At 32.0% G+C, this 144179-nt stretch overlaps 5 protein-coding genes across 12 annotated transcripts; 3 read left to right on the top strand and 2 right to left on the bottom strand.

Annotated features, from left to right (window-relative positions):
* The first annotated feature begins 3392 nt into the window (after positions 1-3392).
* Positions 3393-9747, top strand: LOC108909255 (tRNA:m(4)X modification enzyme TRM13 homolog). Of its 2 annotated transcripts, none has more exons than XM_018713528.1 (7): positions 3393-3918; positions 3975-4171; positions 4264-4455; positions 4603-4836; positions 4955-5079; positions 8596-8711; positions 9460-9747. In XM_018713528.1, the coding sequence occupies exons 1-7, from the start codon at positions 3707-3709 to the stop codon at positions 9635-9637; spliced, it is 1254 nt and encodes a 417-aa protein (XP_018569044.1). In that variant the 5' UTR covers positions 3393-3706; the 3' UTR covers positions 9638-9747. The 2 variants fall into 2 exon arrangements, with proteins under 2 accessions (XP_018569044.1, XP_018569043.1); XM_018713527.2 differs by having other exon boundaries at positions 8587-8711; positions 9460-9746.
* A 69-nt stretch (positions 9748-9816) lies between these two features.
* LOC108909249 (carbonic anhydrase 2-like) lies at positions 9817-13765 on the bottom strand. Its single transcript, XM_018713516.1, has 5 exons — positions 13744-13765; positions 13486-13692; positions 12984-13231; positions 12527-12751; positions 9817-10039 (listed from the first exon to the last, which is right to left on the bottom strand). The coding sequence occupies exons 1-5, from the start codon at positions 13763-13765 to the stop codon at positions 9854-9856; spliced, it is 888 nt and encodes a 295-aa protein (XP_018569032.1). The 3' UTR covers positions 9817-9853.
* A 17489-nt stretch (positions 13766-31254) lies between these two features.
* Positions 31255-81463, bottom strand: LOC108909253 (carbonic anhydrase 2). 3 transcript variants are annotated; one of them, XM_018713518.2, is made up of 9 exons: positions 81446-81463; positions 73667-73714; positions 70004-70475; positions 57206-57271; positions 52079-52249; positions 51537-51678; positions 35398-35597; positions 34995-35131; positions 31255-31705 (listed from the first exon to the last, which is right to left on the bottom strand). In XM_018713518.2, exons 3-9 carry the CDS (start codon positions 70422-70424, stop codon positions 31562-31564), a joined length of 1281 nt encoding a protein of 426 aa, XP_018569034.1. In that variant the 5' UTR covers positions 70425-70475; positions 73667-73714; positions 81446-81463; the 3' UTR covers positions 31255-31561. The 3 variants fall into 3 exon arrangements, with proteins under 3 accessions (XP_018569034.1, XP_018569036.1, XP_018569035.1); XM_018713520.2 differs by having other exon boundaries at positions 52079-52246; positions 81446-81461; XM_018713519.2 differs by lacking the exon at positions 81446-81463 and having other exon boundaries at positions 70004-70462; positions 73667-73694.
* LOC108909254 (carbonic anhydrase 7-like) lies at positions 73957-108979 on the top strand. 5 transcript variants are annotated; one of them, XM_018713522.1, is made up of 5 exons: positions 73957-74306; positions 100279-100389; positions 100456-100632; positions 105171-105427; positions 108603-108979. In XM_018713522.1, exons 1-5 carry the CDS (start codon positions 74060-74062, stop codon positions 108927-108929), a joined length of 1119 nt encoding a protein of 372 aa, XP_018569038.1. In that variant the 5' UTR covers positions 73957-74059; the 3' UTR covers positions 108930-108979. The 5 variants fall into 5 exon arrangements, with proteins under 5 accessions (XP_018569038.1, XP_018569039.1, XP_018569041.1 ...); XM_018713525.1 differs by lacking the exon at positions 73957-74306 and adding an exon at positions 74407-74453; XM_018713523.1 differs by lacking the exon at positions 100279-100389 and having other exon boundaries at positions 73959-74306.
* Positions 108980-109930: 951 nt separating this feature from the next.
* Positions 109931-110716, top strand: LOC108909251 (signal recognition particle 19 kDa protein). Its single transcript, XM_018713517.1, has 2 exons — positions 109931-110094; positions 110155-110716. The coding sequence occupies exons 1-2, from the start codon at positions 110027-110029 to the stop codon at positions 110543-110545; spliced, it is 459 nt and encodes a 152-aa protein (XP_018569033.1). The 5' UTR covers positions 109931-110026; the 3' UTR covers positions 110546-110716.
* The last annotated feature ends 33463 nt before the right edge of the window (positions 110717-144179 follow it).

Raw genomic sequence — 144179 nt, 5'->3', positions numbered from 1 at the left:
TCACCTGCTATCATGTTCCAAGCATTTGTTTTTTGTTGTACAGAAACATTATCGGTTTTTTATTATCCACTGTACTTTTATAATTTCTTATTACGTTCATTAGTATTATTTTTTCTTCACTATTAAAATTTACCGATCGTTTTTTTGAAGGAATTATTTCCATTGTTAAATCTTAATCTTATTAACACAGAAAAGTCAGTCACATCACACTTTTGAGTCTGAGAGTTTTGACACAGAAGATAAAACAACCAGAATTATATCTCGTTGTCGACACCTTTGATCACTGATGTCTGTTTTCAGGGACCTTGAATGACGTAAATCCCCCACTTTTGGTATAGAAAGTCAGGATTGTATTCAGTGAAATTTTATTGCGCTAAACAGGGATGTACTAACAAAAAAGCCAGGAATTTATGTGCAGCAGAAAATGAGGTTAATCATGCAAAAGACTTAGTTATTTACATGAAAAAAGTTTTCTAAAGGCGAATTTTAGATTTATTTTATTTTTAAGTTAAACCAGTCTATTAATGAAATTATTCANGCTGGGCCCCGCCGGCTAGGGCCCTTTCTTCTGGCGCTCTTCTTGCTTCGCCGGCTCGTCTGTGTAAACCCCGGGGGTAGTGTCATGTTTATGTGTGGTATGGTTGGGTAGGGTAGTGCGGCTATGCAGCCTGGGACGCGCTTTGCTAAGGTGGCCATTAGCCCAGCGAGGGAGGGGAGGGGAAAGGAGGGTATGGGGTGTGTGTATGTGTGTGTGTGTGTGTCGTTGTCTTCGTTTCTTGATCCTGGCTGTCTCTGAAACAGAAAAGGTTAGCAGGTGGGGGGGGATTGTTAACTATGTAGTAGTGTTACACGTAAATTGAGTTTTTTTTTTATTAATAGAAGTTTACACTTTTTGGTTAAATACAGGTTTAGTTATTTGAATTCCAAAATGTAAGTCTACTATAATTTTTATTTCATTATTAACTAACTATTTACTGGGTAAGTATAGTATTACTTATAAATAAATAATCACTAATAAAATACACAATAACAAGAAAACTAAACTAAACTCCTCAACATCATAAAATAAGGTCTTTAATACATAAAGCTGAGATATAAGAAGGTATAGGAGAGGTTAGTTACATATACAATAATAAAAACATACTCGATCCATGAATGAAAATATGAGAACGGAAATCGTAATAACTGTCAGTTGCTAACAAAATGGTGGAAATATGGAAGACGCGGGAAACGTAACTTTCCCTACTGATTGATTAGTATTCTCACAGTTACATCCTAGACTGGCTCGCGATAATTTTTAAGATGCAAGCGCACCAAGCGGCGAAAGCAGCAAGCTCCGAGACAAGGTAATTTTGACATTGCCGTTCGTGTTTACACATTCATTTGAACATTTGTCTTATTTGCCATTATTATTAGTAATTTTGTTATCAAACGGCGATTATTTGACTTTTGTGTTATTTTATAGGTTTCAAATATTTCATAAATAAATTTTAAGGCAAGTATTTATGTCTACTTTATTTGTCTCTAGCATTACAATTTAATGTACATTTTATTAGGTTATAACTATGAACTTATCCGTTGTGGAATACACATAGACTCTATGGGAATACATTTCCTATTTACATAGGTATATGCCAACGAAAACTCTTAACTCTTTTCTTTTATTCACGATTTTAGAATCATAACGCGTTACTATCCGAAATCTAGCAATCTGATTGGTTTCCATTGGATCGTAACGCGTTATGATTCCGAAATCATGAATAAAAGAAAAGGGCTCTTGTTGTATATCGGAAGGAGAGGCAGTTTTTAACGCTGGTCATGTGGTACTATATGGGAAAATTGGTCAGTCAATTTAAATTTAGAAATTTATATCGTGTCTGTAAACTGCAAATAGAGCCCTTACTAAATAACAACAAGAACCCACATAAAATTCAAGGAGTATTATCTATCGGCAATAATATTTTGAAAATTTCTTCAATGGTTTGATGAAAACTTAATTCTGGATTTTTCTTAGACCATGAAGAGCAACCTTGAACTGAACAATAATAGTTTGACAGTTTGTTCTTTCTATCCATAATTGCTGAAGTTTTCCTCACACTATATTCTTAATTTTAAAATAACAGTGTTCAAAAAACGAACACTAAACACAGTTTTAAATAAAATACAAAACGAAATGTCACACACAGAAGAAATGTTTACCTTGTTTCGCTAGTATCACGTGTCACCGCCAGAGGGCGAGCTCTTAGCTGCATTCGCGAGACGAGACGTCAGAAACTATCTATGTCAGAAATTATAGTCTGTGGTCAGTAGGAAGGGGATAGAATTTTAGGTTAGGTGTTCTTTATGATCCTAGATAAATGATACTATAGATAGGAAACTTGAACAGATTTCGTGGTCATTAACAGCGCTAACTGTTGACACTTTCTCCAACTTCTATTGCTTTCCTTTTCTAGGAATTGTCGGTAATACAGTGAGTTAAATTACCTGTAGCCGGTAAAAGATGCAAGCGCCATCTAGTTGTACGCTCTACAACTATATACCTACTTACTCAATATTTGTTTTAGGTATTGTGCCGCCGCTAAATTTAAAATTACATAACAAATCTCACCCTACACAGATCACTCAGAAATTGATTTTGTAAAATAATTTTCACGTAGATAATTTTTTTTGTCACCATGAGAAAATAAGTACATTTGATAAAAAGCATTAAAATCACTCAAGCATTAAAGTCACTTTTAAATGCTCTAATAGTCTTCCTACTTAAAATAAGAAATAATTTTGATACTGTAACTTTTTAAAATGTTTGTTGAAAAAATTTCAAATTTCAGTACATATTTTGAAAAAAAAAGAGTGAAAATGATTATAGAGTTTCAGTGCTTTCTATATTGTATTAGCTTTCACGGTGAATAAAAAAATATTACAAGTAAATAATTTTACTAAACCAATCTTTGATTAATTCTTGTAATAGAGATTTATTATGCAACTTTAAATTTTTCGTTGTGTTGATATCCATAAAAAAAACTACCTACCTCTGATCACATTTTTTATTAAAAAAAAAACAAAAAAACATTTTATTATTAATAAAAAAATGTGATTATATGATGATCAGACATTATGTTATATAAATAAATGTGAATGAAATATCTAATAAAACACACTAAAAACACAAATAAAACACACACCAACACTCGCCAAACCTAACCAACAATAAACAATAAACATGAACAAGAACAAAAATGACATGAAATGATTCATAATTGCAAAATTTATTCTACAAAGTCTTTGTGGCGACATCTATAGACTCTTTCCCCAACTTGTATATCCATCTCAAGTCACGTGGTTCCCAGAGTTTCCCCATATTTTCAAGTATAAGTTCTCGGGTCCTGCTTATGATTAGAGATTAGATCTATGTTATTTTGGGACTGATTGTGAATATTGACTATTTGAGATCAAGAAAACATATATAAAGAATATTTTCTTTTGGAGCACAATTTAGCCGGTTGTATATTATTTAAAACCATATATTTTTCTTAACCACGAGGTCGTGGTATCAAGTTTACCTAGATATTTGTTTACATGGAGTTCCTGCTCCTTCTGTAGTCTTCTTGCTTACGTGTTTAAATACGCTGATAAAACTGAAATTTCCAAGAAAGTTTAAGTAATTTTATTAAACTTCAGATATTACTAAATATATAAAGTTTTCAAAATGACTGATTTCACAAGAGTAAATCTGTTTCATAATTGTAAATATTTCGTAACTCGTAAGAAACGATACTGTAAAATGACTGTGAAAGTGGGTGAAGAATACTGTGGTGAACACCAAAGGCTTAATACGAGTTTGGATTCTACTTTAACCGATGATGTAGATAAAGACAAATCGTCAAAAATAAGAATTGTGTGCCCATTAGACAGAAAACAGTTAAGTCTTTTAACTTATTTATACCATTTGAATTTATTTGGTATACCATTTTCAGCACATGTTATGCTCATAATTTAAAAAAGCATTTAAAGATATGCAATGCAGGTCGTACATCTACGGAACCATATATTTCAAAAGGAATAAATTCTGGCAAAGAAGGTGAAGCCATTATTGATTCATATAAACTTTTATCTACATTTTCTGTTTCTGATATAAAGGGAGTTATTTCAAAAGTAAATGAAATATATGAAAGTAAGTTGACGTACGTATTAAGAATTGTTATTACTATGAATAAATTTAGTAAAAAAATTGATATTGATTGATTAATACATTTTATTTTTTAGAGTACATTAAAGATAAAGTATCTGAAAAATTTTTGAGTCAGGAACTGGTTGAAGAAGAAATGAGTAAACCTGAATATGGTGATAAAACAAAAAAGCACCTGAAGCAGGTGTCTGCTATAGTAGGACTTTTAGATGAATATAAAATGTTGGTCAAACCTCAAACATGTTATATTGAATTTGGCGCGGGAAGAGGTACTATTAGATTTAAGATTAATATCTCGTTTAATATTAAAGAAAAAGCAATAAGTAATTTGAAAAACTTTCAATTACTTACCAATTGTTATTTGTCTTTTATATAAAATTGAATTACTCTGCATATTAGCCAAAAATTTTTTTTAGGTCAATTAAGTTACTGGATAGCGAATGCAGTAAAATCAATAGAAGGGTCTACTGTACTTTTAGTAGAACGAGCTTCACCAAAACACAAACGTGACAATAAACTTAATAAAGATGCTTACAAGGTGCAGAGGGTTCGTGCTGATATATGCGACCTACTTTTGGATAAGCTGGATGTTATATCGGGATCACAAAATATTGTAGGAGTCACTAAACATTTATGTGGAGATGCAACAGGTAGATATAATTTTCATATAATGAACACCTATATTATGTTTAATACCACAGAGTACTTAGTTATATTTATGTTTTTTTTAATTAAAACTTAAAATTGATAGTATGTTGTTCGTTCTAGATTTAGCAGTGAGATGTCTAGCAAATATAATTGAAAACAAGCAAAAGCTGCAAGGAGTTGTATTAACTTTCTGTTGCCACCATAGATGTAGGTGGACACCCTATGTTGGGAGGGAATTTTTTAAAGTAAATATTTTTTTATATTAATTTAATTCACTATTCTGCCAAATAATATGATGATTTGTAAAAATATTAAAAATACTACTACCAATTGTTGCTCAGACTGTTTTCAAGGAATTCCTGATTAATTGTAAAGTTCGTTACAAATTTGTTATTATTTGACATAATCTAAGACATCATAGGTGTAATCAAGTGAAAAAGGAATAAAAATACATATGTGTAATTTTAAAAACAAAAGAGAAAAAGAATCGCTGATAATACTACAGTCTCAATATTCTGTGTACATGGAACAACCAGATACTTCGAATCAAGATAAGATGACACAGCTAAATAGCGATCAAGTCAAAGTTGAAGGAAACGATTGTACAACGTAACTAAAATGGACAGGGGCACCATTATGCTGAAAGTACATTTGCCTAATATCGTTCAATAGATCTGTCAAATTAGTTTCTATAAATTCAAATCTCGCTCTAGTAGATGATCATCTAGCACGAGGCCAAGTAATCAATTATTAATCATGCCACAACACACTTTAGTACTGAATCAATGCTGAAAGTTGCACCGTGGACTGTGGATTTTCCTATAACCAACTATGTTTATACAATTGAAAAAATATAACTGCAAAGCATTATCAGCATCTTGAAAATTCTGAACTCGCTGAATAAAAAAGTTTGTTAAATTGTTTTTGTGAATAACTTCCCATGCCTTAATTTGATTAATTTGGAGACGAGTTGCAATGAGCCTTGTATTTGGACCTAAGCTAAGCTACCATATTTAGAATTTCTTCCAGTGTTAGACCAGAAGGAGCTTGCCTCCTATATTTAAATCTTATAATGGAAAATATACCCGTTTCATGTGCATTGATTGGAATACATTTCTATCTGGCACTCTCCTTTAACTAATAATATAAGAAACAACTACTCTACAGGTCCGACTAGCAATCAATTACACTTATAATATCTAGTAAATAGCTAAGAGGCAAAAATAGCAACAAATGATTTAACTAATCCAATATCTAACTGCAGGCATGTTTTGAGCATGGGTGAGATTATTCACACATTCATAGCACATACAGGTCATTATGTAGGTCATCTATGTGTTAATAGGTACAAACCAATGCTCTCACTAACTCATAATTCAATAAAGAAAAAAATAATAGTGAAATAATTTCAGATTTTCCTCATACTGCAAATGTAACAGCAGGTTCTCATCGTATTCACCTAATTTAACCCTCAAAGGTCACATTTGAAGTGGGCCACCTTAAAGGTCACACTAGTGCGAATTTGGATTTTGCCATCTTTGAACCCTGTTTTCTTTATTTGTTAACGAAAACATAACATATTTATATCAAAACTGGTGAAAGGGGGAGGGTCAGTTAGGTCGGTTTTCGGCCCTCTTCATTTTTGGCCAAAAAAAAAAAATTTGTTATTTATATTCAGTAACTAATCGATTCCATCCCAAATGGGACTTCCCCCCTCTTCCTAGTCAAGATCAAGGTCAATTAGAGGTCAGACTGAGAAAAAGTGTATTAAATCAAAGGTTCTCGGAGTTTAAGTTTTTTGGGTTGCCGAGTCCAAATCAGAAGTTAGTTTGCTTGTATAAAGCCATTTTAAGGTTGCTTCAAGGTAATTTCAAAGTCAAATTGAGAAAAAAACTGAGAAATCAAGTCCGACCACATGTTATACAGGATGGGTGGATTCGAGGTAATATGGGTTGGTATGAGGAAGTATTAGTTTTTGTGAAGTTTGTATAGGTTAATATGGTCAGTTCAGTCTTTAGTTTCCAACAAGATTCGGTGAAATAAATATCGCCCCCTCACTATTCCTACCAGAATTTTTTTTTCTCAAATTAATCTTAGAATGACCTTAAATCTGATTTGACACATATAAACGGACCTATGATTTAAACTCAGAGACTTCAAAAACAGCAATAGATTTCTTGATGATTTCTTGGTTTGACATTTAAATGACCATAAAATAACCTTCAAATGACCTCATGCAAACAAACTGACCTCGGATTCGAACTCGGCTATACCAAAAACCTCTATAATAGGTGGTTAGACTGATTTGTGCAGTTTTTTCAATTTGACCTTTAAAAGACCTTGAGACGACCTTTAAATGAATCGATATAGACAAACTAACCTCGTATTCTAACCTAGCAACCCCAAAATCCTGTATAACAGGTGATTGGACTTGACTGCTCGGCTTTTTCTCCGTTTGACCTTGAAATGACCTTGAAACAACCTTAAAATGGCCTGATGCAGATAAACTAACCTCCGATTCGGACTCGGCGACCCAAAAAACATGAACTCCAAGATCCTGTTTTTTTTTCAATCTGACCTCTAATTCACCTTGTTTCTGACTAGCAAGGAGGGGGGAGGTTCCGTTTGGGGTGGAATCGATTAGTTATTGGATATAAATAATAAAAAAAATTGTTATTTCTTTTTTTTGGCCAAAAATGAAAGGGGCCGAAAACTAGTCTAATCGACTCTCCCCCTTTTCCGAGAAATCGAATGGTGTAATTAGTTTTGACGAAAAAATAAAAAATATGTTAATAAAAAATGCGATTAAAAAACATTTTCCAAAAAATGACTTTTAATTTCGTATTTTTCTTACAAATAATGACTAAAGAAAAAGTAAAAAAAGATTTTGTAGTTCAAACTATATTTTTAAGAAAAAAATACCCCATACTGATAAAATGATATTGATTTTTCCTGGTATCTTGAATCACATTTTTTGAAGTTGTGATTTTTAGCTCTGTAATTTTATGGACCTTTTACACTCTTTTGTATAAAAATATTCATTTAAACATTATCCATAAGTATTGACAATTACATGTTACAATTAAACTATTAATGAAAAAACTGCTTGAAAAATTATTAACCATAATTAAATAAACAATGTTCTAGTCCATTTGACACATAAAATGGAGGTTGAAAAAAATTTCCTTTCAATTCACTTTATTTTTAGATATGATATAAATTCAGGCACACTTTTGCCCACACTAAAGTCACACTAGTGCGAATTCTCACTGATTTTTCAGAGATTCAGATTTTTTTGTTTGGCCGGCAATAACAGACTGAAGCCAACTGTGGCGTAGCTGAACTATTTGGACTTTAGAAGGAATTATCCGCAGCTGCTACCTGAGAAATGCCATTTGTTAAAAAAAAACAGGGGTGCGAATTCGCACTAGTGTGACTTAAAGGTGAATAGTCAGAGAGATTCCAATTTGATGCTCACAATTTACAGAATGGAGAAATTGGAGATGAGCACACAATTATTTTTTTCTTAAATTTGTTTTTGCTTGCTACTAGAAATGATAATTTCCAATCATTTTTGTAAAAAAAGTAATTATCAATTGTATCAAATAAAGCCATAAAAATTACATATATTGGTACACCCTGTATAGTTGTTAAATAAATCCTATGGGCGACAGGTGCCATATTAAAATTTGTTTTACTTAGAAACTAAATAACTTTATGCAGTTTATTAGGTTACATTTTACACATTTTAGGAAAATAAGTTGTCTGAAAATGATTTTTATATGATGTGTGGTATGGCAAGTTGGGCCACATGTGGAACTGGTTTGAGTAGGGAAAGAAGAAAAAACCCCAATGAAGAACTTGCCCAGAATGAAAGGTAATGACAAAGCCATTACAGTTGTTTTTAGTTACCTACCATAAAAATCAGCAGTAGGGCTTAAACACTCAAATTAACATTTTTATTATTACTTATTTAATAACTAGTAAATGTCTAGTTTTTATAACGATTTATAACACACTCAGAATAATGAACATGAAATTATACTCCTTTATATAAAGTACTAAAAAGGGCATTTTCAATAACCTGCTGATCATAGAATAAACAGATCTGGAAAATAAGTTTACATTAAAATATACTTTAACCATACCTATATGTCTCTTGATACTATTTTTCTTCAACATTTTTTTTGAATTTTTATGCTACAATTCTATTAAACAAAAAATTACATGCTGGCAATTTGCATTTTTTTAGTGCTAGAGGTTTTTGTTCCAGTTTACTATATTTTTAAATACTGCACATTTTCATTTTAAAATGCATTACTTAGTACCTACTTGTGAATATGATTGATTTATACAATAAATACATTTAGCATTGAAAGAGATGTCCTAAAAAATATTTTTATAACATTCCAGAGTTTGGAGTAGCTTCGACAAATGCTGCCTCGATTTAATACAATATTCATATGTACATAGAAGTGAGAGATTAACTTTTACGTCTTCTAAGTTTAGTTTTTGCTGCCAAATGCATGTAATATTTTTAGTTGTAAATTGTCTCTTTTCTTACTGTTGATGCTTTTTGATATTAATTTTCTTACTCACTTGACCTATTCTTACTGTAATTTTAGAGACAGTGAAATAGGATTAACTCGCGAGGAAAAGGAAGTGGTAGGACAAAGATGTAAACACGTACTCAACTGGGGAAGATTGATTTATTTGGAAAAATTGGGTTTTAATTGTTCTTTACATTATTATGTAAACAAAAGTATATCTTTGGAAAATGTATGTATTGTAGCATTTAGATAACGAACTAGATTTTAATAATTATTATTTCCTAGAATTAATTAGTAGGTATTACGATATATACTTATTCATAAGTAATAATATTTAAAATATGTTTTAATGAATAACAGTTGTTGCTACCAAAATATATAATTTCAATAAAATATTTTGTTTTAATGTACTTTCCTATCTCCTGTCTTATTTGCAGTATCAATTTTATCTGTGAGAATTGTTGTTGCCTTAATGGTCACTAAAGTTTTCACCTTTGAAAGTTTTAGTTATGGTAAGTGCTGGAAGGAGGGTGCTATATTTTGAGGTCGATGGGCATATGTGAAGTACTGTTCTGTTATTTGCCGGTTGAACTCCTCTGAAGTTTTTCTTTAATTGCTCTCCATTCTCATCGAATATGAAACGTAAAGTGTCAATCTGAAACATAACAGCCAGCACAATATGAATGTATCGGGTGTCACGCAAGATCTGAATTTTGCGCTGTTCCAACAAATAACAAGACAGCGTGACAGCTGACAGTTCAGAGTTATTAAAAATGGAACGCTACATGAAAGAGCAACGCATTTAGATTGTTGAGCAGTATTAAAAAATACTGAAGGTTTGGCAGCTACAGTTCGTAATTTTCGTACCTATGGTCAGAAAAGTCATTTAACTTCATCGGAGTAATGATTTAACTTTATCAACTGTGAAGAGAAGAATTTCAACTATTTCTTTTAGCTCTTCGTGATTAGTAGATTTCAGTTCTTGAGTTAATTGAACTGTATCTGTAAGCAAATGTATGCAAATCTTTCATGAGAATACGCTGTAGTTACCTTCTCGAAATGTCCATTTCTTGAATACAGTGCAGAATTGATGTTCCTGGACTCTCAGCAACACTCTCACGAACTGCTTCGATGTTTTGAACGACTTGTTGAATAATTGCCAGAGTATTTACTAATTGATCCAGTCTCCCTGAATTTTTCAAATAATCTCTTCACAGTCGATGAAGTTAAATCACTATTCTGACCATATTTTGTACAAAAATTGCGAACCTTCATTATTTTAAATATATTCCTCAACAATGAAAACGCGTTGTTGGTAGTATTAGATGTCTTATGTCTTATACAGGGTGTTTCCGAAATAAGTGCATTCTTAGAAAAGTGTGATAGAGGGCATGAAAATGAGCAACTTTTATTAAGCACTGATGGTCTAAATGCTTCTGTTTTTGAGAAAATTAATTAAGAGAATTGACCATAAATGTAAGCCGACCCTGTGCATCTTGTGCACGTGCATGGCCAGAATGCTTCGGACTAGCTGCATGTGTGAAGCACTTCTCTAATTGGTTGACGTTCCACAATCAAGTAAATCTGATGGTAGGTCGGTAAATATTTTTCTATTCTTTAGTGTGTTGCAGTATTCTTATTCTGCGTATAAAATGTTCTAATCAAGAACTGGCAGATATCCCTGGTAGCACAATCGTGTGCAATTCTAATACAAGTTGTTTCAAGTTTACTTGAAATAGCCAAATTGTGTCAGATTATTTTGTGTCTATTGCTGAAATTTATATCGTTTCTTATGCAAAATACTTTTACAATACTTTCACCAGACTTAACCAAAAGTACTTGAGTCCAAAGGGGTGAATTAGTATAAGTCAAGTACAATATGTCTTACTTAATTCTAATGTAAGTCTGCAACATAGTCACTTGCTTTAATTTACCCCTTTGTGCTCAAGTGCCCTGAATCAAATCCATTGAAAGCTTTGATCAAGATTTGCATAATGAATACTGATGCTGATTTCAGCAATAGGTACACAGCAGTCTTGTGCAGCAAGATTTTGCTACCAGAGACGGTGTTAATGTACGGATAATGTCGCGCGCCATTATTCCATGGCTAGAAATTGGCCTTAATGATTTGGGATCGAGGGGGATTATCCCTCTTTATCCTGCCTCATCTCGTGTAGGCCTGGACAGCCTTCGTAGGTGGGCCCCATCCGTCGTCTACCCCGACCGCAAATGCGGCCAGTGTAGGCGCTTTGTGGGACCTCCTTTTGTCCTGGCTGGGCCCCGCCGGCTAGGGCCCTTTCTTCTGGCGCTCTTCTTGCTTCGCCGGCTCGTCTGTGTAAACCCCGGGGGTGGTGTCAGGTTTATGGTTGGGTAGGGTGGTGCGGCTATGCAGCCTGGGATGCGCTTTGCTAAGGTGTGATAATGTCGCGTCGCTACAATTTAAATGAGACTTGTCGTTTGTATGCGGTCCATTACCGGAAAACAGTAAATTCATTGCCTATCTAACCTATTTATAAAAAAAATGGACCCTAGTTTCATTTTTTATGTCGCTTTAAGTTACTGCGCAGAGACCACGCGCAAGTAGGGGAACCTCAAAAGCTGAAAGCTAAGCTGGGCTTGTTGGTGGACTAGGGGCTGGGTTTGCTATTGCGCATAGACCACGCGTCCCTTTATTGGACTTTTAGAGCAGTGGGGTTGTGGTCCACAAAAGACGGGGAGTTAATTTACTGTTTTCTATACTGTGGTACAGCTGACTGCCGCACCAGGTACGGCTTTAAATTTGTTTAAACCATCGTGTAGTTTTCTTTTCAATTTAAAATGAAATGCTTTAGACCATCAGTTGCTTAATAAAAATTGCTGATTTGCGTGCCCTCTATCACAATTTTCAAGGAACGCACTTATGTCAGAAACACCCTGTATAAATATATGAAATAATGTTTATATTATTTTTCCTATAACAGCACACAGGAAAAATCATATAAACATTTTAAACTTTTAATACCCTGTATCTCCGTAGGGAAGCGTCCTAACAAAAATTATTATGGGGCAAATGTTGATTATTTTCATCGGTAGAATGCGCCGTTAGAGTTTGGTAAAACTTATCATTAACACCCTGTATATCTATAAGTGGTTGTTTACTTACCTGTTCTCTAGAAACGCCAATAGGAACTCTACAAATTAACCACATTAGATAATGTGTGCATCCCGAAGTGCTCACTGTGCCCCAATAAAAGAAGTAATCCGATTCGAACTCTTGTAGAAGACAGTTAATTGGCTTCGGTTCTAATCTCATCGAGGTTCCCGCTTTTTGTATACTGGATAAGACGTTGATTATATCTTGAAAAGCTGGATTTGGCGCATCTTGCAACTAAAAAGCAACAAATAAATGATTCATAATTCATGTTCACTTCGTCCTAGAAGATATCAAATATAATTATGTTCATAATGAATTGATGTTTAACGTAGATGTGTGATTGCGTTAAAGGGAAATCATTGCAGAGACAGACTAATTTTATTAATTTTCAAATTTTTGTAGATAAATTTTCAAATAACTAATCGTATAACCACAATACATTCAAAACTAACGTTCTAATAGGTACCTTAAAAAGATACACCAGTGTTGCACATCCATCTTGTTCCTTTAAAGCAGCTTCTTGTGTCAAGTATGCACTTTTGAATGTTATTACATGCATTTCTGCAGGGTACTGACTACCATCGATGGTATGTTCACTTCCTTCCATATCATTAGCTCCCCAATGCAAATGCCAATTGGAAAAGACATATTTTCCAAAGAATGGTCCTTTAGTAATGTAAGGTCGTTCTTGTCCCCATTTGGCACTAAAAATAACTAAAAATAAACATTTTCATGAACAACGTAAAATTTTTTATGAATATTTCTTATTTTACAAAAAAATTCTTGTAAGTGTTCACTGTGATTTTTAATTTAAAAAAATACTAAGAATAATTAAGCCAGAGAGAGTAGTAGGAGAAAATATGTATCCTGTGTGTCAAAACAGCACACAGATTTTGTAAAAAATGTCTCTATACATTATGGAAATCTATTAATTCTTAATAATTCCTCGAAGATTTAATTAGACTTACTTGTATGTCCTGTATTTGTTACTTTCATCTTTTTTGGAGGAACTTCAAAATTAACCCATTCTAATAAGGATAGATCTATTTCTTTCATTTTCGCCACGTTTAAATCTATTGGAGATTCAAAAATGCCTTCAGAGTTTACTAATCTCCTTATCCACATTTGGGTTGCAATAGTTTTGTCTTCGAATTCTTCATCTTGTTCTGGTTGTTCTATGCAAAAATCTACTCAATGTTAAAATTAAATAATAATTTACAATTTACCTTCTGTCTCTTCTTCATACATACTTTAAAAATAATGATTAATGATGCAAAATGAACAAAAATTTCAGTAGCTTTGCAATGAATGACTCAAATGACAATGACATTTCTTCTAAAGTAATATGTCAAGCAACGCGTCAGTAGATGATGAAGGTGATCATGTGGAGTGTAAGCAATGTACTTGCTTACCTCCAAAACCGAAACATAAAAATGTAGCGGAGTGCCACGCAGGCCAAAGATATTTAAAAAATTGGGAAAGATGGGTTGCAAAAAGAAAACAGGTACACGAGCATTTATCAAAGTCTTTGAAACGACCTCCTGGAGATTTACTAATGAATTTGGATGAAGATTTTAGAAAGATCCAAGAAGAAAGGTTGCTTTTCGGGTACTGTAAAATAAATACATACTTTGACAAATATAGAGGGAACCCTGCGTTTTGGAAGCTTCCAGCGGGACTACCTGAGAAATCTCATAAATCTCGCAATCCCACTTACTTTAGTAACATGACTAAAATCGAGCAAAATGAAATTCCGCTTATAAAACATGTAACAGTTCCAAAATATATAAAAAAGGAGACAAATGTCTCGCCTTGCAGTAGGTAAAGCTGATTTTTCTTATTTAATCACATTGTATGATATTAAAGGTACACCCATATTTTAGACAACTTTTTCCAACACATGAAGCTGGTAAGAGTACAAATATAAAAATATTATCATCCAAAATTAATCAAATTGAGCCTTATTTACCTGAATGTGAAGAAATGATAATAATTGGTCAAAAATTAAAACCGCAAGAAGAGAAACTACACGACAATGACGATTCACTAGAATATAATGATCCTACATTACAAAAAGAGCAAGAACTATCAAAAAGTTCTTCGGAGGAAATAAATGCAACTCCTAGAATTTGTTTCGTAATTAACGAAACTGAGATATATGGATATAATGAACTGGAAAATGGCGTAATGAAAATTCGTTTACTATATGAATGCACTACGGATAGAACACCCGAAGTTCGATACTTGAGACTTAAAAATATTGGACGAACGGCACTTAGATTTTATTGGAATCCAATCGAAAAATTCTTATTATTTAGGGATTTAATAAAATTTGATCGAGAAGAGTCTCATTCATTTTACTTCAATAAAAACGAATTGTTGTTAGCTCCTGAAGAAGTAATGAATTTTCCCATATGGTTTAAGTCTAACGTGGCTGGAAATTACTTTGAGATGTGGGAAATTACAACGAAGCCTCGAATGTGGGATAGTAATTTTAAGTTAATTCTTAATCTGTTGAGTTTCGTTTACCCTCCTAATTTCGAAGAAAGATCTACATATGTGAAAAGTATGCTTGATGAAAGAATAGGAAATACCGTGATTCGATGTTGCCTAAATGATATCCTCCTACAACTCAAATTCAAAGAATCTGATGACGACAACTTTGACTTTACAGAAAAACAATTATTCGAAAGTGCAAATTTAGAAATTTGGGGCATTGAAAAGCGTCCGAAGTATGTCTACAATAGGGAAGCCGTGAAACAGTTAAAATTATTGTATGAAGAAGTAAAGATGCGCCGTGTCCCTAGACAATGGAATTATTGTATTAGAGACCTGAGAATGATGACAAGAAAGAAAGATATATGGGTGTATGTAGAAAATAAAACAAAGGAGATGCTAAGGGGCTCAATGAGACGAACAGAATTACGTATAAATGTGCCCGAAAATGTGGAAAATCTCACACCGACAACAGAAAAAGATATAGAATTAGAAGGTAATGTTAAATTGTATTTTTACTCGTATTTCATTATCTACCAATTTGCGTATCGTTCTCAAAACTAAAATATAAAAATATTAGGGTAGGTACTACGTTTTTTTTATAAATAAGTATCGTATATTGTTGTGCTTTTTAAAAATAATTAATAAGTCTATTTATTTTAGTTATATTTATCAAATTGACAACAAACATACAAATAAATAAATATATAGAAATTAAAAATTAGGAATACTCTTATATAATAAATTGTTTGAGAAATATCCAGACAGTTGTAGTAAAATTACATAAGACAGTTACTTATCAAGCAAGATACAAAGAGATGCAATTTATGCACAATGAAAGGCATGAAAATTAATATATCAGTGCAATGGAAAATATATATATATATATACTTAAGTAACTTCTATTTCAAAATTTATGTCTCGGAAGGTATTATATACCGGTCTGGTCAGGTAATTTTTTCGCATAGACTAAGTAAATTACACGTATCTTCCCTATCAACTTCGGGTGGAAGGGGTCGGACATGACATATATCATCGAGGCTGCGACTCGGACTCTCGTAATTGGTTGACTGTGGGAACGCATGTGCCCCGTTGCATTTTTTGTGAACCGACCGAATACCTAAAGCGCTTTGCTGTCTGTTTAGTTTTAATTTTATTATTCCCCTCAAATCTTTGGTAAGAAGTAGACGGAATATTACAAAATAAAAATGGTGTACAGTTTCGAACAGAAAATTAATATTATTAAATGGTATTGTCGTGCAGAAAGTGCAGAGGGAGTCGTTGGTCGATTTATATTTTCATACCCTGACGAACCAGTCCCCACTGCTAGAACGGTTTTGAATATTTTTCATAAGTTTGAGGACTGTGGATGTGTTAATCGGTGTACGAAATGTAGCAATCTGGAATCTCGTCAAATTCCTGAAGCAAGGAGAGGAAAAGAGGTTAATGTCTGTGCTTTTGTGGAAGTAAGTGGGCCGTGTTCTTCCTCCCAAATTTCCGAAACTTCTCAAGAAATTATTCCTGGTGATCAAATAAGGCGTATGGAGTTTTGTGCATCCATCAGGGAAAAAAAAAGATGAAAATAATGAATTTGCTAAGCAGATTTTATTTACAGACGAATCATCTTTTCCCTACTTGGCCGTCATAATCCTTCAGTGGTCCAATATTGGTTCCAGGAAAGCAAGCATTTAAGTATACCATTAAGAATGTAGTACCCTCAAAAAGTAAATGTTTGGGCTGGCATTTTAGGTGATAATATTGTGGGTCCCTTTTTTATTGGTGCTAACTTAAATGCTGAGAGATATTTGCATTTATTACAAAATAGTATTGTACCAGCTACGAAACTTGGATGTAAATTTTGAGGAAATTTGGTTTCAGCAAGATGGATGTTCTGCACACAACGCAAGGCCAGTTCAAGATTATTTGGAACAAACTTTTCCTAAAAGGCTTATTTCCACAAGAGGTATCATACCTTGGCCTCCTCGATCTCCAGGTCTGACACCCTGCGACTTCTTTTTATGGGGTCATTTAACGCAACTTCTCTACAAACATCGACACGAAAGAGTCGCAAATTTGGACGAATTACGGCTTAAAATTAGAAATATTTCAGGATCAGTTACTCCTGAAATTTTGTCAAACGTTCGTCAAGAATTTTACGACAGATTAGGGTATTGTGACGCTTAAGCAGGTGGTTTGTTTGAACACCTTATTAATTAATAATAAGCTTTATTTAATAAGCATTTGAAAACGATTCATTATTTTGCTTAAGAATTTTCCACTCATTTTATTTTAGAATAACGTTTTAGTTTTTACTAAAGATGATAAATAATTTGTAATAAAGTTGGAATACTTTAGTAATACTTTAGTATGGTCTCAAAACCTCTTATCATTCTTGTAAAAAAATATCGTACAAATAGGGTAATTATTGTACGTATGGCAACACTGCTGTCAATTCCAGGCCGTGGCTTAGACTCTTTATGCCATCGAAAGACAGAGACCAAGATAAACCAATAGTCAAGGAGAGTTTAGAACCGCAGGCTTTGCGTATTTCATATGGCGTTTTTTTATTCTCTTTTTATATCGATGGCATAAAGCTATACAAATGATATGCGGGCGAAGTCAGAATTATTAGAGGAGACTGGTGAAATATTTATATAATTTACTAACTTTGTAGGTAACGGAAATAAAAATATGACCATACCTATATAGGTATTTCAGAATTTGTTGAAATTATAAACAAAGTGTTTAAATGGTACCAACAAATATTACAATCAATTTCACTATTTCATTATTATGACTCCATTTACGATGTAGCATTTATAGATTCAAAATTTCAGAAGTACGCGTGAACCAAACAAATAAGTTTACGCCCGATATAGCGCCGCCCACAAATGCACACCGGACACAAGCCTCCAGGTAGCCGCTATCCCAAAGTCTTATTCCTTCTAGCTGAATGTGTAGCTTTGCTAACTTAGGGTGCGTTTACATGGAGTCTTACAATCTCAAGACTGTCATACTAAGCTAGAGCGAGTAGGTTTGAATCAACGTAATATGCGTTTTGTTGTATTTTTGGACCTTTTTATTAAATTTAAATAAAGAATTAACAATTTATAATCTTAAGAGTAGGTAGCAGATCTTTACACTATACATACATTCTGACGTAGGGCCAAGTATACATTTTTAGACGTGACAATTTCCGTTTTTCCTATGTTTGGATAGAATAGCTGTCGGAATGCTGATTTGACCTTCAGACGTGGGCGTAGCTAGGATTTTTGCTTGGGGTGGGCCTTAAGGGGCCCGCTGGTCAGCCGGCTAGCCCGACAAAAAAAACACATCATTAATTCAACTTTAATTTTTAGTAGATAGGAATTTAAAACAGGTACTCAAAAAAACATTAAATAACAACAAAGTAATAATTAAATAAGTTGTAATTTTCTTTTTTTCTCAGTAAATCGGTCCAACACTTTTTGAGCAGAAATTTTATTTTTTACAATTTCACTTTCTATATGCAGCAGTGACATATTAGAGAATCGTTCTTGAAGCATTGTGCTTCTAAGCCACGTTTTTCTTCTCCTCATGACAGAAAAACTTCTCTCACAACTGGCGGAGCTCACTGGAAGTGTCATTGCTGCTTGTAAAAGTTTATATAAGTTAGGGCAGTATTCCTTTTTAATGTGCATTTTTAAATTTCCTGTATTTACTTCATTATTCTTTAATTGAAGCATATTTTTCATCACCATCGCTTCAGCATGTAATCGCATCGCGTTTTAGATTACCGATTTACTCAGCACATTCACTATAGCAAGAACTGAGTGAAATATGTGTAAAGAGACGACAAACTCTGGTTTCGTTATAATCGTTAGCAATCCGAGGGCTTCTACTGAGTGCTTGTCTCGGTTCTCAGTAATCTCTTCTTCTAAAGCCAATTTAATAGCTTCATAATTTTTCAGTACTGCTTTGCAGTTTTCAAAACGACAACTCCATCTAGTAGTACTTACACTCCCCATTTCACGACTAGTACTTATTCCGAGAGTGTTTTGTAATTTTTGCAAACTGGCATGATGGCCAGGTTGTGAGAAGTGGATATACAAAGCTTCGATTCCATTAAAAAAGGTCTTAGCTGTTAAAACATTTGCGCATGAATCAACAACCACCAGATTAAGTTTGTGCGCCAAACAATGGATATAAATTGCATTAGGATGAGTTTCTTTTATAATCGCTTGCAGACCTCGATTTTTAACAGACATGACACTATCGCCATCATAAGACTGCGCAAGAATTGGAACATCACTCAAGTGTAATTTATTCAATGTGTCTAAGATTAGCGTAGCCAGTCCTTGAGCGTCTCTAAACGTGGAACAATTAATGAAACCTATAAACCTTTCGACAATGTCTAGGTCGATGACATATCTTATAGTTATTGATAATTGCTCTTTTTTAAAGCACCTGGCCTCGTCCACACTCAAAGAAAAAAGCCACATGCTTTAGCTTCTTTCGAAATTTCATCCAGAGTAAGAGTTGAGATCACTTCGATAATTTCGTTCTGTATGTCTGGGCTGCAGTAATTGTAGTGTTTTTCAAAGTGGAGTGAAAAATTCTTATCATATTTAGAAAAAAGTTGTGCAATTTCCAAGACATTACCCCTATTTTTAGAAGATGAGTCCTCTCGGTGTCCCCTTAAAGGTAAACCCTGACGAACGAGAGTCAGTATGATATCAATAAGTTTGGCTAAATATTCTCTATTTTGGGCAATTTCTTCTTCTTGGTGTTTCATAAGTTGTTGATGAACATCTCCAACTGTAAGAGATTGCTGGTAGGATACATACATTTGGCTGCATTGACCGTGAAGAGATGATTCCGCGTGTTTTTTTAAAATGATTCTGCTAGTTTTTTCCAGTTGTTAAAACCACTTTTTACGAATTTCTCATTTTGGTCTCGCATACTTCCCTTACTGAACTGTCTGCACACGAAACTGTCTTCTTCTTTGTTGTACTCCAACCAGCTATTATATATTTCATAATATTTGGAAGAAAATGATCTCATTTTTGTTCCAAATCTAGTTTTCGGAAAATCGAAAAGGGGTTGTGATGGTCCGATTTGAAGTGTGCATAAGTCGTCATGTTTATCAGCATTTTCAGAACAAGATTTTGAAGAATCAGTTACTACGGTACCCGGTTTTACAGGTGAATTCGACGTGGACGGTAGCCAGTTTTGTAGACCTTTTGTTCCGTCAAACTCCTTTTTCTCATTTCGAGACACTTTTATTGAGCTTGTTGATGATTCAGGACGGGCACCTAGTAGGTTTTGTTACATCTACTATCTTGTTATATTCACGTGTTCTTGGAGATTCGCTATTTTGAAAAAAATTATCTGATGTCTTTAAATTTCTTCATGTTCATATCTAGAAAAAAAGGGTTTGTGTTTGTCTGTTGTGTTCAAGGGTTGACTGGACACACATAAAAATAATTGTTTAATTCAATGTAGAAGAATTTAAACTAAACCAATAATATCTTCCCATATCCGCAATGTAAACATGTATTTGGAGAAAAAAAAAATATTTTTTAATATTTATTGCAATAATAATCGCTTCATACCTGCAATATATTTATGTATTGAAATAAGGTTAGGCTAAGGGAAAACATTTGTATTTTTATTTTAAAGATACTATTTTAATTTGAATTTATGATTTATTTGTTTGAAAAAGGTTATTTAAATTAAAATTACCAAAATGCTGATGCAACCTCAAAAAATATTTGTTTTAAAGAAATGATTTGTTTCACATTATAATTTACTAAGGTTGAAATTTAATACATAGTTTTTACTCAAATATGTTTCCTAAATATACACTAGAATTGTTCCAAATACAAGAGTAATATTAAAATAAAAACATATGATCAAATTAAATAAGTATTTCTTCATAGGCAATTTTGTTTTAAATAAATTTGTATTTTATTATTAAAGATATGGACAAAATTAATATTAAGTTAAATTAATTTAAAAAACGTAACACATTGACTTACTTTTATAAACGTGTTTCTGTGTATGTTCAAGAACAGTGCTATATGTGTGATGTAAATTAATTACAAATTATTTTCACCTTTACTAAAGCAAAAAACAACAGACAATAACTCGTCACTAGTACATTGTGACTTCCTTACTGATCACGTGATCGTTCGTCTCGTAGCCTCACTGATCACTGGTCAAAGAATCTCGCGTGTCCACGGCGCCGGCGTGCCTGTATGCCAGGGTATAAGAGAATGAGATACAGTTATATAGCATGGTTTCTTCTTTTTCTTGTCCATTTTATTGCGTCTGCTACCGCTGCTTATTTATTGTTATTTTTTTGTCCTTACTTGAGTGAACGATTACTTGTTTGAATATTTTTTATTTCATGATATTATTAGATCGTTTTTTTTCTGGGGTGGGCACCGACCACTCTAGGGGGGGGGGGCGTGCCCACCCTTGCCCTCCCCTGGCTACGCCCATGCCTTCAGAGGTCCCTAAGGATCAATCTGGCCAAAGATCATATACATCTTTGAAAGTAAAATTTCCTGCTCTTTCCATTTCTGGATAAAACAAATGGGGATTCTATTTGACCTCTGGGTCAAAACCAAGATCGCTATCGTACGGCTGCCTTAAAACCTTACAACTTTTGTTCTAGAAGTTTTTGAATTGGAGGTCATCATCCTGCAAAGTTATTCGGGGGTGATACGTTTTATGTATTTTTATACAGGGTACAACTAATATAAGTACAATTTCCTCTGCCATTTCAAAACATTCTCTCAGTACCTACCTATCTAAGTATAAATTTTTGAAATACAATTCAGTGCGGACTTGTTTAAGACTGTACTTGTTTTAGCTGGTGGCAAGTCGACGCAGGTGATTCTCATCAATATACAGGTTCGGAAAGTCCCCATGGTTAATCGGCCGTTACGTGAGAGCGATAAAGTAAGACATAGAAATCCGTGCGATAGAGAAAGATGGCTATAATAAAGGCGTCTCATAGTCACCGCCCGTTTCGCCCTGCCACAAATAAGATCCACTTCCACTTGTAATTCAGCGACCGGTGGTCATCTTTGTTTTCGTCGTTTGCCTTTTCTGTAATAGATGTCACATGTCATACAATTCCGACTTCGTATTCCAATATGTTAATACAATCCGGAAGCTAACCACTCTGAGCGCGGCCTGACTGTCGGAAAAGATAAAAATCATCTCTTCTACACAGTTCCTTACCTCATCCTTATTTACCACCACCAAAATAGCGAACACCTCTGCCTGAAAGACTGTGGTATACATACAGTGAAAAACTTTCCTGGATACCACTATCTTCCAGGTATATTCTTGCTCCTTGGTACTAACTCAGTTTGTAAAAATAACCGCATCACTCAACAAAAATTGGCCTGTTTCGGCATTTCTGCGAGGAATTAGCATATCAAAATAATTCTGATGAAAACTTTTTTTGTACGACGAAATACGCATAGTAAAATATAGGCAATACAGGGTGTTTTCACTTTAAATTTGGAAAATGCAGGAATGTATTCCCTATCCAAAATTAAGTGTAGTTTGCTCTATAATTTTTTTTTATGAAAGCCTTTGTTTTGGAGATACAGGGCGTTGAAGTTAAAAAAAAATAAATACTTTTTGACATATCTCGGCTATCCACGAGTAGATTTGATTCAAACTTGGTACACATTTTGCGTATTGGGGGTTCTCATAATTAACAGAATATTAGTCCTATCGGATTAGCCAGTGGCGTGCAAAGGTAGGGATGCGTGGCACCTTTTTCAAAAAAAAGTACGCCATTGAGTTTTTCGAAGAATGTAAAGTAAATTTAAATACTACCATACAAAAGTACTCTAAAAGGTCTCTTGGTATTTTTCGATAATACGCAGCGTTCATGAGATTCTTGGACTATTAAGAATTCAGTGCATAAAAAAAAATTTCGACATTTAGTTTTTCGAAGAATGTAAACTAAATTTAAATACTACCATACAAAAGCAATCTAAAAGGTCTCTTGGTATTTTTCGATAATACGCAGCGTTCATGAGATTCTTGGACTATCAAGATTCCAATGCATGATAACATGGCACGGTAGTGCTGAATGAGAAAAAGAGATATTTTTCTTTGAATTCAAATGCTGCATTAAAATTTATAGCAACTTTTTTGTTTCGCAGCAAGTCAAGAACCTGTAAATATTTTCATTACTTTCCTCTACTCAATGTCGTAATTATTTTTTTTTCATGCATTGAAATCTTAATAGTCCGAGAGTCTCATGAACGCTGCGTATTATCGAAAAATACCAAGAGGCCTTTTAGATTGCTTTTGTATGGTAGTATTTAAATTTACTTTACATTCTTCGAAAAACTCAATGGCGTACTTTTTTTTAAAAAAAAGGGGCCACGCATCCCCCTTTGCACGCCACTGGCTAATGGGATAAGACAAATATTCTGCCAATTATGAGAACCCCCAATACGCATAATGTGCACCAAGTTTAAATCAAATCTACACGTGGATAGCCGAGATATGTCAAAAAGTATTTATTTTTTTTTAACTTCAACGCCCTGTATCTCCAAAACAAAGGCTTTCATAAAAAAAATTTATAGAGCAAACTACACTTAATTTTTGATAGGGAATATATTCCTGCGTTTTCCAAATTTAAAGTGAAAACACCCTGTATAATATTTTTGTTACAGATGTTAGTGAAACGTACTGTCATCGTTTGGATAATATTTTGCAAGGACTTGAAAGACCATGCATGATAGCAAACACAGAAAGATCAAAATATTTTACAGTTTTTTGTATATTAAGAAATTTTTCGTTTAAAATGTCTTATGCTCTGTCAAAATACGAAAATCCAACGGATCATTTACCAGACGACTGCTACCCGTGTTACGAATTCAGAGGAATAAATACGATTGAACAGTTGCCGGACCGATTACTTTTTGAAAAATTTGATGATGTCTGGATTGACAGAGTTAAAATTAATCCACAGAAAAATGCACCTGATACGTCTGTCTCACCAAAACCAGAATATCTAAAAAATATTTCTCTTGGAGATTACAAATTAGTATATAAACTTTATTTCAATACGCCAGATATAAATGAAAAAGGTAGGAAGGATAAGATATTCAGTAAAGACGATGGAGAAAAAAGCACTAAAGAACCAGAAAAGACAACGAAAGGCAGGCGAGAAACTCCAAATGTAGATCAGGTAATAGTTTTGCAGGTATTGTTTTAATTAATGAAAATTTAGAGCTATTATACAATGTTTCTCTGCAATATTTCATAATATGTTGTTTGGAGTGAAATAATAATATAAGGAATTTGAGGTACCTAATAATGCCTAAAAAAAAGCGGGAAAAATTAAAATAGGAAAAAGTTCATAACTAACGTTACAAATGTTTGGCGCTTAATTTATTCATTTGTATAGTGAAAATTTGCGATCCATTTGTGAGTTGAATAACTGTTCACTAATAAATCTAAAATGAAAAGAGTTCGATTTTCCGGTTTAATTTAGGATGAAAGATAACACAGCGTCAGAAAAAGATGTTAGCTGGACAGTGCTTTGACCCGCTAAATCCGAATCAGAATTCCTGGATCAGTTTTTGTTTTAATCCTAATATCAAGATACTCCTCTAGAAAGCGGTATTCGAGATTTCAAATTGACTCAAGTAATCGGGGAATGAAAAAACATTCGCATTCATCGTTGCACCATAACCCTCTATCCACATAGCATCATAGCTTCATAAATGCATAATTCCGTAATCCTAGATCCTGGGATGTGCGAGGATGTACGAGGGTGGCCTGAAAAATGTCCGACCTCAACATGAAGATGGCAGCACTCGTAAATAAAAGCTAGTGAATTTCGTTGTTCATCTGTTGACAGTTACTCACCAAAGTTTCAGCCATTTTGGACGCGCAGTTGTTATGTAACAGTCGTTTGAGTGAGTTGATGTGAGTGTTTTTATGGAAATGGACAAAATCGAGTATCGAGCTGTCATTTATTTGTTTTTGAAAGGCAATACGCCTACGCAAATCAAAGATGAGTTGAATTCTGTGTACGGGGACTCTGCACCATCATTTACCACAGTGAAATTTTGGGCAGCTGAATTTAAACGTGGCCGTAAGAGCTTGGGAGACGATGAACGTTCGGGACGTCCAAAAACTGCAACTACCGACGAAAACATCGCCAAAGTTCACCAAATGGTGCTAGACGACCGCCGAATTAAAGTGAGAGAGATAGCAGAGGTTATGAACATGTCAAAAGAACGTGTTTGTCACATATTAAATCAACATTTAAACATGAGAAAGCTGTCCGCGCGTTGGGTGCCGCGTTAGACCAAAAACGTGTTCGAAAGCGCAATAAATTCGAGTTTTGACGCCGATTAATTACTGTAGATGAAACTTGGATACACCATTATACGCCCGAAACAAAAATACAGTCCGAACAGTGGACTGCAAAGGGGAAACTGTCTCCAAAAAAAGCAAAAATTGTTTTTTCGGCTGGGAAAGTAAAGGCGACTGTTTTTTGGGATAGTCACGGAGTTATTTTAATCGATTATCTTCAAAAAGGAAAAACCATTACAGGAGCATACTACGCATCATTACTTGACAAGCTGAAGACATAACCTGCGGAAAAACGGCCACATTTGCAGAAAAAGAAAATCCTGTTTCACCAAGACAACGCACCGTCTCACACCTCAGCGGTTGTTATGGCGAAAATCCACGAATTACGGTTTGAACTGCTTGACCATCCGCCTTACTCACCAAATCTAGCCCCAAGCGACTACTTTTTGTTCCCTCATCTAAAAATTACGCTAGAAGAACAGAGATTTTCGTCAAATGAAGAGGCAATCACCGTGAACAATTATTTTGCAGAGAAAAACGCCGAGTACTATTTGGACTGGTTACAGAGATGGGAGCATCGCTGGGAGAAGTGTGTGGAGTTACAAGGAGACTATGTTGAAAAATCTGAAAAAATGTATGTATCTTTGTTAGGTCGGAAACTTTTCAGACCACCCTCGGATAACCTCGAAACTCTGTGGAAAAACTACATGACTGTGAGGAACTGAGTCTGTAGCCCTGTTGTGACTCCCTAATTCCTTAACCCGGGGAATGTAAGAATGTAGATCCATGGGGTATACAGATTTGTGTTATAAGGTCTCCCGGAGTTTTTTCTCTTTGTATCTACGCTGAAAAAGTGTAATAGTACAATTAACAAGTAACAAGGTAACAAGTTATGAGCTTATGACGCTATGGGTACTTTATAGGGTTTTTATGGGATTATGGTGTAATAAGATCATGAATTCCAATGTTTTTCAAATCACTGACTACTAAGTCGATTTGAAATCTCAAAAACTGCTCTCTAGAGGAGCTTCTTGCTGTTAGGATCAAAACACGAACCAATTTGGTAATTTTGACTTTAGATTGAGAGGGTCAGAATACTATGGGTTACACTTGTTTGATCCACAGCGAAGCTCACTTTCTCTGTGGCTCTATGTTTTATCTAGATAAACTAAGGGATGATCATATTTTATCTACAGGGTGATTCACAACTTATCCAAAAAAATCTTGGGAATAGATGCGGCATGAGAAATGGATCTTCAACAAATTTTTTGTAAAATCCTTATAGTTTCCGAGGAAAAAATTATTGTAGTTAAGTTTAGTACATTCAACCATTCATAGCTGGACAACTGTAGTCTCTAGCGTCATTCGCAATACGCGTAGAGAGCCACGTGGCCTCAGCGACTCCGAATACTGAAATCTGATTTTACAGTCGTCGTTGCGTTAGTGTTTACCTGTTATCTGTGGTGTTTACAATAGTTTTTTAGTAGTTAGTGTCAAAAATGGTTTGCGTGTATAGCAACTCGGGGTTGATGGATATCGTTTTAATTTATGGCGAAGCAAGACAACATTTGTGTTCGTAGAAACTGAGTAAGACGGACCCAAATGCTATTTATGTTATAAACTTTAAACAGTTGTTGTAACATTAGGTATGTCAAACTATTTTATTATTTAAAATCACAAATTCATTTTATTAATTAATAATAACAATAACGGCAAAAGCAGTTGAATTTGCTGATATAAAATAGGTGCTATAAAATTCTATTTATTTCTTTCCTCGCGAAAGTTTTTGTCCGTTTTTAACACACTTTGCCGCCATGCCAGTCGCATTGTGCTAGGTCAGGTTTTACAGTGGACCAGTTTCCATTGCCATGCAGAAGCGTATTTTTAAATCATTTTCGAACTGCCCTTTTTGATTTTTTCTTTACAAAATTGTATTTTTGATAAGTTCTGAATCACCCTGTATATGATTCATCGAGATGAAATAATCTAAATAATATACAAAACTACTGACGTTCTCCATTTTCACTGTCAGTAATGTAAAATGAAAAAAGAATTTGCAATTTGCATACAAATATTTGAAAGTTATGATTTATTTATAAATTTGAACAAAGCTCATAAATATACGTATTAGTTTTGCTCACACTTGTCGGCAGCACATTGGATTATTTTTTGTAATCTTGTAACTAGTAGAAAAAGCACACTTGTCGGATCAGTCGGCATACATCGGATTTTTTTATAGTTCCGCTCCTGGTGTTGTATTTACATTTATTAACATTTTTAAGAAACTCACCTATTATTCATATATTGGTTAAAACTGAATCACCTTGTCCTTCTCTGGTATTTAATGAAATACTCATCCATAACAGCAAAAAATTACCAGTGACGAGTAAATACCTACTTTGCTAGAAGAGATCAGTGATGATGCAAAGGTAAACAGGCAAACTCTGTCGTCTTTACAAAAATGATGTCTAACTCATTTAGTGACAAATAGTTTATTTGTTTATATAGGGATTTAACTTCGTTACATATTTGAATTATTTGCCGAACACAGAGAATGTGTAACTCACTATACAGGGTGTTATACAAGCTCTATGACAAACTTTGACAGATATTAGCTGAGTTTGAAACATTTTTTTTTATATAAACATAGGTCCAATTCGTTTAGAAGTTACAAACATTTAAAAAAATATAATTTCATATTTCAACCAGTAGCCTGATAAATAAAAATGATGGTTGCTATAACAATAATTATTATTTGTGTCATTTTGTTTATTCATTTAACACTTACAATTAGTGTTAAATTGCTAAATAAAAAAATGCACTTATTTACAACTGAATGCAGATATTGTCTTAGTATATGAGTATTCTAATGGGAAAACCAGACACGCAGCTTGAGAATACGACGGAGATACCCAAATAGACATCAACCTGCCAACCGAATCTTTAATACATCATTTCGTAGACTTCGAGAAGGAGGTAACCTCACTCCAAAAAGGCTATTCGTCCTACTGAAGTGAAAGTACAAAATGAAGAAGATATAATAGATGTGGTCATTGACAATTCTTGAATTAATGCTTGGCGTACAGCAAGTAATCTTCATTTATCACCGAATTTTGTATAGCGTGTACTGAACAGAGAAATGTTACATTCGTTTCATCGCCAAAATGTACAAGCGTTACATGCTGCTCAGCTCAGCGATTAGAATTTTGTCGCTGGTTACTTCAACGACATGCACAAAATGATAGATTCATTTCGCTTGTCATATGGTCTGATGTAGCGTGTTTAGCTAGGGATGGCATAAATAATAATCATTATGAACATATCTGGGCGATACAAAATCCGCATGCAATTAGATCAAGTCAATTTCAGCAACATTTCAGTGTCAACGTTTGGGGTAGCATTTTCAGCAATGATTTACTGCCTGTACATGTTTTCAATTATCGTTTAAATGCAGATCTGTATAGAACTTTGTTGGAAAACAACCTTTTTGTTTTCATTGATGATAATATTGTTCAAAATATGTGGTATCAGCACTACTTGGAGACAACTAACTGCTTGGTTAAATAATGAGTTCTCGAATATAGGTCAGGATAGGTCAGCAAGGTCCAATAGCATGGCCACCGCATTCCTCAGATCTAAATCCTTTGGATTTTTATTTATGGGGACATATGAACTAGCTTGTCTACCATGTTGAAATCACTACTCAGGATTCAGCTAACCAGATAAGAAATTATCCAAATCACATCCGTCATGTGACGGAATCTTTAGTTTACCGATGTAAGGCTTGTATTCGAGTCGAGGGTGGACATTTTGAACAATTTTTATAGTCTATAATATTTGTTAATTTGATTAATAAAGGTTAACTAATGTTTAAACTTTAAACACGAATAATAATTAGTGTTGTAGCAACCATCAGTATTCTTTATCAGGCTACTTTGATTGAAATATGAAATTGTATTTTTTACAGCGCTTGTAACTTCTAAACAAAAACGAATCGGACTTCATATTCATATAAGAAAAAATGTTTGAAATTAACCAGGCTACCATCTGTCAAAGTTTGTCATAGAGCTTGCTGAACATTCTGTACTGTAATTAAATCATTTGTTTTACTTGGCAAAGAGCTCATTTCCAGTTAATGAACTGGGTAACAAAATATCGATATAACTCACTAAAATTAAGTTATTTGTGTATTGTAAACCAGCTGCTTATTTGGGGTTATCGAGTCGACTTGCTTGAGAACAAAAATATTTAGCAACACTTTCTAATTAGTGAAAGTGAGATCCTTAGTAAAGTATACTTGGTTGTGGTAAGAAAGCAGTCCATTGGTGCCCATTGGTGCAGATATTTTGCTGCGGATTTTTATTAACCATAACAAAAAAAATGTCGATGAGTCTATTTATTGATGGCATCATAATTAAATCAAAAGTTTCGCGTTCTGGGAAAAAGGATAGTACTCATGGCGACTATTTTTGTTAAAATTTGAATTCTACAAAAAATCCCTTTTTCGTGAAATATTACACTTTATATTTAGACTTCAAAACAGAAGTGAAACTGAATTTTAAATGTTTACAAATTTGGGATTGTACAAATCAAAACGATTTACGAAAACTAAAATAGGCTTTGAAATTATTTGAATAAACTTGATTGTTTACTTTGACCGTTCATAAAGTGTTATTATTTGTTAATAAATTGCTTCAAACAAAATTGGTACATATTCAAAATGAATAACAATGGTTTTACAAGTTAGGATATGATTTTAATTTATCAGGAATACAGAAAAAAAAGGCACAATGCCTTCCGTGTTTAAGAAGAGGTGTATCCTAACAGACGTATGCCAAGTGCTATGTACTTTACACATAGATCTAATATAGTAATGGAGATAATATGCCATTGGAACAATACAACTGAGACACCGAGTATATACTTACCTACACTAAAGAATTTACAGAACACTTTGTTCTTAATTGATTTTTAAAATGCGCATTCACTCCGTGACATGACAGTTGTGCATCTACTGGTTCAAATTTATATTGAATATTTTTTCGGTGCGTGTTGTCCATCTGCTGTCAATAAGTATGCGCGTACTTTTATATAACTTACGCATCATTCCATAATCAGATTATTTTCAGATATCAACATATATGATGACAACCAAGGAGTTTTTTGACCCTTTTTTAGAAGAATTTGTACCCAATATATTCGAGCAAGAATCAAAACCACAACTGAACGAACGAATCCAGAATATGAATAAGATTAGTTTTGACTATTTGAGGTATTTAATAGTTTGTACATATTTAATTGAAGCTGTGGATGCAATGGTAGATGCACTAGAAAGCTTTAAAGAAAATACACTAGATATCGAAGTATTAGGAGAATTAACAAAATGTACTGATGTTAACTTAACAGAATTTCTACCGAAAGAAGATCGTTTATCGGTTTCTCAAGAGGAGTATGACTTAGAATCCGGAACCCCAACATTGAAGATTGAAGAAGATCCATATTTCCATAATTTACTAGATAGTCATCTTAATAAAAATTTATATACGAAGGAATACATAGTTGAAGGAAAAAGAAAAATATCGCGTGAAGAAAGTGTGCCACCAAATTGTCAAGAGTCACCAGCGTCGGCTTCTTTAGACAGTTGGGCTTTTAAATCCCATGAAACTGTTGCGGAGTCAGTCAAATCCAAAACTTCGGCTCAGGTCCAGACAAGCGAGGTAGACGATGATTTTAAAGACATCACTGATGAATTATTGAAAACCGAAGTATATTTGACTAGCACAGGTAGCACCTGTAGCGAGAAGACTCAAGACGTGTTTTATTTTATGGATGCTCAGGAGGAGGTTCCAAAAGAAGAAAAACCAAATATGTAATAGTATAAAATATTATTTTAATATTTATCTATATAATAACCACGCTAATATAGTGTTTATATAATATTCACTTGTATGTCAATACAAACTATTAAGCAACATCCTTATAAACTAACGACAATTTAGTTAGTAAAACTATCAAAATATATAAAGTGCAATTGAAAATATTAAATACATTTGTTTTAAAGTTTAATTTTTTTTTTATTATGTAGTGTATAAAATTATCATTATTTCGTCTTACTCAACAACGTAACTCAATAACTGCCATGTTATGGCAAGAAATTATATGAAGGCTTTTCATTAAATATTCTTCTTCAAACACAACTAATCAATCGGAAGTGCTATGTCTGTGTGATCGTGCATAGAAAACATTCAACTTCTTATGTTCTGGGGGCGTTTGAATTGGACGCACATTCTTTGTGATGTTGTGTTGTTCACACGGTGTAGATTTTAGGTTTCTGAAATTTGCCACCTGAAACAAAAATTGATGGATTTATTAACTGAAAACTGAATTTTAATAAGTTATTTTTATGATTGATGTCTTAGACCAACCTATGTATAAATGTCACTCATGGGATATAACTCACTAAACATTTCTTAATATAACTATTTTTATCTAGAGACTTTATTTTTATTTGGTATATATCTCCTGAATTTATGAGAAAATAACACAGCATGTTATTTTTTTGGTAGTCCCCACCATCTGATAACTTCATTATTTTCTCAAGTACTCTTTTGAGTACTTGCTGTCTCTTGTGACATATTGATAGATACGTGCTATGGATTTCGAGTAAAAAAAACCCTCCGTATTACTTGTACATAGTGTTCGAGAATCTCACTATTCTATTTGGAACAGTGATTCTACATATGAAAATATGAAACAAATGTCACAAAGAGACTATTATTAAAGAAACCTAAATATTCAGTTTAACAGATTATATACCGGTGTAGTTAATACACAACAAAGAGCTCTATAAAATTTAAATTAAATTAATTTTTTTGAAGCTTATCACCTCCGAATTCTTTAAAACTGAACCGATCGACTTGAAATTTGGCAGATAGTTAGAGAAAAGGTCAATGAACATTAGTGACATAGCGCTGATTGACACCCCTTCTCGGGGGTGGAATTTTTTTTCAAAAATAACGTTGGAAATCGAAAGAGAATCAAATTTTGAGCAAAACATATTCGAAGAATTTTTTCGAGAAATTAACAGTTTGTTAGTTATTCACGATTGAAAACTTGGAATTTTGAATGAAAGTATTTTTCGCGAATAACTCAAAAACTACACATTTTATTAAAAAAGTGTAATGAACAAAAATGTAGCTTATAAATACACAAAGAAAATTGTTTTTTAAAAAATGTTGTACGTCCTATACAAAGCGAAATATGGTTAGTGGAAGGGGACTTGTTTCGGGGGAAATACTCGAATCGATGTATTCAACGTCAAATAACGGAAAAAGGATTAATTTTACGTGTATAACGCTCCTGGAGTTTTTTGTAGTACTGAAGAAGACCTTCAAAATGAGTACTTATAAAAGTTAATTAGAGCAAAATTGAAGGAGTTATCGTCAAAAACAGATGGGTTGCTCATATTTTTTAAGGAAAAATGAGCAGTGAACGCTGTACCATTTCCATCAGAATTAAAATTAATCGTAGACCCTTTACTATTAGTTTTGTTTTAGTGTTTTTCATACGATCCTGAAGTTAGACCGGTTCAGAGTGCGTATTTTTTAAATAATGTTCGGTAAAAGTTGAAAAAGTATTTTTCATTATTAAAAAAAAATTACCTTATTTATATAATAACTCTAAAACTATGAAAGATACGTAAAAAATGATAGATGACAAAAATGTAGCTTTTTTTTCAACAAATATTTTGTTTTTTTTATTCCTATAGCATAAAAAATAAAGGAGATATCGCCGCTTGAAGTATCCATTTTAGCGAAAAAACGACCTGTCTCGAACCCCACGATCCTTTCTATTTAAAAAACGAAGGTTTGCATATAAAACCTTTTAAGGTTTTATATGCAAACGATCTTACAGCTCTTGAAATTATCTTTAAAATGCTTTTTTGTAGGATACTATAGCTTCAAAATTAACCGAGTTATGGTAAAAAAACCAATGACATTTTTATATTTAAGTTTAAATATTATACAAATAAAATAAGTAAAAAAATTTAGTGTGATTATTTAAATGCAGCGTAGCAATTTTTTTATGATTGATTATATTTAAAAATCGATTATAATAAAAATATTTTACATTAATATTGGTAAAAGGGTAGTTTATAAGAGTTGAAAATGGCAAAAGTAAAATATTCTTTCATAAACAATATAAGGGAATTTTTATGTTAAATTATTACACAATTATAGCATTCAAAGATTTAAAACGTAATTTTTTTTCATTTTCTTAGCACAGGGGTGATTTATAAGGGTTGAAAAGTGTTATGAGGTACAAATTCTTTCATAAGCAATGAGGGAATTTTTATTTTAAATAATTGCACCGTTAAAGCATTCCATGCTTTCAAAAAGTAATTTTATATCATTTTTGTCAATATAGAGCCGGTTTTTAGGGGTTAAACGAGAAAAATTATTTTATTAGCTATAAGTTAACTTTTATTTTAAATAATTGCACAATTTAATCATTCCAAATCATTAAAAAGTAATTTTTTATCATTATTTTTTGCATAGGGGTAGTTTTTAAGGGTTAAATAAAGGGTCGAAAAGATCAAATATATCATAAAACATGTTCGAGAATATGGAACATTATTTAATATTTGTGCTTGAACAAGATTTTTATCAATAAAATGCTTAAAACTTAATTTTTTCTATTTTTTCACTTAGGGGTAGTTTTTACTCCTAAAAAACAAAAAACGTCAATCGGGCTTATGTCACTTTTGAACTTGAGCCTAAGATGAGCCTTATTCTAAATTTTCATGCAAGTCCATGCAGTTTCAAAGAATTCGGAGGTTACAGCATAAACAAAATTTATTTTGAAAAAGGACACAAGTTAAAATTAGAGATTAGTTAAATATTAGATAATAGTTTTTATAGTGGTAATTTGTCAAATTTAGCAGATACTATCTTTTAAAGCATCTAATTAATTAATTAAATGTGGAATATTGCTTTGTGTGTTTAGACAATAAATTATAATTTCATTCTCTAATTTTTTTGTGTGATGTGTTGCAAAATTGATACAATTTCCTGCTAGAAGTCACTACTGAGATAAATCTCAAGGCTCTACAACTATATAAAAATAAAATCTAAATTTCTCAAAATCCAAAATTTCAAAATTAATACTAAAATTTTTTTATTTTGGCGCCCAATCAATTTTATTCATTCATTTCAAACTTTCATTATTTAGTCAAAAAATGCATCGTTTTCAAAACGAGAGCGAAATATCAACACATAATCATCATATAGTCTTGATGAAGTAGAGGCATAAATACATTAAAAACCTTGTGACGCAGGTTTGGTTACTAGTTTTTTTAATTTCAGTGTAACAAAATATCCAAAAAAAGAAAAAGAATTGATTTGATTTATTTGTTATCTAAAATTTGGTAGTAAGTTTTCCAAGGTGACTGCATTTTGTCACGCGGATTAAGTTTCAATTTGTGTAATCCTTGAAACTTTGTGTCTTGGAAAATAGCCTCTGTCGATTTTTCAATTCTCATTAAATTACAAAAGAGTAGGAAAATATTTTTAATTAAAACAATAATATCAATTTCAAAATAAATAATAAACAGTATTTAAACGAATTAACTTACCTGCTGCCTTGAGACGTGAATTGGCTGAGGATATAAAATCCAGGTCACACTTTCGGTATATGGCTTTGTAGTTAAAGATCCTTGATATGTATAGTATCCTTTGCAATGAGCCTCATCTTTGAACCATGTCAAACAGTCTAAAAATTCAAGACTGTTAGCGATCCAATATCAGATCAATAATACAGATTAATAATAATACAATTGTTTTTGGATTTATAATTAATGAGAAATGTCATGCGTTAAAAAAAATGTAATAATAATAGATATGTAAATATGCCAATAATTATCAAACAAGAATGTTTTAATAAAAGGTTTAACAATTAGCACAAATTATCTTCATTTTGGATGCAGCTTTTGCAGGCAACGAGAGACAGAAGTTATTTGGTAGTCTTTGTACACCTACCTGGTGCTACATTAGTTCTGGAATTAATCTTGATCATGTCTTTCACGGCAGTCGATAGTTTGTTAAAGCAAGGATTATCTTCGTTATCTGTAGCTTGGATGAAGAATGCCACAACTGCCAATCCATCGGGTTTGTTCTGAGCGCAGATGAAATCTGAGTACTTCTGGTTGTAGTGTACAGCATGAGCTTCCATGGAATATCTGAAGAATAATGTTTAATTGTATTTTCGTATGTGTATATTAAAGAGTTTTGACAGCTAATACCAAATCTATTAGATTATTATTTATTTACTGTTTTCACATGATGTTAATCAACATCTGTTACTGACATTAAGACAAACTTGTTCCTTATTTGAAAGCGACATAAATATACAAAACAAATCTAGCTATCTAATATATTCTATAATATAAAAGTGTGTAACAAAATGTACGGATTTCGGTTCGATCCTATAAGCACAAGTAATGAAATTGTAAAATATTTTTAAGTCGCTATAGAAAAAGAAAGTAAATGTTTCAGGACTTGATAATTTAAAACGATAATGTTGGTGAATTATAAACTTTTGATATTGATATTATTTGATATTCCACTGCCATCAAACGCAATATTCCTGTAGGTACCTATATCAGCTATTAAATAAACAGAGTTCATTATCTGGTGTTTATATTACTTGTTTATTTACATTTTTGCAATTCTATCGTAAATGTATCCGTTTCTTACATATACTGACCACATATATGATATCATTTTATTAGAATCACGTTTAAGATAACTTCCAATAGGAAGGTATGTAAATGCAATAGTAGAGGATGATTACACTGGTTGACATGATTTTTGTCACACAATCGTTTAGGAATGATTCTTGTAGAATTTCACTCCCTGAATTTGAATCTGCTTTCAGTTTTTTCCTTCACGTAGGGTTTTTTGTTACAGGAATTTAAAGTTTTACGAAAATATGAAAATATAGATGTTAACGGTGGTGTACTTTAGGGGTTCTTAAACCCTTACATGATCCCTACTGCGGAAGTAGGAAGATAGCTTCCTACTTAAGGCATCTGCGATCTGCGACTACGCAACTGCTACGAAACCACTCGATGGCAGGCGGACGAGATCAACGAGAAAAGTGGGGAGAAACAACAGTCGACGTAGAGAGACGTAATGGGGCGGAGTAAATTAAATGTGACGTAGTTGTAAAATAAAATAGGTATTGTAAAAGGACCTAAGTGGTATTTATTTGGGGTAGAAACCCTCTCTCATTTAACATCAGAAGTGGGATGAACTTATAAACTATTTAAAGTAGTGTAAGTGAAATAAAAGAACAATTAATGTGAAGTTGTAAAAATGGCGGAGGAGCATCCAGAACTTGATGTAGAAGTGCCGGAGATCGATGACTTTCAGGATGAACAGCCCTCACCTGGTCCCGCACAGAAAAAGAAAAAGATTAACTGGCCAGAAGCGCTGCTATCTATTTTGGCATCGCAACAAGAGCAGCTCACCAAGCTATCAAATATGGCGACCGCATCAACGCCAACGCCCAGCGCCTCCGAGTCGGAGAGCTTAAACGCGCAGGCGACAACATCAGCCGGACATGCGAACTCGGCATTCAAATTGACCAGTTACGATCCCGACCAAAGTACGTATTCCATCAAGGAATGGTTAGACGACGCTACGAAATTAAAAAAGGAATTAAATGTTAGCGACATTCTTATGATAGCCAAGGCTGGTGAGGCATTGAAAAACCGAGGCTATCAATATTATTGTGATTGGCGACCTCTTTCTCGAAGCTGGACAAATTTCTGCAATGATTTTACGATTGCGTTCCCTGATCGCGAAACACCTGGAGCGCGCGCATATAAGGCCGCGGTCTTACGGAGCCATTATTGCGAATCTTTGTGTGAATATGGACTTCAAAAATTGCGCTGCATTAGCAGGTTTTACGCGCAGTTACCGTGGAATATAATCTTAAGTATGGTGGAATACGGTCTAGATTGTGATGAAGCACGCTCTGCCGTGCAAATTCAAAAACCGGCATCAGAACGTGAGTTAATGGAGTTATTAAGTGACTTTGATGCACGGCGAGTTAGGACCTCAAGGCTACCCAAACATTCGGACATTGCAGGATCATCTAGACGGAAATATGAACGCCAAAGAGAACACCGAGATCGGAATACCAGATTTAGGAAGCCATACGGAACCTTTCAAGGAACATGTTACCAATGTGGGCAGCAGGGACATCAAAAAGATGTCTGTCGTCAAGTACGCAAAGATCAGTTACATAAAGAAGACGTTCGTGATAAATCTGCAGTCACTGGTATTCCTCAGTGTAATCATTGCAAAAAGCCAGGACATTTAGAAAAAAATTGCTGGTCGAAGCATGGGAAACCCAAAACTGTAATGTTAATTAGACGAGGACGTGATCTTGACACATCTCCGATTGCAACTTTAATATACAATAACAAAGCAATCAGTTTTACGTATCTTATCGACAGCGGTGCAGATCTGTCGATTTTAAGTGAATCGGCTGCCCTACGACTCAACGCCATTGTTCATAAAGACGGACGCTTTCTAACCGGATTTGGAACAAAACTTGTGCGTAGTATCGGGACATGTGAAATCATCGCGGTGTTGCCTGCAATAACTTTGGAAATTGTGTTTACGATAGTGCCCGATGATGTAATCCCAGGAACAGTTGACGCTATTATCGGTTGGGATGTTGTTGGACAAAGTCACGTACGTGTCGATAAAAGTTCCAATGGACTAGAATTGTACCATGACCTATCCAACGCGCCTCAAATTATGACTGTTTCGACATTCAGCAACATTACTGACGCTAATATGTCAGGATTGGACGAGCACACAAAACTGAAATTAAAGCAACTTCTGTTAGATGCCCAAGAAAAGACTGCTACTAATATAACGACAGGTGAATTGAAAATTCGTTTAAAGGACGATGTGCCAGTCGCATTTCGACCTCGGCGGTTAGCACATGCTGAAAGAATAAAAGTACAAGAAATTGTCCACGAATTATTGGTCAGTGGAATAATTCGAGAGAGTACGTCTTCTTATGCCAGCCCAATTGTGCTTGTAAGAAAGAAAACTGGCGATTTACGAATGTGCGTCGATTATAGGGAAATTAATAAAAAAGCTATTAGAGAACGCTACCCCTTGCCTTTCATTTTGGACCAAATTGATGCACTATGTCATGCCAGCTTCTTTACAACTCTGGACATGAAGTCCGGATTCCACCAAATGGAAATTGAAGAAAACTCGAAACACTTTACTGCATTTATCACCCCTGATGGCTTGTTTGAATATAATAAAATGCCGTTTGGTTTTGTTAACTCTCCGGCCGTCTATCAGCGCGCTATTGATAAAGCCTTAGAAGGACTAAAAGGTAATATGGCTTTCGTGTACATGGATGACGTTTTGGTTCCCTCAAAAACTGTACAAGAAGGATTCCAGCATCTTAAAGTGGTATTAGATGCCTTAGCGAGTGCGGGTTTTAGATTAAATTATGCGAAATGTGTCTTCTTTGCCACTGAAATAGAGTACCTTGGAGTTATTATTGCCAACGGAACGGTACGGCCTAGTACTAGAAAAGTTATAGCTCTTAAAGAAGCGCCTGCTCCCAAAGATGTGAAAGGTGTACGACAGTTTCTGGGTCTCGCCAGTTATTTTCGCCGCTTTATAGAACGTTTTTCGGTTATTACGGCTCCAATCACTAAACTGTTGCGAAAAAGTGAACCATTTGAATGGTCTGACGAGTGCGAGTGTGCAAGACAATTAATCATTGAGAAATTGACTGATAAACCTGTTCTAAGAATTTTTAATCCGAAGCTGCAAAGCGAATTACATACAGACGCTAGTTCGATTGGTATAGGTGCAGTTTTGTTCCAAAAAGAGAATAATCTTACTTATCCTATCGCATATTATAGCAGACGAACAACAAACTATGAATCCAAGTATCATTCTTATGATTTGGAAACCATGGCTATTGTCGATGCGGTGGAACATTTTCGCGTGTACCTGTATGGAACACATTTTACCATATACACTGACTGTAATTCTGTTCGAGCTACTGCTCTTAAAAAGAATTTACATCCACGAGTAGCTAGGTGGTGGATGATATTGCAAGATTATGACTTCAACATCGAATATCGACCTGGACCCAAATTAGCGCATGTAGACTATCTTAGCCGAAATCCAGTTAAAAGTGTTAGCGTTTTAAAGGACATAACTAAATCGTGCACAACTTTAAAAGACTTTCAACAATATGACCAATTTTGTAAAAATGTAAAGGAAAATCCGTCGGAGTATACTGACTATACAGTAAATGATGGACTAATAGTGACAAAAACTGAACCATTTAAGTGTTTTGTCCCAATTGCGGCTCGTTTGAAAACAATGCAGCTGTACCATGATCAATCTTCACATATTGGATGGGACAAATGCATTGCAAAAATGCGTGAAGATCTGCAATGGCCAAGGATGGGACAATGTCTAAAAAAATACATAAGAAATTGTAAGGCCTGTGTCCTAGGAAAATCTCACACTGGACGACGAAGTGGTTTCTGGCAAAAAGGAGAAAAACCTAGGGATATATTAGATACGTGGCACATAGATCATGCAGGGCCACTTGTCAAATCTAATGGGTGTACACAAATATTAGTAATTGTGGATGCCTTTTCAAAATACTCTCTTTTGAAACCAATCACGAAAAAGACCTCTGAATATACAATAAAAGCTTTGCACTCAGCATTTACTGACCTCGGAAAACCCCGCCGCATTATTGCTGATAGAGGTGCAGCCTTCACTTCGACAATGTTTAAAAATTTCCTAAGCGAACAAAATGTGCAGCTCCATCATATTGCTACTGGGATGCCGCGAGGCAACGGTCAAGTTGAACGAATAATGAGAACTTTATTCAATTTGCTCCGCGCTACTTTGACCGCCGAGAAAGAAAAGACATGGGTAGCCGCGTTATCAGATATAGAAGTTACACTAAATACTACGGTTCATTCAACTACTGGAGTTTCTCCCATGACCTTGCACTGTGGCTTAAATCCGAAACTACCGGCAACTCAGCAGTTTCTTCCAGATGTGTTGATCAATAGAAATGACGTTGACCCTGATAATGCCGTCTCACAAGCACGAATGCGAATGAATAAAATTAGAGATCAGCGGGCTCGACACTTCGATGTGTCCCGCTATGCGGCAAAACTATTTGAAAAAAATGATCTAGTCGCTGTTGAGGATTCTCAAACAGGCGGAGGAAAACTGAAACCCAGATACCATGGACCATTCAAAGTACGTGAAATTCTCCCCAATGAAAGATACCTACTGCAGAAGGGAAAGCGAACAACAGTAGCAGCGCATGAGCAGCTGAGGCGTTGGCCTCTAGAAGTCCAGAATAACTACCAGACAATATGATATAACATGTGAGTACATTTTTTGTTTGGCTTTCTGTTTATTTAAAGTTATTCTTACACAAAATAATAAAGATTATGATGATAAATAAGAAGAGCAACAGTAGTAAGAATAGTTCTAATAAATTAAATACCAACTCGGCAGTACCGTAGTTGGGGAAGTACGGTAGCATCGTACTAGTACTTTGTGATAATAAAACATTGACTAAAGCCCATTACAGCAACACTGTTTTGAAAAAAAATACAGACTTGAACTGAAAATAAATGAACATTGACTGAATGATTGTATGATGAGTGAGTGAATTAAGATGGCGCCTATGAATAGATGAATGAGTGAAAAAAAAAATGAATGGAAAACGGAAAAGACAACGACTCGGAATATAACAGGGATCTGTATTTCTGGATTTTGTCTGACGAATGATTATGTAATTTTCAAGAAGGGTAGTGGCAGTACCACTATGCCTAAAAGGTGGCAGTACCACCTGGTGTTTGTCTAAGAGGTGTTTGTCTAAGAAGAAGGGTAGTGGCAGTACCACTATGCCTAAAAGGTGGCAGTACCACCTGGTGTTTGTCTAAGAGGTGTTTGTCTAAGAAGGAGGGTAGTGGCAGTACCACTATACCTAGAAGGTGGCAGTACCACCTAGAAGAACAACAGCGCCAGAGTTGAAAATGTCGAAAATTAGTAGTAAAACAGAGTAGTAAGAAAAAAATTACCGAGCAGTAGAAATGAGTAATAATGTGTAAGGGAGCTTTTAATGAACAGTTAAACAAAAATTTGTCAGTTCTCAATTAAAAATTTTGCTAGAAGGACCCGTACTAATAACCTTTATGTTGCTGAAACAAATGTTGATTAAACCAAAACTGCTAATGCTGCAGGGTCAAATTTTATGAGGCCGATGTTGAGGTAGTCTCAGTTCAACAGTCGATACATTGAATCCTGATACCAATGTTTGTTTTGACAGTAATATAACAGCATAAACCGATGTGTAAAGGAGACTAGGTACTGGTGGTTTATTTGTGTTACAGACTCGTTTCTCGGTCGAGGACGCCCGAACTGCAGAATGGCCGTGTTAACGGTGGTGTACTTTAGGGGTTCTTAAACCCTTACATGATCCCTACTGCGGACTATCTTCCTACTTAAGGCATCTGCGATCTGCGACTACGCAACTGCTACGAAACCACTCGATGGCAGGCGGACGAGATCAACGAGAAAAGTGGGGAGAACCAACAGTCGACGTAGAGAGACGTAATGGGGCGGAGTAAATTAAATGTGACGTAGTTGTAAAATAAAATAGGTATTGTAAAAGGACCTAAGTGGTATTTATTTGGGGTAGAAACCCTCTCTCATTTAACATAGATATCATGATAGAATGACGATAAAACGTGGTTTATGTTGTTATGAAACTGACATGTGATTCTTAACAGATTTTTCCTGCTGAAATCAAATATTTCCATTGCGTCAGGATTTAACACAAATCGAAAAAAAATTATTAATTCTATGAAAATATAAGGATTTTAAAATAATTGCTTTAATGCATGGATTACAAGGTGGCTTCACTAAGTTTTATGCTTCTTGTGCTTATGTAATAGCCGAGCTACAGAGCATTATGTGGTGAAAAATTTACCTGTACAAGAGAAATACATATGTGTCTAGTCGGTAAATTGTTAAGTATGAGCCTTCAGTGGGACCTGAACATCAAATTGGGAGTGACGAAGAATTTTTTGACAAAACAGGTGATGCTTTTGAGTACCTGAAAACTACTTTTCCCAATTTGAGTGACGCCAAAAAAAAAGAAGGCATATTTACAGGTCCCCAAATCAGAAAAATTTTGAAAGACGAACGTTTTAAATTAAAATAAAACTGGCAGCCTGGGAATCATTTGTTTCTGTGTTGAAAGAATTTTTAGGCCATCATAAAGCAAATAACTACCAACTAATAGCAGAACTTATAAGAAACTACAAAAATTTAGCGTGTTGTGTCGCATGTAACTGAAAATTCATTTTCTTCACTAACCCTTGGATTGTTTCCCTGAAAACCTTAGTGTTGTAAATGATGAACACGGGGAACGATTTCATCAGAAATGATGGGTGAATATTGCTGGTTTATCAAACTGGACGGCCATATTCTTCATAAAAATTAAATGACATATAGCTGAAATACGGAAATGTAACGTCACACATAATTTTCAATACGATTTTCCTGTAATTTTCCAATTAGTAAATAACACTATTACGTTCGTGTTTCAGAGAAAAAGTTAAAATTTGATGACCAGGCTTATCATTAACTGACACTGCTAATTGTTATAGATCTAGTTGGATAGTAATCTAGATATTAAACAAATTCCTGCCTCATATAAAAGAAATGAATATTTTATTATTAATATTATTATTTTTGGGACATAATTCGAATCAATTTTCTTTCTTGTGACCCTTTATATGTAGAATCAATTACGTTGATCCAGTTGACAATATCTGGCCTTCTCTTCATAATTTCAGGGATTTTTTTAATAAGAATTTCGCTACGTGGTCTAATAAGCTTCATTAAAAATACTTACATCTTAAATTTCAGCGATTTACTTATAAAGCAGACTTTTTTCATATTTTTTCACATTTATGAAGCCTCCATTTTAGTTTAAAAACCTACTAGTTTCAGGAAATGCCCGAAGATGAACTATTAGTCAACTGTTATTAAATATGTACTGATGCTATGTATAATTTATGATGATTATCAAAAAAGATTCTCGGATATATTTATTTATATATTTATACGTGATGTGAATTTAATATAACAGGATTTTATTTGTTATATGAAAAATAATGTTTGTTGGATCCTAATTGTACCTTCCAGTTTATTTATGATTTGCACTCTACTGTACTATAAAATACATTTTAATCTGCTTTACATACCTATATTTACTTTATACAGGGTGATTCACAACTTATCCAAAAAAATTTGGGAATAGATGAGAAATGGAATCAATATCGTAAAAAAATTTTGTTAAATCCTTGTAGTTTCCGAGAAAAAAATATTGAAGTTATAGTACATTCAACCACTACATAGCTGGACAACTGTAGTCTCTAGCGTCATTCGCCACGTGGCCTCAGCGACTGCCACAGTAAATTGTTAAGGTGGCCATATCCATGGTCGAGAAATAGTCAAATTTCTGGCATTTTTAGGTATTGAAATCTTGAAAAGTAAAACGTGTAGAACAAAAGTAACCACAAAAATAAAATCTTTGATGTTCTGTTTATTCATTGTTACTATTTAAATGTACTCAAATAAAATAATAACTAAAAAAAAGCGTTTGTAAAATATGCGTTTGCTGTTATCCTAACCTCACATTTTAAGAATTATTTTCACGTACTTATAAATAAAAGTAAACAATTTTATATGCAGGACTGAGCAAGTAAATGTTATAAGAATATTTACATGTGGAGTTGTACAGGGTGAGTCAGTTTTTTGTGGTAGGTTTTAACAGTTGATAGAAATTCATTTTTTAATAAGAAAAGTTCTTATAAACGTAGGTCTTAGAACGCTTTGTTTGTGAGATATAGGGTGTTGAAAACAAACTTTTTTAAGAATTTTTCTTAATATCTCTAAAAGACCAACATATATTGAACTGAAATTTGGTATTAATAACACATTAGTTATGGTGAATAAAATAAAGATATCTGTTATCCATTTCACCCACCAGTGACGTGCCTGAGGTGGGTTACTGCCCCCTTTAAAAAAATATTTCGTACGCCCGTGAATTTTTCTGGAAAATAACATCATTTCTAAATTTTTTAATCAATTCTGAACAAAACACCTCTCAATTTTTTATAAAATTAACGGTTTTTGGTTAAATTCATTTGGCATACCCAATATATCCAGTAATTTGATTTACGGGAATCGGTTTTTCCAAACAGTATAATTACGTGTATTGGTATTATACATGTGTACAAAAATGTATTTTACCTATTAAGTTACTGTTAGAAAATGCCGATTTGTCAGTATTGATTTACATATTTCACACCCGGTAAAACGTGTCATTTATACGATATATTAATACCATAAATAAACATTTTATCATGGGTTAGATAAACAATCAGATTTCTAGATAATATACAGAGCCTACCAAACAGCCATTTTATTTATTATAATTTATTATCCTCACCTATATACTTATTTGCATCATATTTTGAATATAAATTTTTACATGTGTCGACTGAGTATAATAAAAAAACAGAAGACATAACAATAAATAATCTAATATGGAAATCTCATGTTCCTGTCTGTATGGTATCTATTGTTTAAAAAAATAATTCAGCGAAAACAGATAATGGAACACTATATTTGTTGATGTTTCATGCAGTTCATATTCTGTTATCATATTTCAATTGTTTAATATCTTATCTAAAAACTCGGTAGATTTCCAAGTTTAAGTAAGTATTTTTTATTGCTAATGACAAAATAAAGAGGAATGATATGATATGAATCTTAAAACGTGATGACAGCTATATATGCTCTATATTCACGAGACGGTGATTCTAATGCTAAGTATGTGACCTAGAGGTGGCGATAAAACTGATGGGTAAATAACAAATGTCGCACTGATAATATTTAAATAGATTATGGTCATTCATACAGAGTGTATAGAATACGTTTAAAATTTTTGGTCTGCATGCATGTTCTACTTTATTGATTAACATAGACTGATGTCCTTCACTGCATGACTAAGGTTAATTAGAAGTCAAATATTTCCAAAGATTAATGTTCCTCAGAATATTCTGATAGCGGCGTGGTCTTGAAAAGGTTATAAGCACAAAAAGTGTCAGACACGTGACAAGTTGATTCGTGGCAAATTATTTATATGTTTAGCCAATAATTTTCAAAGAACTAAAGAATATGAAAAAAAAATAAGGTAACTTTTTGAAATGTTTTAATATTACTGGCGGGTTGTCTTATTAGATATAGTGCAAATCAAAAGTTTGTGACTGTTATCACTCATCAAACTAAATCTTTTAATTTTATAGACCAAAAGATATACTTCTTTTTTATTTTATATTTTCTTGAAAATAAGTGAATTATTTATTTATTTTATTTCAGTAGCATTTCCTTGATCATTGTTTTATGCTTCAATATTTATTTGCTGAAATTAGAATGGCTAATATAAACATTAGCTGTATTCCCTTTTAGGAGGTTCTAAATCTTAGATAATAATAATTGAAGTAATGATGAGAGTTATACTGAAACTTTATATAAATAATGACAATATGCACTAAAAACTATTTATTTAGTTATGTGAGTTTGTTATACATTTTTATTATTTTTGTATCATATGGAAGGAGTGGAAAAGTAACATTTAAAACGTTTATACAAAATAGATACATCACATACAAAAATTATAATAGGTATTTATTACAGTCGCAATCCTTTTTACCACAGTGTTTTAAGATAATTCACTGCAATATACTTCATTTCATTTATTAAGAAAATCCGCCCATATTTTCTTATTTTTTGTGAATGCTTTTGCCTCATTCCATGGTTCCTCAATATTTCTTCTACCACTTTGTAACAGTGTCCCATGATTTTTTCTTCGCCTACCTCTTACTCTCCTCCACCATTTTTTTGCCTCCAATATATTCTTAACCGATTTTAACCATCTTCTGTTGTTGATGACCCCACCAACTAAATTGTCTTATTTTAACAAATGTAATAGGTAATGTACCTATAGCCTGTTATCTTATTTCAGTAATTCTCAGTGTATGTTTGTTTGTAATCCCTGTCACTCGTCCACGGCATTTCGTTTCTGCTGCCTGTATTTTGCTTTTCTGCCTTCTTATGACATGGTTAGTGTAGATATAATAAAATATAAATATAACGAGCGTTCAAATAAAAACGTGGTCAAGTTGGTTCTGAAAATTTGGACGTAGGGCGTAGCGTATAGCAAATGAACTTAAACGTCATCTGTCAAAGCGCTATATCGCCGCTATCAATTTGAATATTTTCGTTTTAAAAAGCGTTTAAAATGGTGTTTCTCAAGAACAAAAAGTGTTTATCATAGAGTCCTACTTTAGAAATGGACGCAAGATTGATGGAATATGGAAGTCTTCTATTGAGGAATGTTTCATAGAATTTCAAAATCAATTTCCCGGTGTTGAGTACAAAATTTGTGCAGTTCAGCGTTGTGTTAATGTTTTTCGTGAAACGGGCAGTGTAACAAGAAAAGAAGGAAGCGGCAGACCTAAAAAGCGGACTGAAGAATTAAAAGAAAATGTCCAACAAATAATGGAAAATGCGCCAAGAACTTCTGTACGTGTTTTATCACAAATGGTGGGAGTATCAGTCGGTACCTGCCACACAGTGTTAAAAAAAGATTTGCGTTTGTTCTCCTATCGTTTAACTTGTCAGCAAGAACTTCATGAAGTTGATTTTCCGCGACGGGCTGTATTTTGTGAATGGTTTTTAAACAACTACGGTGAACTTCATAATATCACCTTTTTTTCTGATGAAGCCTGGTTTGATTTAAGTGGTTACGTAAACTCACAGAATATGAGAATGTGGTCTTCTGAAAAACCAGATAACTTTTTTGTCGAGGGCCCTCTACACGCTTAAAAAATTGGAGTTTGGTGTGCTCTCAATCGAAGGAGGATTTATGGACCTATTTTTTTTATTGGTACTCTTACTGCGCAAAGGTATAGAGAAGAAATTATCGCTCATTTTGTTAACCAGCTGGAAGAAAACGAAATTACAAACTTTTACTTTCAACAAGATGGCGCAAGGGCACATACGGCAGGCGAGACGATGAATATGTTGAGGGAAGTTTTCCAAAATCGACTAATAAGTCTCAATGCTGAACATGAATTTCCACCGAGGTCATGTGATATTACGCCGTGTAATTTCTTTTTGTGGCCTTACCTTAAAAACACTATTTTTGAACTGCCTATTCCTGATTTAAACCATCTGCAGGCTCGACTTATAGACAAGATTCGTGAAATTAACAATACCCCGAGCATCTTAGAAAATGTCTTTAATTCTTTGAGGAACAGGTGTGAAAATTGCTTGGAACAAGGAGGGGGACACTTTCCGCAGCTCCTTTAATTGTTTGTTATTGTTATCACGATTATTCTTTAAAATAAAGTTATATAGTCATTAACGTTATTGAAACTGACAGCTGCTTGAGAAATGAGGTTAAGTTGGTCGCTATAAGCTACTCCCTACGTCCAATGTGTCAGAGCCAACTTCGACCACGTTTTTATTTGACCGCTCGTTATAATTAATAAAATTGACTTGGATTGCCTATAAATTGACTTGGTTACGTTTATTTTAGTACTCCTAAATATATATTATTGATAATTTTACTGTCTAGTCTTCTTTATTGTGCTATTAATTTAAACTTTTTGCCTCCCACTATCGTCCATTTCGACATTTGATTTATTTTAATATATTCGATTTTAATTTTTATCTTTTCATATGTTCCTATTATCACCATTACATTGGTTTTACATTTGATTAGATTAATTCCATTGCATTTGACTATTTCATTGATTAGTTTTCTGTGGATCTGTCAAAATAATAAGATCTTTAGCACATGCACGTTCTAAATTTCATATTTGTTTCTCTAATCTAAACACAATCTCTTTAATTTCTGTGAACATTTCTTTATTATATCATCCATAAAAATAGTAAAAAACAGAGGATGACATCTTTGCCTTAGTCATTGTTTTATTGAAAAAGTTTCTGATTGTCTACTGCTAATAATGCTCTTCGTGAAGTCTATAAATACTTTCTTTTTTTTTTCTCGTAAAAATCTTACATATATGATCTTGTATACTTCCCCTGTTCTAAATCCACTGTATAATTCTTGTAATGCTTGCTCTAATAATGGTCTTATTTTTCTATCGACGATTTTTCAAATATCTTCATAAAAGTGATCAGTAAAGTAGTTCCTTTGTATTTATTACAGTCCTTCCTGTCACCTTTCTTATAATATTGGAATTCACTTAGATTTGTATCACCCTCCACAATTCTTTCATTCATTACTTGGTTATTAAACCATGTTATCTTTATCATCCAGTAATTCCATGCAACATCTCCATCTACCCATAATTTCTTTTTGTTTCTTGTTAGTAATAATACATTTTTACCAAATTTATTTTCTAAATATCTAAATGATCAGAATTCCTTTAAATAATTTCTTATTTTCTTTGCTTTCATTGGAAGTGATTATTACTGGTAGCAAAAATTAAACACGAAGTAGATAATGAATCAAGTAGCCGGAACACAAACCAACACATATGTGATGTTAGAACGAGATAAGTGACTCGTAGGTACTTATGTAATTACTGCACCAGTCTATAAATCGGATGAGCAATCAAAACAAGTTAACACTATTAGTCAAATGAAACTAATTAATTTCCATAAACTTCGTTTACAGTATAAGTCTGATGAAATGAATTATACCCACGCTTATGTTAGTGAATATATACAGGATGTTAAAACAATTATTTGCAATACAGAGAATGAGAAAGGTATTAAATGAAGTTAGTATATCGTGGGTATATGTAATATACCTAGCGAAGTCTTTGTTTATGGCTTTTTTCGAAAAGCTTAACCTTGAAATAACCTCTTTTAAAATAATGCGAAATTTCGCCTAACAAAATGAGCTAAGAAATATCCGTTCTTAATTTTTCAAAAATAAAGTTATAATTTACTTTATGTGATCACCCTATACGTTACCCATTTACTATATTTGAATAAGTTTTATTGAAAACACTCAGAGTTAGATAAAGATCAGTGATTTCTAAATGTAAATAAAAACGTTATTAAAGCACTGACGTGCTTTCCTGATAGAGGAAAGCACGTCAGTGAATATCCAAAATTGTTATTAATAAATACTGCCAATAATCAAAACAAAAATCGTACGATGTTTCTAGGTATTCTATTCCTATATTTTCCTCTAACTGCTCATAGATAGAACAAATTAAAATAACTTTTTTTAAGTAACCTAGTACCAAGAACACTGTTTGAAAAAACTTTCTCGGCACCAACCAGTTGTAACTTAGTTTTCTGCTGGGACTGTTTTATTAATTTGTTATTGTTTTAAAAATGAAAATGGTTCATACTTACAAAAACACTGATGAACTAGCAAATATATCCCTAATATTCAGGAAGCAAAACGATAATGACGTACTTTTCCAATTCTGAGATTGTTTTTCCTATTTTTGAATTATTTAAAAAGTGCCGGCACGCCAGGCCTATAGGGGAGGCATTAAGGTGTATACGTATCGAATAAATTGATCGATGCGAAGCTTCAGATCAGAGACATGTACCTACTATTGTACAAGACGCGGATTGTGAGATTACTAAAATGTGAAGTAGAACCCGGCCTACAGTCAACCCTGTACCACATTGCAGTTGCCCTAACATTTCATATCCCTAATAATCAGATTTTATGTGAAATAGTAAATATATTATTATCTTTCTTTTATTTTATAGTTGACATTCATTTTTGATGTGCTTACCAAACATCATTGGAACTATCGCCATTAAGAGGTATTTCATTAATTTCTGATATTTTTATGAAATGATATTGAAGATATTATAAAAACATCTACTTGTCCCTAAAAACTTCTTAAAAAAACTTTTTAATACTTCGTAGTAATATGGGCGTAATGTAGAAATTACGATTACATTGTATCACAGCGAAAACTTTTCTCGACATACAGTTCAATTCAATAAATTTGAAACAAGAACAAGTATTCACCAAAACGGTTCCATTACATAATATGATTTATTTAATTTATTATTACAATCTCAGTATTTAGCGAGGGGAAAACCCTTGTCAAAAGCCACAGTTACTGAACATAAAATTGTAAATGTGTTTATAATTCTTCGAACATCGGTGTCACTTAAAACCGCATATTTCTTGTAACAGTTTTTTACACTGAAACATACAGTGCCAGTTCATGGCTTTAAAAATAGTTCCAATGGTGAAGTACAAAACCAAAACCATAGACCTTGCACTAATACATTATACACATCGTTTATTATTTACTACATACATACCTATTTGTTATTCTAAATATAGAAATTCAATATACTTTCACCTAAAAACTCGCATTAATATACAATTAACACTTAAATATCCATATACCTAAGCAAAATATATTAGCACAGTGCTGTTAATCGACTGTGAATGTTAAGAAAAAGAATTTTGTATAGCCATTACAAAATATTGGGAGGTCAGTAATTTTTTTTCGTTTGCAACACATTTTTTAAATTTTTTCGGGTAAATTTCGCTTTACCAAATCCATGACAAAATAAAAGCTATTATATAGACAAGACTGGCAAATATAAGTTTAACTTTTTCATTGTATTTTTTTTTTATAAAATATTAATAATTAGTTATTTTAAGTATTATAATCATGACCTACGCCTTTTTTTAATTAATGATGTTGCTTACCTACTGCTTAGAAAAACGTAACATAATTTATGGCCACATTGAGTAGGTACGCTATCGTAGCATTATACAATAGGCAATTATTACAGGCATTTTTAACTAGAGGGTTATCGCTTTCAAAACCTAACAAATAATTTTCCTTTCCACGTTTTCTTGCGAACAATTACGACCTCACCTTGAAAACAATTAAAACTACCTCAATTGCGTATAAATTGCGATCTGGGTAATTAGTGACGCGTCAGTTAATTGGAAAAATGAGTGGGAAACTTACGCTCGTCCTTCAAAAATGTGTTCGCATCCGCTGTGGTCATCTTCACTCCAGTGGAAATGTAACTGTTCGAACACATACTGATCATCGTGGAGGGGTCCTCCTTTCAAAATGGGTAACTCTCTGTCGTAGAAGCGAAGTGTAGCTAAAATAGTTAATACATCTATTTAATGCGTCTTATACAGGGTGTAACTAGTTTTTCTCAATCACATAAAAAGTAGGAGTAACTTACACCTGAATTATGGGTAATAATGCATACCTATCAAATGTCAATAATTTACTTGTTATACCATAACCATTACACAGACAATAACAATTTACTAGCTACATTAAGTAATCATTGATTTAAGTTCAACTTACAAGGTGATACTGACTTGGTCAAGTAAAACCAGTAAGTAAATTTTTTCTTAATTGAATAGAGATTATCTATGAAATTTGCCAAATTACATTTCCTCGTAGGGTAGTATGAATTTATTCACATTTCATTAATAAAATCATTCTTCAAATCCTATTAAGTATTACATACCAACAAAAAAGATATTCACCTGTGAATCCGTTATTTGTGAATGTTGCTTCGCCCTCATCATCCCAGTGACCGTGGAATTCCAGTGGCTCGAAATGGTCGTGATGTATACTTTCATCGTGATTTAGTTGGATGGGTGATTGGAACTTATGTAAGCGCCACTCCTCAACTTGAATATGTGCGTCTTGTTCTTCTTATACACACACAAGGTAAATCATTAATAAGGGTAAATCATTAATAGTATTATTAATACTAATTTTATTTAATTTAAAATAATATTAGATACTAGATTGAGAATAATACATTTAAAATGTTTTGCTAGTGCGTATCTAAAGAAAGACGTTACGACTGATTGAAATATTTGTATTAATTAATTAGCAATTATTTAGACCACTTTGCAACTACATGGCAGTATTCTTAGCAGAAGAAAAGAAGGATATTAATAAGATATATTATTTCGTATAAAATACGATTCAAATTCATCTCGTTTTCGACTAATTTAATTATTCGTTCTACAAACACACTACCGTTTGTAATGGAGTAGGTCAAGTTTGTGTACATATCTCGTAAACACCGTGATTCATATTGTTGCTAATAGATTTCGAGTTATTTGATGTCAATGATTATGCATGGGACCCAAGAAATATATAAGTACATACTGGGGGTATTAAATAATATTTACAGTTGTATTCCAACAGAAGTTAGATATTTCCTTAGAGCTTTCAAAAGAAATATTACTCAACCCCCCAATGCCATTTAAATATTTTGGGGTGATGCTTACCCTTGCTTGGGGGTGAAAGTGGCGGAGTCAAAAATACCAGCAAAGAATGTCCCCCTTTAATCTAAAATCGACGGGTCCGAGCGTTTTTCTACAATCTTGATGCAGTTCCTGAAAATGGCTCTGTTTCGTTTTCATTTGGCCACTCTGTATGTATGTATGTATGTATGTATGTATGTATGCCGGAGGGTGGTGGAATTGTTGTCCACCGCGGCACTTAGGCCTTATTAGGCCCCTTGTACACCCTCCTTCATTACTCGAGTACTTTTCTTCAAACCATCATATTTACTACACGGGTGGCTTTGGTGGCAAAGTCTCATACAGTTTATGTATGCTAGCATAGTCTTGAGTTACAGAGATTTTTTGGCCACCCTGTATTTAAGCTTTGCTTTTATCTTAGTCACTGTAATAATTTCTATTAAAAAAGCAAGTGACTTCAGATTTGTTATTCTGCATCAGTGAAGAAAAGTTGTATTCAATTTGTAACAATACGCTAGACAGTATTGCGCCATTGAGAGCGGATCAATTTTGATCTTGACCTGACTGCGCAATTAACTTGTTAAGTTACATAATGCTTTCTAGGGACATGTAATTGATATTCAGATCACAGACTACTCTTATCGTTAATATCTAGAGGATATACAATGGAAATATTCCAAAGTTTGTTTAATACTGATGAACTTATAACAGGCCATTGTTTACCTATTTAGTTTCCATTATAAATCAAATGCAAATCATATAGGATAGTGAAATCCATCAAATCAGATTACATGAAGAGAAGATTTTAAGATTGAACAAAATCCATGAAATATTAAATGGAGAACTGATTCAAAAATGATATTTAGTGATAACAATGTAGAAGGTAATAAATTGTTATATTTATTGAAACTTCTGTGAATCGGTTGGCACTTTGAAACTAAAAGTTATTTAACTTTGACGGCATACAGGGTGTCAAAAATAATGTAACAAATGAAGGTTGGTACTAGTGGTCAAAATAATAAAAAAGTTGCTATAAGCATACTCTCTAAAATGTATTGCAAAGGAGCTATACAGTTCCTTAAAGGATAAATTAAAAAGTTGGTTATTTGGCCACAGCTGTTAATAATAGTATATTGTATTACAAGCGCAAGGAAGTAGTAATTTCTCATGAATATGAAAAAGTTCAAACGAATGAGAAATAGCTGCACACCACAGATACATTTGTAAGGGCACTTCTTGTTTACAGAAATTGCTTAACACTCCACATATATGATTATTTGTTCATTGCAAAAGTGCACTATCTACTGTATAGGGGTCGAGAGATTTGGAGAAATGCCATCTGAAATCACTGTGTATTTAAAACTTTCGAATCCACATTTGTATACATCTTCATTAATATTGGCTGATTCTGACGAAGGAATAACTACCTAGCACAAAATGACTTGGGATTGGAAATTTAAAATCAATATCTATTACGTATTTTTAGGAAATTGATATTTATGCTTACCTAATTATTGTTTGCCTTATACCTATTGAACCAAACTCATGGTAAAATGCGTAAATAAAAAAAAATAAAGAGTAATTTATTTTTTAGTTTTAAGATGTGAAATTGCCAACTCGTAACATGTCTATAGCTTTGTTCCTCGAGCAATCCAAAACAATTTCTAACAGCAAGACGCATACGCATTCCGATAATGCTTACATTTTTTGGTAGTGCCAAAGTAATACTTTGGTAACTAGATTTTTCCAACATAAGTCAGTTACTGAGCTACCATATATTCGTATATTAATTTATTCCTAACGAAATTATCCGCTTCAAAATTTAAATGGTAGATATACATAATTTTGTTCACTTCAATTTTGCACGTACGCAAAAATGAGGATCTTCAAAGGCATTTAGAAAAAATCCGACAATAAACTACTGATGATGAATTATAATTCACTTTATTACTGAACTGATTAATTTATAAATCTCATATAAATATATCAATGAATTAATAATATAGGGTGATAAAGCTTATCAAAATAATAAACTGAATTAAGTTACATACAGCAAAGGAACTAGTTGACTTACTAAATTTTATTACTGAGCTAATAAAATCAATATTTTAACTGTTCTTTTCACCTACATTTGATTATTTTTGCTGCAAATAATATAGATTTACATACTGCAAATAAAATACATATGCCAAGTAAGTATATGAAAAAAACTAGATTGAAAGCTTAGTAACATGCAGCAAATAAATGTTTTCATAAACGAATTGGCGTTAAAGCATAATTCCAAGAGTTAATTGTGATTTTATCCCCATGGGCGTTAAAGTTAGTTTACATCCTGTTTATACCTAGAATTAATAATTTTTTTTTTAACTAATGATATTTTGGGAAACAACCCAGTCTAGTATTACACCAGCAAATAATTAGAATAGACTGTAATTCCTGGGTAAAATCACCAAATATAGACTGTTTCAAACTTATTATTTCTTGTCAGTACGCCCCAAGTGGGATGATCAACACCATTCAGCTATTTGGCAATTAAGGTATGGGTTACATTGTAGGTTATGACATTAATCAAAATTTTGATAATAATTATGTTCAAATGGTGCAGCTAAAGTATAATTGGTCACCCATTCTACCACTATTTTCTAATGTATTTTCAAAACACGCGATGTACCCACATTAATGAGAGGAAGAGAGCTTACTTGGCGACTCAACTAATTATACAACTACATCAGTGGGATGCATCTTTAGTAGTTGAAACGCGATAATGATAAATAATTCTTATGTAAACCAATTGTTTATTATTATATATATGATTCATTATGAAAACTATTCATATAATTAATTTATTCAATTAGTAACTGTCATGTCATTGTTTTCCACTTATTCTTTTTCTTTTACGCATTAAGAAATTAATACTTATACCATCTCATGCTGAGATAGCCACACCACTTACTTTTGTTGATTAGATACTTAACTATATAAGTAGACTAATAATTACGGACAATGCAATCAATCGCCAATGACAAGTTTTAACCAGTTATTATTGATCCAGTCGTGATTATGTTTACCTGATTAGGACTTCGCGACCTTCTGAAATTATTGAACAATTAAACTAATAAACAATATACGTCAGTATGTACTTGATTTTGTATTTTTTTATAGAAGTAAAATTGATTTACAAAAGTGAAATGCTACGTCATGAAAACTTAGTTCCTCTTGTAACAAATATTGAATACTTAATTTATGGGTATTAGCAAAGTATTAGCAAAAAAAGAAGATACCGGTTTATAAAAAGTAATTATTAATGTTTATAAACGACTTCTTTATATATTTTCGATTGTATATCAGACATTCTCTTACAGACCCACCAAACTCAATCAATCCAAGATAAGATTTATAAGCACACCTGTCAGGTACAGTGATTATTACATTTTGTTTGGTATGAAAAGATTTGTTGCAAATCTGATATTTAAAAGTAAATTCATTCTTCCTTGAACGACTTTGCCAGCAGACTGGTTGCGATCACGATTCTAATTTAGACAAACTACGCATGTTCTGGTTGCCGATAAACTGGTTTCGCGAATGAAGGGCATTTTATCAAATGATAAATGTGTTGAGAAGACTGAATTAAAAACATTATTTTTATAATAAATCTGTTCAAAAATCGTAAAAGAAATAGTAACCCTGAAAGTAACAAAAATAGAAATAATAAGTCCAAACAGACAATAAGTCTTAAATTAAAATTCAGTGGTCTGATTATGATTGTCTTTTCTAAAAAAATAAAATAATTTTGATAGATCAAATTTTTTAGAAAAATATATTTAACTTTGATATTTCATAAAGAGATTTTTTCTTTGTTCTATTTGAGCATTTTGCCAACTGTTATTTTTTTTAATTAGTTAAATAAACTCTGCTGCCAAAAGTCAGTCCAGGTTTGTTTTTATTAAACTCACACTGAAAAAAGTAGACTAACAAAAAATAAAAAATACGCTTTAATATATTACACACTATACCTAGTTACGAAAATCGATCTGCTTTCGTTTTCAGCAAACCTTGACTGATTTTTAACTTATTTCGCATGTGACAAAATATCCAAAATCTACAGAGAAAACTGTGACACAAATAAAGAACATATTTAATAAAATGAATCAAATAAATGAAACCTGTTAAGAAAATCAAGCACGTGACATTTATAAATTAATTTCCATGAAATTAAAATAATTAAAATTAATTAAAAACCTAGATAGTTTTTACAGAGTAACTTATGTAAATCATATTTTAATTTAATGGTTAATTTACTATAAATTGAATGCATTTTTTTAAATACGTACTAGCAAATTACTTTTTTATCAGTTTGTCTAGAATAAAAGAAAGTAAACATGAAAAAATTACCTTGTGCTTGCACTTGCAGGGGTTGGGAACCATCGGGAGAGCAGACACATTCGTTTCTGCTGAAACCTGTAAGAACCGGACCGGTCATTATTAACTTTTACAAATAAATGTAAATTTTCCCGGTGTAAATATAAACAAACGAGTTCACTGGCTTGTTCTACAAACTGCTTTAACTGGTAATTTGACTCGTTCGTTTAAGTAACGGACTGCGGATGGCCACCGCACAGGCGCAAATGCAATCTGACTTATCTTTCTACCGGGTGTGTCAACTAAATATTAACTACACCTGCAAACTGGGTCACGCTTTATACAGCGGGTGCTTTACAACGAATTGGAACGGGTTGCCCGTATCATAGGCAACTAAAATTACTCGAAAGCAGATAATATAATATTTGACACAACCAAACCCATTATTCTATAATGTGGCGTAGATGAAATAAACAAATGTAGTCTAAAAATAATGAGAATGTAAAATTGTTCAATACTTCCGCTTGTACAGGGTGTTTTGTGTTAAAATATCAGAATAAACATAATATTTCATTACAAGAAACACCTTGTCTCTTATAAAAGGGTCTTGATGTCAAAATAGAGATTGCTTTCAATCTACAGGGTGTAAATCTTTTAGTAATATCGAATTTTGGCCAGTTTTTGAAAATGCATTTTGAATTTATCGGCAGAGAGTGATGATTACACCTAACTGGTGGAGTAAATATAATATAATTATTTTCCATATATAGGGTGTCCCAATTTGCATATACCAAACTTAGTTAGTGACAGAACATCTGAAAAATAAGACGAAAGGTCATATATACATAAGTTGGAGAAAGCTTCGTTTTCAAGATAGAAAGGGTTGAAAAAATAAGTCGCATATATTTAAATATCTCGCTGAATGTTTGGCGTAGATTGATAAAATAGTTTGGGAACGAAAATTCACAACCTGTCAAACCTGTTAGCTAGTTGCGGAGATCTTGGAAGACACCGTCACTGAGACCCCAGAATTTCGACCCTACTGAATATTTTGAAAATTGAATAAGTTCATTTAATTCCATTTGTTGTTTGTAAAAAAGAGGTCTTCCATTTAAAAAAACGTATAACTGAATAAATTGGGAACAACTCGCTTAACAAAAGCAGTTTATAGACACGGTTTATTAGAAATCAAATTTCAATTGTAATGAAATTATATTAAAAGTCCAAAAGAATCACTGTGGGAAAAAAGATTTAAAATTGCTACACGAATCATTTTTTGACTTATAATAATTCATTATTTCTAAACTATATTTAACAATAAATTTTTAAAAATTGTTATTGTGAAACTATTACTTTTTGGGATTATTTTCGATTTATTCAACGCTTACCTATTTTTAAAAAATTTACAAAATAATTACTTCGTTTATTCTGATAAAATCCTAGATATACAGAGTGATTCACAAAGGGCGGCCAAAAATGAAACCTCGTATTCTTTGGTGAACCTTAAGGGGTCTTTCGCATAAAGTTTTTATCTAGGACGCTTCGTTAAAAAGATACAGGGTTAAACATGGAAATTTTTAAAAAATTTTATAAAATAATTTAAAAACTAGAAAGTGAAATAATTTGAAATTGTGTACATGTATTTGTGTAAATATTGTCTAAAATCTGAGGCCTTTTCCTAAATAAAATAGTGAAAACGCTTACTTAAATAACATGACAAACACTAACCATTCGGTTATTTATTCGAATAAAGAAATTAACAACATTAGTCATTATTTTAATGATTTTATTTGGGTAAATGCTCAATAATACCTCCATTTCCACGAATACAGGCGCAACATCTTTTTAGTAACGAAAATATAATTTGTTCGAAATTGTTGCTTGAATCTGATGAAAAGCATTATTCATTATTTCTTCTAACTGCTCAAAATGTCAAAGTTGCTATCGCAGCCTACTATGTAACTTTAAACTGCATTTTATTCAACTATCGAAGTAAGTTTTATTTGAAAATCAGGCTTTTTTCGAAAAACATTGAAAGACGAATCCGAATATATCATCAGTGTTACCGTAAAACAGTGGCGTACTATTTTATTTAGAAAAATATGCCACTGATACCCTGTATCTCCACCAACGGAGCTTTTAAATTTTAGGAAAAGTCCTCAGAGTTTGAACAATGTTTACATAAATACATGTGCCTTTCTTGTTTTTAAATTATTTAAAAAAAATATATTTTTTTAAGTTTAACACCCTATATCTTTTTAACGAGGCGTCCTAGATAAAATCTTTATACGAAAGACTCCCTTTAAAATTTACCAAAGAATACCAGGATTAATTTTTGGTCACCATTTGTGAATCACCCTTTATAGTTTGCATAGAAACACCGCCCGGTAGTAAATACCCTTATTCAATTTCCAAAATATGCAGTTGCTTCAAAATTCTAGGATCACTCCTTATATTTCAACACTGCATTTCGAAAACAAGACTATCTATGATTATTTAAATATTTTTTTCTTATTTTGAGGTGTTTTATTACCATATACAGTTCAGTGTGTACAAATCAGAACCCTGTACCTTGGAAACGGAACCTTCATAAAAAAAAACATTGTATGAACTATCCTTACTATTTTTCCAAAAGGAACTCACCTCAATTTTTTTTGGAGTATGAATGTGACGTTCTGTATACAAGTTATAATAAAAATAAGGTATACTAATTGAGAGTCGAAAAATTCCCAGAAATTCCTAGTTTTCAAGATAAAAAAAGAGATTTTCTGACTTACTGAAGATTTACCAACATATGCAAACACAACAACAGTGTATATTTTTATTGTTGTGACATGATCGTGCGTAACGCATTTAACTCTGCTCCTTGGAATGGCATTGTACAAGAGATATTGCCCCAGATTTAAAAGAAATAATATATAGATACCTAGAGAACAGGAAATTGCACATAGGAGAAACAGAGGTGATGGAAATTACCAATGTGGTGCCCCAGGAATCAGTGACCCTCCTTCTACTATGGAATGTGTACGTGTGACGGGGTGACGAAGATTGCTATGTGGCCAGTTATGGGAAAGACATAATAAATTTTAAAATAAAATAATATAATAAAACAGTAGAAATAATCACACAACACCACAAAAAAGTGGGCACGGCCGTGGACCAGATCAGTGATTCACGCTGTGTTTTGACTTACTGATAAGATTTCAAATTGACTTTAGTAGTCAGTGATTAGAAACAGATTGAAATTAATGATCTCATTGCATCATAACATAACCGTATGACTCCACAAACCCGAAACCCCATAACGGTTTCGTAGATAGAAAACCACCTTAATTTCCGGATTCTCGATCTTGAGCTTGCGGAAGCTCGTCGGATCGGATTTATTTTTGTGAATAAAAATAAATTATATTAATTGACACTTGCATATCCCGCACCGACCACGAGGGGTTGAACATATCCCGGCCAGCAATAGAAAAATATACAAAAAAATTAAAAATGTCTGTGCAAGGTTTCAAAGATGTTTTCGAAGACCAGGATTATGATGGTGGTGTTATTTTTTTACCCCACCCTTCCGTAACTACCCCCAACACACATCGACCCAACCACTGGTAAATTATTTCATGTCAGGTAAGTGATTTAGCTGAAATTTTCTATCCCAAGTCCCAAAAAACATCACTGTTCAACAATTTTTAAATGTGTGTTATGGTAGATAACAGACATAATTTAACGGTCCGTAAAATTCTAAAATGTAGCTTTTTGCTATTTTTTTTTAATGGAACGAAAGGTAAGATAATAATAATATTCAATGATGTTATTAACCACGTCTATAAGTATTCAAAAAAAAATATTTTCATAAATGGTACAAAATGGCGACGCTGGAACCATTTCGCGAGCCATGTTGAACTTGAAGCATTGAGTCAAATTTGAATATAGAAAAAAACAAAATTTTTTTCTAAATCTACATGAGCATGGTTAGAGAAATACGTAGGAGATTTTGAAAACATTAATGTTTGCGTAATTGGCGAGCATTTGAAGCAAAAAGTTCAATTTATGACAAAAAAGAGGCCACTTTTTAAAAATCCCGCACGTACTTCGGAATGTTATTTTAAAGATACCTATGTTCAAAATTTGTAAATAAAATGAAAATTATTGGAGCTGCGTGTCGTTTTAAAAAATCGTGTTTCAAGAAAAACGCTTTTAAAGTTTTGAGATATACGCTATACTAATATACTTTCGTTTGAAACTGGTTCTAATTGAACATAAACTTCTTCTAATGACATCTGTTACTATTAACGACATCTGTTAGTAGTATTAGAGAAGCTAGAAATCAAAAGGTAACTGTAATTAGACTGTACCCTTCCAACAGGTATCTCTGGGGCACACAGTAGTCGTAGTTATTTCCGAGCAGTCCGACGTGCTTGGGAAGTGCTCAAAGAGCCTTAAATTTACAAGAAAATTTTTTTGTATAGATGTAACACTTTTCCCTTTATTCTAGAAGGTCCAAAGCATCTTTTAAATCAATAAAAAATATAGATTTTCTAAAAATTATCAGTGGTGGTCAAATGAATTAATTTGAGAGCAAATTTAGCAAAATGTAATTTATGGCAATTTAACTATCAAGCTTTAATTTTCTGTTGGTATTTCACAATTTGTTGGTTAACATAGATAGCACTATTAAATTGTTAATTAAAGTACCTATATTTACAAAAGTATATACTATAAAAGAATTATTCTGAAAAACAAAATTGGAAATAAATTTAAATTTTCATATTGACATAAACAACTTAAGAGTATTCAGAAAACTGCAGGAAACATATTAAAGTTAAAACTTTCTATGGCTTTCTTTTTAATTGATTTGCGTATAGGAAGTTTTCCTCTTGTTTAACATTATTTTTCAATCGATACGTGTTCATATTCCAAATGAAGATTAAAAAACTTAAAATTGTATTTAACAGAAAGTTCAAATTAACATTTATACTTGGTTAACATACTCACTCAGCAAAATAAGCTAATGTAATATGTATTTAAATAGAGATTGTAAAAACTGGACTTGTTTATTTAAGTGTCCATTCAGATTAAATAAAAACCTAACGTACATACCTATTTTAAAAATATTTAATTTTTATCATAAGTTTTCTACTCACTGGGCATATTTAGGTATTCACTTCTACCGTCTACCGTCTAACCGCGTAGTAAAGTATACTACACTAAAAATGTCTTACAAATCTTAACCAATTTGCGTCTTTATAGGCGTGGAAATGAATTATCTAGTAAAACGAGATTTGTATAATACATATAAACTAGGCAATTACTGTAGCAGAGTCATATTTTAAATAAATAAATATTTAACTTTCAGTATACTGATTAAACATTCAAATGTAAGAAGATAGTTGATGACTTAAATGATAAATGTTAACAAGCTAATAAAAAGCGTATACATTTTTATTTTTCTTTTTCAAGGTGGGAATTTTATCAACATTTTAACTTTAATGATGGCAATAACTTCATAGTAGTTTTTGTGTATGGTTAGTACCATTCAGATTCATTAAATTAGTTAAGTTGTACTTTATTCATTTCATATCATTTATCAGATTTTCGAGCCAACTGTTCAACATTTTTAACAAGTATGAGATTAATATGGTTTTATTGATTTTGTACGTCAATATTGTTTAATAAATCTAAAAAGGCCATAAAAATATAATTAACTGGTATTAAATGCTATGATTATTTGAATTTCTATAGATTGACTTTTATTATTTGAATAGAAAGAATATTCTATGGTTATTTTCCCTCATCACTTCCTAGTAAGCTCTAAAAGTATGAAATAGTTCATCTATTGAATTGTTAGTATTTATTTAACGTTGTTATTTCTTCTAGCTCTTGCCTTGATTTTATATTATAATTATTCCTGATAATTCTCGCTCATGCAATGCACCTCCGAAAATTGGAAATCTACGATGAAACTCGGAAGAGGTATGTTCGTATTCAATGTTTAGAGAAGCATTATATCAAACATATTTGTTATTCTTTAATAACATTTAAAGTACCACGGGTTTTGGGGTTATTATACCATGATCTCTCTACTTAGTTGTCGCCATATTATATTGCTCTTAACTAGGAATCTTTCACCTGTCCTTATTATTCCTGGGCTAGACTCTGTGGAGACGAATTCACAATCAGAACCACTAGGGCGCGGTTGCCTCTGCAACTGGTCACATCCAATGTTTCCAAATGTTTCGTCTTCTTCATTGTGGGTATCTTCAATGGTGACTCTGCAAAAGCGTCTCCGCCACCGAGCAGCATAGTAAGAAGTTATGAGGGTGTGTAACTGGTAATAATCCGAAAATCCATGGTACTTTAAATATCACTAGAGGCAGTTAGTCTTAAAAGCATTACATTTAATCAGTTTTTGTTGTATCGCACACTTTTTAATAAAAGTTTAATAAAATATTAAAAAGTGTAAACTGTAACAAAGTTAATATAAACATTAATATGACTAATATGGATACAAATAATTTTATCTCCAATCAAATTTTAAATCGCATATTTGACATTCGATGCTTGCTCTACTCCGTTCGGAAACAACATTTAAGTTTACAGGGTGTTCCAATTAAAACTTCCCACCTGGAAAATATCGGAATTTAAAAAAAAAATCTGAGACACGTCGATTTTATTTTCAAGGGAGACACGTGATGGCGTAAGTTTTGGTGTTTTGGAAGCTACTCCTTAGGCAGGAGCATAAAATACCCTTAAACTTTAAACGGCACCCTATGTTGAGTGACACCTCATTTTAAAGTTTTTTCAATTCTGCTCACGACATCCGACTTTTTAAATTTTGGATATGACAATAAAATCATCGCTTAAAGAATAAGACAAAATATCAATGAATAAAAAAACATTATTTTATTAAATGTTCAAATTGGTTTCCTTTCGCTGCCATACAATAATAAAATCTTTCATCCACTTCCGAGCGAACATTTCAAAGTATTTCGGGCGTTATCTGTTGACACTCTTCAACAATTCACCGACGAAGCTCCTCAAGTGAGTTCGGTCGTGTTGCATAAATTTTCGACTTTAAGTAAGTGCACCCATAGCAAAAAGTCTATTGGCGTTAGATCTAACGATCTGGGAGGCCACTCAATTGAACCTCTGTGTCCTATCGAGTGATTTGGAAAGTTTTGATTAAGAAAATCACGCATAGCTACGACATAACATGGTGGACATGCTGCTGAAATCACACATTCTCTTCTGGCAAAGCGTTGTCATTTTCAAATACTTCTACAATCATCGGGTAAATATTCGTTTCCAGTAGATTCAGATGCATTTTTCCATCCAGATCTCCCGGTAGGAAGACAGACCCATATGAGATGGGCTCCCAGTATGCCCACCCAAACATTCAATTTCCTCGGATGCTGCTTGTGAGTTTTATGAAGAATGCGTGGATTTTCATCACTCCAGTAGCGGCAATTATGGCGGTTGACTCGACCATCCAGTTGGAAGTACATTCATCGGAAAAACAGATTGAGTACAAGAAATTTGGATTCCTTCGAGCACGACCACTCATTTCTTCACAGAACTGCAAGCGGTTATCAGGATCGTGTTCGCTATTTCTTGTATCAAATTAATTTTGTATGGGTAATAATTATGAATTTTTAAGATTCGGCGGCAACTAGGTACAGAATTTCCTAAAGTACTTGCAAATTTCCTGAGTCTCAAATTTGGTTCCATTGCGATGTGACCCAGTACCTGATTACCCTCATTACGTACGACCTGGTTCACATTGATGCTTTCTGTTTGCAACCAATCCAGTTTCCGAAAATTTAGGCACTAAATCTAGGACGTACCAATTGGAAGTGTTTTTGTCAGTATGACGGATCATTAAAAATATGTGCTGCCTGCATAATCATTATTCTTGTAGAACAAACTAATTATTTCTACTTTTTCAACAATTGTATATCTAATCCATTTTCACGAACTGGAATTCAATCAACTTTATGATGATTTTACGAGATATTGTCTCGACAAGACAAGACGAGGCAATATTGTATCGTTTAAAGTAAAACAGGGAAAAAAGTTGAACTGATAGAGTATGAAGTGTTCGACAGATAAACCAAAAATCGGAACAAATTTTTTTATCTAGAAATTGTTGATGAATGTCGTCAGGTAACGCCCGACATGCTTTAAAATGTTCATTCAGAAGTGGAGCAAAGATTTTATTATTATATGGAAGTGGAGGGAAAGCAATAATAGCTTCCAAGACACCAAAACATACGCCATCATGTGTCTCCCTTGAAAAGAAAATCGACGTGTCCCAGGTTTTTTTTTGTTTTTTTTAATTCCAATATTTTCCAGGTGGGAAGTTTTATTTGGAACATCCTGTATGCCCAGAAAGATCTGTTGCTGATTTTCTGATTTCAGATTGAAGTTTCCGAAAATACAGTTCATAAATGAACTAAATCTGACACCGATTATAGATAATTCTGAAGCATATTTACAAATCTGTAGTAATAAGTTTCAGTTAGTTACAGGATAAGGTTTATTTCATACGATTTATCATTTTTGAGTTAATTGTTCAAAACTATAATACCTACATAAAATGCTGAGGATTAAACAATTGTTTACTACCTTATGATTTTTTAATAATCACATCATAAAGTACCATAAAAATCGAGGTTAACTTGTTTACTTAATGTTAATACTCGTACCTAATTTGTTTGTCTTCATTTTTTATTTTTGGTCCTAAAGTCTTGTATAACAATAGGAGAAATTAATATAAACGCTATTATAATTTGAGGTATAATCGTAGTTCTTGTAAGTATTTGTACTAATCAATTTTTCTTATAATCTTACACAATAATGAATGTTTCATGTGGTTTTACATAACAAGTTTTCTTGGGATTCAATACTTCTTCTATATCTAATTAAAATTGTTTAACTGAATACAAAACACCTGACTAGTGATGAAACTCGCCCAAGTAAAACCTCAAATATGTGTATTTCTGAGTGAAACAAAATTTCCCAATGAAAATTTTCCATGTCAATTTATTTTTGTTTTGTATTTTTTGACCACAACAAAAGATATTTATTCCATGTCATAAGTCATAAGTCAAAGTTTTATTTCGTGGAGTAACATTTTTTTATACTTATTACATTACTGTAAGATTTATAAAAATTTATGGGAGTTTCCCAGGTATTTCTTTTGAAAGCAGATAGCATAATCAAATATTTTTGTTGATTTAGAAACTAATTAAAATGATAAATGATGAAAATTTTGTAATAATACCTGGTATTCCATTTTACTTTAATGATTTAAGTAAGCAGATACTGAGAAGTGACAAGTTGCAACATGAGAAGTTAGTGGAATTTGCTTAACTCATTTAAAAACTTCAACAAAGTGACAAATATACAAGGTTGGACAAATGTTTCGGAACACCTGTGTACAAGGTGTAACTGTCACTATTGACTACATCTGACAGGAATAGATGATTTAATTTCTTTTAAACAAAATTTGCAAAAACGATAGCAAACCTTTTTCAGGTAGCCGTGACAGAAAATGTAAACAGCTAAATCCAGATCCACCAAACACTGTATCATTGTAATTGGTGAAAATCTGTCTTTCTAAAAATGTTAAAATAAACGAGGCGGTCCATTTAAAAAAAACTGCCGACAACACCGTATCTCTAAAAATAAAGTAGATGTTGGAAATTAAAGTACGTCATTGAAAATAATAAAAACAAAAATTTTGTTAAAGGTATTTTTTAATCAAACTTGTGGTTCACCTTGTACACAGGTGTTTCAACACATTTGCCCAACTCTGTATACCTATGACACGTTTGAAAACCATGTCCTAAATTATTCTTGAATAATTTATTAAAAACTTTGTTTCACACACGATTTTCGTAAAGTTCTTAGGAATCGTTTTAGGAGAAAAAATAATTCCCTTATTTTTATGCTTATCTTGTTGAAATTCGTATCACAAATGGTGCAAAGTAAATTAAAAGAGCACATGTAAATAGTGAACCCACGAAACAGATTATATGAGATGAATGAAGAAGTAGAACCCGTGCTACATTCTGTTTATTCGAGATAAATTCTATAGGATGAAACTTCAGAACTGTATAGATTTAAGATAAAGATAAGAGTATCACGTATGCTGTCAATTTCTCTCTTCTCGCATCCACCATCCACAACTGAGTTGTACAGTTAAGAAGTTATATTACAAGTTTAATCTGTTTTAAAATAATTCCTCTCACCTAAGTTAACTATGCACGGAAAACGACAGATTTTGCGCAAATAAATTGTAGCCTTTGTTTCCTCTATTCCTACTTGGAATAAACATCACATTTGTTGACTGTAGTAATTGAATAATGATACAAAATGCATTATGATTTTTGATTTCGATAAATAATGTCTCAATTTTTGACTAGTTCCTTTTGTTAAAGAGAATCGCTATTGACAATAATAATGTCAAAAAATGATCATTCGACAAAAATTTAAAAATCGTTTCAAGAACAATAATTCTTTGGAATAATAATTTTACCGCTATCTCTTTTTCTACCGATAAATTGCATTCATTGAATAAACAACCACAAATTGTTTGAACTTTAATCGGCAACTATAGTTTTAATTTGAGCCAACATGAATTAAAATTAGATGATTCATTCACGATGAACATGACCCCAAGTAACCGAGTCTTTATGCAAAATTCATGTAAATGGATTTGGATGCTTGTGAAATACGACATAAATACTTAAATAGATTTTAAATTGATACTTGATTTCAGCACATTTCTTTTGCGGTATATAAACTTATTCTTGTTTTTAATTTTTCCATAAATAACGCTGGGAAAATAAAACTAAATTACTTATGGTATTTAATTTGAATTGGCTTGAATTTGAAATGGTTCTGAATATGACGTGTGAAATTACTGCTACGAAATAAACGTAATTAAGTAATGTAATTATATTAAAAGAAAAAAAACGTAAATCTTCAAACTTTGATAAATCATAAAAATAAAGATAATGTAATAAACAATAATATATAAATTAATGTATATCTCATATATCTATGAAAACAGATAAATAAAAGACGTCAATTGTTACATTCAATTATATGATTGACCAGTTTATTGACATATTTATCTCAACTTTGGAATATTCCATATTTATGACAAGTAAAAATTGTTTGGAAAAACTCTCCCTTTTACCCAGTACACAATATTTGTATAGTTTTGTCTGAAAGGGCTGATTTTTAGGATATCTGAGATAATTAGCCCATTAAGAATTATACTTGTATCTGTCTCATAGAAAACGTTTTTTTTAATAGATAACTACAAAGCCTATCAGGCCTCTTTTATAATTCTAGACCAGTTGAAGTAAATAATAGCAATTCTAGTAGCATGATGTAACGTTAATTTCAGATAGAGGAACGTCAAGGACAAGTGGATGATATATATCATTCACACTGTTCTAACAAAAATGTTTTCGCTAATTCCAATAAATAAAATAAGCCATAAGAAGGTCTCAATTAAGTTTTTTAAATAGTTGATTCGCGTACAATTTTAATCCTTGTCAGTTTGAATGAGCACCATGTTTGTTTGCAACTTTATTAATTTGGACGAATGAATTATTATTAAAGCATATGGAATTATCACTCATATTTAGGCTAGTACGGACTAACTACTTAAATAAAATTTGTGATATAAAAACTGTTTTAACAATAGTCTTTGACCAAATTAATTTGTTTTTAGGATACGCCATATGTCATTGAAGGCCGTCATACTCTTAACATCAGATGTTCAAAATTTCGGGAAGACATTGGAAAAGTTCTCGTTTTTTTGGGGCCTCTCAGAAAAATTCATATTATATATTTTCTCCAGTTTCATACAGTATGTTGAAACTACATGGATCAGTGACGAAGAATTTGACTTTGTTGCCACATCAACTCTTGATTTAACTAAGAAATTCTGGTACCTAACACATTTTTGAAATCAGCTTTTAAATATTAGTTAAGCAATGACAACAATTAGAGGTAATATTTTCGTATGTTATAGTATTAATGGTATCACGACACTGGTTCTAATTTTAGAGATTTTACAGATCCTAACGAGAATATTTTTATACAAAAAATAGTTGATAATCAGATGGAATTTAAACATGATTATTTCTACATCAATGAAGAGTAAGACTTTCCTCAGTTTTCATAATGAATAGCTATGATTAAAATAAGTTTTAATTATAGTTCAAGAATCAGTCTTCTAAAATTTTGCTCCAGGATCTTTTTTTTGCTACAGTGTGTATTATCTCATGAATCGTTCTCACAACATTGTTTTACGTTTTCATAATGTACCTTTTTTATTGCAAATATTATCAATATGATTTTAACATCATAATAACATTTCTTGCAGTGTTCTGTAGGTATATCTAGTAAACAAAATATTTACTTTCCTAACTACGTCAAAGGTTAACAAATACCTACATACGTTGATATATTGTAGTAATATTAATATTTAATGCAATTATCAAACATAAGGCATAATAACTTTATCTACAAATAAACTAATTTCGCTAAGCTTCTAGTCCTTTATTTCACATAATTTGAATGTAATTCCGCCAGGAGATTAGTTTTATGGTAGGAACGAACTAAAAATCTGTCGACACACGTGCTTTTTATAACAGACACGTTATAGATAAAAATCTGACACTCGTTTTATATTTCAGTTCATTTTATTTACTATTAAGGTAGGTAATTTAATGTTTGGTGTTTTTGGTACTGTACTACTATATACACAATTTAATAAAACTTGGAATATAATTGATGCAATATACTTACGTTTTTTAAATACTTTTTTAGCAATCGGTTTCTTCTCTAAGTTCCCTTTTACATCCGTCTTTATTTGTTTGGCACTGGATTCTTCTTCCGCATCATCACTCCTTTTTCTCTTCCTTCTAGTAACTGGTTCATTTTTAGTGTCATCGCTGACGGATTTTTCGGGTTTCTCAATATCATTTTTCAATTTCTGTTCAGTGTCCGGTTCCTTCGTCTTACATATCTCTACTTTTTCTTTTACGTCATTCTTTAAGCTAGGTTCATTAATAATTCTTTCATCATCATCTTTCAATTTCTGTTCGGTATGTGGTTCCTTCGTCTTGCATACCTCTACCTTTTCTTTTACATCATTCTTTAAGCTAGGTTCGTTAATAATTCTTTCACTGTCATCACCAAAGGAGTCTTGTCTCTTCCTTTTCGACATTGTGGAGTACAAACGATCTGCCAACTAATAAGTGCCCGCTGCAAACATAAACTAATAATATTTTCAGTAATTTCGATAAAAATGTTGTTCGTATCTTATTTTCCCGTGGATTAACGTTCGACAGGTTTATGCTCCTGTTACAATTATTTATTTATCTAATCTTTTTAACGTACCTAATTTACTACTGCAAATTTGTGACAAGGTGAGGTCAGTAGCAATAGTGTCAAAATATTTACGGGCAAGATTTGAAATGAGAACAGAAGTTTCCAATAAAATATTTAGAAAACATATTATGAGATTGTTAAAGTGGAGTTTGTATTAGTTCGTGGGTAACATTCTCTGTAGTTGATTTATGGTTTCTTATTGTAGTACATATTGAGGTTTTCGTCATCATAGGTAAGTTAAAATAATGAATAGTGCAGTTATCGCATTGCATTTGGAACAAAAGCTTAATTTTTGTCCATTGGGTAAACTAAAATTAAATTAACGGTTGATTACCTATATCATAGAAGAGGCTCCTTTGAAATAGTATAGTTCTTAATTAACAATCTTTAAATGCCATTTTTTACTTTTACTATTATTGTATTTTCTTTATCTAAAAAAATAATATCTCATTTACAAATTGATATTAAGTAGGTAAGAGAAGATTCCACCCCCCTGAGTATAAAAAATAAGAAAAAAATCAAGATGAAATATTTAAAACCCATATTGTCTATCTGCTACATTAGCTACCTTAATAAGTGAAATAATGTCCAGGTAAAGCATTCTGTCGTTTTAGAAATATTAAATGTTTTAAAAAGTTGCATTCCAGGTGAAATGACATGCTTCGAGTGAGGCTGAAACGGCCGATTTTTGCAACTATTATTCAATATAGAAGGTGTCCCATTTTAATCGACCACCCGGAATAACTTTGCAAGATGACCTCCAATTGAAAAACTTCCATAACAAAAGAAGTAAGTTTTTAAGGACGGTATGATAATGACCTTGGTTTTAACTCAGAGGTCAAACTTAGGGGTCATTTGACGGTCAACTTCAGAATTTCAAATACATACCCCGTTTGTTTTATCCAGATATGGAAAGCGCAGGAAATTTTATGTTGAAAGATGTATATCTTGGATCAGATTGATCTATAGGGGCCTCTTTATGACAAAGGTTGACTAATTTTTGTGACAAATTCCGTACAAAGTACCGTGGTCATGATTTATGGTCTAATTGTGACTGTGACCTTGAACCCTGGGGTCAAATTTGGAGGACATTTAAGAATTAATTAATTATTGGTTTTTCTATCCAAAGATAAGTAAAGCGGAAAATATCATGTTCAAAAGTTTAAGTTAAAAAACTAAAACCGATTTTGAAGGACGCCTAGGGTTTCATCTGATGCAGGGCTGAGTATAAATTTTTTTACGTGATATATTTTGCTTCTCCCATCTCTGGATAGAATAACGAAATCCAAAGTTAACCCTTAAATGATCCCTAAATTTGACCCCAGGAGTTATGGTCGGAGTTAAACCATAAATCATGACCACGGCCTCAAATATTAATCAACCTTTGCCATAAAATGTAAACATTTCAGTAGGAAAACAGATTTGACCTTCAGAGAGCCCCTACGGATCAATCTGACCCAAGATCAAATACATTTTTGAATGTAAAATTGGTTCCTCTTACCATTTCTTGATAAAACGAATGGAATTTCTATTTGAAATTTTGAAATTGACCTCTAAATGACCCCTAAGTTTGATCTCTGGGTCAAAACCAAGGTCATTATCGTAAGACCTCCTTGAAACCTTGTAAAGTTATTTGGGGTGACCGATTAAAATGCGACACCCTGTATAACGAAATACATATCTAGTGAAGAATTTGATTAAATATACAGGGTGTTTGTAAATAAGTGCGAAATATTTTAGGGGGTGGTTGCCGAAGTTATTTTGTGAAAAAAAGTTCATATAAACGTAGGTCGAAATATGCCTCATTTTCGAGATACAGAGTGTTTAAATTTCAGTTTTTTTATTTATTTTTATTAATTATTTCAAAGAATTTTAAATATATCGACTCGAAATTTGATGGTTGTATTTTATTTAGAAATATTGACAACAACCTACTAGATAATGTATCAATAGAAATTAAAAATACACGACTTGCAATAAAATATGTTATTTTTTCCTCAAAAACGGTGCATCCTACGAAAAAAATTGAAGAGACCAATTTCATTCAGAATTTTTTTTTTATTAAAAAAGGTTGTGGCATTCTCGCACAAACGTCACTGGTACAAGTAGAAATATTCGGATCACCCCCAAAAATGTACATTTATCCCTTCAAAGCGTTTTTCAAATTTCGAGTCAATATCTTTAAAATAAAAAAATAAATAAAAAATTAAACACTGTATCTAGGAAACGAAGTATATTTAGATCTACGTTTATATGAACTTTTTTTGACAAAATAACTTGCGCAACCACCCTCTAAATATTTCGCACTTATTTATAATCACCCTGTATAAAGAAATTTTTATATGACATGAATAAATTTCTTTCATTATCTTTTGAGGAATATAAAAAGTTTAAAATACCACATATATTATTTCCAACACATGCTTTTGACATAATTATTTATTAAGCACAAGTATAAATAGTAGGTACCTATAAAATTTTGTTTATGCTTCTAATAAGTTTTGAGCATATAAATGCTATTCTTTTCACATTATGTGTCGAAAAAGAAATATGTCATCGCCCTTTTAATTAATATCTTTAAATTCTCTGTAATTTATGGTTAACTAATAAAAGTAATTATAAAATATAAAACTGTTAATTATCGATATGGTTTCCGAATTTTGTGAATCATAAAAATTAATTTTATTGCGGCGAATTAATGGATGAAATTTTTTATTACTGTAAATTGCCAATAATAAAAATACGTTAGCAAGAACAGAGTTACAATTAAACAGTCATTTTATACAAAAATTACAGTAAATCGCTATTACAATTTTAGTTTTGGCGGTTATAACGAAAAACTGTGTCTCATTTCAAATTTTTTGTAGGTAGACATAAGTAGGTAAATTTAGTGAAATTGACTCTCGAATGCATTTCTGACTTATTTTTGCTGTTCAGTGGTTTATTTACTTAATTTTTAAATGTTTTTTGGTAGCTAAAAATTAGTAATTATAACAATAATAATGAAGTTAGTAATTTAGCGACAAATAATACTATTCTTTTTTATTAAGACAATCTAAGATATCAAGCAGTACTTACATATTTTTAAATAAGAGATCATCCATATAGTGACACCTTCATCATTACCTGTAAACACACACTTGTTAAAAAAATTACATAACGATATTTAGAAAATAAAACGTTAATACACTTTACTCTTTATTTTCATTTTTTATTTATTGCTTGTCTAGATTGTCAGATCAGCTCACAAACTTATTTATATTTTTATTGATGCATTTCAGCGAGTTACTACTAAAAGCCTCCAGTATTAAATAGTATTCAGTACACATTTTATTTAATCATCCGTAATGTCTGAAGTTTACTGCGTGGTGATGAGAAAAAAATAATTCACTTACAGATTACGACAAAATTTATATTATTTATTATGAAGAAATTCTTCTACGACTATTGTTTTTCGAATCGTCGAATAGTATGTTAAGCCGATTACAGATGATACGATTATTTGCCATATATTTGCCAAATGAAGAACGGCGGAATGGTCGAGAATGTATTTGTGTATATTTAACGGAACACACGTATTTTTCAAATGTAAACAAATGCCATATCGTGTCGATGGTACATATCGATACATTCGAAGGTATGTTTTACTTGCCAAACATTATCAGAAGCTATACAAACTGCACACCATTTGGATTATTCAACAAGAGAGTGTTATTAGGTATGTGATGATTTGATAAGTGGACAGTAAACTAAAGTACAAAAAGGAATCTGTCAGAACGCAAGAATACCACTGTGTTCATTTTTGTATTTTAATTGACTGTCCTCTGAGCAAAAAAAATAGCAGTGGTTGAAATGTGGACAATTGGTAAGTAAAAACATTGTGTTTAGGAATATTTGGGAAGGTATGTATTTGTTATGTGCTCAAATTTCACATCTGTAGATTGTGTGTGATATAACTTGGCACTATAGATATTGGCAAAATAATTTGCCAATGACAATATCATCTGGAGCCGGCTTTAGGGAGAAAAATGTTCACAAAAGATATACAGGGTATCCCACCGGGAACTGCGTCGATCGATACCTAGGAAAGTACTGCTCCGAAAAATTTAAAAATTTGGCTACATTCTCTGAGGAGAACACAACTAAAATATCTAGAACTCTCCAGAACTTCCGGTTATATCGAAATGCGACACCCTATATATTACTGCATTTTCGGATTCTACGTGAAATTTGAGGGTCACTTTATTAAATATTCCCTATGCCCAGGAGTTCTAAATTTTGAGATATTAATATTTAAAGAAAAAATTTTACAGATGCAAGGGTCCCCGGAGATGCTAGTAAAGGGCATAGGTAATCCTAAATTATGATATACCAACAAATTAAAACATTTAATACTAGGTGTTTCATTTTTGCTGTTACATTTTAATAACTTCAAACAGCTATAACTTTGTTAACTTAAATGGAACACTCTGTATTTTTTACTCTGTCGTATGCAGATTGAAATTTCCTTTCAAGCCATATAAGCATTTTTAGGGTTGCCATTACTATTTTTAGAAATATTTACAATTTTTTATTTTTTTGGACACTGTCTCATATCAGACCTGTTGTCAAATTGGTCATGACCAGAAACACTCCAAAAACAATGGAAATAACTTGACATTTGTCAAGTTAGTTGTCAAATTATTGATGTGTCTGGACAGATTTTGCTGAAAATTTAAATAAAAATGCCTGGGAACCGTTTAAATTACCTATACTAATGAAGATTATTTTAATTTATTTGTTATGGAAAATGTGACAGTAATTTCAAGAACATGTGGAGGATTTGCTGCTTTTTCCCATTATACATTTTTCAAAACTTGACGAAACTGTTCTATTAAACATTTATGTATAAGGATGTAGGAATTTGAATTTATGTATAAGGTATTTAGAAAAAAATGGTGTAGCTAAAATTTTGGAAAATTCTCTTGCGAGTTCAAAATACTAGGTACTAAGATTTGCAATTGAATTTTCAATTTCGGAGATATCTACCAAAATAGTATGCCTGTATTGTGTTCAATAGAAGCTAAGAAACCGATATAGTATCTTGAATTGAACTTACAGCGGATTGTATTGCATATATCTACTTTGCTATTAAAGACAGTTCTATTAAAAACCATAGTCATTATCACAATTGCTGTAATTCTAAGAAAAGTTTCTTACAAATAAGTAAAACGATGTTATTGAACACACTCAACTTTGATTAATTAAGTTTAATACTTACTATAACAAAAATAATAAAGAATGTTATTTAACTATACTATCTTTTTAATAAGAAATAGGTAATTCCTTTTGTGAAACCGAAATAATATCATTATCAATCATTATGGATTTAGGATGTCCAGTTTTAATTAACCACGTTGAACAAGTGAAAAACTATTTTATTTTATATAAAAAAATCGTATTTGACATAAGTGCAAATAGGCTCAAATTCATATTAAATAAAGGATTTCGGACAGTATCTCAAAAACGATAGGTAAAACTACAGGTACCGAATATTTATTTCATGTAACTTAACTTACTTATTTCCAAAACTTTTTATATTCAAAGTTGCATCATGTAAAAAAAATTTTGTTTATTCCAAATAATTTTAAAATAATGTGTACGATACATATTGGATATCTTGTATAAAAACAATCTACACTTATTTTCTTCTACCAGTAGCATGCGGAAGTGTCTGCCATACCCCATTTGTGAAAATATATTTCTACGATCTTACATGCTTTTAAGGTATCGACTGAATGATTGAATTCTGCTTAAAAAACCAGGTATCTTTTTTAATATGGGTTAATGTTGTCAAATTCTAACTAAAAAATCGAATTCCTCCATCAAGTTCTGACAAACGAATTTGGGTTCTCCTACATGGAAAATTAAGGAATTATTTTCCTACATAAACATTCTTTTAAGAAATAAAATCGATTTTGAAGTTTTATGAATTGAATTATATAATTATATAATATACAGGGTGTCCCATAAGCACATGATCAAAGTGGTTCTGCGACATTCTTTGGCTCAAAAGAAGACGATTTGACCTAACTTCCATTAAGAAAAAATGCCTGGCTCCTCTGCTATTGACTGTCAAAATTCTTGAAAAAAAATATGTTTTTTTTTGTAATATCTGGAGAATGTTACCATGGATTTTAATGAAACTTGATATGGACTTGTTTCTAAGTAAAACTCATGTTTTGATGAAGCAACCGCGTCCATCTGCCTTGGGTTAGTGGTAAATTCTTGAATGTCTTGGTACAAGAATTACCATAACTTTTTATTTGGTCGCTGGAATTAGTTCATTCTATTTTTATTGATGCATCAGTCCTTTTTCGAGATTTTCGTGCTCTTGGTAAAATCTTGTAGCTTTCATAGTTTTTACTCATTTTTTTTTTTCAATTTTAGACATCATTATCACTACTACACAAGTACAACAACTACTCGCTACAATTACTACTATCGTAGTAAGCGATGATGCCATTTATAATAAATAAATCTTTTCACGTTAGTTGGACATCCGATACATTCGTTTCGAATGGCGTTTTCTAATGAAGAGATAACCGACTAATCAAAGTCTTAGGGTTTTGCGAAGATAACTTGGGTGGGAGTGTACGGTCTACGCGATACCCAAATCGACGGGTTCCATATTACCGATTTACATGAATTGAAAAGAGTTTGCGGGAGACTGGGCAATTTGGTGTTCGAGCCGTTGACCGTGTGGGTTGTCCTCAAGTACGAAATGCAGCCGTTGAGGGAGATGTTTTTAATAGGATCGCTGAAGATCCAAATATCAGTACACGCCGTCTGACAGTGGAATTTGGCATACCAAAAAGTACAATTAATCACATCGTAAGACAGCAGCTACTCCATCCTTATCATGCGACGTCTATTCAGGAGCTTTTATCACACCATTTTGAGAGAAGACGTCAATTTTGCCCTTTTATTTAAAGAGCGCGGGCACATGATCCAAATGTCACCAGCCGAATTTTTCACTGATGAAGCTGGTTTTACCAGAAGTGGTATCTTTAATTTACGCAATTTCCACCATAACGCAGAAGAAATCCCTCATATGAGGCGTATTAACCACTTCCAGGTGGAATTTCCAATAAATGTTTGGGCCGGGATCATCGCTGACATCCTTCTGGGTCCTTATGTCATGCCGCGCCGCTTGAATAGCGAAAATTATTTCAATTTTCTGAGGAATACCTTTCCGGTTCTAATGGAAGATGTCCCTCTCGATCTTCGTGTTCAGATGTAGTTTATCCACAATGGTGCTCCTCCGCACTTTAGTGCAAATGTAACTGCACATTTAAATAATACCTTTCCACACAAGTGGTTCGGAAGAAGAGGGAGAGATGTTCCTGTCGAAAGGCCCCCCAAGCCCCCCGACTTAACGCCGTTAGATTTTTTTCTATGGGGAGCCTTGAAGAATAAAGTTTACGCTACTCCTGTGGAATACCAGGAGGAATTATTGCGTAGGATTCAAAACGAGGCGGACGGAATACGGAATGATCGAAAAATATTGAGGAGGGCTCAATTCAATTTCAATCGGAGGATCTAGCTATGCACCCAAGAAATGATTGTCTAAAATTGAAAATATTTTTTTACGTAAAAACTATGAATGCTACAAGATTTTACCAAGAGCACGAAAATCTCAGAAAAGGACTGATGCACCAATAAAAATAAAATGAATTGATTTCAGCGACCAAATAAAAAGTTCTGGTAATTCTTGTACCACGACACTCAAGAATTAGTCTTACTTAGGAACAAGTCCACACCAAGTTTCATTAAAATCCATCTTGGATGGAAGTTAGGTCAAATCGTCTTCTTTTGAGCCAAAGACTGTCGCAGTACCTTTTTGATCATATGCTTTTGGGACACCCTGTATAATTAGATAATTTTTAAGATAATTTGAATGGAAGGTTTACCTCAGAAAATGTTATGCTAAGCGTTTTTTTCACAAGATCAAGTTCAAAAAATTTAAAATAATAATGTTCCCTAATTGTACTGTAGTTGAGTAAAAATATATGGTTTGATTGATCATTTTCAAATTGGTGTGATTAAGTAATCTGTAAAGTATAGTTGACGTTTTAAACTGGTATTATAAATACTAAGCACTAATTATGATAATAGTATAAGATAGATAACTGTCTCTTGTAGATTAAAGTTTTAATGCGAAATTACTATTACGTTAGATCTATAATATTTTTAATATTCATTGACGTATTATTGGTATAGACACCTATATATTTCGAGGAGTCAGTTCATCAATAAGAAGAAAGTAAGTTTATTTTTGGCGTACTTTTGGTTAGAGACTTTTACAAAAAACAAAAAATAGTCGTTAAAAAGTTATATCGTAGACAGTATTCAATTATGTAGGTTATCTCAATTCTTCCATTTTTACGTTACATTTTGAGTCTGCTTTTTTAAATTAAGTAAAGGGTATCCCAATATTCACGCAAGAGGTAATGTTGATAGAAAACAAATATTTTTAATTAAAAATTGTAGTTTTTACTGGTTCATAAAATATGCAGTATAGTTAATGTATGGAATAGCATATCGGGTAAATGGCCTCCACGGCTTTGCTGTCGCATATGCACTCTTTTAACGAAATGCGACTGAATTTCGTTGGTACAGCGTTCAATTTCCTTCTTCAAGGGAGTTTTCGTCATGGGCTTGTTGGCATAAACTTTAGACTTTAAAAAAACCCATAATAAAAAAGCCAAATAAAACGGGAAATTACACGACCAAGAAATGATTCATGCAGTAACTGAGTTGTTTCTCGGGCTGTATGGCATGTGGCACCGTCTTGTTGAAACCACATGTCGTCTACATCCATATCTTGCAGTTTAGGCATAGGAAACTGAATTATCACGTCTCGATAACTAGCACCATTAACTGTTAATGCCTGACTAGCCGCATTTTCAAAGAAGAATGGTCCGATGATGCCTCCAGCCAAAAATCCGCACCAAACAGCGACACGTTGTGGTTGCATTTGCTTCTCAACAATCACTCGTGGATTTTCTGAACCCCAAATGCGACAATGTCGATTAAATAAGCCATCAATATGAAAGTGAGCCATGAAGCTCATTTTAATCGATGACGCTGAAGATGATTTTATTCAGCATACACTTGTCGTTGTTCCATAATAGATTTCAACGAACTTTCTTCGCTCTGCGTGGTCAATAGGCTTCAGTTCTTGAGTCAATTGAACTTTGTAAGCATGAAGATGCAAATTTTCCGCCAGAATATACACTACTTCTTGAAATTCTTGACCATGATGCCGAATTGGTGTTCTTGGACTCACAGCAAAACTCTGACGAACTGTCTCGATGTTTTGTATTAGATGACTTGTCTCCCTGAATTTTTCAATTCATTTCTTCACATTTGATGAAGTTAAATCACTATTCCGACCATGTTTTGTATAAAAATTCCGAATTGATAGGTGCCAAGCCTTTATTATTTTTAGAGCATTGCTCAACAATGAAAATGCGTTCTTTCGGTTAGGGCTCGGATAGTTGTCATGTGTTTTTTTTTTTCGTTGGCAGCACATTACCGAACAAATGGCGCAAAATTTAAATCATGCGTGCATTTTGGAACACCCGATACCTTTGCAAAAGTATTATAATACCTATTGTAAACAAACTACCTACAATATTTGTAATCTATATAATTTCAAATTTAGATATAACTGTATTTCTCTTTATGTGCATATATGTTATACAATTTTAACAATATTTAATACTATATTTGAATTGTATATTGCGTTATAGTGAGTTAAATATTTTGAATTCGAATATACTAGAGAGAGAAAGAAAATTATTCGAAATTGTCATTGCAAGTTTTTTTTTTGTAATATATTAGAAGCACAATAATATCCATACATGCATTATTTGTACTTATAGGTGAAAAGTATTTATATTTGCAAATATTACTATATCTGGATTTACTAACAACATACGTAATTTAATTTACAAATTAGATAGTTATCTAATAGTTAAAAATAGAAAATATTTTAAGAACTTTAATATTGGATAATCTACGTGAAAATTAATCCATAATGACAAAATCTGCTGTTTTTTTAACCAGTTAATAATTCACTTGATAAAATTAGGATTGTATAAAAGTTATCTAAAACTAGAAAACATTACTCAGCTATATTCATCAGCAGAATGGGAATGTTAGAATGAGAATGAGATGTTAGTATTTGCTAGGTAATCACATCAAACACAACCACTTAGCTTAATTATTGCACACTATTTTGCAAACATCTCCCTTATTATTAAAGATAGACTCATTAAATCTTATTCATTGTAATCGGAAAAATGCGTTCTATCAAAATAAATATACATTTAAAGGAATTAAGTTTTTATTGTATCTGAAAAAGTGACAATCTGGCAACAATGTAATACTCTCATCAAATGGACCACACCCCGATTGTAAACTTTGATATTAAAAAACAACACAAGTTATAGGAACTAAATAAATAATTGTATATAATTTGCATTAGGTACACAATAAAAAAATTAATCCTGCTAGTGAATTTTTACGCCATATAAAATACTTATTGTAAACACTTACATATTGGAAAAACCAATTAAAATTAATGACCCAGAAACTGGCTTTTATTTTACACTACCCAATGCTATGATGTCGTCACAAATCTTGGTCACACTTACAAAAGAAAAAACAAATTGGCATTGGTTGTATTTCCCTACTGATACAATAACACTACTGGAATTTTAAGTAGACTTTCTGGTTATCAAAATGTAAATTTTTTTCTAACGAACGGAATACATTAAAAACTACTAGCTTATTTATTTTTTATATTACCTTAAATTTCAGTCAGCTGCACTTGTAATGGAATCAGTTAATGACTAATAAAATATTTTACCTTTATCGAAATAAATGAGGTGTTATAAATTTCATTACAGATAAAAACTGTGGGATGAAGTGATACACGTCTTAAAATGGTTTAACAATTAACAAGAAAATCGGAATGATACGTTTGATTTGATAAATTACATGAAAAATTTATTTTGTAAATATTTTCAGTCGGTGAATTGATCACATTATCTATATTCTTAATCAAATAACCGTAATCAAAGCCTGTAAATTTAAAGTTAATTTACAGCAACAATTAATCGTATTTATCTTGTAAAATTTCGAATTCTTTTAATTATTTTGTACTTTTAATTAAAAAATTATACAATTACAAAAAAATTTTTTAATTTTGTAAAGAATTTTTCAAAATTAAAAAAATACCTCGATGTATTTTTACTTGAAAATGCTAGTGTTGAGGATATCACTGCTGCATCTGAATGCATTGTATAATGTATAGTTAAAAAACTGACAGCCTAAAAACTTGTCGATATAAATTATTTCAAAAGTATCCAACAAGTGCAAAATTTACCTTATCTCGATTGCCTTCAACAACTGATGCTCTCAAACATCATGGGTTCAGAGTATATTTTCAGATGCAACAGTGGAATGGTTGTACTTTAGATCCTCTTGATTGGGGTTGGAAAAATTCCATAAATGGGCTAGTTCCTATTTTTAATAATAAATCTCCTGCACCTGAAAATTTACTTGAAAAAATAGCCTGTAAATGTATTAAAGACTGTTTGGGAATAAATTGTGAGAATGCTTATAAGCCTGATTTTTCTGAAGAGGACATTGATGAAAATGATGACGACGAAATTGTTATTAATATTGAAAATATACTAAATGAAACCGAAAATGTATAAGATATACAGGGTGTCTCACATTTAAATAGCAGGACTTCAGGAATCAGTAGAAGGCCTCATTTTGAGTCTAAAAGTTCCTATATATATATGGGTCCTAAAACGCTTCGTTTCTGAGATACAGGGCGTTCAATTTTATTTTTGTTTTATTTATTTATTTTTTAACTAAATAACCGCTGACAAAAAAAATCATCATGTTGCGGCGAAAGACTTAGTATTTGAGGGCAAATAATTTGACACAGAAAATCATCGCATATTAGTTCCAGTGGTGGAGATAGAGGGGTCTCTATGCATATTTTTATAAAAAAAAGTATAGCCGATTTGATATTTTGCAAATGTTTTCGAAAAATATGAAAGAGCATTCAATTTTACCCAGAAAAGGCCCTCTTGTCCAAAGTCGATAGGAGGTGGCGTTTTCAAGAAAAACCGAAAATACTGTTTAGAAGTCAAATAATAATTTTTAAACATTGTGTTACAACTAAATTAAATATGTAGTTCAAAAATTCGGTTAAAATTGTTTTTAATTAATTAAATGAAAATAAATACAAAAATAAATAACGAAAACCATATTACATCAAAGCAAATGTTCGAAATGTAAACCATTTTCTTCGATACATAACTGACACCGACGCTGAATAGAACGTCTCATTTGAATTAAGTTATTGTCTCTGATTTCACTGCATGCGTTCCGAATCCGACGAATAAGTTCATCCCTTGTGTCCACAGTAGTGGTATAAACTCTCTCTTTAATAAAACCCCAGAGGAAAAAATCTAGGGGTGTCAGATCAGGGGATCGGGGAGGCCATGCAACGATACCCCCGCGGCCAATCCATTTTTCGGGAAAGTGGGTGTTCAACCAGTTCCTGACATTTCGGCCAAAATGAGCTGGACAGCCATCAAGTTGAAACCATGCTCGCATTCTTAAATTCAGAGGAATTTCCTCCCACATGTTGGCACTCTCGGTCTCTAAGAACTCTAAGAAATTCGCAGAATTCAGTCGTTGAGGTAAGATGTAAGGGCCGAAAAGACAATTGTTATAAACGCCGAGCCAAATATTAACACTAAATTCGTGCTGAAAATTTCGTGGTCTGATTGCATGCGGGTTTTCATGTGCCCACTCATGCTGATTGTGTAAATTTGTCACACCTCGACGAGTAAAACATGACTCGTCGGTCCATAATATGTGTGATAAAAAATTTCCGTCGTTTTCAATTGAGTTAAGAATCCACCGAGAAAAAGCTATTCTATGTTCCTCGTCACCCGGACGTAAACCCTGAACAGGTTGTAAGTGGTAGGGATGTCTATGATCTCGTCTTAATGTTCTAGAAATAGTGCACCTGGAAACACCAATAATCCTGGAAATTTTTCTGGTACTCGTCGTGGGATCTCTGTCAAATTCGTGCAAGATTCGCTGATTCCTCCTATTTCTGCCAATATTAACGTTAATTATGTTGCGATCCCTATGGACCAGATTCAATCCGTCATTAGCGAAACGTTGATGAATATTAATAAAAACGTGTGGATGCGGCTGTCTTCTATTAGGAAATCGTCTCCGATATTCCCTAGCAGCTTCTGCCGAGTTCCCATTGGCAAACCCGTATACGAAGTGAATATCTGCGTATTCTTGGTTCGTAAACTTAAACGGCATTTTGAATTTGTTGCAATTTTTTTTAATACTCTACACACAATTAGAAACTATAATAAAATAAGCGCAAATGTCAATATTAGAATGACATTTCAAGTCTGATTTGATTTCTAAACAGTATTTTCGGTTTTTCTTAATTTGACTTCTAAACAGTATTTTCGGTTTTTCTTGAAAACGCCACCTCCTATCGACTTTGGACAAGAGGGCCTTTTCTGGGTAAAATTGAATGCTCTTTCATATTTTTCGAAAACATTTGGAAAATATCAAATCGGCTATACTTTTTTTTATAAAAATATGCATAGAGACCCCTCTATCTCCACCACTGGAACTAATATGCGATGATTTTCTGTGTCAAATTATTTGCCCTTAAATACTAAGTCTTTCGCCGCAACATGATGATTTTTTTTGTCAGCGGTTATTTAGTTAAAAAATAAATAAATAAAACAAAAATAAAATTGAACGCCCTGTATCTCAGAAACAAAGCGTTTTAGGACCCATATATATAGGAACTTTTAGACTCAAAATGAGGTCTTCTACTGATTCCTGAAGTCCTGCTATTTAAATGTGAGACACCCTGTATATAGGAACTTTTAGACTCAAAATGAGGTCTTCTACTGATTCCTGAAGTCCTGCTATTTAAATGTGAGACACCCTGTATATGATTAACTGTTGTTTAAATAAATAAATAATAATATCAAATCACCTATAAACTTATTTTAACTTTCACATTCACAAAACTAAATTTATTAAATAATACCGAAAGTTATACAAATTTTATAAAAAGGAAAAGTATCGTTGGTTAAATTGACATATCTCGGTTGATTTTAATTGGATAAACTTCTACCAGGCACCATTTTAAAGGTCTTGAAACCAGCTTTCATTTGAATATCGCATTACATATACCTAAATTAACTCAGAAAAAAGTTATAAGACGAAAATCGTCAAAAAAGGGCAAAAATTGTTTCTATTAGTCGTAGGTACTTCTATACAGGCTTATTTTAAAGGAAAAAACATTACCTTTTTTTTTGTGTGAAGCAATGCCTGTACCTAACTCCTCTCAGAAAAAAGTTGTGGGCCAAAAACCAAAAAGAAAAAAAAACGCATATTTTCGTTTTTTTTTTACTTGTTTTTTGGGCATATTTTTGTTAGACATAAATTTTGTTGACTTCAAAAGGTCTCATTTCGATTGGAAATTCAATTTGCTACAACTTTTCTGGTGACAACTATATAGAAAAAATTTATAGTTTTCGAGTAAAACTCAAAAAACTGAAAATAAAACGTTTTTACTTCATTCTCAAAAACACACCCCTTTAAAAGGTAGCACTCCGCGGTTTTATCATTTTTTAGGGTCAATTGAACATATCAAATAATAAAATTTCTGTTACGTTGTAGTTCCTATCTAAAGTACATAGTCAATAGCCTAATTTATACTGATTCTCATTAATCTAAATCTAGATTAATTTAATAAAACCTAAATTAAAATGACTACATACTTAATGAGAAATATACCCTGTTATTATCGTTAAAAGAAAATTACAGTATTTTTATAACAAATTTAAATCCCAGTGTATTACTTACTGAATGATTTTGCCGGTAAGGATTATACATCCTAAATATATGATTGAGTGTGAGAGGTTATACAGGGTGATTCACAAACGGTGACCAAAAATGAAACCTCGTATTCTTTGGTGAATTGTATGGGGAGTCTTTCTTAAAAATTTTTTATCTAGGGCGCCTCTTTAAAAAAATACAGGGTGTTTAGCTTAAAAAAATATTTTCTAAAATTTAGATGCTCTAGTGGCGGAGACACGGCGTATCGGTGGCAAATTCGATTTTTGGTTTTTTTTTACTTTTTGGCCTCTAATTTATGTTAAAAACGACGAAAATCTAAAAAATATTTAAGTTTGATCGGTTATAACAGTCAATACTAGTCCAAAAACTTTTGAAAATGCATCATTTTGAAGGGAATCTCATCTAGTTTTTTGCACAGCAATTTTCTTTGCCTACTTCTACTAAAAAAAAATTGGAGTCAAAAACGCAAAAAAAAATCTTATTTTTACTTTTTTTAAAATTGTTTATTAACGATTTTTTGTATAAAATTTTTCTTTTAAATTTTTAAATAAGTCACCTCGATGGGAACTTCAATTTTCTACAAAATTTTTCCTGTGAACTATACCGAAATTTTGCTACGTTTTCGTGCTATATTTAAAAAACTGCAAAAGTGTATTTTCACCCCTATCTTCAATTTCAACTCTCTAATTTAATAGCATCCCGAGGCCTTTTCATTTTTATTGACCCTTCGAACAGGTCATGTGATGAAAATCCTTGAACGAATCCTTTTTTGCAAAAATGAGTATACATATAAACGCGACAAAAATCGAAAAATTTACTAAGTTTGAGCGGCCATATATCAGTCAATTCTCATCCAAAAATAATATACAACCTTTTTTTTTTAAGGAAATTTTATCTACTTTTTTTTATGAAGCAATGCCTATACCTATCTTTACTTAAAAAGAGACTAGAGGCAAAAAAGTAAAAAAATTAAAAAATCGAATTTTTTATTTTTTTTCAAATTGTTTATTAACGAAATTTTCCTTTTAAATTTTTTAAAGAAGCCGTTTCGATGGAAAATTCAATTCTCTAAATAATTTTTCCTATGAACTATAATGAAATTTTGCTTCGTTTCGAGTTAAAATTAAAAAACTGAAAGCACTCCGCGGTTTTTTCATCTAAAATGACCATTTGAACGATTCATGTAATAAAATATCTTGAACGTCATAGTTCCTTTTAAAATCCTATAATCAATAGCCTATTAGTGTATTTTTAGATTTTGTTTTTTAAATAATCCATAAAATTTTGTATTAAGACACTATTCACTGTTCTACTTTTTTGACCTGTATATGGGTCAGAATGTGAACCTTGAGGGGCCTCCTAGACAATTACACACTAATCTCAGGATTAATAATTCACTAAGCCTATAGATAATAGATGACGCAGGTTTTTCATAATAACTTTATAATCGAAATTTTTAAATCCAGATTGTCTGTATATGTATTAATAATGGAAATTTAAAGTATTTGAAGGTGCACAAAATCTAAGAAAGAATTAATTATTCAACTGATTACATTTCTTGCTACAGGCTTAAAATGCAATTAATTGTCTTACGCCTTTATTCAAATAGTCAATCATAATCCGCGAGGATTAGCGATAGGATCTTTCAAAAGCAAATTGGCATAAAAACCATTAATTAAGAGTGACTTAAATCTTCATACCAGGTCTGTTCAGAAAATAACCAAACTTTTTGAATTATGTACGTGCTAATGGAGATATTTAGTTGGCAGCATTCCGTTGCGCATAACTTCCTGTGTAACGGCATGTTCTTCATTTAGTTTTCGTGATATTGTTCTTTGAGTGCAACTTTCAGTATTAGTGACGATTCTTGAAATGTGCGATTTTCTGGAACCACGATGCAAAGTAAAATTTTGCGTGAACCTGGGAAAAACTTACACGGAAACGTTTCAGCATTTGAAACAAGCTTACGGAGATGATGCTCTGGGTCGTACGCAATGTTACGATTTAAAGGTGATCGTCAGTCAATTGAACATGATCATCGACCAGGAAGGCTTTCGACTTCAACTGATGACTCCTACGTTCAGAAAGTCCAAAGATCTGCTGTGTGCGAATCGGCAATTGGCTGTTAAAGAAATTGCAGAATAGGTTATCATCTCAATTGGTTCATGGCATGAAATTTTGACCGGAAAATTGAACATGTATTTCAGCAAAATTTGTTCCTTGTTTGATGACGGAACAACAGAAAGAAAATAGTGTGGATGTTCGTCGGCAACTCCTTGAACAATGACAATGAAACATTCATTCATAGGAACGTAACGGGAGACGAAAGCTGGGTTTACGGCTACGACATTGAGACAAAAGTTCAATCATCACAATGGATTGGCAAAGGATCTTCACGCTCCAAGAAAGCACGTCAGTCTCCATACAATGTCAAAGTGTTGCTCACTATTCTTTATTTCGACGTTAAAATAGAATTGTGCACTTTGAATTCTTGCTTCAAGGTGAAACAGTGAACCGTGTGGCGTTTGAGAACGTTTACGTGAAAAAATTCGCAAAAGGAGATAAGAGTTGTGCGAGACAAGTAATGCAGTATGATAATGCGTTCGTGTACATGTTCTGTCAATTCGTCGGTTTTGTGCCAAAAATCAGATTACTGTCCTCCCTCACCCTCCTTACTCGCCAGACCTGACTCCTTGTGAATTTTTCTAATTTCCGAAATTAAAATCAGTGCTGAAGAGACGCCGTCTTCAAACTATTGATGAAATCAAAGCAAATTCGTCACAGGATTTAAAGGCCACTTCAAATGAAGCTATTCAGGACTGCTTCGCGAAACGGAATCACCGCTGGGAAAAGTGTGTTAATACGGCAGGGGAGTACTTTGAAAGAAATAAGTATCAATAATGTATAAGATTAATAATAAAGTTTAAATAAACAAAGTTCGGTTATTTTCTGAACATATTTCGTACTTTCGTAAAATGATCTTTGGCATAGATACTTGGAAAAATAGGAAGAATGTAAATGGAGCTTGAAAGTATCAATTGAAACTGATGAAAATGTTTAGTCAATTAGAAGGAAGTTATTCGAGAGGTAATGGAATCATAAAAGTTATAGTATTTGTAACCCTTGAGAATGATTTACTTAGTCATTAGTTATTAAATATTTTTATTACTTCTACAACGAGAGGGAAACCATAGGAACTATGGCGTACACCTATGAGGGTGTACTAAAATAACTCAAAATTAAATGCAAGAAGTAACCAAATTCAATAAGTACCATAGTTAGTAAATATCTGTGCCTTCAATAAGGTCCACATATAAACACTACCTTGATTTCAATCAACTTAAAAATTTATGACGATGGACACTAGAAATTATGCCTGATGAACATTAGATAAGTATAGCTTTCCGAAGTCAATTGAAGAACCAATATCTTCAAGGTATGTACCAGGTTCGGTCGCTAAGCAGCAACTCGGCATTGAAATATTTGAAAAACTTGTTCCCACATTTATTTAGCCATACCCATTTACAGATCTGGTCGAATGAAAAGTGCAGGTGGTAGAAATGTATACGCTCAGTTGATGAATGAGAGTGCGGGCTTAGCAATGCGCCCTGTTTCTCTGGTCTATTGCGTTGTCAAAATTTAGTTGCCGACTAGTCGCCTAGCAGTGCAGTGCGGGAATGCGGAATTTGGTGTGATTCAGATAATTTTAATTTATTATAGGCACTCTTCTATTAGTCATTCATATTAGAATTGCGAAAGGGAAACATAAGAGGGATATTTGGTTCACTAATATTATTACAACTTGGCATTTTGGAGACCTTTTGAAATGGAACAAAACGAAATTTACAATCAATATAATAAAATTGTTTGAGGACATAAATAATTAAAATATGTTGTTGGTCAAATGAACATATAATAGAAATTTTCTACACATTATATACAAATTATTATAATTTTCTACCTTTAGCAGAAAACTTTTTTAGGGCCGCCCATGAAACTCATTAAATTTGATTGCTCGGTTTTTTATGCATGTTCAACTGACTTCGGAAGAACTATACAAAGCGCTATCTTTAGCACTAACATTTAAAGCTGTATATTTATTATATTATTCTACAATTCAACTTATTATAGGGTAAATAAATTTTTATATTTAAAATTAGTCTATAAATTTAATACATAAGATTAAATTTTATTAATATAAATATATAAAAAAATAGTTCATATATACGTTGAAAATATTTAGTAAAGAATAAAGTATAAAGTATATAAAAAATGTAAAAGCAATGTATTATGTATACAGGGCGCTCGGAGTTAAATGGGCTATACTTCAAAGATTTCTTGAATGAAAGTATCAGATTATATAAATTTAATTGTGAGGTAGTTTTTTGGGGAAATCGAAAATGAAATTAAGTTTAACTTAAATGAAGATACATTGCTTCAGAGTAAAATAAATTTCGTTCTGCCACAGTTAACAGTCTTAATGAACAAGCGTGTAGTTAGACCCTAAAAAAAAAACGATCCAGTAGTATCTTCTTTTTGGTAACACTAGCCGGCTGACCAATCAAGGCTAATCCCAAGCAAAAACCCTACCTACGCCCATGCTAATGAAACTTGATAGATTTGATAAATTTGTTGCTATATTAATTAATTTTTACCTCTATTAAATGTTGGCTACTTAGATATAGGTCTCTAATTGTTATGTTTCGGAAATATAGTCCAAGCACTATATCTCAATAAACACTGATACTTAAATAGTAGTACCTAAGTTACCAGGGCCGTTCCTGGGGTACTTTCCTCCCTGGTGCATAGAAAAATTGGCCGCCCCTACCCCGTAGTAGGTATGTATCTATCATATCATTATGACATTATTAATATCAGGAATTAGAGATGACTATGATGGAGGTGTGTTATTAGAAACACAGATCGATTTATTTTTGCACTAACAAACTTTAATATTCTACTGTAAAATATAATCTAAAAAGTCATAACAAAAATAATAATCAAAAGCTCTAAAACTAATATGGTAACTCATTGGAAAACAGGAACTTTGTATTACGACTAGTATGAGAGGTATTCACAAAATATAGAATATACAAATTTTGAGTTGTCTAAACGTCGTAAATCTGACGATAAGTAGGTAATAATTATTGTAATCTTAGCACTCAGCATTCGTTTCGCTCGGGTTCTGTGTTTAGTAATTAGGCGTTCATTTGTTCGTGAACGTTTAAGAAAGACATTTTTAAAACATCCGTGATTTTACATTTTTTAAAAACTAATGCAAAAGATTAAAGGGTCAAAAGAATTTTCGAAATTTTTCCGTGATTTTTGACAGACTGTATTTAGGTAAAAAATAGTCGTATCAGGAATTAAAAAATAGCATTTTGAAGCTCCAAGATTCTAGTTTTTAGATCTTTCGGTCGAAATTTTTTAGGTGCTATGTGGTACTACGGTTGTCATTCAATTCTAAGAAATAGTGCTACAAACAAATTTTGCAAATTATCTTTTTTTTTTCTACTCCACGGACTTGGAAATTTTTTTTCAGCTTAGCCATTGTATGGACCAGATAGCTAGTTTATTCAGCTTCAATTTCCTTTTTTTTTTTTTTAATTTCGATATGTTCATTTTTCATCGAAATATCGGACATTCAATGGAAATGGATCATTTTGTTTTCAATTATCGATATCTCGGCGACAAATGCTCGTACAGAGAATTGAAGGGCAGTTTCGAAAACTGGAATAAATTTCCTATATAAACATTCGGAAAAAACATTTTTTATCTTTTACACGAATTTTAAAAAACAGGAAAAAATGGTAATTTATAGTTTTTTAGAAAATTGACGGCTAAATTAGAATTAAACATTACTTTTACAGTTCGATATACCCAGCAGAACTCTGTGCAGTTTCATCTCAATTTAGCGACCCGTTTGTTTGTTTCAGATAGTCAAACTTTTGAAAAAAATTAAAGGGTCACGTTTTTTGAGCATGAGTTTTTTTCACATATACCGCAAATAACGTTTAAATTGATGAAAAAAAAGAAAATTTGCAAATTTTTTTTATCACGCTATTTCTTAGAATTGCATGATAACCGTAGCTCAAAAAAAATATCTCAAAAACTAGAATCTTAAAGCTTCAAAATGCTTTTTTTTAATTCCCGATACGACCATTTTTCACCTAAATACCGTCTGTCAAAAATCACAGAAAAATTTCGGAAATTCTTTTGACCCTTTAATTTTTTGCATTAATTTATGTAAAAAGTGTAAAAACAGTATATTTAATACTACAATTTTTATAAGACGAAAATTAATATACATTTTATTTTTTGCAGTCTTTGCTGCTATTGTTTAAATATTTTTAGTTAGGAATCTGGGGAAGACTAGGACAGAAAAGTTGAATTTTGGCCGCCCTTGTAGCTCGGCCGCCCTGGTGCCGGGGCACCACTAGCACACTGCCCAGGAACGGTCCTGTAAGTTACCTAATCCAAATCGCAGAAAATATATTTTATTTACCTACAAATTTAGCAACCAGATCAAGTTTCGTTACATTAGAATTCTCCTAAAATCTCGGAAATTCGTAATTAAACATTTTTCTCTGGGACAATTCATTTTAGAAGAATAAAATTTTATTAATGCCTTAAAAAGCGAGTTATTTAAAAAAATTGAATATTTTTTTTATTTTCATCCAATCTCCTCAAGACGCCATTTTGACAAAAATTCATGTCATGTAAAACTTAATATTACTTTTTTTAATTTTTTTATTTAACTACTTATGTGCTGCAAGTAGTCATGTTTTTAATTTCTTTATACATAGTGATTCATTAAGACTGGGATTGAAATTAATGAGATATTGCTAAGACCGCAGAACGTCTCAGAAACAAAATATTGTTATAAAATGTTACTCCTTTTCAGACTACAAGAATTGCTTCCGTTTCGATAAAATAGTAGCTACCTTGTTTATGTATAGCTATTAGTACTTTCGAGAAACTGACCTGTCATCAACTGCCAGTGGCTATAATTTGTATCAAAACAAAACTGCTAAAGTATCAAAACATGTAAAAAATTATCGAAATTATCGTCCTCAAAAACATACATACCATTTAAAATTTTCAACTCAATTAGCCAATAAAAGACATACGGTAAAATATGAAAAAAATTTAAGTTAAAAATACATGAATGTAAAGTGAAAATCGTAAAATATTATTTCACTCCTACTATCACAAACGATTTAAAATTTGTGGTACGTGAAAGATACAAACTTTATGGCAGGTACTTTTCCAACAATCGTATATTTTATTGAAGCCTGAGAAAATGCACATACCTTCTTATCAGTAAACGTAGACAGACGATATTAATTTACAATGACCATAAATATGTACAGTGTTAAGATAAAATGGTTTAGGGATTGTGAGGAATCAAACAGTGACCTGATAATATGAGAATATAATATGTAGTCCCACCAAGTGTAGCTAGCACAACTTTGCCAAATTGGAACTTAAGATTCTTCGGAAAATAAACAGAAAAACTAGTTCTCAATAGATGGAATTTTATAGTATTTTACTGTACCTTTTTAGCAAAGAAAATTCCTGGACTTGCACCTACATGCGCAGGAGAAAAACTGAATTTCATGAAAAGTTATAAATTTTATCTTATATGTTTACTAAATATTAGATTCTGAATTTAAAATAATATGAAACGTTATGTTATAGAATTTATAAACATAAAATATCTTACCTACATGTTACTTGATTTAATATAATAAATCTCAAACTTTACTTGCCATTAAATTTTTCAAAATATATTTTTGCTACTACGACTAATATATGTTTACTTTTATTAGGATCTACGATAGCACACCTCGTATCACCGACATGTCAAACACGGAGATCTAAATAAAAACACTTACACACTTATTTTATTTTCCTCTTAAAACTCTTCTGTGTTTTTGCAGTACTATGTTTACTTCTACTTGTTCTTTTAACAAGCATTTTTAAAGAGCTGATCTCAATACACAACTTTACACCACTGACTTGAAATTGAAATGTTTGTATAATCGATAATTTTCTCCGAAGCTAGTACGACAGACAGAATATTAAAGTGTGTGTACAATTGTAATTTCAATCGATTTCGAAGCAGCTAAAGGAAGCAAATACATATTAATTTTTGGAGTATATACAAACAACCGTTAATAAATTAAGTACTTACTTTATTTTATTATTTTTTTAGAGCGATGTAGAAAAAAATTGATTTGTTTAACTTTGGTACATGTCTACTAAGCCAGATACCTCTTTTCATCTAAAAATATTTAAACAAAGATATAAGAGACTATAAATTATGAATTATGTAAAATCTTTGGAGCGTAGTTAACAAATAAATTAATATTGCAATTTAAATACGGTTTCTAAAAAAGCCCATAATTAAAAAATAGAACTATTATAGACAGGTAGACAATAACCTTTCTCTCGGATCTACAACCCCCGGATGGCGTTGCGCGCGACGTGTGATTCTCCGCGTAATGATGGATGTGTCGCTATACAGGGTGTTTCAGAAAGACCTCCCATATATTCAGGGGGTGATAGTAAGACAAAAATTAAGAATGACCAGAACATACAAAAAGATAATATTAAATACATGAAAATTAATTCCTAATATTACTGGTCACTTAAAGGCGAAGTTCAGTTGCTCAATTCACAGAAATGCAAGAGAGGTCCTGCTCTTCCACTTAACCTTTCTCAACCTACGATATAATTAAGTAAATCTAATTAAGATACTAAATACCTAAATCATGAGAATGTTAAACGTAATAAGTGTTGTAAAAAGCATTTTACGCACGAATGGAAAAGTTACGCGCGACGCCGCGTAGCGGCGAGTGCGTAATTCTATGAGTGCGTAATTGCATTACACCACGTATTACACTGAAAAAAGGATTTATTTGGACTAAATAAATATCGTTTGCCATCCTAGTTTTGGATATTGCCTAGCATATATAGTGTGAAAAGTAACAAATAATAAGATCATAGTTTTGTAATAAATCTTATTTGAATGTTAATTTATTTTTACTGTAATATTATATTTTGCCTCTTTGTTATTAATCTACATATTTTAAGATGTAGATGACATAAGATTATTAGAAATATAGCTTAGCTCAATGTGAACTAAAGTATTTCGGTGAAAAATAGGTTATTTTAATATTAATAAATCAATGGTTTATAAAAAATGATTTGTTTTTTTTTCACTAATATTGGATGTATTTCTTTCTTGATTAGTCTCAAAATTATGTACTTTCTCAAATTTAATTAAACTGATAATTAAATAACTTATCTAACTATAAGTTTATAATTAAATTTGAAAAGGTACATAGTGTTGAGATCTACTAATAGAGAACCACATACGAGTATATACGATACTTTTATTCGAGCATTTCATTTTTGCTAAAAATTAATTTTAAGACTTAAATATATCGTTCGAAACTGCGTGTCAGTTTAATGATTAAAAATAATTTTCGGATTTTTAAATTGGGTTTCATTATTAATTGATGAAACTACAACAGCAACACTATGTCCTTATCTAAAACTGAGTTTTTGACGATTAGTACTTGTTGGGCCCTAACTTCCACAGTTTCTGCATCCATTTTAATTGCCTACTATAGCCTACTGAACTACACAATACAATACATAGCCGCCATGATGGCAAAGATACGACTGTTAGGGGAGAGCACAACTTGGTCACGTGATTGGAGTAATTTTTAAATAATATTTTTTAATATTGAACTGATAATAGTTTTAAACTATTTGAAAATTTAACTTTTATAACCAGCTGGTTCACATTTAAGAAATTATATATTTGGAATAATTTTCCTTTAAAGTTTAATTCTAACGTTTGATAGGCCAATATAAAATAATATTTATTAAATAAAAACGATTATAAAGTATTAAAAATGTATTCTTTTAATTCGCCTAACAAATTTTCTAAAATCATAAATGGTTATATTAAATCTAATTTGTTAATTATAGACAAACCTGTTGTAAACTGTTAATATTTTTAATTCAAACAAATCAAATGACTTGTATTGAATGTAACTGGTTTATCTTAATGTAACTAGCATAAATGTAAACTGACTGCAGGCAAAACAACCGATTGCTTTAATAGAAAGTAATTGTTTTTTCAGTGACTTACTATACTTTACCTACGACCACTACTGTAAATACTAAAAAACACACCGTCTGCGATCAATGTAAGATTCCTAATTTACGTACGGTAAAAAAATCGCACAGCTTGGTAAAAAAATCGCAGAGTTTTCCTAGCAACTGCCTAGCAACGGTCAATACAAACAGTATTGTATTGACTGTTGCTAGACGGACGCTAGGAAAACTGTGCGATTTTTTTACCGTACGTAATAGGAATCTTACATTGATCGCAGACGGTGTGTTTTTAAGTATTTACAGTAGTGGTCGTAGGTAAAATATACATACACATAAATGCAAACATGTACATACGCATAAACATTCACAGGTAAGTAGTATGTTGAAGGTTTATATAGAGTACCAATACAAGCTTTTGTATTTTAACAGTTAAAGAAATCCATAACTGTTCCTCGATATCCACAGACGGATTATCGATTGTATTAAATTTATATTTGCTATTAATGTAAATCACCACACCCCCAGCATAACTTTCTCTATCTTTGCGGACTATACTATAATTATTCAAGCTGATAACATAAGTATGTTGGAATTTAACCATGATTCTGTTATAATAATTATGTCATAGCGACAATTTTTGACAAATTTTGTAAGCTGTCTAATTTTTGGTACTAATGATCTAATATTCAAATTTACTATATTAAAAGACATGTTAAAGCTCTACGTTCAATTATTATCTATGGCAACACAATAAATATTGTACGCTATAAATGTCTAAAATATAGACAGGAATATAATAATAATAATACAAGACATTTCATAGATATCGCGAGAAAGCTTTGAAATAATATAAAATAAAAACGAGTACAAATAGTAATAGATACAGCAATAGCAATGTGTGAGTTATATTACACTATTTTTTTAATTGCAGGAACTCCACACGGACGAATCTTAAATGAACGTTTTCTCCATTAGCTATGCGGCGTCTACTTTTTCTTTCATGTGTTTGAAATAATTCCTCTGATTTATAGTTTGATCGTAGGAAATATTGATATCAGGATAGGACTGTTTTATTTTGTTTCTACTTTTAAATAAAATCACATCATCCTTGCTCATAAAATATACCTTTATAGGCCGGTTCTTATTATCCCTGTCATTGCCCAATCTTTCAACCTTTAAATCTGTTGTAGTAAGACTTATGTCACTAACTTTCAGTACGTCGATTACTTTGTGATTATCAGAGACACCAAACTCTGCTTCGCAATTATAAATAATGAAATTGGAAGCTCGTCTTTCGCGTTCGGCAATTTCATCGATAACCTTCTGTATAAGCACTGGTTCTTCAAGACAACGCTTATTTTGTTTTAACTGGTTCATTTGAGTAGTTAAATCAATTACAGTTTCCTTTCACTCATGAATAAGTTTTATTAAAGATGGTAAACTTTTGCATTCATTGCAGGAAAATTTTAATGCAGGATCCTGACTTTTTAAGAGGTTAATCTCTGCCCTAGACAAACTAGTGCAGTCTGGGTGAAAAACTTCTTTATAGTCATCGCACTTTATTTGTTTACTGAGGACTTCTTTTTTTGCAAGCAAAACAAATCAACGACATTGATAAGAATTATCACTTCATCCGACAAAAAGAGACACTTTTATTAAGAATTAAACCTTATTAAAGGTATAAATAAGGCAAATGCAGTTATTGGCTACTATTACGAAGAAAACGAAACATGCAACTCACCAGAAATTTCACTATTAGTTGCAGTGCTGAATAAAACAATTTATAGTATTATTCTGGATGAAAAAAACACTATAATTCAATGATTTAGACACAGCAAACGGAAAGCGGCTTAACTACCACACATTCCAATACATAATATCTCCTCTTGTTTTCAAGATACAGAGCGACAAAATAAAATTTTTAAAATAGAATTTTTACGAAAATTTCCAAACGGTGCGAAATATTTTTATGAAATTTGGTATTCCGAGGTTTTTAAGAATGCCAAATACGCTGGTCTAACTATTTTTTATATATTTCATAGAGGGCGCTGGTTATGCTACATTCGTATTACATTTTAAGTTATAATTTTTTTAAGGTTAGGTTTTTTATTTTTATTAGATCAGCTAGGGTCTGTGGTAGCTAAGGAAAATTATTGACAAACAAAACAAGATTTTGCATTTGCAGAAAAATAAAACAAACATATTTTGAGGACTCATCCTTTTCAAATTCATTTATATCAGCAAGAATTTAAAATATATTATTTATGTTGCGACAAAAGTACATCGTCAACAAGTTGATAGCCAAAAAATTCTCTTTTTTTGTCGTACTATCACCCCCCGAATTTACGGAAGGTCTTTCTGAAACCCCCTGTATATAACAGTCGAAGTCAAAACTTACATGTGTGGAATTATGAACATCTGTAGTGGAATGTTTCACTATCATTATCATCACCATCATAATCATAATCATCATCATCATCATCATCATCATCATCATCATTATCGTCATCGTCATCGTCATTATTATCTTCATTATATTGCCACCGTCGTTATCATAATTTTTATTATAATAATGTCAGTATCATCATCACGGCATTACCACCGTCATAGTCATCATCGTCGAAGTGATGAAACTTCCATCGTCATCGTTATAATCGTCATCACCTCTATCGCCATGATTCACATCGTTATCATCGTCATCGTCTTCATCATAGCCACCATTGTCAATACCATTATCATGATCACTTTCATCATCATCAAGGTCGCCATATCATCGTCGTCATTATCTCCATCGTCATCATGATCATCGTCATCATCTTCATTGCCATAGTAATTTTCATCATTGTCATCATCATTCTCATCGTCACGTTTGTCATCCTCGTCATTAGCATGGTTATCATCATCGTCATTATCTTTTTATACTTAATGTATTTCAGGATATCTTAATCAAATTTCATAATTTATCATCTCGATTTTGAAAAACTTCGTTTATATTTTAAAATGTGTAATTTAGTTTTAGGTAAACAATTTATTCATTTGAGAAAGCATCAATTGTATTCCATACAATTGTAATGTGTACCCAACAATAGGTACTCTTTTTTTTGGAAAATGAATTTTCAGAAAAAAATCGAAGTATTAAATTCCACAACAACAATGTCTATTACAATTTTTAGAAAATTTGACCCTCAAAAAATTGTTGTAGACGACAATAAAAAATATGTCATCTTCTCTTATTTTTTATGTTAATTACTTGCATGTCTATAAATCAGAACACCAGGTATATTTCTTTTTTAAATTTATTTCATAAATGACTGAAATACTGAAATACCTAAATGTTCATATTTCAATATTTTTAAAATATACTTATTTGATGAATCTTATAGAAATATTTTTGCCCATTTGAAAAATAGATTGCAATATTGTTCTCAAAATTGTCAGCTACGTGGTAGTATAAACACTAATTTCTTTATACAGGGTGTCCTAAAGTATGGAAACAGCACAATAACTTTCGAAAAATACATTTTGAGGAAAAATGATTCAGACAAAAGATTTAGGATTTTACCTGGCTATTCAATGGTGACCCTAGATTTGACCTTGACTTTCAAGGTTATTTCAAGGTCAAGTTAATTTTTTCAAATAGGATGCCCTACTTTTGACCCCGGAAATGAAAAGAGCGGAAAATTTTACGTTCAGATATGTCCTTGACCATTTTCCGAATTTGACCTCTGATGGTCATTAAAGGTCAAATCAAGGTCACGCATGGTTTGGAGCGCTGTCTTGAAAACAACGGTTTGCAAACAAAATGACCATAACTAACGTTGTAGGATTTTTCCCTGGCTATCTGACGGTGACCCTAAATTTGACCGTGACCTTCACCTTCAAAAACCGCACTATATCAATTTTGGCAAAAATCGGTTGATTTTTTAAATCGCGTCCGCCATCTTGGATCCGCCATCTTGGACTAAAATTCTTCGAAAACAGATTTCAGATTTGTAGTCAGCGACCTCAAAACCCCCCCTATACCAAATTTGGTGTAAATCGGTTAATTTTTTGGAACCGCGTCCGCCTTCTTGGACTAAAATTCCTCAAAAACAGATTTCAGATTCGTAGTCAGCGACCCCAAAAACCCCTCTATACCAAATTTGGCGTAAATCGGTTAATTTTTTGGAATCGCGTCGGCCATCTTGGAAAATGGTCAAGGACATATCTGAACGTAAAATTTTCCGCTCTTTTCATTTCCGCGGTCAAAAGTAGGGCATCCCATTTGAAAAAATTAACTTGACCTTGAAATAACCTTGAAGGTCAAGGTCAATGTCAAATCTAGGGTCACCATTGAATAGCCAGAGAAAAATCCTAAATCTTTTGTCTGAATCATTTTTCCTCAAAATGCATTTTTCGAAAGTTATTGTGCTGTTTCCATACTTTTGGGACACGTTGTATATCAAAATATGTCATTATATGACATTTCTGTCAGAAATTTAAAAATTAACTATTCAAAATTTTGGTTATGGACTGGATTTCTTCTATTATCGGAGATACCGATACTTCATCACTTTGCTTTATTGTTGTAGCTGTGGTAATTTTAGGAGCTTTATACCTTTATGATACTTTCGCAAATAGTAACTCACTTTGCCTGTCCTACGACAATAATTTAAATAATTATGGGTATGGAGATTGTGGTGGTAAGTCATTCGGTTTTACGATAATCGCCATAACTAGAATAATTGTTTTATCAAAATTAATTGCAGGACCGTCGTCGTGGCATCAAAAGTTTATATCGGCCGGAGGCCAAAGGCAGTCTCCAATAAATTTAATCGCTAGGGGAAGCATATGCATTCCTTCAGAAACTGTGGATCCCTTGGTATTTTCCTGCGAGTTCCATGTGCCTCCATGTGAAATGAAACTTTACAATACAGGACACAATGGTAAATTGGTAATTATTTATACATAACCACCATTATTAAAGTTTTTAACTTAATGGATGGAAAATGCGCTTTTGTTAAAATTTTAATAAAACGATTTTTAATTAATAATTATTCAGTGAATTCAATAGAACCTTTTTACGAATGCGCATTTCCTTTTAATTGGTCATCAAATCCATCAGGCTTGGAGACCGATATAAGTCGTGAAAAGTAAATGGTACCTAATCATTGAGATTATGATACTGTTGTTGCCTACGAAGTTATTGTTAACATTTGATTCTAAAACAATAAATATCACTTGAAAAGATAATTTGTTTTGAATAAAATAACAAGCTAAATAAGTAGCAGTAGAGATGTTTTAAAATCTTACGAGCTCTGACCTTCATATGCACAGAAACATAATTCCGACCGTCGCCTAAATTATTCTACATCCTAAAAACATTGCACCTATTATTCACAGTCTCTCTCGAGCTCTAGCGTAAACAAGCCTTTGATCCGATTACAAATATCATAATAAAATGCCCTATTCTTTATTATTTTAATTTAAACAATAAAAATATATATAACGAACGTTCGCCAGTTGACTTTATTGATGCCCGAGCGCCTTAGCTCATTTCTAGTTGTGATGAGGCACGTGGTCTAATTCTGAGTCAATGTTTTCACAACGTGCTTATTAGAAGAATTATGGGGATACGCCACGCCTTTCGCGCATTTCGCGGCTCATGAGATATTAAAAGATCTCTACTAGTTGCAGCAATTCAGAAAGTAAAAGGAAGGCATTTTATTCTTCTTTTTCTTTACTTTTTCTTTTCTTGACTTAATTATTTCTAAATCTGATTTGTGTATTAAAAACGTTGAAGTATTAGATATTAGTTTCTCAGATCATAATGTGACATCTTGTGATATTGCATTAACCTGTAACGTGCCTAAACCTATTGTAATTGGGAAGCCTTTCACCGTGATGCTGCTAGTATAGATTGGAATCAAATTTATAATATTAATTCTTTGATTGGTAAAGTAACATTTTTTAATGAATCTATTATGAGTTTTTTCGACAGACATTCTCCATTAAAGAAGCGTACTTTTAAATCTTCTAAACAAAGAGAACCAGGGTTTACTGATACCTTATGGGAAATTAGAAAACTTAAAAATAAGGCTTGGCTAATATTAAAAAAAGTAGAAATGCTGCACATAGAAAATTTTTTTTTGACATTCGTAATTATTACGGTAACGGTGTAAAGGGAGAACGCGCTGTTTTTTATTCCTACAATATAAATAGAATTAAAAATAACTCAAAACAGTTATGGTCAAAATTAAAATCGTGGGGCGTTGTAAATGATAAGACTAAATAATGAAAATGTTCCTGGCGAGATCTGCAATGCTACTCTCATTAATAATAATTACTTCATTGACTCTACTCCTAATTTAAATGTTTACCAAGATTACATCTCTTACCTTTATAATTTTAAATATAAGAACAATTTACATTTTACATAGGTATTATTATGGACCTTCAGCCTTCAGATATCAATAAAGTTCAAGACATTATAACGAAACAAAAATCTCATACAATGGGTTCAGATGGCATTTCTGGTAAAATGCTTCAGTTATTGGTTAAATGGGTATCCGCGCCACTCACACACATAATAAATTTTTCATTAGAGATTGGCAACAATAGAAAGTTACTTGTATTAGACTATTACCAGAGAATACTATATCAACGAGAAGCGACAGCAAGGCTTTCTGCGTTAACAGTTTTCGTATGCGCATGCGCGAATTGGGTTGTGTTGTTGTCAGTTGTCAGTGGCTGTCAGAGCCGTCAAATATAAATAGAAGAAACGAGTAATAGTTTTTTGGCGGTGGACAGTTGTGTTGTATAATGTTAATTAATAGTGGATTTATTTGTATTGTATTTCGTTTCCATCTACAATTAGAATCAACTTGAAATCAATAAAATGCATGGTTATTATTGTGCTTTTCGCGATTGTTCATCCAAAACTGGTGAAGGATTAACCCTTTTGAGATTACGTAAGGATTAGAAAGGTAATTATTATTATTATTATTTTAAGTACCTACCTATAAACTGTAAATCAGAAAAAAGTATTTTGATTTTTAAAATAATGTGGAATGTTTTCTTGTAATATGGTATTGCATAAGTACAGAGAATATCTTTAGGAGAATTTTTATTTTTGTTTGCAGTGCTCGAGTGTGGATAGAAACTTGCAATTGACTCGATTTATTGCCTAGGATTGTGGATGTATATAAGAATTATAGGCTTTGTGAACACCATTTAGAAACCAAATATATTGGTAAAGGGAATGTAAGAATAACCTTATTGCCAAACGGAATACCTATACAGTTTCCTCAACTTAGAAATGGGTAAGAAGAGCTAGAGGCAAAAATTGTGGAAGATTGTCCTAAAGAAGTTATAGCATTGTCAGCTACCTATTTTTAAAAAAACTATTTCAAATATTGCTTGCAGTAAAATATTATATCTGCTTAATAAAAATATTAGTTGTAAAACATCTTGTTTTATTTTTCTTATATATTATACCTAATTTGTCTACATTTTACCACAGTTATCATTGTATTATATGAATAACGTTTGATACTGATGCAGTTCGTTCAGTGTACATCTATTCAAAAGTGTAACTTCTCTCAGTGTAAAAGTTTGTGTTTCTGTCAAATCGATCGACTCTAGCGTGACCACAAAACATTAAAGGAACCGCCGATTCTGTCGCTTCTCGTTGTTATTGTGTTCTCTGCTATTACCAAAAAAGAAAACTTCAAAACAGTTGAAAGTTCTGCATCCAATCAGTATGCTCTCTGTTCCTCTCAAAATTGCTGAATCTGCTATTTTTGATAAATTGTTTGAATATTGTGTTGAAAATTCAATAATTCCTATAAATCAATCAGGTTTTCAGAAGGGGATTAGTTCTTCACCATTATTGGCTAATGTAACTAATGACATTTTGACAGCTATCGACAATTCTCTGATTTCGTCTCCAACTTTACTGGATATGACTAAGGCATTTGACTCAATTCACATCAATTGCCTTATTGTTAAACTTCATTATGGTATTTCTAGCAATATATTGTGCTAGTTTTGTAATTACTTATACGGTAGAGAACAGTGTACTAGATTAAAACAGATTCCTCGATACTAACATCACCTTATAGACCAGCTGGTTCTGGTATTCTTCAGGGATATATATTAGGGCCACTTTTGTTTAACATGTTTACAGCAGATTTGTCGAGAATTTGTTTGAATTGTAAATTAAATATGTACGCTGACGATCTACAACTCCTTTATAGTTTTAAGCCTTCTAATTTAAATATTGCCACAGCAGTTATTAATAATGACTTGCAAATAATTCATGACTGGACCATAAAAAATACTTTATTAGTTAATCCTAATAAATGTCAAAACAATCCATTTGGAATATCAACTCAATTACGAGGTCTGGACAATTTTACCGTTTTCATTAACAATGAAAATATTTCTGCAGACAATGTTAAAAATCGTGGTCTGACATTAGATTCATCGTTCTTATCTAAAGCTCTTTTTAAAGCTTTCTTATCATTAAAACAGTTGCAATGCTTTAAAAAGTATCTAAATCTTCACACCAAAGTTTTACTTAACGATTATTTAATATTATCTCACTTGAATTATGGTAATGTTGTATAAAAATACAAAATTGTTGCGTTCGTTTTATTGCGACTGTCCTGCAGTTTAGTCACATAACTCCATATTTACGTCCCTTCAATTTGTTGAGCATGTCTGAGAGGAGACTTATTCATTTTGCCAGTTTTATACTCAACATTTTAAAGAATAACAAACCTACATATTTATGTGATAAAATAAAATGGAGATCTGAAACACAAACTAAAAATTTGATATCACCGAGTAGCAAAGCGTGTATTCCTTCCCATAAAACTGAAAAATTTTAAAAATCATTTTCGTATTTAGCTTCTTATGTTATTTTGTCAGTGACAACCGTTAAACATATGTTAAAAAATAATATATAGGTTTTAGCTGTAACTATTTAACTGCGTTTTGTTTTTATTTTTGTCCTTCTTATTGCTCTGTTTATTATATTTATTTGTTTTTAATTTGCTCTCTTTGCCGCAGGAGGTGTTGTAAATCAACTTTGTTGATACACTTTCCTTTTGTAAAAAACGTTGTTTATATTTCTTTTTTGCAATAAATGTATTATTATTATTAAACATCTTGCTAAAAATTAAAAAAAAAATAGTTTGCCTTAATTGTTTTTTTTTAAATTGTTGTCTTTTGTTGAAATCATTGAACAATTTTGAGAAAAACCCTATTGGCTGATGTATCAAAGTGAGACTTCTATACATAAATATTAGTTTTTAATAAACTAAATATCATTAAAGTAAAGCTAAAACTTTGATGTCTCAGTTTTTAGTAATTTTTTTTTAATAATGTAATTTTATTTTTATATTTTAATAATAGAATACATTGATAAAATAAGATGTAATTTTGGGATCTCGTTAGATTTTTTCGATTTACTTTTCAGTTGTTATTTATGCGACTTGGGGCAGTGGCAAGAGACCTATAATATTTGGCGGTCCTTTAACCGATGAGTATACGTTCCTCAATATTAAATTTCGTTGGGGACCAAATGAAAACGAAGGCACTGAACATATGATCAATGGTTGCAGATATGCTATGGAACTACAAGCCGCCTTTGCAAAAGGTGTGGCCCAGCAAAATTTCGACATTGTAGAGGCAGCCAGGAGTGGGTCGCTATTAATATTAAGTTATATGTTTATGGTAAGTACCTACTAGAGTTAATACTAAAGAGTGAAAGTCAGTAGAGTCAAACTGCGTACAAAGACCTGTTTTATAGGTAACTATTAAATCATATATTTTTCAAGAAGGCAGACAAACAACATGTAGATATTTTAAGAGGTGTTTACTAAGGTAGTTTTATGAAAAAAACTTCAATATGAGGCTTAAATGCTTAGTTTTCAGTACATACACAGGGTGGTCTTAATTAAACTCTGAAGAGTATTTTTAAATATTTTCGAAACGCACATTTTCGAAATTTAGTACATGTTTAGTACATGGCAAAATGTTTTGCCTTACATTACAGTGTATTTATCACACAAATCAAAAAATCATAAATTTGTAAAAGTTCGTGGATTAATAATATGTTGGGGATGTCTTTTTTCATAAATGCATCTGCATTACAATGCCATAAACTTAATGTATATCAGCCTTTTCAGCATTTATAAAGCAAATATCATGTCACATATTAAATGTCATTGCTACAAAATGTCTATTAGCATAAAGCAACTTTATACCTACCGAGCTATTCTACGTCTGGCGATTTTTGACCTAGTAAACTGTTCGCGAAATTCGTTAAAAATTTGTAACGATTGTCTAAAAAGACTATCAACTTTATACAATAAAAATCAATCATGGGATTTAAAACTTATGTCAGATTAATATAGACACGTAATGCAACATACAAGCATGTATCAAAATTTTATAGAATGTAAAAAAATTAGTACTACTGAAACATTATTAAAAGTCACTTAAAATTCTAAAAAATGGCCAGTAAAATAGAACCACTTCTATTATATTAATTTCTTGGTCCATTCACTGGAGCTAGTAAATTTACCACTGCTTCTGTATTACATATGCCAATATACTCGTATGTATGACGTGGTCAACTTTTTGATTTATTTATTGGAACAAAAGCGGACAAATGCTAAACAATTCGTTTCAAGTTTAGAAATTTGATTTCATAAACCATTTAATTTTTAACTGGCTGATGAAATATTTTAGTACATGCAGAGTACATAATTTAATAATAATTTTATATCTCCGTTAGTCACTTTTATATTTTATCTGATTTACCGTATAATTTAGCGACAGACTGTGGGATCAAATGCAAATAATGTTTTTGCACTGATAAACATAAGAGTACTTAATGTGTTTAAAAACGAATGAGAGAAAACAATTTAGACGCGTTGCCACTACCTATACCTACATATGTACAGTACATACAGCCACTTTTCTAGAACCGTCGACAAAACATAAAAACAAGCCGTCTTCCTAATTGTATCTATACGGAATTATAAAAGCTTCTCACAGACTGTTCCCTGATTTTCTCTATACTCTAATATTTTGTTATGTATTTCTTTACTCATTCACCTTTGCTCAATATTCCTACATAGGGTGTAATTTAAGTATGTATTTGGGCTATATACATACAAATTAGTTGTTAGCCTCATAGTTTGTTATACAGTATGTCCACAGAAAAGGTGCTGAGTAGGAAAGACTTTCTTATTTTTCATTTTATCGAAAAAAGTTACTTTTGATTGAAAAAATTTTACTGGTTCTTAAAGTAAGATTGGAATAGAAAAATTTAACGTTTAAAAAATTGAAAAAACTTTAAATGATACAAGAGTAAAGTTATTTGTAAAGATGTCAAAGTAAGTTAGGTACTAGGAAAAGTTGTTCAAAAGTAAAAGGCAGTCTCTAATAATAATTTTCGACAAAATCGGCCTACTTGTATTTATTTGTAATCACCTTTTCTGTGGACTTACTGTATACAGGGTGTTTCGCATAAGAACCGACACAGGGCAGAGGAAAAGTTGGCTATGAATTTAAACGTCAAACTTAAGGATCAGAAAAAAAGTTGGAATAAGAATAAATTAATAGAAAAACAAACAACTCGAACAAAAGAAATAACATACAATTTGTACTGATAAGTTATAAAATGATCACCGTTCTCTCAGGCATAATTTTATTCTTCGTCGAAAATTGAAGTCTATCCAATCCAATGGCCAACTTTTGAATTTTTGATTATTTAAATATAGTAAGCTACAAAAGCATTATTAGTTATTCGTGTTTTTGTTGAAAACGACAAAGTTTTTTGAAAACTAACAAGAATAAGAAAAGTTTTAGAATTAAATTCCTCATAAAATAAAGTAAAAATTTTTAAGTCTCCCAGCGGGTTAAAAAATTCTGTCACATTTTAATAGTACATCATTCCGTATCAACCCTTCAAATTGCTTCAATTGAACTCTACTTACTGTCGATTAATGCACTTGATACACTCACACCGTGTACCAAATTTGGTTTTTCAAAGTTTAAGTATAACTGGAATATTGTTTTTTTTTTTCGAAATTTGACACCCCACTTTCAAAGCCTATAACTTATCAAAGATGCAGTAGTATAAAGGTAAGTTACGTTAAATCACCTAATTTTGGGTTCCCCTACATGCCCTTGACGATTAAATATTTTATTTTTTCTAAATATTACGTCAACATTTAAAATAATCCACTGTAAATACTAGGTTACTGGATCTTAATATAAAATTTCAAATTTTTTCTACCAGTAAATAGATTTAACATCACAAATACTTATTTATCCTTAAGCTAATAAGCTAATATACAGGGTAGCCCATCGAAAACGTACCGCAAGGCATTACAGGGTAGTAAAGAACTTTTCGGCAAAATCCAAAAACAGGTCAAATTTGTTTCTGAGGGGAACAACTTTTGGCTCAAAAAGCATACCAAAATCTTCAACCCCCTAAGTGGGGGTGCTATCCCCTAAATTTTTTCAAATGGGAATGGGGGTCAAGTGGGGGGTCATTAGAAAGGGTTTTTAATTCTCTATACATCGATTCTTACTTTTTGAAAATCGATTCATTATTTTAGAAAATAAGCATGCAGCTTTGAAAATACGAACAATATTTTTGACGAGAAATGCGAAAATCCAGATCAAATTCAAGGTCACCATCGGATAGCCAGGGAAAAATCCTAAACCCCTAGTGCTTTACTTTTACCCTACACCTTTAATATGCCCAGATATCCTGCCATTCCAGTACTTTTGGCCCACCCTGTATACTTACTACTTATATACTTATTTTAGACTTATGTTTATCAATAATTCTTCTTTGTGGAATGTAATGTTGCATTTATTTTTTTTGTAGGTAACACCAATAGATAACCCTTACGTGGAGCCCATTGTATCAGCCCTACGCTATATTAAATACCCAGGGGGCTGCGTCTCCATTGAACCAATAATTATATCCTTACTATTACCAGACTTTTCGAGAGATTATTACACGTATATGGGATCTATGACATTCCCTCCATGCACAGAAGGGGTAAAGTGGATTGTTAAACCAGAGCCACTTCTAATTTCTTCGAAACAAGTTCGTAAATTTAGAAAACTGCACGGACTTGGGGGGCCAATACTTATGAACACCAGACCTGTCCAAAACGTTAACAATAGGGAAATTTTTTATTATGATTAATTTATCAAATTGACTTTGTGCTAATAAATATATATAATATTTTGTTATGATTAAATTATTTTCTATATTAATTAATAATTTAGGAGTAGCTCAGGACAAAACTTTAGTTACGCCGACACTATGATCCTTGTCTTCCAGAAAAAAACTATGTTGAGACTTATTCCAGTACATAGATATATATAGAAAATATTAAAATTTATGTCATTTTATTATCCAGTCCAAGCTAGATCCTTGGTGAAAAACTGAAGAATATACACTTAAGCATGCAGTACCTATTCATATGACTGCAGGTTTCAGCTCATTAATATCAATATTTTAAGAACACTTAGTTGGGTTATAAAAAATGTAATGCATTTATATCATTCCTAGTCCTCATAAAGTATGTTTTTTATGTATTTATGCTTTGACTATTGTGTATATAGTCAAGGATTTATGTAAATTTCTTATATCAATTTAGAACAAGAAACGCCCTGTAGAATTGTAGCCGTAGAATTAAAAGACAGCCTATATATTATGAGCTGCTGCTTATAGCACGTGCTTATATTTATTGTTTGGATTTATACAATCTAAATAAATAAAATAAATTAATTGCTTTCAAAAAGAATTAACACAAACTCGATAAAATTATAATCTGTGTTTAGTTATCCACTGTATAGTTTGCTACTTATAACTCTTGTGTGTTTAATGCTCTGCTCCATAGATGACGGCACCTACTTAAGATGAAAGCTTCCGACAGCGTTTATATGTCAGAATACTACTACGATCACTGAACAACAAAGATAAGTTATTTTGATATGAATAGAATAATTATTTAATTATAAACCCTTAACATATTAATTTTGTGCTAGTATGACAAATATGTTGTGTGCTTGAAAGCATAAAAATTTATACTTCTTGAAATAAGTAAATAAATTAGTTATAACAGTACGGGATTTACATAAACGTGGCCATTATAGTTCAGTGTACGTAGTGACGTTTGAATTGAAGTTTGTCAATTGTCAGTTTGTCACTGTTTTACTGTTTTGTTGAGAACTAATTGTTGATGTTGCTGTACATTTATATGAATTAATTATTGTAATAATAATTAATTTAGCAAGATGCAATCACATAGTGGTGTTCCTATTCTTCAATGGAGTCCTGACAAAAAATACAGCGATAGGGAAAGGTATTATAAATATAACCTAAAAGTAGGGCATATGTTATTATTTTAAATATGTTCTTGTAGGTGGATATGCATCTATCCTGCATACATAAACAGCAAGAAGACTTTAGCTCAAGGCAGAAAAATAGCAAAAGAAAAATGTGTTGAAAATCCAACACACCAAGAGATTAGAGACGTCTTGGTAGCAGCTGGAATGAAAGTAGGTGTCGAAAACAAACTCTATAGTAGAGAAAGGAGTAAAGAATTACAATACCGTGGTCGAATTAGAGTACAATTAAAGAATGACGATGGAAGTTTGTTTAATTCAGAATTTCCTACCAGGGAAAGCATTATGAATCATTTAGGAGAAATGATTCCAAAACTAAAATCTCGACTAAATAAAGGTGCCGGTGAACAACCTCTTCAGAGTACTGGTAGTAATAAAGGAAAAGGTAAAGGCAAGGGACGAAGATAAGACTTACAAAATTCCATTTATTTTTCATTTCACTTTTTTTTTTATTAAAAATCAAATTATATTGTAAATTGTCTATAAATTAAAATAAAGAGAAATATATCTACTAAAATGTCATAAATTCCATTAAGAATGAAAAGATTATAAGCTTTTACATATGTAAATCCAAAATAATTAATTAATTGATGAATTACAGCAAACTGATTTACTCTATACTGTTTTAATTGGTGGCATAGTAGACTTCTTCCATCCAAAATCTGAGGCATGCCTTGCGATATATTTTCAGTAGTATTTTCCTGCCCTTATTTTACTTATAATTATGTAGTTACATCGGTTTAAGAGTCATATACTTTTTCTTTTTAAATACTTAAAAAAAGATTTGATTAGCTCATTTTTTTAAATTTAAAATGCTTTGTACCTTGTGTTAAAAGTACGGAGGTATTTTTGGCTAAATGGGAATTTAAGAAAAAAAACTTTCTGAAGGTCAATGTTTTGTCTCTTTGTTGAGACATCTTCAGAAATATCAGAAAAAGGTTTCCATAATACTATTCCATTGAAAAAAAATATGTTCTAGTTATCACAGCATTTGTATGTCATAATAAGCATTTATTCATGTCAGCCTTTACAGGATATGAAGCGTCAGTAGGAATACAGAAGAATAAAAATTGAAATACAATTTAACAAAGTTTGTTTTAACGGTTGTCATAATTGTAAAATTCCTGCAAACTGTAAAAACAGTTTTGTAAGAGGAATGAGCGAAGCTCCCTACGAAATTTATTAATGTTTCTTTCTTCTCGTATCGGTGTCGGTAAATTATTAAATATCGTTCCACAGAGATAGAAAGGCCCTTTCTTATCCATAGTTAAATTAAATTTATTTATCAGTACGTTGTGTTTCCCCCTTGTATTATGATTATGAACATTGACATGCCTTGGAAACAGGTTACTATTCATTTTGATAAAAACACTTGCCTCATATATGAGGACACATGGAAGTGATAAAATTTTATCTCTTATAAGTGTGGGGTGACATGATTCCAAGGGTTTCAAAGAAAATATTAACCGAATGATTTTTTTTGGTAAATAAATACTCTGAGTCACAACTATACTCCGCGGTCGAAATTATAATGAGTGACTAAGACATAATATAAAAACACTATTACCGTAATGCGTATAAAATATAAAATGATTTTTATATGGTTCAATATTATTTATCTTTGTGCCGCTCGCTACGCACATCGATAGAATCTATAATCGTCTAGAGACCGAGTTACACTGAACGTCGATCTATATTCTATCTCTGTCTTTTGCACTTGGTAGGGAATAGGGAAATGCTTTTTTAGTGGGTGTAAACGGACTTGATTTAACCCGTCCTGAGAAAGTCATAGCATCAGCGTAGACGAGAAATTTATAAATTAAAAAAACACAATTGGGACGTTTTAAAATTCTGTAATAATTAAAATGGATCAAAGTGCCTGTTATAGCAAACCGTAAAAAATATTAGATGTTATGTTTTATTATCTTTTTCATTATTTTCTATATCTTGTTGCCTTTTACGCAGACACGCTAATGGATTTTCGTTCCCGGCACACTTCATCCCCCTTACTAGTCCAAAAGCTAGCGATGAATCACTCTCTATAATTTCGACCGTGGATCCCCAATAAATTATTAGATATTTCATATGAGAGTAAGCCAGTGCAAAATATATATATAGTAAATATTGTCTATTCATACAACCCTTCAGATTTCTTATGGCAAAAAAGGCTGATTTCATTTTGTTTAATACATGGTTAATATGGTTGCTCCAGTTAAGATGTTCATCTATATATAATCCTAAGAATTTAGAATATACTTTAAAATAAAAAATAACAAAGATAACTGGGGGTGGTACTTAAACCAGTCACACTGCACTTATTCTATTGTCTGCAATTTTGATGTGACATGTTAAATTTTGTCATTTTTTATCAGTATCTTGCGTTGACAAGTACTTATATCTAGGTACCAAGTGTTGTATATATACCTACTTACCTCAATTTCAAAAACAAACAGCTGCTTTGTTTTATAACAAATTACATTTAAGTAACTGTATTTAACACAGTACATATTTATAGTATACAGGTGCTCGTTAAGTACGATAATACAAAAGTTGTTTACTTTAGAAAGTTCCTATGAATTTATGGATGTTTTTGTGATAGTGTGTAAAAATTTGTGAAAAACCTCTATAAATCACACAAAATCCATTGTATTTTTGAACTTACCCACACAAAAAATAATGGCTACCTTTGGTAGGTAATTCCATTAAAATTGGTTTATTTTCACCCAAGGAAGCTTTGCTTAAATTATGTACCATTATTTAGGGAACACCCTGTATATTTATTTATCCGAGTTCTGATCTTAGATACAGTTAAAATTGTAGAATCAGATTGTAAATTACTGACATAGAGCGCCATTTAACATGTCTAATGTTGATTTTAAACGATAAAAATGAAAATGTAAAAATTGCATGGTTTTTACACTCAAAAGGTTTAATTAACCACAAAAATCTATTGAAACTTTTAATTGGATCGATCACTGGTCTTTCTTGTTATCAGTTTTATTTTTGGGTCCAGGAAACTTGAAGTAAGGTCTATTCAACATTGAATCACATTTTGAAACTTGAAATTTACTGTCTACTCTTCTCGTTATGTTTCTAAAGGGTTCTAACAATAAACTTTGCGTCAAAGTTCAACGGGAGTGAATCAAAATGGAAGAATTAAGTATTAAGTACCTACAATATTTCAATCTCCTTAGTTATTGGGCTTTCTGATTTTAAACCATCTTTTTATAGTAGGGTCCTTTGAATTTACTACAATTTTTCTTTTTCTTTTTAATAGAAATATAGTTGTTTTAGGTATTTTTTGTTAAACACTAGGTAGGTATATTAGAGGATTAATGTAACTGCATTATAAAAATCAATTTATTGGATTTGCTATGTACCTAGGTACCTAAGTACTGGGTTGTGGTAAAGTAATGGAAGGACTATGGCATCATGGAAATATTTTTAAAAGGAATGTATTGAGTATTTCGTATATAAATATAATACAAATGCCTTATAAGAGGTGTTTTGTACTTCTGGAATATATCAAAATTTAATAAAAGTCAATTTTATATTGATATCTTTTTTGCATTTCTTTGAAATAGTTGCATTGCTTTCTCAATCATTTTTAATCACTATTATTTGACACACTTAATTTCTTGGGTAAATTATCTATAGATTTATGTATATATTATTATATATTGTATGTAAAAGTATATATTATTATATATTTTCAGTACTCAAATATTACCGAATGTGTTACAACTTTTTAAATGTAGTAATTATATTGTCCTATGAACATGAAATCATATACAAGTCATGTAAATTAAACAAATTTATTAATTTTTTGTATTATAAAGAAAGCATTTTACAAAACTGGAAATATATATTTATAATAATCAGAATTAAATTTAATCATCTCTATCATATAAACTAGGATCTTGAGTTATTAACTCAAAACTGGAGTTCTTGCTCGTTATATTTCGACTTGCTCCAACAATTGCAGATGAATGGGAATTAGTTCCACTGATCCCTAGAAAATTAACAGAATTATATATTTTTTCAAATGGTTCAATCTTTTGATTGTACTAAACGTTATAGGGTCTATGGAAAATAGGTAGATAATTGATTTATTCATATTGCTTTTCTGCAGTGCTACCTAATAGGTAGTTAGATATTTGTATATTATATTTTGTTTCATTTAAGTTATGATAAAATACAAGAGAAACGAGTATTTTCATTAAGACGGTTAATTAATGAAAAGATTTTAAAATTTGCTATATTTTATCACGTTTGGTGCCACTAGAGTTTAAAGGTGAGTCCGCTAAGATTTGGGACCCATCTAAACTATTAGAATTAATATTTCTTTTATATAAATATCAATATTTAGCAACAAATATGTGTTAGGTGCCCCAACCCAAAATAAACCTTAAAAATCGCTGAACCATGTCAAATATGGTTTTAAAAGGGACACATTTTTACAGAATACAATGAGTCTAGTCCCATCCCCTACCCTCCAGAGTTACACTCTTAAGGACCAAATTATCAAAGAAAGTTTATCTTACTATAAGCTTAGCATGTGATTTGTTACAATTAAAACGTACGAACGCCAACACATTTTAATATTCTAGTTAGTTAATTCTAAAATAAATTTGCTTTGATAATTTGACCCTAAAAGACAATTAAATAACGAGGGCTAAATGACACATTTTAAAGCATCTTTCGATTGTTAGCACTGTTGTATTTCATATTTTATTTGATCGATTTTTCTCTCTAAAGGAAAATCAACCTAAATGATGGAATGTATTGTTCAAAATGACAAAGTGATCAGTCACGTCACTTAATCTTAACCTTTTAGATTTCTCTCTGTAGGCCATCTGAAATCTAAAGGCGTTTGTTACAAAATACGCTTCTCTCCAGGAAAGAAAAGTTCACGCATGTCGGTTGTTGGCTACAAATGTGTTCAGAAATGTTCATACACCTACATTTTGAAAACAAACTTTTGATATGGACTGCTGTGACAGCCACTTAGATCCCATATTTTTAATTTATTTAAAAGGTTTTAATCTATTTCAAATAAATTCACATTTTTCTTTAAATCCCACTTCATTTTAACATAGCAACAGGAAGAACGGCTTACCTGTTTTTCATACAAAATAGGTAACAATGTTATAACGTATATAATAATAACCAACAAAGCTTTGACTGTGTGTTGCATATACATTATGTGAAGGATAAAAAATTATGTAAAAGATTATAAGGTTTGTTAAAAAATTGCGCGTGCTGTACCTTGTCTATAAAGGGTTCTTTTCGTGTATTGGTAGGTAGCACTGCCAGTGCCATACCTGGCAATTTTTAGGCTGCTGCCATCCTTAGTTTGAGTTTGACGAGTGAATGAGTAAGACTTACCTCAGTGTTTTTGACGATTTTTTGTGTGGCGAAATATCAATCACAGAGTTTGTCCGAAATTTTGCGTTAAAAACGAAAATAAGTGTAGCGAAGCGTTCAAAATGTTAAAGAAGACCTTTGGCGACGGTGCTATGTCGCAGTTACGAGTTATTTAAACAATGGTATAAACATTTCAAGAAGACCAAGAAGACATCGAAGATGACGTGAGGTCTGGGCGCTCTAGCATATCCACCAATGATCAAAACGTGGAAAAAATTAAAGAGATTGTGCTTGCTAATAGAAGAATCACCATCAGAGAGGTTGCTGAAGAAACAGGAATTTCATACGGCTCCATAGTAGTTTTTCAGGTCGCTAATACCGAATTTGCAGTAAAAAATCTCACATTCAAGATGGCTGACACAAAATGGCTGATAATCACGTTAATTTATTGAATCTAATTGAAATTTCGAGTGCCTCTGGTATTGAGATCGCGTAAAACGTCGGAATTTGAGGTTTTTGAGGTAATTATTATTAGCAATAATGTACGAAAGGTGCGACATATGCGTATTTGGAATGACTTCCTCATTTCGAACGAAACAATTTCGAAACACTATATTGAAGCTTATTCTTGTTATAAAGCTTATTCTAATTATTTAGCTTATTCTAATACATATGAGTCATTCACATCGTCATCATCTGTCACATAACCGTCAGAGCATGAAAACATTATCACCATAGCTTTGGTTGAAAAGTTTTTTCATTTTCATCTATTTTGCACCTTTTTAAAAAATGTTGTTGTAAAATGATGATTTGCGCTTCTAAATTCGCGTGGAATTTTCCTTTCGAAAATCGAACAATTTCTTTTTTCGTGCACGTAATTTTACTGGTGCTTGATCCTGTCGAAAATGATAAATTATAAATTGAAAGATCATAGATAATAAGTTCATGTATAATTTAAAAAAAACTAGCTTTTACTGACGTCATTTTATTTTCGTATTCTTCTCAGCAAACCCTTTCATTTGATACCCATATCATGGGGTTGCATAAAAAATAACTGGTCCTCCATCTTTGGGAGTCCGCCATATTGGATTTAGAATGACGTCATTTAGCTAACCATGCATTGTCATCCAAACTAAACGTGTATGCGAAATTTTAGCTCAATCGGTTGGGGATAACGGTTTTAAAATTCAATAGCAAGATTGGAGTTTGTCCAACTTTTTCGGAATTCCGACCACTGTGCGCTCATGCTAAGCAATTTTTACGAATGTTTCAAACCTAAAACGAGTGGCAGCAAAAACAACATAGTATAACCATCGTTAAACAAACGCTTTCTGACGTAGTTGATGACCCAGACTTGGGTATATGGCTACGATGTCGAAACGAAAGCTCAATCATCTCGATGAAAGTTTTTTGAAGGGCTAAGACCAAAAATGGTACGTCAAATCCGGTCAAATGTTAAGGAGTTAAGGTACCTACTTTTAACTGTTTTTTTTCGACTATAAGTAGCAATTTGCGTGCGGCAATCAGGAGAAAACGACCTGAACTCTGGCAAGACAACTCGTGTATTTGCACCACGACAGTTTTTGGTGAAAGATGATGCCGCAACCACTCTATTCTCCAGACATAACCCCCGGTGACTTTTTCCTATTTCCCAAACTCAAAAGGATACTAAAAGAACAATAGATGAGATAAAAGCAAAATCGCAAAACGAACTCAAGACGATACCTAAATGGACGTTCCACCAGTGTTTCTCAAACTTTGTTGGCACAAGTGTGACATAAGAGGAGGGCCACTTGGAAGGGACTGGATAAAAATTTAAAATTAAATAAATACCTTCTGAGAAAATTAGCAATCAGTACCTACCTGTGTCTGCCAGTGTCCATAGTGTTCATAAGTTATCAACTTTGACTTTATAGAGAGGTACCATTCTTATTTGTAACGTTTTAGATATGAAACTTATGAAAGGAAAGTATAACTACAATGTTAATAATTTAATCTAGCGAAATGTAAATAGTTATGGCACTAAAGTCACTTGTTAGTCTCTAGAAAGTTACTTAGGTATTTCAAGTAAGAATATTTGCTGGTATTGTCATAAAACTAGTCATCTTAGGGCCGGTTTTCAATATTTGGTTAACTATACTAACTTAAGGTCAACCGTCATTCTATTTTCTTATGTTTTAGTGAAGAAGCAATAATTTTCTGTTAGCAGGCAAGGTTTTAACAAAGAATGAATTTATAAATTCATGTTTAATTTTTTTTTCTTTCCTTATCTATGAAATCTTCAATATAAAAAGTATCTAACAATTATAGTTAACAACAGATTGAAAATCCGGCCCTTAGGTGGATAACTTTGAAAACTACTATAAAAGCTTTTGTAGTAAAAAAATGTACTGCAGCTACCGTAATAAGATGATATTACAACAATAAATAAAAAGGCATCGAAGACCATTGTTTGATTTCATTTGATAAGATTTAAAAAAAAATAAGTTTATTTGAATTATCTTAAAACCTTTAAAATACAGCAAAAATAGATATTTTTTAAAAATCTAACATTTTTATATTTCCATATGCTAGATGATTCATGAATTATGTTTTATAATTATGAAATGTAGATTAAGATACTAAAGTTTGGGTGCTTTTTATAGACTACATTTATCTACTAGGTTTTTTAGACACTTGAAAATGAATCACTATGTAAACATTTAATAAACTTAGAATTTACTTCAAAGCAACAAAATGTGGATAAATTACTTACATTTTAGGCTGGAAATATTTATGGCCTTAAAGCCTAGTAGGTATACATGAACATATATCACGTCGCGCTTTCATCTCAAAATTAAAATGAATGCTTTTAAATTTATATGAACACACGACTAGAGAGCGCGTTTGAATAATATTAATTATTGTTCAGTCATGAATAATAATTAAGATTTTCCGAAGATTATCTCAATTTCAGTAAATGAATGTACAATCTCTCATTTCAGTATGAATCTGCGTAAAGTTAATTAATAAAATGGAGATTAAATTGTATTGTACTTTAAACTCCGTGCTCTAAGTAATTATTATTGCTATTAGAGAAAACTGTAAAGCTGTAAAAGACCGAAGAAAAGCAGAAGTAGAACAAACTTCCCGGTTTGTAACATTAATCTCTAACAAGAAACTATTGGAATGTCATTTGTTAACCCAAACAATGAAACTGTCACGACTTACTTGGTGCTGCTGCTGCAACATTGGGGGCTGCAGTTGTAGAACCAGCGGCTCTGTTCCTCTGTTTTTCCTGCATCTCTTTTTGTATCTGTCTTAAGCGTTCCATCACATTCGGCCGGGATTCGTCCGGAAATCCCGCCCGTTGTTGCAAATGAGGTCCCGTTCGGTTCCAGGGTCTGCTTCTCCTTCGTTCACTTATTCGTTTTTGGAGATCTTCGAGTCTAAATATTAAAATCAAATTTAGGAGCGTTCCGGGATTTTCTCAGGGTAATATTTACTATAGCAATCGTCATTTATGATGAGATTTCAGATAAGGGTACGCCAACTCGTATGAAGTTGGTGGGAGAAAAAAATAATTATTTTGGATAGTTGCCTACCCTCAGAAATAAACTAATGTCGTCCCTCATGTTATATTTTTTCAACAAACTGGTCTATAATTCTTTTTTTATCACTTACTTTCCTGATATGAAATTGGAACAAATTGTAGACATGTAAGCCGTGGCTCAGAAGAAACGACTTTGTAAAATATATGAAAAAGTCTCATTCATTTGTCCAATTTCGGTTGATAAATGAACTCTATTAGTTTCACTTATTTTTAACTTGTTTCTACTTATGTTTTTGCTTCTGTTGTTATCACATGACCGTTGAGCTTAGGCAAGCAACATCGCACGGCTGGTAGTGTTAACTAAAAATCCCTAAATCTTATCGTCATCAACATTAATGATTCATTTACAATGAATTATGACAAATTGTTATTCTACGCTCGAGATAAAGCGATCGCTGATTGGTTGAATAGACTCTCATGAAAAATTATACCAATCAGTAGCCAGTGAAACAGAATGTTTTGTTTTATTGTAATTTTGATCTTATTGTTTTAATAATTTTTAATTTTACATAATTTAATTGCCAAACGTGAGGAAATAAAATTATTATACAAAAAAATATATGCTGGTCACGTGGCTTGTAATCGTTTATAAAGGCTCAGTATATATAAAACATTATTGCGCTTCAATTAAATAAAGTCTGAACTAGATTAATAAGTCGGAATTTTTTTACAATCGTACAGTATATGCTTACATTTTTTCTCATACAAATATGTTAACAGAGGCAATAATTAGATGCAATCTGTGTGCAATCCTAAATCTGTGATCGTCTAAGATCATTTACAATAGGCGGATGACAATATTTAAAGGGGGGATCATAAGTTAATTGGTTTAACATGCAATTTCATAATAAATGACGCTCGCTTATAGATTTATTTCTCTTGAAAATTGTTATAACTAATAATAAAAAACATTTTAAAAGTTGGATGGCATCTTACCATTAATAAATTTTCTTTCAAATATTTGTAGACATATGTAAATCACCCTCTTACCACATTTCGTAAAACATGTATATCGGGGTACTATCAAAAAATAAATGTAGTGAAAAAACGGTTTGGAATTTATGTAATAAAATATTTGGTTCCAAATAAAGGAAGTGATAGTTTATTGTATTTGCTTTAAATATTTTTATTGGCCTATTAACAGTTAATGTATTCTCTATAATCAGACGCAAGATTATAGAACTAAAGGACACTTATTGTCAATACAGAGTCAAATGGAAAAAGAGGAAGTGGAAGGAAGAGGGTTAGAATGATGGGAATGAATATATGTCAAGTAAATAATTCTCATAACTCTACTTATACCCTTCTTCATTCAAGAAATATGTGTTAGTTTATTTTTGAGGTTATTTCTGTTTTCCATTTTTTTTTCAAAATACCTCAAAATGAAAGAAAAACGGATTTATGGTAGCAGATACAGTGTTAAGGACAAAAACAATTTCTTCATTATCGAATGAATATTTACCTTTTTTGTATACAGTGTGGTTGTAAATAAGTGCGAAATATTTTAGGGGTTGCCGAATACAAGGGTTAATATTAATGACATTATGATTGGATCACCCTGTATATATCTTAACTGAAGAAATACCTTGTAAAAAGCATAGATAATTGTAGATTCAATGTACACTATTTACCTATGTCAATTGCTAGAACGTCATTGTTGTTCATTGTGTGAAAAAAAAATTGTAGTCGTCAATAAGATATATTTTATCAATAACGACAAAGTTTTTGTCAAAAATATTATTTTAACAGGATTTCATTTTGATGATAGTTGCATAGGAATAGAAATATTTAACATTATTCAGGTTATACAGGGTGTTTGCACATAAGTGCGAAATATTTTAGGGGATGGTTGCCGAAGTTATTTTGTGAAAAAAGTTCATATAAACATAGGTCGAAATATGCTTGGTTTCCGAGATACAGTGTTTAAATTTTAATTTTTTATTTTTTTTTTTAGTTATTTCAGTTTTAAAGATATTGACTCGAAATCTGAAAAACGTTTGGGAGGGATAAATGTCCATTTTTTGAATATTTCTATTTGCATCAGTGGGGTTCGTACACGAATGCCACAATCTTTTTTAATAAAGAATATAGTACGCCACTGACTTTTCCCGTTTTAATATTTTTTTAGATGTCCGCCATCAATTCTAAATGAAATTGGTCTCTTCAATTTTTTTCGTCGGATGCATCGTTTTTGAGGCAAAAATAAAACATATTTTATTGCAAGTTGTGTATTTTTAATTTCGAAATAAAATACAACCATCAAATTTCGAGTCATTATCTTTATAACTCTTGAAGTAATTAATAAAAATAAATTAATAATTTAAATTTAAACACTGTACCTCGGAAACGAAGCATATTTCGACCTCCGTTTATATGAACTTTTTTTACAAAATAACTTGGACAACCGTCCCCTAAAATATTTCGCACTTATTTGCGAACACCCTGTATAACCTGTTTTAGAATAATGTTAAAAATTTCTATTTCTATGCTACTATCATCAAAATGAAATCCTGTTAAAATATTATTTTTGAAAAAAAGTTTTGTCGTTATTGATAATATATGTATATCTTAAAAGCAAAGGATATTGACGACTACAATTTTTTTTTCACACCATGAATATCAATGACGTTCTAACAATTGACATAGGTAAATACTATACATTGAATCTATAATTATCTACGCTTTTTACAAAGTATTTCTTCAGTTGAGATATATACAGGCTGATCCAATCATAATGTCATTAATATTAACCTTATATTCGTCTTAAGAACGGCAGAAAATTGAAAAAAAATTGAATCAACCTTTTAAAAATAAGCAAATTTCGGCGCACTACTACGCAACATATTTTATGACAGGGAACGTGCGAACGTTGAAGCGAAACAGCTGATTTCCCTAGTGGTGTTGAATTTTACAGACCAACCTCGACATTATGTGTACCTCAAAACATTTTTGGCAGATTTGCTATCAAAATTAAAACACGATTTGTCGACAACACTTTTTTCTAAAATAAATAATACTCTATTTTACATAAAAATAGTTCATGGAAATAATTCATATGAAATGATTGAATTTTAAATTACAATCGTCTTTGGGAATGTATCATCATTATTGGAAACAAAATCAGAGTACAAGAAATGAGCTGCACAAAATGTGAATTCAGTATTGTTGGCAAAATGAGCAGCTGAGGGGTATAGGTAGAGTATCTACTGAATTTTGCATTTGTGACATCAGTATAATTGCTGGATGGTTCCTGTTGGAGCACTGGGGAATTTTAGATATAGTGGTGGACCTAAACATCTCAACATTATGAGTGTAATCCATTATTAGACTCAAAGCTTGCGCGCAAATCATGGGTCTTCCATATTTTATGCCAATTATGATCACTGTGTCGATCATGCTATATCGATGGCACGATGCTGGCTCGAAACAAAGTCGTGGATATACATTAGACAATTTTTAAGAGTTCAGGGTTCATTTGCAGTTTTTCTTTTGTATTCCACATGGAATAGAAATATGGGAACAGAAATAAAAAGTTCATAGCCTTGTAGTCTCTTTTCACAAGTTCTCAATTTATTACATTATCTTAGTGTTGATTTTATATTTCGATCATTTTAAAGTGACATAATGAAATAAATGATTTAATGTGCAGTGTAGTTATAAAATAAAATAGGTAGTTTATTCCTAAATAAAGGTTTGTTTTAATAATCCTATATTTTTAATATTGTACATTAAGAATGTCTAATAACTCAGGACATCTTAATTAGTGGTTTTTAATTTCTAAACCAATTTCTAGTTTATATTAGAGTGTCACATTTGGATATTCGTGTAATTTAGTAGGTAGTGTTCAAGCAAATCACGAATTCTGAATGTAAGTATATAAAAATATATATCCAGATTAAAACAATATCCCAGGAATTTTTATAATGAAATTCATGAATTAAGTTCAATGTGAAATTTTTGTACAGAAATTTTGGGCATTTACTTTATAAAGCATAGCGTTTTTAGATGAATTATCCAATACATACTTTTGGAATTAAAAATTAATTCTAAATTCTCTCTACATGTTTTTCATTTTAACAATACCTACCTACCTACAATACAAATGTGATATTTCTAAGATAATATTACCATGATGTAGAAAACAGGTATATTCCTATTATATGTACATATTTTCCAGATTTTTTTAACGTGTAAAGTGAAATATTCCTTAAAAATAACTACTTTTACTCTCACCGTTGTTGTAGATTGATATTTATTCTCGGGGTGGTTAATCTGTGTAGTGTAGGCAAAGCCCTACTTGAGGTGAATTGAAAGGGACGCCTAGTTGTTCGTAATACTGTTCTTGGGGTAATAATTCTCGAAGGAGCTCTTTGCCCAAGGGTTGAATCACTATTCACTTGACGTTTTGTTATATCCTTTGTTATTATCAATGGGACTCCAAGAAGTTTTGCCTCTTTTAATATCATTTGCCTTTGCATATCTGTAAGTGGAATAATAATTTTGTTAAAGCACATTGTGCATAGTAATTTAAGTAGAATTTTGCGTATGTATTTACATAAAATACACTAGGCACTGCGAATACTATTAAGTATATGGTTTCCCAACAAAAACAAATAAAAAATTTATTAGTTCAACAGGAACAAACCTAATTAGACAATTTTAGTAGAAATAAGCCATATGAGTAAATATCAGCGTATAAAATTAAAATAGGTAAAACACAGAATATAAAGTATGGTCGGTAGATAAAAACAATATTAGTTCTCGTACTTTTTACTTTATGTTAAAAGGTATTAAACTAACTCCCATAGATTTTGGGGAAATTTTTGAATTTATTTGAATTAGCTTAATATATCTTTTAAAATTGAAAAGAAATCTAATTAACCCCAGTTGTCAAAACCTCGTGCCGGAAAAATTTTCATTAAGAAGAAGAAAAGTACTTTAGAAACTTTGAATAGATTCAATGTTATTAATATAACAAGTTTAATACCTGACAAACGAAAGCATAATTAAAGTATTAGGGCAATTGAATGATTTACAAGTCCGTGCAATATTTGTTGAGATAGAATTCCAAGAACTAATGTAACAATTTACCACGACAGGGGCGTGAATTGAAATTTTCCTCCAATGTCTTTCTACCGCGTGTGTCGAATGCGATTAATTCCAAGAAAGTGACGCAGGGGTCTTCTTGGAATACTTTCTCAACAAATATCGTACGGACTGTACTTTATAAATTCTAATGCGTTAGAATTTGCCAAATGGCCACTTTGGTGTTGCTTATATTGACATCTTCTAAACTATAATAGAAAGGAAACAGCTGAATGTGAAAGTTTTAGATTCATCTATCACTAAAGTAATGGCGCTCGCAGACCGACTAGCTAGCTCTTTTCGTATGGGAATATTAAAAAAAAACAAATGTTTGACTTTCGAAACTACTGTAACTTTTTAATTTTGAAGAATTTTTGAAACTTTTACTAAGTATTCCTAACACAACTTTATGCAAAAAATTTTACTGTGGTCTCACATTTCAGCGTTTCAGTTAGAAACCATCCTCAACTTTCTTTCGTCTTACGAATGCAGTATTACATTTTAATATCATGTTAATATCAATTCAATGTTTGATGTTTGTAGGTTTATTAGACTATAGTGATAGTGACAATAATAAATAATATTTGTAGAAAATCATTGATGTTTTTGCACGTATGATACCTACATCGTTATTTTATTTTAGCATAAAATTCAATATACCGTTCATCAGAAAAGGAAAACTGAAATAAAAACTGAGTCATCCCTCAGCGAAATTTCTCTATAAGCAGTGGCTATAGAAATGTTTTTACAGATTTAGTAAATTTTGAAAAATAAAGATTACAGATCTTCAATTGCAACATTTACTTTTTTCTAAATATCTCGATATAATGGTTTAAAACTTCCGTTCACATTATATCGTTTTCTTTATAATTTTCGAGATTTTACTACATGTATCACCAATATGGTCCACTCGGTATAGAATCCCACCAAAGACATAAATGTTCATATATGCAGCCATCAATGACTTTAATGGCCCATTTATATGCCACAATTCTTGTGTTGGCTGAGGTATTCTATTAATTTTTCTCAGTCTGTGTGAGAAAAATAATTTTAATTAAATTGAATAAATTTCAATTAAATTGAATAATTTTAATTAAATTGAACAAAAAATTTAAAAAAATGTTATAGTCAAATAGATCAGCACAATGGTCAGCGCACCAAAGACGTGCGTATCAGCTTAAGCACCTACGTAGCATAAATTAAAGTGAACAGTGGTTTTAAGCTTTATGTCGTTGTGAAACTCGTAAGTTGTTTTACGCATCGTTATCACCAGTTCCACAATTTGGGTGGGATCGGTTAAAAATCTGCACCACCAGTATGTTTCTACCCTTATTTGCCGTGATGTAAAAATGTTTTTTTATGAAGAGAACGACCATTCGACGTTTGCTGATGTAATATTTGCATAATGGAAATAATCTATTCGGGGTTGTATTTATCCCAGACGGAACAAAAATGTTCATTATCTAATATGTAAATGATGGAATACATGTAATCAGCATGAAAAATAATCACACATAAATTGAGTCTTCTGGTTTCTGCCAGTTTTTACGTTTTATACGTGTGTACTGTTTAATCTTTACTTTTACTTTACCCTTTTAAATTAACTTTTATTAATATTTATATTAAACAAAAACCTTGTATATGTATACTAATATAACTACATTACGGTTTTTATTTTGTTATAAACCAAATATTATATTTTATTTAACCCGCCCGATGACCACCTTATTAAGAGCACTTTGTTGCACAAAGAGTGACCGCAAAATCCGCCTGTTTTTGAGACTTTGACATAGGCGGCAGGAAATATCCTAAAAATATTTTAAAAATATCCAAAAAACTCGTCATGAAAAATGAAAATGAGCATCACTTTCGAAATTTTTCGAAAATCACCCTTATTTAGGGGTTGAAAAGACAAAAAAGTGAACAAATTAAGAATCCTCAACAGTTGTAAAACCCCAAATATTTCTGTTGTTATCAAAATAATATTTTCTCACATTATCTACAATTTTTGTATATTTGGGGGATGATTTTACCCCTTGAGAAGTATGATAGATGGGGGTATGGGAGTACTTGTGTATAAATTATTCTAAAGAATGTATTTTGAAACATTATTTTTTTCATGCATTATAATTATTATTTTACGTACTTTGAAGCCGATGGTTGAACTTAGGCGTGATTTTACCCTCATTTTAGGGGTATTTTCCTTCGGATCTAGTGATTGTGGGTTATTAACGGTTCAATTATCACGTATAAAAGAAAAAAAATGAAAATTTTAATATATTTTTTGCATTTTTAGGGGTGTAGGAGATGATTTCACCCCATTTAGGGTAATTTTCAATCCGGACAAGACCGTATCAAATAGGAAATTAGATATTTTCACGCATATTATTTTGATAACAACATAGAAATATTTGGGGTTTTACAACTGTTGATGATTCTTAATTTGTTCACTTTTTGTCTTTTCAACCCCTAAATAAAGGTGACTTTCGAAAATTTTCGAAAAACTGAAAGTGATGCTCATTTTCATTTTTCATTACGAGTATTTGGATATTTTTAGAACATTTTTAGGATTTTCCCTGTCGCCTCTGTCAAAGTCTCAGAAACAGACGGAAAAATGGCTTTTTTGCGGTCACTCTTTGCTACTGCAATTTATTACTCCAAGCTTTTTAAGTATTTTATAAAAAAAAACAATAGCAGAAGGCAGTAGTTTAAATAGATATTTTTAATTTTATAACACATAATTTTTCTTTATTTTCATCAAATTATTTTCTATTAAAAAAATCACTGTTTTGTTTTATGCCTGAATAGTTTTTATTTGTTAGCAATTTTATAACTACTTAACGTTAAATTTGTTTTTTTTCGTTAGTATAGTATGAATTGTTAGCAATTTTTTTAGCACTACGATCGCTCGACATAATTACTAGAGATGGGAAATGTTAAGACGGCTGCAATGTGGTACAGGGTCGCCTGTAGGCCGGCTTCCCTTTAATATAATTTTATTTAAACAAGTGGCACAACTGTTGCCTTGTTATAACTGCACTCTTTGCATTATGAGAATATATGTAAGTATTTGCATATAGTATGAAACAAAAAAAATCAGTGCCTATTTTTCTACACTAAACGATTTACATGGAACTTACCATAAAATATATAGGTATAGTACGTATCAACAAGTACCAGCTAAAATTAACAATTTAAAAAATTTAATTTAAATAGAAATTAATAATTTCTTATTCATAAGGAAAGCGATTGTAGAAAATAATTATCAGTTGTCCTAAGCGTTCCGCGTTAATCGTCTACTGCGATCGGTAAATACCCATTTCAAATAGAAAACGATTGTCAAACATTTACCGAGTCGAAGTTTTTAATAGATGCAATTTTTGTGCTATGACATAATATACATGTCAGCCTCTGATTTGAAACTTCGCATCGATCAATTTATTCGATACGTATCTAGCGGCATCCTAATGTCTGACGTACCGGCGAACAATTCAGGTTTTTTGCTGAGAGACGTTGTCACGTGTGTGAGTGAAGTTAACGCTTTGCTTGGTCGAGTGTATGGCAAGTGTTTTTATAGCAGTCAGTAGCATTGTGTACATTGTGAACATAGAGCGGCACACGGCTTGACCACAGATTTAGCTTATTAGACTGTTTAATTATTTGATTTTCGCCACAAAGTTTCCGATGTCTAATAAATTACACACAATTATGCACCAAAAAATCATAGAAAAAACGAATAACACAGGTCTGCAAAAAAGTGGTTGCATTTGTTCTAGAGCTGAGGATCATTTCCGAAGTAATCTTTTGCGTAGAATCCGAATCCGACCTCAGAATTGCTCCATCACGTCACGCTTCTGAGATATCCTAACCTAAAAGTGCAAAAACGCGTTTTTTTATATATTTGACATATTACATCGCGAAAAATTTTTTTTCCAGAAAACGAGTCACGTCATCTAAAAGTAGAACTCTTACCCTTCAAAATGCGGTTTTCAAATTTGAAAAACAATTTTTTTCTCGGAGCTATTATTAAATGAAGTTTAGTACTTTAGCGATTTCATAACAGCAGTATCAAAATTGAAAAATGTTCTTCGGATAGAGAATGATATACATATGTTTTTTGGGTCGCCGAATTCGAATCCAACCTCAAAATTATTCCAGCACTTCAAGGGTTCTGAAAGTTCCTAACCTAAAAGAGCAAAATTTCCTATTTACATCTGAACTGTCAGCATGAACCACTGTCGCAGGTTACATATGCTGTATGTAACCTGCGACCATATAATCTACAAGCACAATAAACTGCAAGCACTACCCCCCTACAGGTTAACCTAAGTACACAATAACCTGCTAATTCCACGCTAGGTTAACCCAGGAGCACAATAACCTGCTACCCCCACGACGGGATAGCCCTAGAGCACAATAACCTGCGAGCGCTGAGTCCGCAACAGGTTAACGTCTGAGCTACCTAAGCCATGATCTGTTACAAACTCAGCTACTTATAGCAAGACCTCTTAAAAACTCAGCCATTAAGGCGATAATTCTTAGAGCCTCAGCCACTTAAGACAAGATTTCTTAGAGGCCCAGAGACTTAAGGCAAAGTCTGATATAATACCAGCTACTTAAGGCAAGATCTGTTAGAAACCCAGCAACTTAAGGCTTAGGGACGAGGTTAGGACATTTCAGAACCCTTGAGTGCTTGAATAATTTTGAGGTTCGATTCGAATTGGGCGACCCAAAAACATAGGAATGTACATATATCATTCGCTATCGGAAGAACATTTTTCGATTTTGATACTGCTGTTATGAAGTCGCTAAAGTACTAAACTTCATTTAATGATATCACCGAGAAAAAAAATTGTTTTTCAAATTTCAAAACGGCATTTTGAAGGGTAAGAGTTCTACTTTTAGATGACATGACTCTTTTCAGAAAAAAAAAATTTCGCGATGTAATATGGGCAAAGTATAACAACGACCCCTCGTTTATCGCATCTTTAGGTTAGGATATCTCGGAAGCGTGACGTGATGGAGCAATTCTTCTGAGGTCGGATTCGGATTCTACGCAAAAAATTACTTCGGAAATGACCCTCAGCTGCTCTTGAACAAAAGCTTGCAGAACTGTGTAATCATTCGATTATAGACAACTTGCGATTAAACTGGCAACTAAACAGATCTCGCGGTTGGCTATCGGCACCGATGGCAGCGGACAAATAGACCTTTTCAGTAGTGACGTCACATACGCCAAATAATAGGCAACCCTATAGAGTGCACATTGTCATGAAGAAATTCTCAATATTTTTACTATATCGATTTTTGACGTTATGTAGGTACTTTGTACATTAAGTACCAAAAAATGTCTTCTCTTTCATGACCTTAAATATCGCGATGTTCTGGCAATATTAGAAGCATTTAAGAAGTTTCAAATCCCAAGTGACAAACTAAAATAATTATATAATTCATTTATTTAAATTTATAGAACAATATTGAGTTTCATAGTAATTATTAAATTAAAATTATATCAATGGTACTGAGCATGCGTATTAAAGATAAATTCATGTAAGCGAAGTAGCATCGCAACAGGATATCATTCAAGAAAAGTTTGGTTATGGTACAGTACATCTATAATAAACCATTTGAAGAAAAAAAAAACACTTGATAAACACAACACCTAGAAAAACAATAAAAAAACTTGAAAGTGCCAAGATTAAACAAAAATACGCTAATGATGACAGCCATAACATACCAACAAGGTCCAACCTGCGTATGAGGCTATTCTTTCCGAGCATGCGCATTATGAATAACACGGCTAATGTTAACTTTTTATTTTGTTTAAAAGGAATATTCTTTTATATCGTTATTTGTTTTTGTTTTAAGCACATTAGTGTATTTATTTTAGGAAACACGTGTTGATTGTTCTTAAATACTTCTAAATCCTTGTAAAAATAAATTAATTTGAAGTTGTTCATTTTTATAGTATACTAGGGTTAGATTCAGTCAGTACAATTTCAACTATGACAATTTCTTGAGGGTTGCCTAAATATATGATGTCACACTAAAAGACTCTATTGTGTCAGCTCTAGTTCTAACTGAAACACTTTGTATATAGAAAAAATATTTCGGTACATTTTTAAGTTAAGTACCTATAAGTTTCTGTTTATTGTAATATAATTTAAGTTTTATAGTATAGTTCTTACGATGTCAATTGGAACCTGTAAATCTTAAAGCACAGGACCGTATGCATTTCTCCTAAAATTTCTTGGTATGCTATGATGTGTCTCGTAATTTATACTCGAATAGCAATCCGCCTGATGTAGAATTGACGGCGGCGCGCTGGTCATCAAAGCAAACCTGTATTGGTCCACTAAGTCGTAAATAGTTTTTTTTGTATGGTACACGGGTTCACTTAGCTTTGCTGCTTTGCCAGTGCAGTGCAGAGCATTGCTTGGCGGGGTATGTTATTGGTATAATACGTATTATTATGTATTAGTTCATATTATTATTTGTTCATATCGTAACCAGTAAAAGGTAATAGTTATTAAAATAAATGTTATATGTAATTATCTAGTAATTTAGCGTGACTCTCTGGAGACTCTTTGAATCGGAGGATAACGAAATAATTCGAAAAAATCCCCAAATACCGGTTTTTGTCGAAAGTATCGAAACAAACTCAGTTTAAAAACAAAGATTTACACGTAAAAAGTCAACGTATTATATTATATATATATATATATATATATATGAATGTTTGAAAATTGAAAATAGTCAACAATGTGATAAAAAAGTTAGGAAACGGATTAATGAATTAACTAAGATATCAAAAACGACAATTTATCGCGTAATTAAAGGATTGATCACGGTACAAAGAGGAAAGGGAAAAATACAAAATTAAAGGGCGCACAATTTATAATATGTATAAAGAAAATAAAGTTCCTACTTTAAACATGATTCGAGATAAATTAAGCGATTATCCTGATTATAATTATAAATCTTTAGATGTTTTACGACATGCTTTATTACAATGCGATTTTAAACATAAAAAACTTGACAATCTAAATTTTTCTTGATGTCTATGGATTCCGTAGAATTTACGAGTTAAGTAAATGTATTTATGTGGTTCCAATTGAGATCGTAACAACTATACATAATAATATAACAAGTATAATTGTGGAATGTGATATCCGTAGTGTCTAAAAAAATGTCGAAACAGTCATATGACATACTCATATTGTCGAACTGAAAAAAATTTAAGGGTTTTAAAAACATGGCAAATACAGGATGTTAAATTTACAAAAATATATTTTACACTTGAAAGTCGCATACAACTTTTATAAAAAAAATGTTTTCGTAAAATCAAAAATAAAAAAGTTAAAGGAATAATAATAATTCTTATTATACTGTTTTCATGTTAGAAGCTTCCTTTTATAAAATATTTTTTTACTATTCTTTTTGAAAACTTACTTCTTTAGATAGTGATTAGTAAAACGTTCAGAAAATACAGCGTTAAACATAACGTTAGTCTCAGCAAATTTTTTTATTGCTTTGTATTTTTTGATGTTTATTTTGATTACAGTTGTCTTTATTTTAGCAGAAAATCTACCTACATTTTCTAGTAAACCATATTAAAATTTAGTTGTTTGTTTCAAATATTAGTATTCTGTGTCATATAAAAAACTTCATTACACTAAAATTGTTAGTTTTCAATATCCGTATTAGCCCTTTTCAAATATCGCTGACAAAGTCGACGACTAAATTGATATGCTGCTTCATTATCTCTACCAAAAGGGTCTTGTTTACATACCATCTGTGTTTTTGTCCAATGTACATTTACATATTTTATTTTTTAAATCGAATGCAGCTTTGCCACCTGATCCTACGCAAACAGCGTCGCATTTCCACCCTGCACGGCGTAACTCGCTGAAATTTTGGTCCAGCTGGGAGCACTTTTGCAGGCCTAAAAATAAAATAAAAAGGATGTTTTAGTTTTTATCCGTTTTAATTAGACTTTTTTCGCGTGTGTGTCAGAAAGCACTGTTTTATTTCAGAAAACATAACTTGAACTTTATATCGGTCATACACAGTGTGACTCATTTAAAACCGCGTCACCCTCATTCAATTTTATTTACAGGGTTATTTTGACCAATTTTTCTTTGGATTGTACAGGGAAGAAAAGTGTACTTTAGGAACAAGTGTTATCCTCTTTATACAAAAATCAAGACCTACATAATTTTTAGGGGGTAAAAATTGAAGAAACTACCTAAATTAGCGATTTTTTTAAAAAAAAGCTGAGTACGCCAGTGAATTAAGCGTTTCTTACAATTGTGCGCCTTATAGGCTATATTAAATTATTAAATAGGCATCTTGAAAGGCCTGCAGTGAGCATCAGCATCGTACAACGCATTAATAACGTTTTTAAAGAAACAGTTGCAGTATCAAGGTATACAAATAAAATAGAAAATATACCTCGGAGAATTCAACGTAATGGCAGAATTCTAGAATATTTTCAAAACAATCCGCGTTCTAGCTTGAGAGTTGCTAGCCTACAGTTGAATATTCCTTGAGAAAATATTAAACGATGTCTTGTAAAAAACAAAATTAAACCTTACAAGCCAAAAATTTTACATGGGGATGAGGAACGAGAGTTAGAATTCCAAGGTTAATATCTAAATAACGGACATTTTTTAAATTAAATTTTGTTTAGCGATGAAGCTACTTTTACAACAAGCGTCGTGATGTCCTCTCAAAATTCACGCTTTTGGTCATAGTCCAGTCGGTATCTGTTTCGGGATGGATGTTTTATATAGTAACGCTAATTTTTGTTGGAAATAGTTCTAAATATTATGTAAAATGATAGTTGCGATGTGCGACCGCTGAAAAAGTTGTGCATAATTGTCAGCGCAAGAAATTAAAAAAAAATTAAATGGCGCATTCTCCCTTCTTTCATGTATAACTCGGAGAATATTGACATTAGAGAAAATAGTCTCCCCACTCCACACTCTTTGACTCTCTGCTCGATTCCTGTGAAATGTATCAATCTTTTTTGCATCAGAACAGTTAAAATATATTTAAACAAATTTTCATAGTTATAAAGTCTTTGTTTTAAACAATCAAAATCACTTTTGATTGTTATTGTACAGTACGTTGTTTTGCCGTAAACTCATTTCAACTTTGAGCTTTCATATCTCGATGACGATTCATCGTATCCACAAGATGAAAAGTGAATTTTGTTCGTCAATCGTTCCTCTATTTGATTCTATAATTACATTTTGAAGAATATGCAAATACGGTAGCTTCAGTTCCAAATGTTTATAAGTATTTTTTCGAAGAAACTTTGAAAAAAATTCTAATTGTTGCTAAAATAGATAAAATCGAAAATTTTGAAATGGGAATTGAAAGTTGAAACTCCAAAGGGTATATAAAAAAAATGGGAACTCAAAATAATCATTGGTTTTACCGTGAGAGAGAATTGAAAAATAAGTATAATTCTGTATTTTCTTAATTAACAATAGGATTGTGCGAAATCTACCCGCTCGATTTCGATAAAAAAAATTCTGCAATACTACCATATCATGAAGTACTAAGAACCATACCTTTTATATGGCTGCTCTAAAATCAAGGTCTGAAACGATTTTTTTTCTAATGTTAATATTTTCCGAGTTATAAATGAAAGAATGGAGAAAAATGAGCCTTTTAATTTTTTTTTTACATTTTCTTGCGCTAACAATTATGCACGACTTTTTCAGCGAGCGTATATCGCAATTATCTTTTTACATAATTTAGAATTATTTCCAACAAAAATTAGCGTTACTATATGAAACATTCATACAACCTACTTTTAAAACATATACCGACTGGAATATCATCTGAATATCCTGACTGGGTAATAAACGCGAGGAGGCAGTATTTCTAAAAAATAAATGTGTGGTGTGGTATACTGGATAACAAACTTATTGGTACGTTTTTCTTTCAAGAACATTTTAATGCAAGTCTGTGCCTGGATGAATTTTGGAATGCTGTACATAACTTGCCCTGTCAAGATTGCTTCAATCTCAAATCTTAATTGGACGGATCACCGGTAAGAAACTGGCTCAATAACATTTTCGAAAATCGATGGATAGGCCGCAACAATCCTCTTATCGAGTGGCTCACAAGGAGCCCGGACTTGACGCCGCTCGACTTTTTTCTTTGGGAAAAGGAATCGGTTTACAAGTCAAAGACCGCGGTCAGTCGAATAACTACGTAATATAATTATTCAGACTTCAGACGAAAGATATACGATAAGTGTGTTGAAATTAATGGAGGACTGGTAGAAAGAACAAAAATTTTATTGTTTTCGTAAATTTTCTGTTTATGTCTTGTTTGTTTTTATACTCATGTCCATTAAATATTCTTATTGAATAAAGTCATTGTTTCATTTTGTATTGCATGGATTACTGGATGAAAAGACATAAATCAGTAAGATCAGCACGATTGTCAATTTTTGATCGTAGAATAATTAATATTTTTTTTTATTAAATTTGTTGTAAGACCATTTTCAGGGGCGCTTCACTGGTGTACTCGGATTTTTTTTTAAATCGCTAATATGGTTTCTTACCCACCAAAAATGATCTTGTAGGCCTTAGTTTTTGTATAAAAAGGATGACACTTGGTCTTAAAATACACACTTTTCTCCGCTCTATAATAAAAAAAAATTCAAAATCGCCCCGTCGTAATTTTTATGAGAATGACTCACACAGACTGTACTGTATATTTTAGAGAGTGTCAGTTGTGTTTTAGAAAACATAAATTTTATTGTATTTATTATATTTTACATTATTTTATTTATATGTGTTTCAGAAAGTATCATTGTGTATCAGAATTCGGCAAAATTATCAAAAAAATTAAATAAATTTTGTTTAAATGGAGAATCCTGTATATTGTTGAATTTTCAGATTTCTCATTCAATTTTAATTTGGTCTTATGTAACATGCTTGTCTAAAATGTTTTGTTTTCGAATTATTTAACAGTTTTTTAAATTATCTTTAATTTCAAATAGTTTCTAAATGAAGAAATATACAAATTGTAAGGATTGTCACTGTTTATTTCATCTTGAAAAGTCTCTTTTAACTTAACAGAAAATAATTACTTTTATAACCAGTCCCTGGTGCGACAACCTAAACCTTCGAATTTTCGAGAATGTTTTTTAATGGAATCACCAATACTTTTCGTAGTGTGAGATGCAGAATCTATCAATATAAATTATATATCATACTTATCTGTAACAGTTTTTGAAATAATGGTATTTTTTATAGATGTGTATAACCGCGAATTATCTTATGCAACTTTTTCCATTGAAAATAAATATTTCAAATTAATGAAGATTCACTCTGAATGTCTTTCAGAAACACAAGATTTCAGACGCGATGTACGTTATACCTATAAAGTCATATTCAAATTGGATGAGAAATCTTAAAATTCCACAGCTTAGGGTGCTCCAGTTAAAAAATTAAAGTGGAATAGCGTTAGCGTTAACAAAACTAAACACTTTTTTTGTAGAAACACTATCAAAATTTAAACAATTTTTGCTTAAAACATTTTTTCTAAAATTAATTGTAAGGTAACCCTTCCACTTAAAAGTCTAAAAAATCTGTGAAATTGACAATTTTTTTAAACTATCTTAAAATATATCTTACCAAGAACTGGAGCAAATCAAAAGAGCGACAATTTATTTTTTATAAAACTTTTTCTTAAGACCAGCTAACTATTGAAGAGGTTTTAAAATTATTGACTATAAAAGGGAAAAATAATACAAACCTAGAGCACAAAAACACACAAATGCATACAGTAGAAACATTTTACTAGAACTAGTTATTTGTCGAATATGTTTCAAATTAATAACATGCTTTAAATACGCTTAGTGTAAATCTGGGTGCAATTGCTGACCTGTTCAAACAATGGGACCCAACACATTCTGTTTGTATAATGTATATTGTGTAATGTCTCAGTGGACGCAATTAAATTCAAAACTATGATTTGTGAATATTATGCTCGATTTAACGGTGTACATTGAAAATTGCCGATTATTGATTAGTATATGCAAATACGATTCGTGGTGAAAAACCACCACAGTTGCCGCACAGAGCTATGTTCATGTCATGGTTAACTTGGACAAAAGCAGCAGCATTTATGTAACAATCTGAGTGCAAAAATTACCATAATGAAAATTAATTTGTTTATTCATGTTCATGAGAAAGAAAACACATTTTTCTTAAATATTAAAAAAAAAAATACAAAAATGTATAAGAATTTTATACATAGGAGAAAGACGGGTACGAACTGGCACCAAGTATTTTGCTAGAAAAGTTATAAATATATTTTCTCTAGATACACCCATACAGGGTGTTTATAAGCATGGAGGGAATATTTGATTAAAAAAAATCGATGTGCGAAAACGTTTCCATATATATTTTTTAATACCTCACCACATTGATACGATGATTACATTTTTGGGACCGCTGACTCCACTAATGGCTGTGCTTCTGTTGCAGCATACCTATTTGGAAATTGTTGTATACAAAGGCGTGCAACATAAAATTTCATCAGCGTTTCCATAATGTTTACCATGTCCATTAATTTATTTTTACTGTAGGCATTAATTAGCTATTAGTTATTTTATTATTTTTATTTGAACTTATCAATACACGTCACTGTCCTTTCACAACAAGAAAACACAGTAAAAAATAAAAATCTAGTAAAATAAATTACTTCACCTATACATTTTGTTACAAATAATTTTAATAAAAACAAAGTTATCTGAGGCCATTTTTGCTCCACTGTTCGAATATGAAATCAGATTTTTATTATGACGTTTCGTCGTGCAGCATCCATCATCAGCTCATTTTTTTTAAATGCAATACAACTTACAAAGTGTGTAACTACTACTCGGTGCCTACTAGCACCAAACATTGTTTTATACCTACTGGTAGATACACATCCAAATATACAGATCATTCGTCAGTCAACTCATATACGGCATACTGGTGTGAACTGATAAGTCTGAAACTGGTCTGTATCTGGTGGCTGTCATGACGAAAGATCTTAGCTATTTACAATAATAGCTCTGTTCGCGGAGCCTTTCAAATTAGTCCGGGATCAGTCAGAAGCAGTCGTCCAGCTACTTTCTATGCTATTTCCTACAAGCATAGCATAAAAGAAGTAGCTAAACGATTGCTTCTGACTGATCCCGTACTAATTTGACAGGGTCCGCGAACAGAGCTAATAGTAGGCGCGGTTTTGGTCCACTGAGTAGTTGTTTTCCGTGATATTATTTTAGTCACACTTTATTTCTCATAGTTTTTATACATTTGAGTTAATGTTTCCTATTTGTGCCAAAAATTTCAATGAATTAAAAATGATCCTAAATTATATCTACGTAATATTAAATACAGATAACATAAATTATGCTCTTTAAAACAGAATGTATCGTTTCGTTTTTTTTTGTGGAGTAATACCAGCTCACAGAAAGGCGTTGGATACATACTTAAAATTTATTACAGCAGATAAAAAGTTCAAACTTTGTTTTTATTGAAAACGGATTATGTATTTTAATATATTGCGCGCTTAGGGATTAATTTATTAATTAAAATTATAATTTTCCTTTCATGTTTCAGAAGAAGCATGTACATATATTTACATTACTTTATATTTTGCTTTTTCAGCGATATGCATATTTATATTTTTTAAATAAGTGATTATTCATATATTCAAATTTAGAATTATGAAATAAACAGACTACCAAGACATGCTTTAAATGCTCAGTAATTTAGTGATTTCCATGCACGTTGAATTTGAAGCGAACGGGGCAAATGTTTCTCGTCATCTTGTCATTGGCCTCAGATAAGATTATTTTAATTAATTAATGTTAAAATAGAAATCAGTTTTCAAAATTGTCAAAAGCTTATGCTAGATATGCCTAGATTACTATTTATTTTTATATTTTTTACATATTTTAGAAATCTGAATGCACATATTATTTTCGCAGATTTGTTTCAAATTTACTGGGTGTATAAGTATTCTATTTTCTGATTAATTTATACTCTGATTTTTAAACATAGTGTCACATGATATAAGTGTTTGAAATAGCCTATTGATAAGCTTGCTTGTTTAAAAATGTATTTTGAAAATGTTTTTCCTGCCAGGGCAAGATTTGGATTTGACTTAGATATCTATGATTTTCATGTTTGCATATGGGTGCATTTTTCAGAAAAACAGACAAGGAATTTTTTATTAAAAATATAGCGTAGCATTATTCTATCCACGAAAATAAATACTTATTAGTTTTTATATTTACTTTTCTTCGCGCCGATACAGAATACCGTAGGACTATTCTTCATTCGCCCAAAAAATAGTTGTGTACCAAATGTGAAGAAACATGCGGCATATGATTTCCTGTGTATTTTTGTCACCTGAGCACGAATCTATAGTCTGTTTTGCTGCATCACCTTTCAGGTTTTCGTAAATCGCTGAATACCTTCAAAAAATCGCTAAAACTCTTTAGTAAAATGGAGAAATTTAGGAAGTGACGAGATCTTAACACGTGACACATGTTTTTCGACGTAATTTTACCTCCTGGATCCGTTATTATGTGAAAAACTCTTAATGATAGTTTCTCACGGGCAACGATATAGAATCTTGAAAATATTAGTTGATATGCATCGTCCCTTTTGAACCATGAAAAAATACTATCCTACGGCTTGCTGGGCAACAAGAGGATGCCGAGTAGAATACGTACGAAATGCTCTGGAGCACACCCTGAAAGTAGACTAGTGAACACAAACATTCCCGGATAGTGCATAGGATCCAGTTTGATGGGGAACGCCGGAAAAATCAACGGCCATCCGAAAGAAGATACAAATGACATAAATGTGCTAATCCATTTTCTTATTCTTATCCTTATTCACTTTCATACTTTGCTGAAGATTGGAGAGCAATGATTTAATTAACAGAAGACGAAAATACATCGAAAACCATGTGTCATATATGAAGATCTCGTTACTTCTACAAATTTGACATCTTTTAGATCTTCATCGATTTTTTGAAGACTAGACGGTGATGGAGCAAATCTGACATTAGATTCGGATTCAGAGGGTAACAGTACCTCCGAAAACATATACCACTTGTCAAGATCTCGTCACTTTTCAAATTTTGCCCTTTTTCTGAAGATCTTCAGCGATTTTTTAAAGACTAGAGGGTTATGGCGTAATTCTGACAAGTATTTGGATCCAGGAGGTAAAATTACGTCTAGAAACATCTGTCACGTGTTAAGATCTCGTCACTTCCTAAATTTCTCCATTTTATTGAAGATTTTTAGCGATTTTCTGAAGGTATTCAACGATTTACGGAAAACTGAAGGATGATGGAGCAAAACAGACTATGGATTCGTGTTTAGGAGACAAAAATACACAGGAAGCCATATGCTGCATGTCAAAATCCCGTCACTTCTCAAATTTTGCCCTTTTTCTGAAGATCTTCAGCGATTTTTTAAAGACTAGAGGGTTATGGCGTAATTCTGACAAGTATTTGGATCAAGGAGGTAAAATTACGTCTAGAAACATCTGTCATGTGTTAAGATCTCGTCACTTCCTAAATTTCTCCATTTTACTGAAGATTTTTAGCGATTTTCTGAAGGTATTCAACGATTTACAGAAAACTGAAGGATGATGGAACAAAACAGACTATGGATTCGTGTTTAGGAGACAAAAATACACAGGAAACCATATGCTGCATGTCAAAATCCCGTCAATTCTCAAATTTTGCCCTTTTTCTGTAGATTTTCAGCGATTTTTTGAAGACTAGGGGGTTATGGAGTAGTTCTGACAACGGATTCGGATACAGAAGGTAAAATTACGTCGAAAAACACTTGTCACGTGTTAAGATCTCGTCACTTAAGATTTTTAGCGATTTTCTGAAGGTATTCAGCGATTTACGGAAAACTGAAGGGTGATGGAGCAAAATAGACTATGGATTCGTGCTCAGAAGACAAAATACACTGAAAATCATATGCCGCATGTAAAGTTCACATAACTTTTTTTTTGTTGTTGGCCGGTGTTATTTGAATGAGAAATAGCTGCCATTAATAGAAAATGTATATTATTACTGTTATTAATCAGTATTTATTGTTCTGGTATTTAAATTTACTGTACAAAACTTTTCTACTATCGAATTAAATAGTTTTTCTTGTTACCCCAACTAACTGTTTATATTTAATGGCATTTTTTTTTAAGTTCATCGGCATATAGAAAAATAACTAATTCCTAAAATTTGATCTATCACTATGAGGGAGTAAAATAATTACATGATTTTCCGAAAAATTGACCTAAGTATTGTATATAAAATTATAGCTTGTTGGGGGTAATGAGAAACCAATAGTGGATAAATTATGACACTTCAAGGCCTTACTCAAACTAAATAATCACAAATGATTCTGTACACTGTATGTGTATAAAATATCATTGATTATATAATTCATTAGAAATTTAGCCCAATTATAAATTTTACGTAGTTACTATGTATTGATAAGCGATTATACTCTTGACGACGTGGTATAACCGTTTTGGTGTTTCGCCTCCTCCAACAATGTGAACTATGTCATGGTAACGATAGTTTTAACATTTGTCAATAAACGTCAAAAAAAATGGAACGCTTCGGTTCAAGCTCTGAATTATATAATTGTATCGAATACCACTCGAGCAAACGAAAATATTCGATTATACTAACCTCCTCACTCGACGTATATCCTTAAAACACCACTCCAGTTACGCTGTCGTGGTGTTTCGCAGAATACGTCTCGTGACTCGGAATTATAATCGAATATTTTCTATGCTCTTGTGATATTATAACTGAAAATAAGTGCAACTTGTAAGGAGTAACATACACTTAAGAGATAAATAAATTATATTTTATCAAATAAAATATGAAAAATGTTTAAAAGATTGAGTGAATAGTGAATTCTAGGTTAATATGTTTATAAAATCCTAAGGAAAAATTTGATACATTTGTCATAATTTTAAGATGAAATGTTTAGTTCTTTCGGTGTATGTATATTCATATCCAGTTTTTTATTTAAATTTAACTGTTACCAAATTATTTACTCAAATTTTATTCAACTAAAACGCCATATATAAACATTTAATTTCACTTTGCCCCTCTTAAAGGGTCATTTGTATGATATATGGACAATCTTGGCAAAGAAGTTAAGAAATTGGCAAAGTGGAGAACGGAAAATAAAAGAACTGTTTCCTTGTCGAAGTTTAGACGCACGAAACTCTGCGGTGAAGAGTTCTTGACGGTGTTTTACTTGAAAGTTTTACATATTTACAGCTTACAATTTTCCTAACAATGTTATATACTTATACTTACAACTTAAGTTTTAAGTTCTGCCATAGAAAGTAAAAGTTACGTAGTACATATCGAGGGTTTAATGGGAAAAGGGCTTATTGTTCACTTTTGTCAAATCTTACATTTTTAATCGTATACATCTGTCTTTGCAGGTATCTGAGTTACAGTAAAGGGGTGTACTTATATCGGGTGTCCTAAAATTCACGAAAAACTTGAATTTTGCGCCATTTGTGCGGTTTCCAACAAACAAAATACAGTTGACAGTTCAGGGTTATTAAAAATTTTGCGCTACATGAAATAATGATACGTTTTCATGGCTAAGAAATATTTTAAAAATAATAAAGGTAACAATTTTAGTACAAAATATGATCGGAGTAGTGATTTAACTTCATCAATTGTGAAGAGATAGAAAAATTCAAGGAGGATCTGGATCAATTACTGATCTTAAATATTCTGGCCATCCTTCAACAAGTCGTTCAACACAAAGCATCGAAGCAGTTCGTGAGAGTGTTGCTGAGAGTCCAAGAGCATACATCAATTCGGCACCGTGGTCAAGAATTGGACATTTCGAGAGGCTCCCTACAGCGAATTCTCAAGAAAGATTTGCATCTTCGAAAATGGGGCTGGTCAGGCAATAACAGTTAATGGTGCTCGCTATGGACATAATAATCCACTTTTTTGTGCCTGAATGGGAAAATATTGATGTAGAAATGATTTCAACAAGACAGTGTCACATGCCCTGCAGCTCGAGAGATAATTCAATTACTGCATGAGTGATTTCCTGGTCGTGTAATTTCCCGTTTTGGTGATCAGAATTGGCCGCACAGATCTTACGATTTAATACCGTTGGAGTTATTTCTTTGGGGATTTTTGAAGTCTAAGGTTTATGCCAACAAGTCCACGACCGCCCACACCTTGAAGAAGGAAATGTAGTGCTGTATCAATAAAATTCGACAAAAGAATGCGTATGTACTTAGTGAGGCCGTAGAGGGCATTTTTCGTAGATAACTTTATAAATCAATAAAAAATTTAGAATTTTTATTTAAAAACCTATTTTCTATCAAAATAACTTCCTGCATGGAATTTGGAACACTCTTTATTTCTGTCTTTCTGCGATATTTACTGACATCAGGCGTAAAAACTGATATTTATTTTTATACGACATATAAAAAGGGCGAAACCACCGTACCTTCTATAAACTCTTGGTAATGGAAGGGCGTATGAGCATGAGACACGTGCATTAAACTAGGTTAAGTATCCGACATTATAATCTTTAAAATATAGTTAACTGTTCATAAAATATATAAGGCAATTAATTTAAATCAAAACTGTAAACATTTTATGGAAAACGAGCGTATAGTATAAGGAAAATAATATTTAATGACATGATACTCATTTACTTAAAAGACTTTGTCATAATAGAGAAATTGATTTGAAATATTTTGTCTTTTTTGTGGTTATAAAAATGTTTCAGTATCGATATTTCATAATATGGTGCGCCCTTTTTCCATCTTCGATATTATTCTTCAGAATCATTAAAACATTTTTGGGCAATGATGTAAATACATCTTTAATTCAATTAAATATGTTGAAATACCTTTTTCTAAATTATTATCTTAATTATTCCTATACAGAGTGTTTCAGTTCGAGTGAATCAAACTTTCACCACAAATAGAACTCAATAAATAATTCAGAATTGCCTTATAAAGCAAGGGCCTAAATCTCACCCTCACCGTTTTCACTGTACAGGACCGTATTGGTCGGTTGTTAACATCATATTATTTACAAAATATTCAGTATGACAAAAATTTGTAAATTTTGCAGTAAATTATGCATATGTGTAAATATTAACACCATACCAAATTTGAATCAATTTGTTATAATCATCCAAATATTTCGTAAATAATATGATTTTAACAACCGACCAATATGGCCCTGTACAGTGAACTGGGACTAAGACCCTTGCCCTTGCTTTATAAGGTAATTCTGAATTATTAATTGAGTTCTATTTGTGGTTAAAGTTTGATTCACTCGAACTGAAACACTGTATAATGAAGTAACATATACTTTTTGAAATTTGACGCTGTAGAAGACATGTCTTTAAAACGTCTGAAATAGACTAGATTGAAATTGTCTCTAAACCATTTTATAAACTGATTTTAATACTGCAGCTTACTTAGAACGTTAAATTATTTTGTTATACCATAGTTTGCTGCAATGTCAATGAAGACTTTGTCATTTAGGATTTAAAACTTAATTCAGCTCACCAAATAATACCAAAAGAGAGTTTACAGTTGTAAATCCTAAAATCTCTATTGAACGCTTAACACAGTGGGTTATGCTAATTCAATAAAAATAACCTCAATATTGAATACATACCCAATAAATGCAATGGTTTAGTGGATACGATTTCCTGTCAATCTGGGATTATGTGCTTATGACAATGGAACAGAACGAATGTAAGACGCTAAATTAGTGAAAATCTTGGAAATCTTTTAAGATTCTCGTAGTGGAGAAATTGCTCGTTGAAATAAGCTGCTCTCATGAACGAGCAAGGGTGCTTAAAGAATATCACGATGCTCCTACTGCCGTCGATTATGGTGCCAAGACAACCACTGCTTCCAAATATTA

Source organism: Anoplophora glabripennis, unplaced genomic scaffold, assembly GCF_000390285.2.
Source record: "Anoplophora glabripennis isolate ALB-LARVAE unplaced genomic scaffold, Agla_2.0 scaffold235, whole genome shotgun sequence".
Classification (NCBI taxonomy): Eukaryota; Metazoa; Arthropoda; class Insecta; order Coleoptera; family Cerambycidae; genus Anoplophora; species Anoplophora glabripennis.
This window is presented reverse-complemented; position numbering and strand designations above follow the sequence as displayed.

Bases quoted from the DNA above. Each gene is read 5' to 3' on its own strand.
- LOC108909255 (XM_018713527.2), top strand. From the start codon at position 3,707: ATGACTGATTTCACAAGAGTAAATCTGTTTCATAATTGTAAATATTTC. The intron at 3,919-3,974 runs GTTAAGTCTTTT...TACCATTTTCAG, and splicing joins TGCCCATTAGACAGAAAACA to CACATGTTATGCTCATAATT. The intron at 4,172-4,263 runs GTAAGTTGACGT...TTTATTTTTTAG, and splicing joins AGTAAATGAAATATATGAAA to AGTACATTAAAGATAAAGTA.
- LOC108909249 (XM_018713516.1), bottom strand. From the start codon at position 13,765: ATGTATGAAGAAGAGACAGAAG. The intron at 13,232-13,485 runs GTAAGTCTAATT...GTTTATTTTTAG, and splicing joins AACAAATACAGGACATACAA to TTATTTTTAGTGCCAAATGG. The intron at 10,040-12,526 runs GTAAGTAAACAA...GTTATGTTTCAG, and splicing joins TTGGCGTTTCTAGAGAACAG to ATTGACACTTTACGTTTCAT.
- LOC108909253 (XM_018713518.2), bottom strand. From the start codon at position 70,424: ATGTCGAAAAGGAAGAGACAAGACTCCTTTGGTGATGACAGTGAAAGA. The intron at 57,272-70,003 runs GTAAGTATATTG...CGGTTCTTACAG, and splicing joins TAAAAAAGTATTTAAAAAAC to GTTTCAGCAGAAACGAATGT. The intron at 52,250-57,205 runs GTAATTTTTTCA...TGTGTGTATAAG, and splicing joins CCTGCAAGTGCAAGCACAAG to AAGAACAAGACGCACATATT.
- LOC108909254 (XM_018713522.1), top strand. From the start codon at position 74,060: ATGTTAAGCCGATTACAGATGATACGATTATTTGCCATATATTTGCCA. The intron at 74,307-100,278 runs GTATGTGATGAT...TTATTGTTGTAG, and splicing joins CAACAAGAGAGTGTTATTAG to CTGTGGTAATTTTAGGAGCT. The intron at 105,428-108,602 runs GTAAGTACCTAC...TTTTTTTTGTAG, and splicing joins TATTAAGTTATATGTTTATG to GTAACACCAATAGATAACCC.
- LOC108909251 (XM_018713517.1), top strand. From the start codon at position 110,027: ATGCAATCACATAGTGGTGTTCCTATTCTTCAATGGAGTCCTGACAAA. The intron at 110,095-110,154 runs GTATTATAAATA...ATGTTCTTGTAG, and splicing joins AAATACAGCGATAGGGAAAG to GTGGATATGCATCTATCCTG.